The 142,854-nt window shown below is 46.0% G+C and overlaps 2 protein-coding genes and 2 long non-coding RNA genes across 12 annotated transcripts; 3 read left to right on the top strand and 1 right to left on the bottom strand.

Annotated features, from left to right (window-relative positions):
* The first annotated feature begins 33,910 nt into the window (after window positions 1-33,910).
* LOC143160150 (uncharacterized) lies at window positions 33,911-35,251 on the top strand. The gene is made up of 3 exons (XR_012995336.1): window positions 33,911-33,989; window positions 35,008-35,037; window positions 35,168-35,251. It is a non-coding gene; the product is annotated as an uncharacterized LOC143160150 (long non-coding RNA).
* Window positions 35,252-36,441: 1,190 nt separating this feature from the next.
* USO1 (USO1 vesicle transport factor) lies at window positions 36,442-74,155 on the bottom strand. Of its 7 annotated transcripts, none has more exons than XM_076337487.1 (26): window positions 74,058-74,155; window positions 73,328-73,414; window positions 73,144-73,208; window positions 66,831-66,910; window positions 64,561-64,572; window positions 61,041-61,141; window positions 58,925-59,027; window positions 58,727-58,782; window positions 57,965-58,085; window positions 56,014-56,192; window positions 55,090-55,230; window positions 54,168-54,256; window positions 53,273-53,427; window positions 52,809-53,014; window positions 51,930-51,950; window positions 47,650-47,760; window positions 46,856-46,974; window positions 46,282-46,463; window positions 45,183-45,304; window positions 44,020-44,158; window positions 42,568-42,731; window positions 41,885-41,974; window positions 41,022-41,108; window positions 39,291-39,389; window positions 38,600-38,815; window positions 36,442-37,411 (listed from the first exon to the last, which is right to left on the bottom strand). In XM_076337487.1, exons 1-26 carry the CDS (start codon window positions 74,121-74,123, stop codon window positions 37,334-37,336), a joined length of 2,889 nt encoding a protein of 962 aa, XP_076193602.1. In that variant the 5' UTR covers window positions 74,124-74,155; the 3' UTR covers window positions 36,442-37,333. The 7 variants fall into 7 exon arrangements, with proteins under 7 accessions (XP_076193602.1, XP_076193600.1, XP_076193604.1 ...); XM_076337485.1 differs by having other exon boundaries at window positions 52,809-53,020; XM_076337489.1 differs by lacking the exon at window positions 64,561-64,572.
* A 3,632-nt stretch (window positions 74,156-77,787) lies between these two features.
* G3BP2 (G3BP stress granule assembly factor 2) lies at window positions 77,788-106,340 on the top strand. 2 transcript variants are annotated; one of them, XM_076337493.1, is made up of 12 exons: window positions 77,788-77,934; window positions 87,095-87,213; window positions 92,161-92,242; window positions 93,289-93,462; window positions 94,157-94,247; window positions 95,217-95,319; window positions 96,816-96,996; window positions 97,986-98,084; window positions 102,548-102,650; window positions 104,756-104,884; window positions 105,078-105,196; window positions 105,965-106,340. In XM_076337493.1, exons 2-12 carry the CDS (start codon window positions 87,119-87,121, stop codon window positions 106,235-106,237), a joined length of 1,449 nt encoding a protein of 482 aa, XP_076193608.1. In that variant the 5' UTR covers window positions 77,788-77,934; window positions 87,095-87,118; the 3' UTR covers window positions 106,238-106,340. The 2 variants fall into 2 exon arrangements, with proteins under 2 accessions (XP_076193608.1, XP_076193609.1); XM_076337494.1 differs by lacking the exon at window positions 97,986-98,084.
* A 6,507-nt stretch (window positions 106,341-112,847) lies between these two features.
* LOC143160151 (uncharacterized) lies at window positions 112,848-116,311 on the top strand. 2 transcript variants are annotated; one of them, XR_012995337.1, is made up of 5 exons: window positions 112,848-112,969; window positions 113,825-114,012; window positions 114,124-114,305; window positions 115,421-115,733; window positions 115,951-116,311. It is a non-coding gene; the product is annotated as an uncharacterized LOC143160151 (long non-coding RNA). The 2 variants fall into 2 exon arrangements; XR_012995338.1 differs by lacking the exon at window positions 112,848-112,969 and adding an exon at window positions 113,380-113,499.
* The last annotated feature ends 26,543 nt before the right edge of the window (window positions 116,312-142,854 follow it).

Genomic DNA, 142,854 nt, shown 5'->3' on the forward strand with positions numbered 1-142,854 from the left:
TTTATCAAATCTCCCCTAAGAATCCTCACAGCACAGCTGGCTCCCTTTGGAATAACTGCACTAACGAGACCCTCCCTCTTTATATGGGAGAATGGCAGCGGGACTCAGAGCAGCAGTTCCCAGACCTGGGGGATGTCAGCTTGAAGCAGACTGTCTTTGTGGTTGTTTCAGATGGGAGACTGATAGTGAAGGAGCAGGAGAGTCTGCCAGAAAGTGCAAGGGCCAGCAAATAAAGCTGGTAGGAGCTGATTGAGAAAGCTTGGGAACTGTTATACCTCACATCCCCCCTGTCATTAGTCCTCTTCTGTGGAACTGGGCAGGCCACTTAACCTCCTTGCAGACAAAGTGGGTACAGTAAAAGTCTCAACTTCTGGTCTTTTCTGGGCAGTGCGTTTTTCCTCGCAGTCAATGCTTACTGCTTACAAAGCTAGGCACCAATGCATTTAGTGAATACCCAGTGATTTCCATACCTAACACTCACCCTGCAGAGCCTATTCTGAGCTGCAACTTTGAATTTTGCAATCTATGGTGGCAATACGGTGGTCCCAGTAAAGTCCTGCCAACTCCCTTACTTCAGGCAGCTTTTCACAAAAGTCTCCTCCCCAAAACGTTATCCGTGCCTAAATTTACAGTCTAGCAGTATCACCGCTTTGGGGCCTCAGCAAAGGCCCTTGCGTAAATATCAAATCCCCTGTGACTAAGCAATCAGCTGCAATTTTAGAGTGAAGGTGTTTTAAAGATTAGGACATGTTTGGCTACGTGGAACAAAAACAAATGTCTCCTCACTCATGGACTTAGCATTTGTAGATCTGCATGCAGCAAATTCTTTTGCTTTGTGTCTCTTGTTTTCTCTTTCATGGTAATAGCTGGGCATGAGTTTGTGGGTTTCCTTGTTTGTTTGTAGAGGCAGTGGATGGAGTTGGAAAAGGTTTTCTGTGCAGGAGGTGTGAGCCTATTGGTTTAGCTCTGAATAAGGCGATTATAGAGTCAGAAGCGTGGGGAAACCCTGTTCTGGTAGGTCCTGTACACATTCCTTCAAACTGTTTTGGCGTCTCCCCAAAAACAATGATGATTTATGTAAGGGATTGTGAGAGAATGACAGGAGCGTGAGTATAAATCTGCCTCTCGGTAAGAGGAAAAAATACGCTTGCTATTTCATTCAAGTTTGTTTAGAGGTAGAGGGAAGGGTAGGCAGGCATAATGCTGAGCAGTAAGGTAGGCGTTGCCAGTATCCACTGAGGAAACCAGGATGGTTTCTCACATTAGTAATGGTTCCTCCTCTCATTTTCAGGTGAACAGTTCAAAAAAATTCAGCTTGACAGTGCCTGAAACTTTAAGAGCTTTGGGAAAGGGATCCAGTGTCATAGTTCAAATCAAAACTACAATGCTTAGGAACACCTTGGGTTTGAAAGGAGTGAAGGCTGAGGCTGGGGTTAGCTAGGCCATTCTAGCTGCAGCTGAACCATGTAAAGAGCCTTCTGCCCCTATCGCTCAGCACTGTCCCACCCAGGTGGAGGATGTTGCCCCCCACCAAACTGATCCATCGGGGCTGGTCCCTGATCTTGGCTCCAGGAGGACACAGGCTGAAAGCCGCAGTTTCATTCACCAGCAGGAGCCTGTCTTGCCTCCTCTATGGCTAGACCCCACCCCCCCACTTTCTCGTTCCACCTTCCTTGAGGAATGAATGTTGACTTGCATAGTGAAAGCGTTCCCCTCTTCATGGGCATGTGAGTTACATCCCACTTAAAGCTCTGCTAGGTTCTGTTTACTCCCCAAACTGTCCCTTTCCAAAAACACAGCTCTCATGGGCTCCATTTTCTTCCCTGTAGCAAATTGCCCCCCAAAAAACTAGGGAAAAACTATACTGCTCTCTCTTCCTGCTTACCATATGAATGAGCAGTGATTCTGCTGATCCAGACTTCTTCCAAAGTGCCAAACTCATTCAGTTTGTCTTTTTAATTGCATTGGTTGTACATAAAGATCCTTTGGAGTGTGCTGGAGTCAGAGATGCTGGCAGTACCTCCTGGGCTGTAAATCTCAGCCAACCCACAAGGCCACTTGTTGTCCAGGAGGTCAGTTATTCTAGAACTCTGTCACGGGGCTCTTCACACCCCGGGGTGAAGTCTCACAGCTGGCTTTGTCCAGGCTCCACGCTTTGTGCCAGGAGAGGGGTGCCTCTGTCCCCAGTGCTCAGCGATCCCCTAACACCTTCCACAGGGTGACAACTCCTTGCAAAGTCAAGGTGAAGGCTGCCACCTACTGAGTCACCAGAGCTGCCTCTAGTGACACCTGAGCGTGCCTTTGAGGTTTCTAAGCAGGCAGGCAGGCACACCGTGGCACAGTGCTGTAGGGAAGGATCTCAGTCAGTGCAGGATTCAGCAGGACCCTTGGATCTGAATTTTTCATAAGCAGCATCAATCTCTTGCACTGTGTTCATATTTAGACACATTTCATTTGGATAGAAGCACTTTGGTATGAGTTTGCTCGATGCAGTCTTGCTTTTTAAGGAAGAATCGTCTTCAAAACCACCCCAGGGATGTTACTCTATGTTACCTCTTCATGACACGAGGCTCCCACAGGAGCTATTAAAAACTGCTGCTGAGAGTTACGCCCCAGACAAAATACTGGGGAAGCCAACCGCAGAGTAAATCAGGTAAACGCTCCTGAGCCTTAAATGCAGCTGTTCTGACTAAAGTGATGCTTGACAATTTGAAAGGATCAGAACAGAAGATTTTTTTTGCCTCTCTCAAAATCTTGAGTTTAAAAGCATTTAGTCCCCAGGAACTCTTGTTGATCGCTGTCAGTACACACACATACACAGACATAGAGTAATTCCTGTGTCTCCAGCTCTCCCAAATAAGTTTTTAACTCTGTGAGGAATTCATTCTGCTTGGAAAGTGCCTCCTCAGTGCTGCATGCTGCCTGATCTGGTCATGCAGATCATTAATTGCATGGCTGCTGAAATGTGCAGATTTCTGTTTCTGTCCCACGCATACTCACAGAACTTTATACCAGTCGGGCAAATGATACTGATCTCCTCACTTGGAGACTTTTTCCCCAGCGTTAGGGTGAGGCATCAGTCCTCTTGCACTTCTGACATCAAACCTTACGCTGAAGCAGCCTTCTGTTTATTCTCGTACTCGGGTCTCTGGGTACATAAGGTGGGATTTATTGTAGGCAACTTCAGTAGTCTATAAGTTAAGTAAGTATCTCATGCGTATCCTCCTTTATAGCCAGTCAAAAGAAACATCTCCAGTGGATGATTTGTCTGGATTATTTTAGGTACCTCATTTTAAATTAATATCCCTGTAAAAATGCCTTCTCCTTCACTATCTCAAAACAGCTAACTTAAGTTTGGTACCTGTCCACTCAGTGGGTAAATATGGGGTGGGTGAACACAGCATTAGTTTCTACAGATAATTCAATACTTTAGAGCCCACTGAAGGAAAAAAGACCACAAGGGATAGACTGACTGTGTATAGCAGCGGAGATTTAGCAACTGAAGTCTTTAACGTGAGTGGTACTAGAGGCCAGATTTACTAGAATCATATTCTTAAAGCAATTAAGATCCGATTGTATAATGAATGAATTGGAGATCACCACAAAGCTATGAGTTTCCCACCCTTGTTTCAAGTTGCAAAGACCTGGGATCATCTCATTTAAGCATCTGTTGCAAGTACAATTTATTGTGCTGTTGCTGGGAGGATTATGATAAGGGAACAAAGCTGCCGAGTTAATTAATTAATGGAAGTCAGCAGTGGGTGGGGAGCACTGCGAGGCTACAGGGTTCTCCGTACCTTTCGCAGGGCTCTCGTTACCCTGGAATGTGCTCATGGCTGCTGCCATGAGGTGGGATCAACTTTGATCTGCAGACAGTCACAGGCCTGCTTACAGCCAGTGGGTGTGTTAGCACTGTTCTGTCAGGCTTGATGGAAGGAGCAATTAAAACCCATTTATGCAGGAGATATAGCCTCGAAACAAGAGAAGCCAACACCCCAAAAATCCCATGACATGGCCTGCGCAAAGCTAGGCTGTATGGGTGGCTGGAAGGGTCTTGCTCTTCAGCTTACATTCACTGGGGGAAAACATACCGTTGCTGTTTGTATTAGGCGAACTTGTTCAGGAAAAGATTGTTTTCCTTGTTTTTTCCAATGCCTGTTTTTAATCAATAATCGAGTAAGCCCGGATGGGTTTTAGGTTTAGTTGAATGGGACTCTAGTCTGACTACCTGCTGACAGAGGCAAGGCTGAAGAGCTCTGAGTGACAGCACTGAAAAGGGAATGATAGCAAGGTACTGTCTTCAGAAACTTCAAGCACATCACTTTATCAAAGCATGATTCAAGACATCACTCAGCAAGTTGCTACAGATGTAAGCTATCACCTGAATACCAAGCACATTCCAAGAATTGCCTCTGAAATGAGGAGAGTACATTTCTTACTCAATATTGGTCAATATTACATCCTTCCCCTTTTGAACAGATGTGAGAAGAACTTTTTTTCTTAGCAGAGATGGTAGGCCTGGGATCCTCTGCAAGTTCTGGGAACTAGCAAAACCTTCTAGCAAGAAGAGCTCAACATCTTTAAAATGTGCCTAGTTGTTTAGAAAAAGAAACAAAGAATATTTGCAAAAGCTATGGCAGCCCAGTGGGGAGTCTGGACTTCCAAAGACAGAGAGGAACCATGGGAGCTGCTTCACTACATGCGCATATGGGCTGGGTTGCAGTCTCCTCTCCCTGCAAGAGCAGTCTCCCCAGATTCAAACCTGAACTGACCAGAGTGGGAACCGTGGGCTGGAAATGCCCTTTGTTTCTCTCCATGGATTAGTGTGCAGTGAGTCACAGTGCGAGGAGAAAGCAGCTGTCAAGGGCACAAGGACGGAGGCACAGCTCTATCCTGACCTACGCTGCCCTGCACTCTGGCTGCTGCTGGCAAGGGACGTGATCGTGAAGACCACCCTTACACACCTTCCTCCCCTCTTCGGAGAGAAAGCTGCCTAAAGCTCATGTGCCAAAGTGCTTTGCAGTACAGAAACCTCATGTTACTCAGTGGAGCCACAGAAGGCCTGCCGCAATGCTGCGTCACAGCGCGGTATTATCACAGCGGCTTATTTTCCTAAGGAAATGATTCTTAGCTCTTGTGCAACACATGTCTCTCTCAGTCCCACTCTAACAACGGGCCAAATTCAGACACACATCAGGGATCTCAAGGATATGATGTTCGTATCTGTGTCATGAATACAGCTCACTGGAGAAAGAACAAGGTCCCTGCAGTGCCTCCACTGAGTAGAAACTGGCAGTGCAAGCTCACCTCAAAGAGCCTGCAGGCTCCAGCTCTGGACGCCAATCCGGAGGAAACCTGGGATCATCAGTCCCTGGGGAGCAAGTTCTTTAAACAGGCAGCACAGGGACAGACAGAGGAGTGAAGATAAGAAAACTGTAGGAAAAAGCCTTTCTAAAGCTCAAGCCCATCTTTCCTTCATTCTTGCTCTGATGACAATGTTTATGCAAATAATTTGATAAGCCTTAAGAAGTTGAACCGGTTGGCTGTTGACTTAAGCAGTTGTCAGCTCACTGGCTGAGGGCACCCACTGGTCCAGCAGGATGAAAGGTCAGTGTGAAACTGTGGTCTGGTTTAACACTCCTGACCTGTGTCGGCAACACGAACCAGAGAGAAAGTCAGTAGAACTTTTCCCATCACCTTTCTCTCTGACATCAAGCCACTGCTTCATTTACAAGGATCAGGCAGCTCATCTCAGCCTCAAAGCACAGCTGAAAGTTATACGTTATAGACCACATCAAGCATGTAAAAAACAAATGACTGGGCCTCATAACCTTGATACTGCAGAGAAACTGTATTATTCTCACAAAAATATGTATTACAGACGCTTTCTTATTTGCCAACTGATTTCTCACCTCGTTGGATGCACTGAAATAATGTTTTCAATTTTTTTGTCCACAGCCCTGAGGGAACAAAACCTGTTTTAAGGAAAAAAACAGAGATTCCTGCCTCATTCAGAAATCCCCTTCTTCTGGGGTCTTAAGGAGCACTTAAAATATTGCCAAACTAGCAAGAACTGGCAATTCTTAGTCTAATATGTCAGAGAAGTTTGCATGGATTGTGCATACATACAGTTACGCTATGCCAAGCATTTTATCTCCTGGACTGCTTGAAATTTACTGATGCCTGGAATAAAGTTGTCTGCTCATCTCAGAGAAGCAGCTGCAAACATGGCCAGCGAGTCCTGGGCATCCAAGGCCTGTGAAGCCCTGACCAAAATCCACCAGCTCTAGAAGTAGACTGGTATGAGGCACTTCAGCCAAGCAACATTAGCTCTTCAGTGCTTGTCTGCAGTAGTCACGGGGGCCTTATTTGTTCCCTGTAACACACACGGAAAACCCGGTTCCTTGAATTTGGAAAATGGAGCTCACCACTAGAAATATCAGACAACCCACATGGAGCTCAGCTTTGAACTACTCATTCACGCAGATCAGGAGGGGATGCCTTTTGGGCTCTTATCCTTGTGATGGTCACAGAATCTATAAGAGACTACGTGTCTTAGGAGACTGACACCCTGGGATCAGTAGAGTTGTGTGAAGACTACCTTTCTCTTTGTTGTTGGATCCTGCTAGAGATTTACATACTGCACTGGATTCAAGGTAGTGCAAGCAACACACGGAGCCAGCAGTAACCTGAAGTCAGCTGAACTCTGGGTGAGTGCCCATGTGGCTGGAGATCTCATTCACTCAATTCACAAGCAAAGAGCAGGGACAATGTCTGAGCTCCAAGGGTCCTGGACGATTGTTTAACAAATACATTTTAGTCAATCCTATTAAACCTGGCAGCCTTATATATCTCACCAGCAGTCTCCTCCCTCCTCCACCCAGGGTCCAGTCGCCTTTAAACAGCAGGCAAGATTCAAAAGAAGATGCATAGGAAAAGCATACCCCTGCTTTCACTAAATGTGCTAAATGGGACTCTGTGGAGAGGTCGCAAATCTAACTGTGTGTCCTTTGAAGAGCTTCTCTAGTGGAGATACATTTTCTGGATCAAGGCTCTGTCTGTTCTCCTTCTCCTCCTAAGTTATGAATAGCAGAAAGCAACAGCATCCTAGCTATGCATTTGGTGGGCGTAAAAGAATGACTTATTAGCTTAATGGAGAGTTATCTGGGCAATAAATGCATGAATAAGAATATGTGACAATGAGTCACCGTTTGATTGTATGCCTGGGTGGAACAGATGCAGGTACCATTTTGCTAGGGTTTGGTATAGGGCAGAGTTCAAGATGGGTTCAGGGAAGGTGGGATGCTTTTTTTATAGCTTAACTAAAGACCTTTAGGTGTAAGATACAGCTGCCAAGCTTCCCTGGATTCACTTCACTAGCAGCATCACCCAAATAGGGTCAGTCTTGCTGGATGAAAAGGTCTCAGAGCTACTTAGCTAGGTTTCCCCTGCAGGAACTATCTGCAGGGTCTCACAAAGAAAGCCCAGTCTTGTCCAAAGCGTGTCCAAAACAGGAACCAACTCTGAGTATCAGCGGGCTTATTTGGTGCAAGTTGTGCATAAGTACTGAACCACCAAACAGTCCTGCACAAGCCCTGCACGTTACTGCACTCAGATGACCTTAGTCTGAGCAGCAAACCCACCCTGGGGCCGCTGAGGCTGTAGGCTAGAGATGGCAGGCTGCCGTGCAGTGTGGTTGCAGCCCCCTGTGTACAACTCAACAAGCTGGGGAGGTGACCCAGCTTGTTGTGCCCCCACACCATGGTAGACTCTCCAGTTTGCTCGTGGCCCCCATTGCGCTTGCACTCCTGATTGCCAGCTGGCAAACGTGCACCGAGCTTCTCCTTGCCAGTTTGCTGACAGTCCTTCTTAGTCCCCTCAGCCCTACTGATGGTCTCCTGAAACAAATGTAAATACAGAGGCCTCCCAGTCCTTCCCTCCTTACCCAACAGGCAGCAGCAGTTCAGCTAATGCTTGCCAGTCACCCACAGCATACAGAGCAGCCGCATGACACAAGAAGGGAGATAAGCTGATAGGAAACACCACTACTGGACTCATTCCTCAGGGGCAAGGAACCACGCTCGTCAGTGTAGACCCCTGGGACCACAAACCCGACTCGGCAGGCAGGCCAGTGCCAGCGTAGCACAGCAGGCGCCTGCTGGGCATCCCCTTTGCCATGCTGTTTTTGATGAAGCACAGCATGGGGCAGGACTGCTTTGAGGAAAGCATTTTGAGGTGACACCTGGCACCTCCCTGTGAGTTAAGTCTGGAGGAAGCTGCAAGAGGAGCATAGGCTTGTACAACTTTCATCAGACCCGCTGTATTCGACCTTGCCCTGTGTTCATGTCCCCCCTCACATGTCGGCCGGCTGTTTGCGTGAGCTTCAAAGCCTGACATGAGGCTGAGAGTAGTCATGTTTTGGTGTTGCCATAAGCCTGTCAGCACTGCCAGGGCTTGTGGCCTCTGCTGATGCTGGCAGGTGGACTTCAGTGTTCCTAAGCTGTGCCCCTCGTGCCTGTGGCACTGCTGCGCCGAAAACTTGTATGCGGTCCCATAGCTGAGGAAAGGATGCATGTGCTCCCTGGAATCCTGGGCAGGGATCTTCATCTGGGGGCTTAGAGCTGACATTTTGGTCAGAAGGAGCTTTTGTGACTCGTCTTGGGCAAGTGTTAGCTCCGCATCACAGCCTAGGGCTTTTAGAGCGACGCACAGTTTTGATGCCTGTTATGAGGAGGAGGAGGTTTGGGGAGGAGGATGGTGCATGCCTGCCGAGGTACCTCAATCTAAATGTTCAGCAGTCATGAGATCCTAAGTCACTAGTTGCTTTTTAAAGCTCTGGCCTGGAATTTCTGATGGATGATAGATGCCAGAAAGTGAAATTACTCTTGTGATCAAGTGAATCCTCCCAGTATGTGAGGGAGTTACAAAACTTCATTGGCACCATTACACAACAAACAATTGCAGCTGGTTTTGGGAGAAGAGTCTCCACCCTCAAGTATGGTCTGTACCACTGCTCCGCTCATGTTTTTCCGGGGACTGAACTGGATTTGCAGGTGCTGGTAAAGTTGCTTTATGCGAGGCCATACAGTAGGCAGGGGCTGCAGTTGACCTGGTTGAGTTTGTGGGCTTTTTGATAACCATGAAAAGAGGGCAACCAGAACTGGTGATGCAAATCTGGATGTAGGACTTCACTTCTGTATGGTTATGTGATGTTTCTTGCCTCAAGCTTAAAGCTGACTTCTACAAACTCATGTGTGGCCAGTACCAGTGGGCCTGCAGTGTCATCTACGCTGGTGGCGTTAGTCCAGAATCACTGTGCTCCCCACATCATTAATCCCATATCGTTTATGGAGATCCTTCCCATCGTTCTCATCAGTGCAGTGACATCTTTTTAGAGGATCATCTTCCCCCAGCAAGCTGAGCCCAAACCCCTGGCCTACCTGAATCCCAGCAGGGAGTAAACAGGCAGCACAATCCACATGTGACTCCGAGCGCTGGTGTTTGATGTGGCTCACTTCCCCAGGGCCAGCCAAATTCCCACCTGCCACGGTGCTCGGGGTAACAGGACAAACAAGCAGTACCGACATGGCAGTGCTGCCAGGTGTTTTGACACTAAGGAGTTGGGGGAGTTCACAGCGGAATAACAAACAAACAGCACCGATGGAAAAAATACTTTCCCCCTCTGTCTTTGTCTAACAACTCTGCAAAAGCCAACAGTCAGTCAGTCCAAAGTGCCACACGCACATTAGGACTTGGTAATTGAATGAAATCATACGGCCTCATGATGACAGGGCATAGAAGTCTATAGGGCACATTGCTCAACCCTCTTAGCATCTTTCCATATCTGGAGTGGCTACTCTTCTAGGGGAGAACTGCCAGTGGTATCTAGCAAGGAAATGGCCAAACTAATACGGCTTGTTGGAGCAAATACCTTCAATCAACCCTCAAAATTTAGGTGACCATTTACATACATCAATGCTGTGTATGTAAATTGTGGTTAGTGTAAATATATAATGAGTAAACTTTAAATACAGACAGTCTGATTTTTTTTTCCCCCTGTGCCACATCTGTGCAACATCCAGTGAGGTCAGGGAGCACTTTTATTTAGATGACTTAATATGTATTTTAGTCTTTGTGTAGGAATATAGGACTGGAAAGTAATTCCTAGTGCATCAAATCCAGCCACTGGCATGGCAAACACACACATTATATAACCCTGTTAATTCATTTATCATGCTCCATTTTAAACCCACTTAGTCTTCCTGCTCCAGCTTCCCTTACTGAAGGGCCGCGGCCAAATGTCAGCGTGCGTCCCTGCTGAGTGTCTGCAGACTTCTTTTTTACTCTCCTTTTGACTGGTTTTAGGCACAAGCTTGGTCTTTAACACACGTTCCACATCCACCTTGCTGATTTATTATGGACTCAGAAACTCACAGGATTTGATGAATGAATCTGAGCTTAAGAGTTTGGAAATCCCTTCTGAAGAAAAAACAGGCCACAACTGCCTGTAAAATTTGACACTCCTGCTTATCAGAGACTCAAACCTAGTTCTTCGTGCTGGTTTTGTATTAGCCTTATACCTAAAAGAAAAATACTCATAGCAATATTGCAAATACTTCATTTCTACAAAGCCAACAGTCAGTGGAGGTGAAACAATTACTGGCTGTTCCAGTGCTTTCCATATGGCAGTGCTATAAACAGCGTTTAGTCTCTGGATGAAAGCATCCACCAACAAGAAACTCAGAAGTAATAATATCAATTAATCTAAAATAAGCTTTTCATTGTTCCCTGGAATTGTATGTCTCAAAGCTTAGTGAATGTGGTACTGATTTAGAGTTTTATGTATAAGGTAATGATTCATCTTTAATGGTACAGTTCTCCTCTCTAGGCTTGATTTTCTAGCTATTTTTTGTCTCTCTTCCATGATGGACCCTAGTCCCCTTTGTTTGGCAGATCATGAGCAAATTGTCTGTAAGGTGCTTGGTCCATTAAAAACAAAAGGGACATGAAATGCACCTTTTTATTTTTATTTTTATTATTATTATTATTATTATTATTATTATTATTAATTATTATTAGGGAAGGTTTGGGGTTTTTTTCCACTTGTCTTTATATACCACAACAAACGTCGTGGTTTGTCATTGTAGGATCTTGTTCTTTCCAACTACTCAAAGAAACAGTGATAACATCAGTAGACTGCTAGGGAACAACATCATTTGATGTCTGCCACTGGACTGGTTTGTGTGTAAGGGTACAGTCTAGCTCTCCTGAAGTCAATACAGAAATTCCTACTCATCTCTGTGAGGATCAGACCAGTATTGCTGAAGACAGTTTTCTGTGGGTTTTTTTTTAAAAGACCAGGACCCAGGAGCATTTAATGTGAAGCACAATCAGTGCATGGGCAAGTCATTTGTTTGTGCACACAACTGCAAATCAGACATGTGATGGTTGTGGTAATTATGGATTCAAATCTAATTGAAGTGGATTCATTAAAGCGGGCATTTTCCACTCAGCTTAAGACTTCCCGTGTGATCCAATATGAGTCCAGCAGGCAGAGTCCCATCCACAAGCACATTTCATTCGCCTCTCTGCCTTTTCTCATGTGCCACGGAGAAGCCAGGAGTAAACCACTGGGGCAATGCATGTCTACCAAACAGCTGAGGTTCTCTGGCACCTATGAACAGTGGCACTTAACAGCCAAAAGCCATTAACGCTGCCCCTGTGGGAAGAAGGATGTGTGCCTAGAAGGGCGATTCATCTAGTTGCTAGTACAGCAAGGAGCAAGGCAAGAGACCCACGTGCCACCACTGTCCATTCGAAGGAGAAAAGGGAGACTGGGAGGACTGAGAAGCATACTGTCACCCCGGCTGTGAGCTGGCATATCTCTCAGGGAGCTGACCTTAGCTGCCAGGGGCTCAAGCTTGCCAGAGACCACCGTCGCCTGTGCCCGGAGAGGAGAGGAGAGGAGAGGAGAGGAGAGGAGAGGAGAGGAGAGGAGAGGAAAATAGGGGGAGGCCACTGCTTGTGCCAGGAGCACGTCCCAAAACGTGCAGCTGACCCCAGTAACTTGTGGCTTCTCTGGGCGTCGATCAGGCCCCGCTCCGATGAGGTCGGTGGGCACGCATCAGCCCTGCAGTAGCAGACGTAAAACAAAAATCAGGGCCCAAGCCTGAGGATCAGGGCCCTCTCCAGAGGAAAAAAAAGAGCGAGCTCCTCTCCCAGTGCTACGCCCTTCCTTTCCAACCTCTCCCCTAAATCCAGGTTACCTAATTCCAACATGATTTACCTCACAGCTGCCACTTTGAAATGCTTTCCTCCTGTCACCCTTGTGTGCCCTTCACTATTTCTTAACCACTCTGTCACATGCCTTGCCTTGCATGACTTAATCGTTTGAGACTTTGGACTCGATTTACATATATAAACAAATAAAAAGATACACACCTGCAGTTGCTTTGGCCAGCTGGCAACTGCCTGAGCAGCAGCTGCATTCCTGGATCATGACGTTTAGCAGGGCAACAGATGTGACTTACACGAAGTGCTCCTCATTGATAGCCATTGGCAGCAACCAGTGCCTTTGCTCCCCTTGACCCTTCTCCCATGAAGATGAGGTACAGCAAGAGGCAGGCCCAGAGCACCAAATCCAGCCATCTCTGCTCCTTTTTGTGCAAGCACCTTGCATGTGCTCCAGCACACGGCCCAGGAAATTCAACCAGTACTGTGGGAGTGGTTGGGAGTCTCCATGCAGGAATTGAGATGCAGCTGTATCCCAGTCGTACGCACAGGTAGCAAAGACAGGGCATGTTCCTGAAACCTCACTGTCTCCATCCGATAGCTTGCAATGGGAAAGGAGAATGGGAAGGGTGGGATGAGAGGACAGACACATTGATATCAAACCCCGACTTCCTTTAAATAATTAGCAAACCTCCCTTTGCCTTCTGCGTATGGGCAAAACCTCAGCTATGTTGTCTTTATAATCTGAGGCAGGTGGCAGTCATGGCCCAGGGTACCCCCTTTGTCCCTACCACATAAGCTGTTTGAGGATTTCATCTCAGCTGTAAGCTCGACAAAAGCATGGTACCACCAAGGGCCAACCGTCAAAGCGTCCTGATATTTAAATTCGGTGTGCAAATGTCAGTGTGGCTCCTGTCTTGAAAATTTTGACAAAAATGGTTCCAGATATTACAGACCCCAACTGAATGTGGCTCAGAGGCAAACAAAAATCTATGGATAGCTATTGCACTGACAAAATCCAGACATTTCTTCCTGCAAGACTTAAGGAAAAGAAAGACGTAGTTAAAGCCCTGCTTAGTTTCAAGGGCACATTAAGTGCTCAGCACTTTCTGATGAGGGATTTTGAGTATGACATTTGAGGAACTGAGGTTAATAAATGATCAAACATGTTTTTAATAGTTAACATTGCTTGGCATTGCGTGAAAAGCATTGGTAGCTCCTGTGGCAGGAATGAGAGTGCCCACATGTTTTAAGTCAGGCATGTGTTTAAACACTTGAGTCAATTAAAACTCCAGGGCAGCGCAAGTTTCATTAATAATAATCCAGTGTTTCACCACAGGATACTCTAATTGTTCCTCATCAGGAAGATGTGATCCTAGGGACAGAAAGATTAAGCTTTTAAGAAGCGCAAATGATAACATTCAAAGCACTACCCTAAATGATAATGAATTGCCTGTTCATCTTGTAGACTTTGATGATAGCAACCAAAACACATGCATGTTGGGCAGCTGGTTTTGGGGACAGACTTCCCCTGGATTACAGCAAATCGCGGGATAGCAACCTATCACGGCTTAAGGAGTCCCGGTACGTCACGATACTTCACTCTTCCAGTTCAATTTTCATAAGACCCCTGGGAGCTTTGCAACCCAATAATTAAGCCTCTCTACTCTATTGAGAAATAAGCATGTAGGAGCAATACAGCATCTCAGCATAAGCAATGAGAAATCTAGATGATTGATGTGACTTCGGAAATCCTGTGCATAGATGTCATCGGTCCCTAGTCCCAGGTGGCAACTCTAAACTTTACCCAACGTGGTCATCCTTGCCACATGGTAACTGTGCAGAAGGCACTGGCTATGGAGATGCCTTTGGAATTAAAACAGCAAGTGAAAGCAACAGAGATCAAGGGAGATCAAGACTGTCTCAGGGACCTCTGGGGAACGCTTTCTAAGTCAGGATTCGTTCTCTCCACCTAACCCCTAGCCACCCTGGCCTTCTCTCCGCACTCTGCTGCTTGTGACTCAAACACCTGTAGCCAGGAACTGTGCAGGAAAGCTGTCTGGAGCCAGCGTGCAACCGCACGAGAGACCAGTGTGTGGAGTAACTTCTCTCTCTTTGTTTCTCACATTTAGAAAACCTCTCCCTGCCTCATTTCCCCTAACCTCTGTTGGAGAACCAACCAACATGCTGCAGCGTGAGGTGAGGCGGGTGAATATCCATGACACAAGCGGCAAAGCAAATCGAACCACTCATCATCACCATCCCTTCTCACCGTGGCCCTAGAAGGCATTTACTCCTGTTCCCAGCAGGGCAGCTCAGACAAGTGACATTTGGGTCCAAGCCCCTGGTGGTCAGCCTCTGAGGGGACACAGGCAAGACAGCTAAGGTTCTTGTTAGCAGTCTCAGCCAGCAAGTTACTCCTCTGGCAGGATTTTATTCTGTGTTGTGTTTTAAGCTAACACCAAGAATTCTCCTGCTCCTCATGTGCACAGCGTTGTAGGCAAAAGCCATGTTAGAAAGATGAAGAAGAAAAAAAAAAAAAAAGGTAGTATTTTATTGCAGTAGCGCAAATGAAAGGGAACTGAAAGCAAGGCTGTGAAATTGCTGGGAACTAGACTAACGAGCAGGAGAGTTGCAGTGCATTCAAGGGCTTGGAAAGATCTCCCCAGACGTGTGTGGTGCTGTCCAGAGTAGGTTGTGCAGAGAGGAGACATCCCAATGGAGCGCTTACAGATCGATGGCACAAAGAGAACACCTGGTGTGGGTAACGACTGGAGCTTAGCATCATGGGCAAAGTAATTAACTAATTAGAAAATACAGGATAAACACATGATAGAAGCTGATAGGAGAATACGTGACAGAAAGAAGATGAAACAGATTCAACCTAGATGAAGGGCGATCATGGGATATATTCAGAGGGCTGGGCAAATGGTACCCTCTCCACGTGCTGGTCAGCCACCGGCTGTCTCCTGTGTCACCCTCAATCAAGGGGCCTTTCTGTCAGATCCTCTTTGGAGTCTAGCCTTATGGCTGGGCAAGGCCAGGAGAAGTTGGGTCAGAAACCGTCTCTGGAGCACTTGGGCTATAGCCAGCGGAGGAGCAGCTGCCTGCTGGGGTGCTGACGATGGGAGGGGCAGACCCTGGAAGTAGCAACCACCAGCAGCACCTTGGCATGTCAGCACAAAGCACCCGGGCACCTGGCTCTGTTGACTCACTGTGACAGCAAACGTGCCGTTCTGCATTGAGAAAAACTCCAGGGATCAGGCCCGAAAGACAAGCAGCCGCTGTCCCCACGGCTGCTGTGCGAGCCAGCGGCAGCCATACTGTGCACGATGGAAGGAGGTGAGCGTAAAGTAGCCAGGCGGCTCTCGGGGGTCTGTCCAGACCAGAGCTGCAGCAGTGGAAGCTGAGATTTTCCCAGGGCAGGTTAAAGCCGGACAGAAGTCAGCATTAAAGACAGATCCAGAGATACAAAAGCTCAGATTTACATAGAATTACTTCACCACATCATTCACAAATGCTCTTTGATCTTGAGTCATCTGTTGCTATAATTACTGAAAGATGGTTGATGCAAACACACTTCCCACTGTGGCTGGGTCACTGCAGCGGGACTTGCTTGCTCTAGCACTGACCCAAGCCTGCGTTCCCATTCCTTTCTCTGTTCAAAGGACTTCACGCTGAGGGTTATCCGACAAGTAACTATTCTTTGGATATCAAACCTTCTTGACCGGCAGTCAGTTAGCCCTTTACCACGTGTATGAAGCAATCGCTGTGTAAAGAGACTCTAGTATAAGGGGGAGCTATAGAGAGAGCTCATCACGGGCAGATAAACTACTAAGCCGTGCCTGAGGGTAGCTCAGGATCAGACAGTTCGGGTGCTTATCTGCGGATGATCGCTGCACCTTTTGATGTTCCCCCGCTGCTGTTTGGACAAGCCCATTCAGGAGCTGTTCCAGAAAAGCCACTCCACTTTACGGTTTTAGCAGGGTAAGACAGGATCTGATCCTCGATGTAAACACGCCTTCAATAAAACAGGTGCATTTTATCTTCTGCAGCTCCCTACCTCGCAGCCTGCCTCCGCCAGCGAGGTCAGTCCTGCGTGCCTCCCGCTGCTCCCTCTGCCTGCGGATGGCATTCCTACGGGACAGGCCACAACTTGCCTTCGTTTTCTTTGATGCTGCCTGCAGGCTGCAGAGGATATGCCGATGCGGGGAAGAAATTGCTGCTTCATGAAAAAGGGAGAAGGGAAATCATTGGGAGTAAGGATGAAAACAGAAGGCGGCTCTAACCTCTTGGGGACAAGAGAGAAAGGAGGTACTTTAGAAATGCTGTCTCCCATGCAACCATTACTCCAGGGGCTGGAGTTTAGTCTTAATTAAAAACAGTTGCAGACTCCAAAGCATGTTCATAGAGGAGCCAGCACTGTCAGTTTTTGTCTTGAGATATGGCTGGTACAAAATGGGTACCGACACAGCCCTTGGAAACAGCCAGCATTAGGAGAAAGCATCTGCACAAGCACAGCGGCATGGACCGCTGAGGGGCAGGTTCGCATCTGTGGAGAGTCTACAGGGCTGGCGCTGAGACACAGGCCCATGTGTCCCTAAAGGCTGCCTGAAATAAAGATAGAGTTGCCCGTTCCAGAGACAGGACCAGAACGAGATGCAAACGTCTCCAGGTGCAGCAGGGAAGAGACAAAGGCCTGCAGACACACCACTCACACATAGGGCCTTCCTTTAGTAACCACTTGAATGTTAAAATACTTCCAGCAAAACATTCCTGTCCGTCTCAGGCTGGATACCTCCCCATCTCGGTGCAAAGGTCTTTTACCTGCTACTAAGCGTGATGAAGCTTCGCAGAGAGACTGTGCAGAGCATGGCAGCCGCTTGTACCCAGGGTGGAAGAGAGGATTTGGCCCCAGTTGTTTTCTGTGGGGTAGGAGGAGGAGTTTTAGTGAGGAGGTGGTCAGGGAGGCCGGACGCCGCTGCCTTCCTAGAGTTTGGTGTGCGACATCCCACCCATTTTAAGTTAGAAATTGCCTTGGTCCTATCTGAACTCACTGCTCTTTCTCTCTTTTCATGCCAACAGCAGGAATGACATCAGAGGCACTGAGTCATGAGCAGATGTGCCTTAGACTCTGCCACGTTAGCCCAAACACTGTGCCCTCTGGTCTTTTAAAAAAAAAACCTTCCTAAAGCAGGTCTCTGTCACCCATGTTAAAGGCCAGTTTACCAATGATGTAGTCCATTGCCAATCAGGAAAGGAGAGGGCTTTTTATTGGTTTTATCAGTTTGCACTTTGCCATATCAGTGGTTTCCGTTTCCACTTACTTGTCCTTCTCATCCATGCAGTTTCACTTGCTCCCAGGGCAGTTACAGTCAGATTATGTACGTTAGCAGTTGCCACATGGTGATTTGACTTAAACAAATAACGTAACAAATAGCACACAGGAAATGAGAGGAGAAAATATTTATGGGAAGTGTAATTTTGGAGAAACAGGCCACTTACTTAGTGAAGTTTGTTTCAGATGCTCTGTTTGGGGGCTCTTTTGCTTATATGTCACATAATTCCTTAGGCAGGAGAAGGGGGAATTCCCCTGTATATGTAACTGTAAGGTTTTTATAATAAAACTACAGAAGAGGCTCAAATGGGAATACAGACTTTGAAAAGCCAGGATTTCACAAGCAGAAGATCCATGCTGAAAGTTCCAGGTTAATCCTCACTGTTGCAGTGGCGATACAATCTCTAAGAAGAAGAGCCTTTTCTGGCTTTCTGTTGCCTTGGATCAAAATCTGACTAGCTCGTTGCAGTAAGTCACGGTCCAGAAAGCCTGCAGCTTGTCCCAGGCCTCGATACATCTTTGATATCCTCGAACCTGAGCAACGAAGCCTGGTGTATCTGTGATCTAGAGCCGGATGCGAGTTCCTCCCCTTCCACCCATGGCTTGAGGGTAGGGGCTCTCTAAATCGTTCTGGTGTTGCAGTCCATCCGCCCCAGTGAGGAGGCCAAGGGAACTAAGGGTAGTTGTCAGCAGTCATCACAGGCAAATCCACAGGGATCTCAGTTGAGCAACGCCATTCACTTCCAGCTGCTTGAAACCCGAGTCCCGCTTCGCTCCCACACCACCCAAGGCAGCTGCCCGCTAGAAATCAAAACTATTACTGTAGAAAATCTCAGGAGTGAGGTCCTGAGGGAAGGACTCGACATAGCCCTGGCCCTTCACTGCTTCCAGCTCCTCTCTCGCTTCCTTCTGTAGATCCTCAGCTTTCTTAGGACATCCTCAGTCCCCTTCTGCCTGTTATCCTGCTCCTGTTATAACAAGATAAGAGGGATCTCTTACAGGCCCTGCCTGCTCCCTCCTGAAACAGCCCTTCCAGCAGAGCAGTTCTCCAGTCCCACCGCTCTCTTGTCTCTCACCAGATCTGTTGCCACGCACAGGAGTCAAGCCCTTGCTCCCGGGAAGCCAGCTCTAGCTTGTCTTCTGGATAGAAAAGAAAAAAATTACATTTTCTGTTCCCTTGAGATGCACAAACACATCCTCAAGGCAAAATGTTTTCTTGGGGCAGAAAGTTGAGACATAGGCTGCAGTCTGGGATCGAGACTCAATACAGGAGCATGCTCATCTTTCACGTCATGGTGCACGTGTGCACCAGTGGTGATCAGGACGGGTGCATTTGCTCATCAGCCAGCCTCTTGGCTTCCCAACCACTTTCTTGTGTGGGGTATTCTTCCTCTTTCTTCTCTTCAGGTTCCCTTTTCATAGGGACTGCTCCCCTTCCCTCATTCTACCTCCAAAGACTGTAATTTTCATTAATTTCTTTGTGTTATAATTTGCTTTTCACAGTTACGTTTAATACTGTCTCAGATCTTAAATGCAATATATCATTACTACCTTTTGACAGACAAATATTTTCACCATTGTCAAAATGAAACACACTAATGATGTTATGGCAACAAAGCAATTGCATTGTCAAAACAGAAAATTCACGTTCTTTAGGATTCCCGTTCTGTGGGAAATTGCCAGCTCTGGAGTTTTGCTCCTGTCTGACCATGGGAAATGCTAGAAAGTCACTTCCGAATGAAAAGACGCTCCACAGACTTTAACCCTCATGTTTTTCAGACATCTCCAGTGACTATTAACACAAATCATTGAATATGTATTATCTAGGTCCATTCCAGTTCAACTGCAGGTGCTTTCTGGAAGGAAGGAACATCTGACCTCTCTCATACCTGAAAATAACTCACTTTGCATTAGCATCACCAAACCACTGAGGTATTCCAAGCCAAATCTGACCTCTGGCTCTGCAAGGATCGGCCTCACTAAAGCTCATACATGTCGTAACAGCCCGGTTACCAGCTCCCTGATAGGAAAGCAAGTGGAAAAGTACTGCCAAGACGGACTTCCCTCACCCCCTCATCAAGGGCCGATGACACAACATAGCATGCCTGGTATCCTCTATTTCTCAAGCATCCTCTGTGCTAGGGAGGGACCTCTTCGAAGTCTGCAATAGATGGAGCTGATAAAGTGCAGCTACGAAGAGTTGGTAGGTCACATGAGGCATAGCTCAAGATGGCAGCATCAAGAATTATGTCGCATTTGGTTGATCCATGTATCACCACCTCGATTGCAGAAAGGATCAAAGCATCTATAAATAGTTTAAGTAACCTGTACCCTTGAGAAGGACTGTAGGGAATACTGGTTTTTAGGTCACAAAACAAGCAATTATGTGCCAAGAGGAAATTGCCCAAATATTTGCAATGCATTGTTGCTTTTCTTAATTTCACCTTCATGGTGTGGCAGTTCCAAAGGGTCAATTATGTTTCCAAAAGATACATGTTTCTGTAATTATACTGGGTCTACAGTTAAAGTAAGATGTGCCCTGCAATCTGACACTTGACTATGGGAAATACTGTGGGTATGGGTAAGGCAGGTCAGGTAACCCATGAGCATCCTCATGTAATGACTGCCTTTCATTTCATCTAATTGCTGGTCTGCCTTGAGAAGCACCACAGCTTTCTCAGGCTGCCAAAGAGCCAAGCTTTCTGCCTCTGCTCCATGCCTTGATCATTTCCCAAAGCCCATCAGGGACCTGAGTTTCTGGGTGTGGTGACAGGAGGCAGCAGAGAAACACGGTGGTGTCCTGAGCCAGGAGTGAATTTCACTAGGAGAAGAAGGGAGCATTTTAAATATCCATAGTCCCAGAAAGAAGGCAAATCAGATCTTATAATTGACACAAGGCATCTCACCTAAAGAGGTGCAATTCCTCTACGTTTGATTCTCAATTTTTAATTCACTGGATCTGAAATAGTTTGAGAAAATAAAGGCATGTGATGCAAAAGAAAGCTTGGCCCAAGATTCACACCAAAGGTTTTCCGGGTTCACCCTGCCAGCGTTCACAGAAAACAGCTGTCACATAGGAAGCCGCAGGTCACATTTTCCATCCTGTATGTGGAAAGGGATGCGTGAAGTGTGGCATCTCCCTCCAGTGTCAGCATCTGAGCAGCGAGGAGGTACTGAGCCACTGAGCTAGTGTCCAGGCAGCGGTGGGGGGCTGGCAGTACACTCCTCTCCTGGGGGCAGAAAGCCGGTGGGGTAGCAGAGCAAGAGTCCTTTCCGGCTTGTTTCTGCTCTGCCTATTTAGCCTACATCTGGCCAGACGTGCAGCTGACGCACTGGCCTCATCGGACGTGAGTAGTCCTGCTTCTGAAACGAGTAATGCTGAGTGGGAGAGAGGTGATAAACAGCAGCCCACTCCGTGAAACTGTGTTTACTCATGGCACCGCTCTTGGGAGCTGTGTAACTCTTCCAGCCTCTGCTTTGAGGCCTGCTGCTCCAGCCTCTTTTTCCAATATTTGGGTTTTTTTCTAGAGCTTTCTCGTGAATCATGAGGCTATTCTGCTAGGAAACAAAGGCAGGAGAAGCCCACCCGTGGGGAGAGCCCTGACAGCAGGAAGGAAGTGATTAGCAGGTGGCATTCAGAGCTCCCACTCGTAGCCAGCCCTTCCCTACCAACAGAAAATGCTCCTGCTTTGAAGTTTATTTGGAAAGCTTTAAAAATACTTACTAATTGCCTTGCATAGACCCACTGATATACGAGGAACACTTTGCAATGTAAATGTGCTCTCTTGGTACACTGAGAATTAGGTAACAGGGCCAAGCTCATACTTCTTGTAGGAACATAGCTCATCACCACTGCAGCTTGTCTCCAGAGGCCTTAAGTTATTCTTTTCCCTTTATTCATAGTGAGTGGTTTCTGCGCTGAAAAAATAACGTGAAAATGTGTACACTTGGTGTCTCTCTGATCAGTTTTATGTCCCATCTGTAGCACTAGCCAGAGAACTCTGAAATTCACCCAGCCCAGTCCATCTTTGTCAGCAGACAGTTAAAATGAGTTCCCATTTCCCAACAAAAGCATACCTGGAAAGCAAAAAGATTAACTGGCCATTGTAGAGACACAGTCCTTCCCCGTTCTGTTGCAGGGCCTAACCCGTGGCTGTTGGTGCTGATGCACAGAGCTGGGAGCTATAGCAGAGTCTCCAGGAGGACAGGGAGGTCACGTAATGCAACAAACTGTAATGGAGCCAGCTGCTAGATGGGAGAACGTCCATAAACCAGAAAACGTAAGTGAGTGAGTGTTTCTGCAAGATAAATACACATAGAGTTAGCTGGAGCCAGTCTGAACTGACAGGGGCATGCTGGGGCAGGGGAGGTGTGTGAATAGGGAAATGAAAAATTGACTACTACTAAGAGTGGGTGGATTTCAGAAAAGATGTGTTACTCTAGCGAAGATTCAGGCCAGGTGAAATGGGATGCCAGAGAGAAAAGTACGGGACTGTTGTCCCAGCCAGCTTCCTCCTTCTGAGTATTGGCCATGTTTACGACCGTTTTGCCTTATCCCATAAAATAAGCACCTCCATCTGTTGCCCTGTAATCTTTGTCAGCTTTTGGATCTCTGTGAAGGAATAGTAAAGATGGGAGCAAAGACATTTTATGTAAGCAGCAATCCTTGAAACATTGCAGCCTGGTTCTACCAAGACATTTAGCCTTCCTTGCAGCTCATGGACATAATTCCCTTTCCTCATCCCTCAGCCAGCCCTGATTGCCCTGAGACTGTGACCCAGCTGTATAGAGAGATACTGGCTGGCAGAAGTGCTCCTTTGACACCTGCATCGTGATGAAGTGCCATTGACTCAAGGAGATCTGGATCAGGTCTTCAGAGAGGAGAGAACCTACTAGTTAGAGGAAACTGGTCAAGGGAGATAGCAAGGGCTGATTTTTCACTCATTTGATAACGTTATTGTAGAACTAAGGGAACAAACGTCACTCACGTTCAGTCATTTGCAAATAATCAACCTAAAGTAAACCATCCCCAGTTATTTCTCCTTCGGGTGTAGGCAACTTCCAGGTCCTGGCTGGGTGGGGGATTTCCTGTCTGCGTTTAGTTTGTACCTCTTCCAAGGCTTGCGGTTTGCCAGGTGGTTTGTGCATTCCATTAACACCTGCTGGATGTTTAACTCATTTTTAATGTTACAACTTGGGGAGTGAGTCCTGACTTCTGCAACTGGCAGAATTCATCCTGGCAGATGAGTCTGTGCCTTCTTCTGTCTGCTGTGAGCCAGAGGGTTTGCTCAGCTTTGTTTCGCCGAAAATTACCTTGATAGTATAGAAACGGAAACCAAATAGCTAGAAAGAAGGGGAGCAACGCAGGAGCATAGCTTCCAAGTTGTCTTTGTTCATTTGCCAACGGGCTATACAAAGCCTTGCATTTTTTCTGCGGACTCTAAAAAGCACCCTCCACCCTCCCAAAGAGAAAGTAAAACTCATGAAATCTTCCCAGTCTACACATGAAGCTGCCTCAAATGAGGCTGGATCAGCAGCGCACTGGGAAAGCTTCTCCTGAGCACGATGAAGGAAACAAAATCTTCCATTTTCCTAAACACCAGTGAGCTACCAGTATTTCTGAGTACACGTAGTTAGTGTGTATTCTGAATTAATAGGGAGCCAGCTTAACCTTATTTTTACCCAACTCCAAATCATACAAGTTCAACAAGATCAGCTACAGCAGCCTCCTCTTCGGAGCAAGCACACCACAGAAACTCACTGACTTTCAGATGCGACTGTCTGCTTCACTGAGCAGAACAGGCGCTTTGTCTCGGTCCACTTTTGGTCAAGCAGCATTTGCACCTTGTAGTTTGGTGGAGCTGCATCAACTTGGAAGTGCTGCTTTTATTTTTCAGTTTCTGCTTCACAACCTTACAGGCTGTGAATAGATATATTTAAAATATATCTGCTGTGAGTAGATATGTTTAAAAAGCTAGGTTGAGAGGGGCATTTTTGTTAAGGAGGAACCAAAAAAAAAAAATCAAAGAAAATACTGCCTTTTGCATCGACCTGAAAGCATGTTTTCAACAGAGTGAAAGGAGGACTCATAAAAACTTTGTTTGGTGTTGACTAAAACATTTCCTTTTTTCAGCATCTAATCCTAGCTATTTTCACCACGAACATATTTATAAAGGAAAAAATCCAAAGAGGTTTCCTTAAATAGAAAGGAAATGATATGAAAACAAAATGAAACGAAAATGAAAAATGTCATCCCCTCCTAGTCCTTGACTCAGCCAAATGTATTTACCAAATCCAAGCTATAATCCTTGTTTCCTGAAAGTGTATTTCTTTGAGTGTATAAACAATCCACCAGATGATTAAAATAATATTAATGCATCCAGTGGTAGTATTTAAATATATTCTTGCCATAGTTTCTTTTCAAGTTTCACGCCACAGTAAAGATCTTTACGGTTTTGACAAATGTTAACCCACAGGCTTCTTGGGTGAATAGGAACTTTTCATCAGAAGCTGTGGGTTTTGCTGTGGCCTGGACGTACTGGTCCCCTGGGGTGTTAACCCCAGCAGCGCAGCATCTCTTTTTCCAGATAGATACTGAAGAGCAGCCCCCCATCAGTACAGAGTTTCTGAAATAAGAGGGAGGTGCCCCCCACCCCACTGATACTAGCTAAGATCTTAGCATGGAAGGATCTTTGAGGCACTTGGAGGTATTTCATTTGACCTGCAGCCATGACAATAAATTTTAATTAGAGTCCTAGGCAGTTTAAAGGTACAGTCATGGATGTGCGTATCCATACTCATGTAAAATCCATCTCTGAGGTGCAGTGTTTCCATCACATGCCATAAATCCATCTCCAGGACACATTTCAGTCCTGTATCATAAATACGCAGGTGGCATGAATTCAAACGAGGTGTTCTTTAGGCACCACCTTTTCTTGAGCCCCGTTCAAAACTTCATGTGATTATAATGATAACAAAATGCTTCTACAAGGCTCCTCTTGTAATGAATTTTCTAATAGCACAGAGAGGAACTGGAAAGCATTAGCTGACAGCGTCATAGATATGTAAGTCAAAGCTGCCACGTCTCACTTGCTTTTGCTAAATCCAGAGCAGGCTCGCTTTGGCTAACGTGCAGCTTTTCAGCAGGATAAGCAAGTGTGTGTATGTATATACACACATACATATATATATAATATAATATAATATAATATAATATAATATAATATATATGTAATTGCTTTTGTTGGTTTTTGGAGAACTGTGAAGTCAGGTTTGGGAAAATATATGCTCATTCGAGTTTGTTCACTGATACCAGGTATGACTCTAAAGTTCTGGCATTTCGGTGTTAACAGCCCTCCCCACAGCAGAGCACAGCCCAGATACAACAAAACTACTTAGCATGAAGCCAGAAATCCCCATAGACCAGAAGCACACCAGAGCTGCAGTTGCCCTGTATGCCATCATGGTCTTTAGAGCTGTCAGGTCTGCAGCTCCCAGGAGCCTTAGTGCTTTGAGGAAAACAAAAGCCATGATATAGGAAGGCAAAACTGCTTCTTCTACTCTTGCTCTATACTCTTCTGTCAGCACAGGGCACGCAGGATGTTAGTATGAAGCCATATTACCTCTAAGTCTTTATTCTGCAGTGGCTGGAAGTTTCTAAAGAAATCCTCCACCCTTTAGGGCTGGGGCAGCGGGAGCACAGTTGAGTCTAAGACGAGCTCTCGGTGCTGAGGTCTGCGTGGCGTGTGAAGGATGTCTGGGTGGCTGTACATGCTTGGCTCATGAAAAGGCGGCGGGAGGGCTGGGATCTGTCCGAGCAGCCCAGGGTTCCCGAGTGCCTTTGTTCACACAAACCGAGCAGCTCCCCCCTGCCGATGGCAATGGGACAAAACCCAGCTCCACACAAAACAAACACCACAGCAGAAGCTGTGATTTTACAGAATACCTCCCGCTGCCGAAATTGCTCACCGTTTACTCGGTAGACAGAGCTTGTCTTTGCCTGCTTGGTCTTCTGCCAAGCACGCTCAGGCACTGGCTGCTGCCCGTTGCTCCGACATGCTGACTGTCTTTCGAAGTGTTACAAGAACCCAGCTTGCGTGGGGCCAGCTCATTCCTCCCTAATTTGCCTTCTGCTTCGATCCAGAAAACACTGAGCAGGCAGGACGTCTCCTGTTCTCCTCTTGTCCGGCTGAGGTATTGGAGGGGCTGGGCAGCAAGGGGCCACGCACAGGCCACGTGAATGACATCATTGTCTTTAGGCCACAACTGCAAGGTGGTCCCCATTTCTCTCCCCATTAGGGTGGCTTTCCCATCACACCAGCAACCCTTGCTCTCTTGCTCTCTCTTGTTCTTTGGACAAAGAACGGAGAGATGAAGGGTTGAAACTGTTTTGCTCTGCGCTCAGCTGTGTCCGAGGGAACTGGACATAAGGGGCTGCTGTGGAAAGCATACGTGTGGCACATGCATGGTTTGAGACCTTTTAAGAGAGAGGCCATTTGAAATGGGGATTTCCATTCCTCTGTTTCTTTCCTGAGGAGTCTAGGACTCGGGTGTTTCTTTGGGGCCCAGACGAATGCAAGACATACATACACACACGCCTGGAAATCTGCCTGGAAAACCACAGACAGAGATGCAGGGAGAAACTGAGCGTGGGCTTCATGCTGCAAGAGCGCTCTTCCCTCTGAGCTTGCTCCTTCCTTCCAGGCAGCACCACGGCCTCTGGCAGGTATGGGTCACGGGCACCATATGCGAGCAGGCAGTTGAGGCAGGCCCCCAGAGCTTCAGTCAGCTCACGCGCGTTGCTGAATGCCGGGCGCAACAGGCACTTAGAAGCACATCTTTGCCAGCATCCTCCAAGGAAACGGGTACTGCTTTCCCCTGCTGGCAGAGAGGACTGGATGTAAGGAGTGGCTTTGGCAGAAAGCAGGGATCCTCTGTGCAGTTCTTGGTCTCACGTTGACTTATAGCTGCTGTCAGTCCTGTCATCTTCTCAGACATGGAAAGATGTGCTACATCATCAATCCTGTCGCCCTGACACTTCATTTGGGAGATTCTTCAGGGAAATATAGCAGTAAATCTGCAAGCAATAGATATTTGTAGATAGGTCATTCCTGAAACAGCAGGTACCTGAAAGCAACTGTTTTGACTAATGTCTTGTTGCATACCATGAAGCGACAGGGAAGAAAGAATAACAGTCACGTTATCTGCTCAATCAGAAGTCGGCACAAACCTCTGATGAGGAGCTGGGAGCGTCACCAGGAACATTCAAACAGGAGTTGAAGGCTGAAGAAAAATACTGTATAGCCAGCCCCATTGTAAAAGCTACATTTCAAGGGTGAAAGCAGAAATGGGGGGGAATTTTCTGCTGTCTGCTGAGGTCGAAGCAGGAGGTTTCCAGAGCAAAGGGCAGACGTGACTCAAGCGTATATGAAACTTCACCAGGAAATTGTCTCAAGTCCCACAATAATCACATCAGAGCACTTCACCCACAGGACTGGGCCCAGCTCACTCACATGCTGTCTGTGTGTATAGGAGGACCACTCGTCTTTAGATGGCCTAGTCAGTGATTTGTATGGATGATGCAACCAGCCTAAGAGTGCACATCTAGAGCATAGCTTTGGATAAAGGGCATCTTTTCAAAGTTGTCAGGTGTCTGACATAGCTGCCGTAAGTCCAGCCACTTCTGTGGACTTGCAAAACACACAATAAACAAGTGCAAGTTGTGACACTTCTTGTCATTGGGATAGCCCTTCAAAGCCACCGACTCAGCGATAGCCAGAAAAACGTAGCACTGCTGGCAGGACTCCTCGGTAGCATCCATCATTCGGGGAAGAGTAACGCAGAGTCCTCAAGGCTGCACAGAGACATGAAGCAAGGCCACATGTGCAGTGACACAGCCGCATCTTTGAGTCCACTCGGTTGGCTGGCGCGGGCAGGAAAACCTGCAGAAATGGGACCTCACCGCCACAACAGTGCAGCGGCGGCACGTGGCCGTAGCTGGCATACACTGGCTTCAGCAGCACACAGCACAGGAGGGTCAGGCTGAGGGTTGGCACGTGATAGCATCAGTGATATGTCACTCATCAGCATCCTGGCTTTATTTTAAAAGCGAGCCAAACAGATGTCTGTACTGTATCCAGCTACAGCGGTTGTGGTGGAAATGCCACCAGCACAACACACAGGTGACCAGGGCAAAGCATGATATGCCAAAAGCTGGGAACGACAGTCCTGAGGGGCCTCATTTACCCCATTCCCCTTTGGACATGCACTCACGTGTGTGGGAAATAGGCAGCCACATGGGCTGGATATCCCAGAGAAAAGATGCCTCTAGGTCTGGTCTTGCATTAAGAATAATGTGTTGAAAATATCATTGGGAATGAAGGTATAATCTCCCTGCTGAAAGCTTCTAGCCTCTAGATGAAAGGTACTTGCTATCCTCGTACAACAGAGCAGAAAATGGGGGACAGAAGCAGCCGTTGCTCTCGGTCCGTAGTGGTTGCAGGAGGAAGGCAGACCTGCTCGGGCAGCCCAGAAGGTGGCAAAACTCCCAGCAGTTCAAGCCCCTCAGACCCCAGCCCAAGCCCCATTAGTTCTGGCACGGCAGCCGGTCCTGCAGCCTGCAGCTACACGTGTGTTTAGAAATACTTTGAAAAGCAGGTAGACTGGGCCCTGCCAGGAAAAGGAGTGAGTAATTAGCTACCTGCAGCTGAGGTTGCTCAGAGTGGATTGTATCAATTGCCCAACCATCACCCCCTTCCTTCCCATTGAAGTGCATAGCGTGCAAGATAAAATCAGCTCCAGACAGCTTATGACAAAAAGTTGAGTGTAGGTGTCTGAGAGATTTAAAAAAAATAATAGAGAAAGTTTGTTCTTATCCAAGCGGATTTCCTGGAGCGATGAGTGAGCCTGGCATGTTTCTACTCTACCTTTGGCATGTGCCTGTACATCTGGGCAGGCTGACACAACCTCGTCCATTTCTACTGAGAAAGGAGCAGTTACCCTTACAAGTACTCTGTTAGAGCCTGCTCTGTCCTCGCCTCTGCTGCACCAGCCATAGCACCAGCCCTTGTGCACGTTCACTGTGCGCCCTCTGGGGCAGCGACACTGGAGGGAGCAGGGGAGAACTAACCTGCATGGAGAGCGTCTTGCTGCTGTTGCCTTGGGGTGCCATACCTACTGTCTCTGCTTGCTGCTCTGGGCCAAAACCGACTGCCTCCTACCACAAGCAGCTCCAGTAAATGAGACCCTTGGCAGCCTCCCATATTCCTGTACTCACTCGTGGCTATGACAGGCCAGAGAAGCTCTTTGCTCATTCACCAGGCATCCTAACAGATGCTCTCTTCTCTAGCCACCTGGGAAAATGTTTTTCCCGCCAACAGATGTTTGGGAAAACAGCTCCCCCGAAAAGAAACCAAAAAACAACCCTCCCAACAAATAAACGACTTTCTGCATTTAAACCTTTCAGGCAGTCCATTCCGGTTCCTGGTGTTTGTGTGAGCGGAGAGAGACACTGACACATTTTGTGCTGAAAAATGTGGAAGAGTTAGGATTGGGTTTATTTCCAGATTTTCTTTTCCCATTTTGTGCTTTAAAACAGCTTAGAAACCTTTGACAAGATGTCTCAAACACTTTCGCCTGCTACTCACACCCTGGTGATCTCAAGCATGCCGATATTTCCGGTCAGATAAAGCTTTTCATTCAACCTGGGTGATTTTTTCCTAACAACTCCTTGATTTACTGAGACATAAGTAAACAAGCAGCCCTCCAGTCACCTTGCAGTGAACTCAGGAGCAGCCGTTTAACAAAAAGGAGCCAGTGAGAGGGGAGGGGAGAGGATGGGAGGGCAGCACAACGCCCGAGCTTGTCCTCAGACTGGGAGCTAGCTGCGCCTGCCTTCTCACCTGCATTTCCCAGGAGCCCCACGGCCAGAGATGTCGGCTCCATATCCACATATAGCACAACATACATCACTGAAGTCTGCAAAAGCCCAGGAGAGAAGGTGGTGTGGAGGTTGAAGCAAATCAAGCCACCCATCTGCTGAGGTCGCCCAGGGGATCATTGGCAAAACAGGTCTTTTAACTTGGTCCAGCACTCTCCATCTTAGACTCTGTTGCTTCTCCATCGAAGAGTGGAAAGGTGGGCTTTCAGGTTTCCACGTGTATCACCACAATGCTGAATGGGAGTTTGGAAGGTTTGAACCCAACTCAATACAGCGCTGGCTTCAGCCTGACACCTGGAGCATAAACAGGTTTTCTTTCTGTTCCACCTAAGGAGTAGGGACCAGGGGACCGACCACCGTGCAACTGCCAGGCACGTCCATCTTTACTGGGGAATTCAGCAGAGGAGCCTTGTTTGCTGCTTAACAAGTACACAGCAGAAACCCCGGGATTTCAGAGGCTACCGGCAGGAGCACACTAACAGGGAACCACTGTGGGCATGCAAAGAGGATGCACTGGAGCACGGAGCCCACACTGGCCGTGCCCTCCTGCGGATGCAGGTTCACCGTGTGCATCCCTGGAGCTGGCACAGCTCTTCCCGCAGAGCCCAGCCGTGGCTGCGGGAAGCCCAGCCTGCGCCGCTGCGCGTGCGGCACAGGACGGTCCCACTGGCTGCTCTGCCTCAGGAGGGCAACACACTCTCTGCAGCTCAAGTCCAAACCCAAGTTCTGCTATGAGCTCTTGTTTCAGATAAACTTATATCCTCAAACTGTGCCAGCTGCTAAAACTATTTTGGGTTGAGAATTACTAGACTTAGGTAGCAGGAGAGTAAGATATATTATAGCTATTTGCCCTACAGCTCTGTTTAAAACCAAAAGCAAGCGTCTAGTTAGCTTGGCAACCCTTCCATTCGTGTGACCTGGTAGCTGCAACGCTTGGCTTTCCAGCCTGTAGCTCAGGGCTGCTCTGGCTGGGTTTCCGTGCCGTGCGTGTGAACACCGTGACCTCTGGTGGCCACACTGGAGCTCGGCGAGCGTCAGGACATCTGGTAGCAAAGCGTTCCCCAGGATCACTGTGGTAGGCCCAGATGGCTGCAGAGAGATGCCTAAGGATAAACAAGGTCTAACTAATTACCTTGGAAGCTTTCTCCCTCCCAGACGCACGCACACCCTCCCGAGCCACCGGGAGAAGAATGCAGCCTGCAGCAAACCCACTGTCCCTTGCATCATCATTTTGGGGGCTGAAAGCATGCAGATGAGAATCTGGGGTCCCCTGGGAGGGCAGGTGGAGACACAGCTTGCGACTTTGTGTTGCCATTACCCGACTTGCTTGTGTCGGCGGAGATGACGTGAAGACAACATTTGGCTGTACTTTGGTCTCAGTTTAGACCGAATCTCATTGTGAGTGTTCAGCAGTGAGGATCTGTCACCAAATGAGGTGCAGGAAGGCTTGTACCGATAGCTTAAACCAGTACATGTCTCAGGAATCCCCTAATTAGTGGGGAAGCCCCATTTCTCCTTTGCCTTTGGAACATATGTGTATCCGGGAGCTAAGCTCTTTACCCAGTGAAATGTCCAAATCCGTGATGGATTTACTGGTGTAAGTACACACCACAGAGGGCGCCTGTAGAGTTAGAGACGTGAGCGTGCAGCAACCAACTCGGCCCTTCCTCCACGGAGGCGGCAGAGATCCTACCATTTTGCACCTATTTTGTGTGTGAAGCTGCAAGTAGCACCTATGCAGACCCTTTGTTCCTCTGCACTTTGTTCTGAAAGAGGAGGTATGAATAGACGGGACAGGCTAAAACTTGGGGTAAGTCAGATACAGCATGAATAAGAAAGGTCTTTCAGGTAACATCCCTGGAAATATGTTAAGATACAGGCAACAAATCTGTCTGCAGGGGAGGAGCCGGTGGTTGGGAGTTCAAGAAGCAAATTTAGAGTCATGGAAGTGCCAGCACACTTCTCCTTAGACTTGTGCGCTTCTGAAAGTTGGCTCCTGCTCTGTTGGAAATCTGGGGCCAGCACGATTGAGAAGCGCCTAGGCACCAGCTCTGTCTTGGGCCCCAACGTGGCCCAAACGGAGAGCCAAGAAGGCAAAGAGCAAGCTGGTTTCCTATTGTGGATACAGAACTTGCCTTCCTCCGGGTCACCACGTGGCTCCTTGGTGTAAGACAGGGTGTTTAGAAATCCCTGCCCTGCCAACTGGCTGCACCAGACAACTCAGCAGCCATCAGGGAAGCTCTGGGAACCCCTCATTGGTGGTGAAACTTAGATGAGAGGCTTCTCGTTCTCTGGCTGTTGGGCGTAGTCCTCCCGTGCTGACTGTCCTAGATGAGGGAAGAGGCTGCAGAGCCAGGCACATCTCCCTACTGCCCACCGATGTTCTTGGTGACGCTTCCAGGCACAGCCAGGGACTTGCAGAGAAGTCAGACCGTTCTTCCCTTGCCTAGATGGAGACACAGCAACAGAAGAGTCAGAAATGGTTCATTCCTGTAGCATGGGCCTGATTTTGCGACCTGTGTGCTCGGTGTCAGCCCTGTGAGCTGGGGAGCACCTCTCTCACCCAGTCTGTCACGTAGCCTCAACACCCCGGGTCAGTAAGGAGATACTGATCTGGCTGCAATGGCTGCGTCTGCTGACATGGCTGGGGGTAGTCTTAGCTGTCTTGCGCCTCAGGTCTCACCAATGATCGGGTATAATTCATTTTTCTTGGTGCTGAGCTCGTCTGTCACTTGCTCTCACGGGGGTCGGTCTCAGGCCCCTCTGTAACACTAACCCCAGAGCACGTGCTTTCTCAAGGATCTTCCCATGTGTAAACGCACCAGCCTGCAGAGCAACGGATCTTCTTGACTGGCACTAGTATCTCCCTCCGATCAAGCAAGCTGTCTGCCCTGTGATTTATTACACTGCTTCTAGTGAAACATGTGCTGCCTGTGAGCAACCGTTAATGACCACTGACTGTCCCCTCTTTGCCCAGCAGTGACATTTTCAGCTTCAAGGCGCAACGCTATGCACCAATAGTATTTTCAGCCTTGGCCTGACCTTCACATTAGCCTCAGGATCCGAGTCCGTTGCATCACAGTTTGCTCCCAGGAGGATGTCCTTTATCAAGAACAGTGTCATAAGGCTATTGGTTTCTTATATAAGTGGTAGGAAGTGATCACAGGCTTGTCCAGACCCATTTCTTGTTTCTGAAATGTCATTTCAAATAAATGTCATTTCAAATCAATGTCATGTTCTGCACCTGCTTCATGGAGCAAAGGAGTCAGATATGTATGGAAAAATCTACAGCCTTCACAACAGGGCTATAAAATTAGCAGAGAGTAGTTTGTAAGTGCCGCAACTACCTATCCAGCGACATAGATTCACCGCTTGCCTCCACAGAGAAGGCCTGTGGTTTTTCAAAAATCAATTTAGTTGGATCGGCATGCCAGGTGAGCTACAACATCTTGCCTGGTGGGGACTCGAGCTGTAGATGTCTGCAAAGGGTCACTGACACGGCTGTTTATCATACAGACTGCACGTGCACACGCACAACAGTGCCATGCAGGTAGGTGTTATTTAGAAATGTGCCAAATGGTGTAATGGAGAGAAATAGGTAGCATAACAGAGTCCCACCTTCAATAACAATTGAGAAGGATAGTGAACAAATCAAATACGTGTTTCGCTTCTCTTTTCACAATGGAGTTGTGCTACAGAAGAAAAGCGCTCAACTCAGCCAACCACAGGGACTTTGCTCTTGTTTGATGGCAATTGTCCTTTTGCAACTGCTGTCCTTTTGCTCATGAATGCACGAGGCTGGGATAACCCAGACAGCTATTTATTTAAAGCAGAGATGCTGTTTGGTGAACACCTGGGCACTCAGGAGGAACAGGAGAAAAAGTCCTGGTTCTCCTCCGGTGTCTCTTGGAGGCTGAGGGAGGAACCACTCTGTGGGACAATGGCAAACCTTGCCCATGGGATGGATCGGTTGAGCGAGCAAGGTGGCTGGGGGAGTGCAGAATGGTTAAAAATCCTCTTGATAGAAGGGAGAACGATGCCACAGGTGATATGGGGGCACCCGACCCATCCCAAGAGGTGTCAGGTTTGCCAGCATTAAGTCCCGCTCACACCGCCAAACACTGGCAGCACTGAGAGCTGGCCAAAGGGCTTTAGTGAGCAGACGCGTTTCCTGGACACCCACACCCGCCTTAGCCGAGCACTGCACAGGCCAGGGATTTGATTGCTCAGCAACCAATTTCCCCCCCTCAATCAGTCTCCAATCTCTCCCCACTCAAACTTTCCCTTATTCCTATAGCTTAAAGAAAGGGAGACATTCTTTCTAGTAAATTATTTACAAAAAAAAATCTCTTAAGCCTGTATGCATTGCTGAAAACTTTGTTTTGATTTTATTTTCTAGGAAGAACTTCACACAAACGAGGAGGGTTTGGCCATTTTTGAGCTTGCAGAAGACTAGCAGCAGAGAGAGGCTGCGTAACACAGGTAAGGCTTTTTGCTTCCTTGAAGTCCATCCTTTGCAAACAACTGATCCAGAAAACGGTGTAGCAGCCGTCTCAAAGAAATTACAAAGACTTCCCATGTTCAGACCAGGCAGCACTGGACCTTTCCTGAAAACCCTTGCACTGAAAGGGTGTATATGAAGGGGCCCACACTGCCTGGTCTGGGCACGGCGCATAAGCACCAGCTCTGGACTCCCAAGTGGGTTATGGTGTTCTACTGTTAGCATACAATAATCAGAGTTACTTGCTTCTGCTCTTCACTCCTGGTACTCTCTGCAGCTCAGCACCTCTTGGCCTGTTTATCTGTATCAATGTCAGTACGTGCAACGAGCAAGCTAGAAATCTATGATGTATTTACGTCCTCGCTATGATCAGTTGCTTGCTTTGACAAAGAGGCTATGTGGAAAGGATCCAAACACTGTGCAGAGTGAGGAAAAACACCCTGCATTCATGATGTCCCAGTCATGATGGGACAAGAGAAGATTCCAAAGAATTAAGAATAAATATAATTTTCACGACACAGCCAAGAACGCACAGTCAAATGAATACCTTCTGGGCAAAGGCCACCCATTTGACAAAAATACAGTTACAATCCAGACACGTCTACTACCAGCAGAAGGATATACCACTAGGATGGTGCAATAAAATAATCAACAAAACAGGTTTTCTAATTGGGAAAAGTGCTTTGAACAGGCTTCTTTAAAACCTGTTTGTAACCAGTTTGTCTGTCTCCTGAACTTCCTACCCCACCTAGTTATCTCTTCCTTCATTTTTTGCAATTTCAAACATTTTGAAGTTGCATCCAAAAGGAAGAACTTCTCAAGCATAACACTGCAGAGAATGGCAACTAAAAAATGTTGTGGCATACCATCTTTTGGGAGTGGCACTGATGTCCAGGTAAATTTGCCAGATTAACAGCTCCTGATCAAGATCACGCCAGACCATCAATCACGTGCCTTGTGCTTTCACATACTGAGTCTGTGTTTATGCTTATTTTTCAGGCGATTCCATCTCATCAGCGTAAGGAAAAGGTTCGTTTAATTTCCGTATCTTCCTTTCTCTATTCCCCTTCCCTCTACTCTAGAGGCATGCTTGCCTCCTAGGGCATGACTGCATACTGAAGAACAACTTACATAAATATCTGTTTATTTCTGCCCACAGCATTTTTAGAGACCTCGCAGAAAGGCACACAGAAGACAATAAAGTAAAAACATCTGGGGCAATGTAAAAGGTGCGTAGAATAGACAAAGAGCCTGCAAGGTCACAGATCACCTAGCGGGACATGGGGAGGGAAGAGCAGATTTCCCTGCTTGTCCAGCTCTGCAGGCCACATCAGCTTTCCAGGCTCTCCATACATGACAAAGCCACAAGGCTTCCTGACACCGCTCCTTCTCCATTGCCACCTTCCCTCTCTGCTGAAGGATCCAACACTTCCAAAGAAAAGCACTACTTCACAGGACAGCTGACAGTGATGGGGGAGGAGGTTCAAGCACAAGTCAATAAGTAGGTCTGTCTCGTCTAACTAGGGTAAGACAAACTGTCACCACCTCCCTGGGGGTGGTACTGCTGACAGCAGCAAACAGCAGTGCCAAAGCTCACAGGATACCTGGGTACTGAAGCTGTCACGTCTACCAGGGTGCATAAAAAAAAAGGCATTTTTAAAACTGACTTCCCAAGACATGCAGAAAGGAGCTCCCCTGTCTTCAGGTGGTAACACTGGTGACTGAATCACTCAATGCAAATTTAAACTCCTTAAGAAGCGAGCATGCCCTTCCTTTCCATTCTTCTATTAAAGTGCCATTTGAGAGAGAGAGAGGGAGAGAGGGAGGAACAGCTTTCTGGGGCCCGCATGCTTCGGCCCTCATTCTTGGATTTTGCATAGAAAAAGAAGGTGGACAGGCAACGCCTGTGAGCTGCTTGCTCACAGCTCCTTGTTGATGTGCAGTGTTCAGCAGAAGGCAAGTCACATTGCAGATAAGAACCAGGTCATGTTGTATGGAAGTAAGTCCCCCACAGCCACCTAGTATTTCTGCTCCTATTCTACCACTGGTTCTCATCCTTGCTCTTTTCCCCCCACTTCCAAAAAAAATCTGCCCAAGGATGGAATGCAAGAGTGGAGCTTATTTAAACTACTCCTTCCAATAATTTTATGTTAAACACACACTGAGTTTCTGAGGTGACTTTGAAAAAGTCTTTCTTTCCTGGTCTTCCTCAACTTAGCATTTGATTAAGGAATGATTTTATTTTTAAAAAAAAAAAAAAAGCTCTAAGGAAGTTAAGCCGCTACTGAAGTCTGTATTGTTGAAAAACGCAAAAACTGAAGCAGCACCCCTATATACTCATGTGATGAGAGTCCGACTGGTTATAGAGAATTTTACATGTGTATTAAAATTTATTTTATTATAACAGGACAAAAGAATTAAATGAATACTAAGTGGACGTACCTATTTTTATTACCAAAAAAATGAAATTGATGCATTTACTGTATTCAGTTTTTTCTTTCAAAAATTTATCTTTTATTCACTCGTCAAGAGCCAATAAGTTATATAAATCATAGTAGTTTTCATTTCCTTACTGAAGTAGTCAACAACAAGATTTTTACTTATTTTTATGCTGACTCAGTAGCATATCAGATCTTTAGAAAGAGCGTATTGGTCTTTGTTTTTCCATAGGGATTCTTCTTAAAAACGCTACCTTTCTTCCACGTTATTAGCATAGCGTTGCGGTTCCCCCCGGGAGGTTCCGAATGCAGCCATATCAGGTGTCCAGGCACTCGACGCTGTGCAGGTCCATTCGCACCTAGAGAACCAGCCCACGAGGCCGGCAGAGCGGCCACCGCACACCGCAACCACCCCAAGCCTTCCACCTCGCCACTGCCCTTCAAAAGAAGCCATGAATTACACTTAAGCTCCATGCTGAAGGCAGGGGCAATGATTCCATTTGACAGGTGTTAAACCAAATGCTTTTGTATTTAATTATGTTAAGAGTTCCAGAAGGTTAAAACCATAGACAAATGCACAGAACTTCCGTCAATGACAATGAACTGAGGCAGCAACATTGTCATCCCCATGCTTTAAACAATGTCTAAAGCAACTTCTAAACAAGTACAATTTGGGCTACTCATGTAGAACTTAAACAGTGATTTTTGTTTGCTTTACCTAGTATGAAGGGTTTTCAAACACTTCAGTAACGTAGAACTAGTCTCACGGTTGCCATTTTCCCATCTGCTTCTCATAAGCAGATGTTTTGCTTTGTATACCAATAATAGAATTTTTTTTCCCCCAATAACAACGCAATCTAGTTTTCATGGTAACACACAAAAGCATTCTAGTCTTGCTCCTCTTCATCCCCATCCTCATCTTCATCGCCTTGATCTCCAGATTCAATATCATCTTCATCTTCAACCTGAAATTAAGAAAGATCTGTTGTGAGCAGTAACATCCCTTACTCTGATCAAACCTTTTGAAGGCAAAAAAAATGCTGAGGGAGTGGAAAGTAAGTATACAGCTAACCTAAAATTATCATGCTGTATCAATTAGCTTTTGATAAAGTCAACTATAGTTTTGTAAAGTCACACAGTTTTTAACTTCTCTGCTAAGGATGGCTGACTACTGGGAACAACAGCCTCCGTTCAGCACCATCAGTTCTGCCCTGCACGTTCGAGTAAGCAACTTCATATGCGCTGCTGTTTCCCATACAGTTGCGTCAACTAAAACCCACAATTCTTCACCAGATAGGCTGAGGAGGAAAACATGTCTGTCCAGTGCTTTGCAATTCCACGAGTTAAGCTGCTCGTGTCTTCCAGGGTACTTTCTCCCTATTTAAGTCTTTTAAAAGTCAACAGACTCAAAGATTCCTTGGCTACACTTACAGGATCTACACTTGCTACAAATACTTCTCAATACAAATAATGCCTCCGCCCACCACAGACTCTTTAAAGTCCTATTCCTGCAGCTGAAGCTAAACCAGATGACTGTTAACTACCAAAATCTAACTTCCTTAAAGAAGGATTGCATGAACGACAGAATCATTGTCTCCCAGTAGGAAACCCAGGCTCTAGCCTGGTGTTCAGCCACAATAACTGCAGCACAACAGCTAGTTAATGTCCACTTTAGTGTCACACGTCCAGCTGCGAGTCACAAGGATTCTTGAAAGCAACTGCCCAGACAGTTTGCAGCGCTGCTTAAGAAGCGGACTAAAGCTTTCTAGTTATCACTTGTATTATCTGTGGAACAATCCCTTAGGATTCTAACGCGGCCATCATCTGCTTTCTAGTTGGCAGCCAGGATAAGCTGCAGCAAGGCCAGGCACGTGGTCAGGTATCATTCCAGACACATACATGACAAGTAGTTTTCCTCACAGGAGTTTGGCAGGTACCTCTCAAATCCCTACGCTGAACACTTCTTTCAAGGGGCAGTCCTCATCTTTGATTGGTGGCTGCCAATATAAGTTCAGAAAGCAACTCTGGTAGATTCAACAGCCCTGTATTTATAGAAAGATGCCTCACCAGCCTTACTGGATCAAGTATTGCCATACCCAGACTGCTCAGACCTGCCTGGCCCGAGAGCTCACTTGACCCATTGTTTTGCTTACCGGTACACCAAGATCCTTCAATTTGATCTTCAGTGCAGATAGTTTCTGATCCTGGTCAGCCAAAAGCACCAGAAGATCATCCTGTTCTTTCTTTGATTCTGCAACTTCTTGCTGAAGTTTACTTTTCTCATCTTGCAAGATAGCAACTGTACTACTGGATGAATCCAGGTGCTGTTTTAGTGATTCTTTTTCCTCGGAAAGGGCTTTGACTTCACTCTGGCAACAGGAAAAATCCCGCACCAAGTTATACCATAAGCACAGGAACAGCTGAAGCCTTGTTTCCTACAAACACGTTCGATACGCTACCTGTAACAGCTCCAACCCCACCAAGCGCCCTGTGGTCTTGCTCCCACACACCTCCTTACCCAAACTCCCCTTATTACCAACCAGGAGTAAGGTAGGTAGAAGTCTTAATAGTGGCTACCTTCCTCCCAGCCAAACTGGATAGTCCACGTCAGAGTAAAGCTATTTCCTAGACTGTCCTTACCAACTCTTTCAAGGCAGACAAGGCCTACATTCCCCAAATGAAAAATGAAGGAGGAGACGCATCCAGCTTCCCCTACGTAGCCTGAAACACTTAAGATGCTGAGGAAACAAACCACTTCCATCCAAAGCCTTTCCTATCGTAGAAGTCCTCCTAACTGAAGGCTGAGTATTAAGTGACTTGGTGTGGTGTTCACCCACTACCAACCTTCAGTTCTTTTATTTCTTGCTCAAGTCGTCCCTCCAATTCAGAGTTGTTTGCTGCTGTTGCACCGCTGTCTCCTAACGCAGGATCTGCAGTTGTATTCTATGGACAAGAAATTTCAGTATCAGAGCACTGATTGCCTCACATACAAAGACAGCAAGTTAAGACATTATAGAGTCAGACGTACAATTTAAAAGCATATTTTCTTCTTACAGCATAGCCAAGGTGTGGTAGTTGTATACATCCTGTGCTGCAAGGCATCAGGAAACAGATCTGTGCTTCCTGGGGTCTCAATAAATACATATGCACATGCACACAAAAAGGAGAATACGAGGCGCAACCCTTATTTCGTAGAAGTTGCACTCTAAAAAGACTGTTAGGTTTTTTCTAGGCAGACCCTGTCTATTACAGGCCACCAGCCTTCACTCAGGTGCTTCTTAAGTGCCAAAGATTTTTTTTTTTTTTAATTCAGCTAAATATCCGAATCTTTCTATGTGACTTCTAAAAACAGCAATAGTTGAGTCTCAGCCAGCCCTACCCAAAGTTACTATTTCCAAAATGCGGCAGCTGTCTCTCAGCTAAAACTGCAACATGGCATGAATTCAAGATAATTGCTTCTCCAGTTATACCACGTTTAAGTCAAAGCTCTAGGAAAAGTAAAATAGGCAGTCTGTAGGATGGCAATGAGGTGGTCTGACAACTGGTCGCAGCATGGAGCACTTGAACGTGCCTCTGCCTCATGAGCACACATGGCCAACACGTGCAATGGCATCTTATATCAGAGCAGCTGAGACTTTTGACAGTGGAAGTGTTAAAAGCCTTCCTCTGTCAGACAATCTGTACATTAAACTAAACACTTGATATTTTTCCCACACAAGTCCTCTTTCTTGCAATACCGAAATTAGAATTTGATGCAGAAGTCGGAACAAACCAGCCAGAAGCAAGAGTTTAAGCGAGTCGAGCTACCACAGATCAGCTACCCTCTTTTCATTATAGCAGAGTTGTCAAGCAGGGCACACAGGAGTTACCCTCATTCTGCTTCAGCACCGAACATCACATATTGTCATCGTTTCAATTGTTTGTGAGGCCCTGCTCCTGCAGCTTTATCTGTTAGTTCTGCTGTGGAAACGTCTGTAACATTTTCATGCAACTCGTCATTTAAGTTGTCTAGCTCAACATTCACTTTCTAATGCCATTAGCTAGTTTTGAGGACACAATCGCGCTTATTTAGCTATTCTGTAAGGCTTTATTGGCTAATCTTTTCAATACACAGCTACAAAAAGCTCTGAAGCATTTGGAGGTCTGCACAGACTGATGTACCTACCATTTGCCATTCAACTGTACGTCAACTTCCAAATTGGTATCCTCAACTGTTCATAAGAATAATGATCCCTCTAACGTACATATGTCATGCATTTGTGTCTCACAAGAGACTACTTCCTTTGATTAGGGTATAAGCTTAAAACACTGAATAGGTGGTATCCCTTTGTTCAAAAAAACCAAGGACCAATGGCCTCACAGAGCACTAACTTGACTGGAAGTCCCCTCTTTGCTCATGAAGGATTTGTCTAGGTAACACGTTACTGCGTTTAAAACACTGTTGGAATCACTTGCTGATGTGTATTCTTAAAACAAGCTTGGTTTAGGACAATAGCTACAGACAGCATAAGCAGGAAAGCGAAGTCTTCAAGATTTAGTCCCCAAAGAGAAAATAAGGAACTTTTTCATTGGTACCATTACTTGTAGCTTTTGATTCTCAATCTGAAGCTTCGAGATTTCTGCAGACTGTAGTTCTATCTGACTCCTGAGCGTTTCTAATTCCTTTGGGAAACAAAGACAAAATATACTTTTAAGTTAATTTGATAAAGCAAGGTAGTTATTCACATTAAATTTCTCTTAAGTTAAATGCTACCAGACTAACTGCTTCATACTAGCATACATCAAAGAAAAGCTGCATCCCTCTCTCAATGAGAGCACAGCAACCATTTTTCTAGAAGACAAAGCTAGTCAGCAACATGCACCATTTTCCGCCCTGCTCTTACGAACTCTTTTCTGTGGAATGCCCAACCAAGGCACCTGTCCGAGCCTCAGTCATGTTTTTAAGTGTTTCACACCACTAGCGTTCCCATTAGCATCCTCTACGCATTACCATTCTTGGTGCAGAAACCCATAACCACCTACCAATCCAGGCATTATTAGTTCTCTAATCAGAGAAACTCTGCTAGGTATTTTTTGAGCAACAGCTACCTTAAATTACTGAATCTGCAGATATTTAAAACACTTACTGAATGCTGTACATCTAATACCTGGAAGCTTTCATATCAACATTTAAAGATACGTTTTGCAATGGATAAACAGATAGTTTCTGCAAGTCTGAAGAGTCAGCTGAAGTGTCTTCTGCTGGCTCAAACCTGCTTAGCAAAAACAACTGATTCTTTTCTGGATCCATAATCTTGATGCTCCAGGATTAGTACCACACCATTAAAAACATCAACATGTTCAGGAATCGATGCTCCTCCCTGAAGTTTGACAAAGCTCCCTTCCCATCCCGAGCTACCACTGTTCACTGCAGCTTCGCTGAAATACCGCAAGTTCACCTTCTGTAGTTCATTATTGTGCTCCAAGCCACCAGACTTGCTGGTCTGCAAAGACTGCTCTGTTGTTCCCACTTCCAGCTGTGAAGACTTCTGTAATAGCAACAGGAAAATCAGCCATAGAACTAGACAGACTAAGTAAGTCACGTTGTCAGAACACAAAGCAAACTGTGTGCTTGCATGATCAAAGTTCCCAGCAGAGAAGGTCCAAACAGGCTAAGTAATGCATGTTACAAAGCTCTCCAATTACATGAGAGCAGCTGGACGGTCTCTAAGGGGGGTGCAAAAGCATTCACCAATTCAAATGCAGAAGACATGCACAAAATATGAGAAGCATGCATCATCCTGCATTTTGACAAGCAGGCCACCAAACACAGGCCACCACAAATATGTCTTACCCCCACTAAGCTCCTAGGAAACGCCTACTGTTTTTTCCTACCCAAAACATGCTAAAAAACAGATTCTACAGGACAACAGGTCAGCTGCGCAAACTACTCTTGGGCACAGTGTGAAGCAGAAAAGGCTCTGCTGAAGCCATCTCCCACCTTACTTCCTATTATCAGCATGCGATCAGCTATGGTTGCTTGATTCCCATCATAATGAGGACATCACAGCTTAAGGCAAATTACATTTGAAAACAGGAATTGGAAGCTGCATCAAGTTCTGCTGAGACAGTGAGCGCTTACCAATTTTTCAATCACAGAATCCTTTTCCCTTAACTGCCCTTGCAGCAGCTCATGCTTGTTTTTCCATTCTTCCAACTCCTCTTTCAATTTGCTCGCTTCTTCCATCTGAATGCCATTCATCTGAAACGTATCACTGTGGGAATTATGATGCTGAGCGTCCTTTCCTAGAGGACAGAGTTTATAACAAAGGTCACAAACACCAACATCATTTTGAAGTTAGCTTCAAACACACCAATTACAGTATTTATCGCCCATCCTCCTCCCACCCCGCAGGGCAATACGAGCACCAAAGCAGAGCATGTAAGAATTCTCTATCAAAAGCTGAATAAAGAACTCTAATTTGCTGTTCCTTCAAGTACATATTTGTGGCTGCACCTGCACCCTGCTTCAGTCTTTCAGTTCATCGAAAATAAGTTCATAGACAAATTATGCTCTAGAGGAAGGACAATTGTTTCCTTACGTATTTTTAATCGTAAATAATCCTGAAGGCAGAATTACTTTTTGAAATCATGTCATATCCAGCTTATCAGGCATCTTGACCTTGGAATAGCTTGAATATACTGTCCTGATTTAAGCATTCAGTTAGCAATCTCTCTAGTGATAGTAATAGGCCTCATCTTGCACATCTGCCATACCACAGTTCTTCCCTAATTCATGCTTTCATTCACAGACCCAAACTTCAGCACACACCGTGGCCCATCTGTTTGTGTTCTAAGTCTGAACAGGCAACGACTATTTTGGAGTAACTTAAGAAACAAAGGTATAGAAAGCCTCTACTGGCAGTTCCCTGGTAGCCAACAGTTCCTACAAGCAAGCTTCAGCTCTTACCCCTCACCAGGCACACCTGCGGGAAAGTAGCTAGGGTGACAAGGAAGGGCTTTGGCTTTTCATCGTGGGCAACCGAAGTGATACCGGGATCAGGTCAGAAGCTATTGCTAATCACGGTATTTCCATGCGTCCATCTAAGTGAACTGTCTGGACTACAGCAGTCTTCTTCAGGTGCTTGTTTTCCCCCTAAGCCGGCCTACGTGGCAGACAGGCCCCAGCTCAAGCGCTCAAACAGATCTCGCAGAAAACGGTACTATTATTTCAGGAGACCCAAGACTTAAGCGCAAAGCAAGAACAAATTATACCTCGTTCACATTTTCAAGCTGTCCTCTTGGTTCTCACTGTGCTTTATTCTGTAAGTTTAAAGGCACTTAAAGCCAAACCTAGTATTTTTAGATAATGAAGCAAATCTGATGCTTAAACAAAATTGTTTGCAATGCTCAACATCAACTTGAAAAAAGTGTATTTTATCTCTACGGGAAGTTTTCATATGCTGCAGAACATACAACAGCATGCCTGAAGTGATAGAAGGCTGTCTGCGGGAGCTGTTCCGTAGCTTGCCATAAATCACACAAGGTCTTTGCAGTAGCAAGATTATTTTTTATTTTTCTTTCTGAAGCCTACCTAGCTGTACTTTAAGGAGATTATATTGGTCCTTATGCTGTTGGATCTGTGACACTTGCTGTGTAACTGTTGCTTGAAGCTGTTCATTTTGAGATGTTAAAGTGTTAATTCGTTGTTTTAATTCATCAAGCTCCTGGTCCTGTGAAAGGAAAGAAAAGGCACTTAAGAGTAATAGCACTTCTGAATACAACACTGTCAGGAAGGCAAATAAAGACAGAAAAACCTTAACTGCACCATTACACACTACCGGTTAGTGACACTGTCAGTGCTACCTGTGACAGATGAGCAGAAAAGCCTCATGCAAACCTACATAGCTATTCCTAGGAGAAAAGCTTGGGAAAGACAGAAGCAGCCTCTCGCACCAGACCAATGCCTTCCGAATCTTTTGGAGGAGACCTCCAGCATCCCCACACCAGGGACAACAGGAGAAAGAAAAAGGAAATACATGAAATCTGACGATTGTAGTTTTTCTCCATCACACTGAAGCCTGCACGCATTTGGTCCACTTCAAGAGTCTTTAAAGAAGTCGTGGTAATTGCAGTCATCACATGTTCAATAAAGCCTCACTGGCAGTTCAAAAGTGCCCCTTAATTCCACACGTACACTATATTCTGTGTCCATTCCAGATCCCTGAACTAAAAACACCTGCTTCAGTTCCCCATTAGCTATTTAAGTTAATTAGCTTTGCTCCTCTACTTCTCTGTCTAAGCTGTGGCAACAAAACAAGTGAACTACTGTGGGGAAAAAAAAAGTTTTTGAGAGTCCAACCACAGCAGGTATACCCAAAGTTGACTGACAAATTTCATTTCTTCATTCAGCCACATTTCATCTGTCATCTTTGCAAAGGTGAGAGCACAGAACTGAGAATTACATCTCTTTGTGAAGGGCTGCAAGTTCTACAGTTACTCATTTGAAAAGAAACAGTTAAACACAGGGGAAGAGCAGATGTACCCCAGGAAAAGAATTGAACTTATCCAGTGATCTAAACACTGACATTTCAGTCGAACCAGAAGTTGGCTTAAGTTTTTTTAAGAAGTGTTTCTGCATTGCTAGATTCCTTGTTATTTGTTTTGGAACAGTGGGTATCAAACTGCACTGTGGTACCTCTGAAAGGCAGAGTAAAGAACTTACGGAGGCACGTGTACAGTGTAACTCCCTCTTACCTGCTCTCTAATGACTTTTTTGTAGTGAGTCACGATGTTGTCATGCTGTTCCAACGTCTTCTTGACCTCCTCCTCCTTTTTATCTTCCTCACTGGACTTGTAAATAGCTTTACTTATGACACCTGTCAAAAAAGTTTCTGTCAACTAAAGCCCAGTTCACATATCTTTTTTTGTCCTCAAAACAGTCTCACAGCCTCACTCAGTTTAACTGAGTTCATGGCATTAGAAACTCAACCTGCACTTCAAAAAAGGCAATTGTCACAAACAGGTTTAAAAAAATAGGAAACGACAATTTTTTTACAGCAAGGCTTGCACACTTACTGCTTTACACAGTTTCAGAAAAGCAAATGGCTGTTTTGAGTGCTTCCTATCAGAAAAGGTGTGGTTTTACTTGCATTACGGCTCCACTACAACTGTTGCCCAAGTGGTTGTGCAAATAAGTGAAAGACTTAGGACTACAAGGGCAACATGCAGATGAAACGTGACTGGGCAAAGCCATCTTCGCTGTTGCTGCTTCAAGGTTCTCTCCTTCTCTAGACTGATTTAAGTCGGGCAATATTAATAAACAGGACATTAGTTAGATGTTAAGGATGATGACAACCTGTCTCTTTTGTGAAGGACAGAAAACACTAAAGAAAGTCCCTATCATTTTCTAACAAGCCAGGAAATTCAGCATTCATAATTTTTCTTAATGAATCAGTTAGAAACAGCAAATACCTAGATTGCACACTTCCACAAATAAAGCTTCTGTGACCATCGGTATGTGCCCAATACTTTAGTCTCTACGTGAGCACAGGTAAATACACCTCTTGACCATAGAGTGGTAACTCACAGCATGTATTAAGCATCACTTCACCTAAGAATATCAAGTTATCCAGTTAGTACAAGCCCTGATTATGGGCTTGTACTGGGAGTATTTTCACTAAATACTTGAACTGCAAGCTTGGGTATATGATTACTTACAGTTATTACTGTAACATGTTTTTCAGAATACTCCATTTTACTATCATCACACTTTTAAAAGGGTTACATTCAGCACATTCGGTAGTTCAGTCATCAGTGCATCACAAAAACTACAGAAATGAGCGTAACATCTCACCTTCCAATTCCTTTACAAGCTTGGTAAATTCATGATCAAACATCATGTGGTCTGGGCTAGAAAAACTAGGCTGTGGTTTTTGAGCAGCTCTGGAATAAAGTTCATGTTTGCTAATGAAGCCAAGCTTCTCAATGAAGTTCTCCCTGCCAATCCTCTTCTCGATCAGCTGTTTCAGCTTCTCTCTAAAAGGAAGAGACAAATCAATCACAGTGCAACACTTGAAAAGTAACCAACCCATCCTTCCCTCAAGGTGGTTTTTGCAGTTACAACTCTGATTATCTGTCTCAAGCCTTAACCGCACTAGATGCCTCGCATTCAAGATGCAATTTTTCAGTTGCCACTGACATGTGTTCTCAGCCCAGGAATACACAGGTTAGGAGGACCTATGCAAAACAACCGTCTGCTTGCCTAGCTAGAGGTGGGTCAGTTATTTTTCATCCCATAAGGAACGCGCATAGAAAACACTGAACCAAATATTCTCAACTGCACCGCCTCAGTTAAAAGCCTCTTAAACCACCATCTGCCCTTCACAGAACCTTTCCCTACAGACCTCTTATTTCTACACGATACTTACTTCCTGTAATTTTCAAGGGAATTGTCATTGTAGTAGATGGAAATGCCAAGCAAAAGTGCACACAGGCCTTGGACGAGCTGCTCCTCTTCTCCAAGGTTTTCAGCTATCTGCCCTGTGAGCTAGAGCTCTCGTTAAGGATATTTGAGATATTTCATAAGCACAATACATGTAACATACTTCTCCCTGTATAAATTCCCAGTCAAAATTATTTTCACATGTAAAACCAAGCTTGATTAGGAAGTAGGCAAAATAGCTGATGAAACCCTCGCAAAGCTAGCTCCTATTTTGACGTACTTGGATTATCAGTCGTTTCCCCAAAATTTATTTTCTCAGTTACTGTCTCCTTAACCAAAGAGATTTAATTGTTCCAAAACAGACATTCAGTTTAGATAAGGTGACAGTTTAGCCTTATGTACTTTAGTCAGATTTTTTCCTGAAAAGCTAGCATAGAAATAAGCTTCAACAGACATAGGAAATATTCTTCCTACCTCTTGGGTATAAGCGTAAGTCACACTAAAAATATCAATGAGCTTGTCGCAATAAAAAATACACTTAGCTGGCACAATGACATAGCTTTCCGCTGTACTTGAATTTACATGCGCATCCTACAGACAGGTCGGCATACACAGAGCAACTGTCAACAAAAGGCTGGTTATATCTCTTGCCCCAGTGCATTTTCTTTTGTGTCATGCAGTATCCCTGCAAACTGATCTAGATAAACATATAACTTGAACGTGAATAATACAAGTAATTTCTAGGCAAGCGGTTCTTCTTGGCAAGCAGGTCAAGGATACAAAAGGTATATTGGCTGGATTGTGAAGGAAGTGGGTGACAGCAATCGAGCAGTTGCTTAGCCAAGTGCAAAGCAACATCAGTAGTCCAACCCTGGTCTGTACTTTGCTGCCCTGAAAAGAATAAACCCCCCCATCGTTATCTTTCCACAGCGGACGACTAATACACCGAAAAAAGCTGTATTCGATTCAGAACTCACCCACTTCAACCTCATCATTTGGAAAACAACAAATCAAGTCTTAGAAAATACCCATTCGTTAGTTACTGAACACAGCTTTAGTGCTTAGATGAAACTAAGTATTAAACCATTCATATTTAACTGTTTTCAGAGCAAAACAACAAGCAACACAGATGTGAAATATGACTCATTGCAAATTAGCACCAATATAAAATCATAACAAATTAGTTCTGCATTTATAATTAATACTAGGGTGACATGAAGGAACATACACACAAACCCTGTAAAGAAGGAACAAGGTGTAAATTAAGTCAGGTAAGGATTCCCTGTAAGAGATGCATCACTAAGACTTCCCCTGCTGATTAAAAAATGCCATGTGTTCCTAATATTATTTTCTAAGTAAAGCAAGATAATACTGGAGCAGCTTTTGATTCAGACAATACGCACATTAAGCCAGCAAGAGGAATGCTAACTGCAGTATTTTTTTTTGTTAACTAGGGAAAATTATTTTTCATCTGCAAATTGGCTGTGTTCTCAATTCTGTCCCCCTTGTCTTTGCTGCAGATATTGTGGGCACGGCAGTGTTAAGACAGGCATACATCTCTTCCAATAGTCAACGTTCAGAAGGCAACCAAGAAAAACCTTCCCTGCATGTAAAACTAAACTTCACACAAGCACCTAATAAATTGGGTAAAGTAACTGCAACCCAAAGTCAAGTCTCGAAGGCAAGATGAGGCATACAGAACTGCTGGGATATTTTCAAAAGGGGGCAAGAAAATACACTGGAACGAGTGGTCACAGGGATCAAGACGGGGCAAAAGAGAGAAGTATTCATCAACAACAAAGAAAGAGTCTGTGCTTGAGAGTTACCTGCGCTTGAGACATTGAACTTCCATCCTTGCCTCTGATAACCCCTATGCTTTAGAACTGAAGGCAGTATTGTTTTTAACTCTAGCTAAGCGTTACCAAAAAAAAAAAAAAAGCCCCCCCAAGGTCTTTGAATAAGCCAGTTGGCCCATTGAAACAGCCAGTGAGCAGCAGTCTGGCAAGAAGCTCTTCTGTAGCAGGCTCGCAGCTACCCAACTGCTGCTGCGGGCCACAAGACAGACAGGAACTGAGTCTAGCAACTCTGGAAGAAAATGCCAAGCTCTGAGGAGACTGCCTTCAAGGACTTTGTTCTGAGGTGCTGTGATTTGCTGCAGTGTATCACCACCACAAAGATGAAATAATCGCCTTAAAGGAGGAGAACAGAGATTACAGATATCGAGACTCTAGCAGCCATCCCTAATGCAGCACACGTAGGAAAGAGAGCGTCTGGCCCTTTTTCATCATTATCACCATCATTACTTCTGGAGACCCAAGTGAACAATGTCAGAACAGCAGAGAACACAGCCATCACCACCAACCACGCAGCACCTGCCTGTTGTGTTTCACGGTGAGTACTACGTGCCCTACTAGCAATCATTGTTTAGCCTTTGCTATAGGTTTGTCTGCAGCTTTGTTGTGACCCTGTCGTGCTCTTGTATTAACACACAGATTATCTTCCTTGCTGCTACCCTTCTAGCTGAATGCCACAACTGGTTTCCACTGACCTAGACCTCACTGCAAACGGCCTAGTCCCCCAACTCTATTATCCTCTTGCCCTCTCCTTTCCTCTGGACTGGCTCATTTAGCTTTCCCCATCACCATTGTGCATTTCCCCTGCCCACCTTGCACTTGGTCATTAATTAATGACTTGCATGCAACACAACACTTTCAGATCTCTGCTCATGAAGTGACATTTATTTCCAAGACAGTCTAATGACAAGACACGTTGAAGAGATTCACTAGCGTGTAGCAGGTTTACCCACAAAGGCAAGACAGAATGCCGGAAGAGCTGTCTCACCACTTTCTATTACCCACTAGGTAAGGCTAAGAACTGCGTTCACACTCCAGTCTTCAGGTGAAGCATGAGTTAAGACACAAGGTGACAAATCATAGGTCTTACAAGCTCATACAGAAAATCACTTGCCACTCCACATTGGTGTAGCAAACTACAATAGTATTGTCTTGTCAAGCAGCTTAGCTGGAGAACCTGCTGACCACAGAGGCCCTTCCTGCTATACTGAAGCCTCTAGACAGGCGATTTGCTTCCTCATTGCTATCTCACAGAACTACAGGGTCACTTAGGTTGAAAGGGACCCTGGAAATCACCTAGGCGGTACCCTGCTTTAGCACGAGACCGCTGTAAAAGCACCAATTTTGCCCAAATTACTTCCATATTAGATGCAGTAACAGCCTCATGACATGGCGAACTGTGTAACTTAACCTGCCCCAGAAACACCTTTGGGGAAACATGACCCTAACGCAGCAGCGCTGAAGGATGTCATTGCATCCACTGGATGGATGGAGCGTCCACCCTCCACACTTGCAGCATGCCCCCACCTGCAAGTACCATTATGCAACGGACAGGGAAACTGCCCTTTTTTCCCCACTCATGGCTCCTCACACCTCAGACTGCTTCAAAACCGCCGGGAATACCTTTTCCCCCAGTCCTTCTGCTCTAGAGGGAGAGCTATGACCCTCCCTATGCTCACCCTTAAAATCTCTAGCAAACCTGAGAACAGGCCACTCGGCTTGACCAAGTCCACCAAGCTCCTATTTCTACAAATGCCAGACTTGGCTACACTTAACTGCTTTAATTGCTGACAGTCCGCATTTAATCCCCCAGTAACTACCCACGCTACACTGCTTTCACCTTTCTGGAATAGACAGAAGTTACTTGGAGTGACCAGAATCAGTCCAAGGAAGTTAAAAGTTCAGACTGCATAATTACTGACAAAATGGCTGCAACACCCATTATCTGCGCAAAGACACCAGTCACGCCAACTTACTATTTGTCCAAAGATCGAGTCAATTCTCCCCAACTGAACAAAAAGAAATGCTTGCTTCAAACAGAACAAACAAGCAACACTAGAAAACCTTTTCCCCTCACTTACATTTACTAATACTGGCTCTTATTGTCCCAACACTATTAGCCAGTTCATACGCACTGGGAATAACCACTGTAACTGGCAGTCTTGCCCTACAGCACATTGGCAGACCTCGTGCTTCTTGAAGAGAACGCTGGTAGAAGAATCTCTTACCTTGTCAGAAACGCAAAGTTACTTTTGCTTGTGTGACCCAGCATTTACAGCACACGTTATCTGCTGGAAGCAGTCGCAAACCACATTTATTCTCAAGCACTGCATGCTATTCTGAGGTCAAATTAACATGTTCTGCCTAAGGATTTCCACACAGTCCAAAACACCCTCTCTAAAAAATTACAACAACAAAAAAAAAAAACACCCACACAGCTATTTTCTAGACATACCATGATAACACTTACTGTGATAGATGACAGCTCTCCATGGCTGCTGTTCTACAATTCAGGGCTGGTAACAGTACAACCCCACCCCTCAGGACAACCGTGATGAATGTGGTAAATAAAGCAGACAATTCCACAGCAGTGGTATTTCAGAATTGTTTTTTCTGCTGCTGATAACCAACTTAGCAGCGCTTTAAGTAACACAGCCTCAAAGTCAAACAACTCACTTCAGGGGTCATTTGCTAGTAATGAGATCCCTGCTATTCACAACTAGTAGCTCCAAGGTTAAAACTTCTGCTGGTAAGTAGAACATACAAAGCGGCTGAAAGGCGGGTTAAACACAGTTTTTCTTTTAGCAGTCAGGAAATCAGCAGCATGTTCCCACTTCAGATTGTACCAGCTGTTTGCTACAGGCCAGTCTGAGAAAACAGCATTTCTAACAGTTTTAATTTTTCTTGCAAGAAAACACATCTGTTAGGTGAACAGATGGTGAATGAGTCCGCCCCACTGGAGAGAAAGCACCCGTGCTACCCAAGATATTTATCCCATAGTTTTGTGGAACACCCCCAGAGAATCCCCTGGAGACACAGAAAGAGCTTGTTATGCTAGTAAAAAACCCAAACCCAACTGCAACAAAGCTGTAAGTGGAAACACATCAAAAAGCAGTTAAAGAAAACCTGCCCAGCAAAACCCAAGACAAGAGGAAAAGGCCTACTTTTGGCAAGAAAATGCCAAAGCTGTGCCAAAAAAATACATACCCGTCTGTCGATCTTATCACCCTGCAAGTTACACACATATTACTTGAGAACCTTGAAGTGGAACACATTTCAGAAACATCCCCCCAAAGTTTGAATCCCTTGTATCATTTAAGGCTAAAGATCCACAGGCAGTTTTACTGACTCAAGCTTACCTTAGACAAAAATGCCAGGAAAAAAGATAAAAAGGAGTACTGTCTATTTTCAGGTAAAGCAGATAAAAAAAGTCACATGAACGAATTCAAAATTCCAGCATTCTGCCATTATTCTCAATTGCAGGAAAGTCTAATTGCTGCCAGTTAACTAGCTCCTTATTATTACAACCATTCAGGGGAAAAGTATGCGTAACAGAAGCGAACGTCACAAGGAAGCGGGGGCTAGGAGGTGAAGTTCACTCACTTGTCATTTGCAAAGCCAGGTGTTCACGTGTTGAACAAGTTCTAAAAAGCTTTTAGCTTTGAATAGCAAAACCAACAACAATCAATACATGAGAGCCTGGTATTTTCAAGATGTTTCAAGTTAGCAGTTACAGGTTAAATACTAACCAGGCACTTCTTCAGCCACAAAACGTGACTGGGGATCCTGCCAGTTTGCCTTGTCTTTTAAACCAAGTTTAAGGTCTAGATGCTTTAGGACCCTCTGCCTACTGAGAGTAGACAACATCAAGCAGCAATCGCTGATGAAAAAGATTTGCTGCTTTTCTCCTCCCCCTGAAGCATAGAGTGCTTTAAGCAAAGCTTAAAATCAGTCTGCAAAAGAGAAAGAAGCCTCCTTCTCATTAAGCTAGCACTCATGTCTTCCTGTGATGCACCTGCACAAGAGCAGCATTCTTCCTGGATACCCGGAGTTTTAACCCAAAGCGGGGAGCAGTCGTTGCCGTACCTGCGAGAGGATGTTGGTGCACTGCTGGAGCAGCGACACTGGCGGGTTGCCAATGCTCGTTGCTAGCTGAACTCTCAGGAGCTGTTCTTTCAGAGTAGCGTTTTCCTGCAACGCGTGGGCCAGGGCCACGGCAGCGCACCAGTTTGAGAGAGAGTCCGTGGAAAAGAGGCCCCCACAGAGCAGCTGACCAGCTGAGACAGAGTTACCTGTAGCTACCAGAACGGCCAAGAGGTACAAGTGAGATTAAAACAAGCCACAAAAACGGCAAAACATTTAAGACATCAACATACAGTTAAAACCCAGAAAAAAGAAACTAGTGGAATTTTACAGGAATTGTAAGCCAAATCATCTTGCCTGGATCAGACACTTAACAGCAGATAAATAATTTTGCAAAAGACATTAGTCGATGCATTAAACATTTGTGCTAGTTCACAACTCACCGCAGAGACGTTAGGTTTGCATACCGTCAATAGTAGATGGCAGAAGCGTTGAAACAATTTCTCCTTGTCCTTTTTGGTTTTTGTACAAAAAGCACTGGAAACAATAGAGAACAGCACAGCGTAGCACAAAAGGCTGCCTTTCGTTTACCATGGACATGAGAAGTACTACAATTGCAGGCCTGTTTGGAAAGGCAAGAGAAAAACCGTTAGGACAAAGTTGTGAATGAAGACAACCACAGATACACAATTTGGAGTGTATTCTCCAGGTAAGGAAAGAGACTTTTGCCTACTTCATCTATTACCATTTCAAACATTTGAGTAAAACCTTTGATTTTAGTACCAAAGTTTTTCAGTTAGTTAACACACAAAACAGTAGATTCGTTATACCTGACTGCAACGAGCTAGCGTTCCTCCGCAATGTTTTCATTCCCCATTGAGTCTCCTGCTGCTCCCTGCTAGCTTCAATAATACTGTAGAAGATGCCTCATAAGGCCATTAGCAACTTGTAATACAGAATGCTCTTCTTCTACCCTCACATTCAAATGTTGAGGTTAAGATCTCATTAAGCTAACATTTGCTGTTCCCCAGTCTGAGAAAATATCAGTTGCCTGCCTATTTTCCTAGCCTCTAAATCCTTTTGTAGACTGGCTGACAGCTCGTCCCCATCTAGGAATTTCTCAACTATGGCTCATTCACTTTTCAGGTACCACATAACAAATAAAATCAGTTCTAGGCCTTATCGCTGTGGAAACACACCTGACACCTTCATGCTGTATCTAATACACCCAATGTCAACTTGAAGCTGTTGCTCTGTATCATAATTCCAAACTCTGAATTTAAACAATCCTTTGGATTAGACTGCCATTGCCCATACCAATACATCATTACCTAACACAGTTAAACACTTTTCTTCCTCTACCTTGGTGGATTAGAAGGTGCATTTACAGAGGCAAAGTAGTCTTGATTCATCTGGCATCCTCGAATGACCTCTGATACAGTATTAATGGTCTACAGAAAGGGCAGGAAAAAAATATTACACGGATAGTTAAATGTGAGCCGTAATCTACTATCTAGATCGCTCAAAATTATCCAAGATTACACTGACAGCTCGGTATCGGAAAAACACATACCAAGTCTCAGCATAGAGATTTATTCAATAAAACTGTTTCAAATTAAATCCAAACAAGTAACAGCTGTGAAGCATGCTGAGCAAAGGTTAAGCGACAGAAAGCTCAGACGGCTTTATCGCACCCAGTTACCTCCAACTTCATTTTCTACGTCAGATCAGTTTTGCTATGACAGCCAGTTAAACTGGACATTTTAAAGAAGTCGAAAGGTGAAACCTTTTAAGAGATAAAAGAATTGGAATGGAGGTTGCGCCAAAGGAACCAGTCTACACTCAATCTACGCACATCATTTTATCAAGGGAAAAAACACCTCATCCTACACTGCTGACAAGGCTTTCTAAAAGCTAGATATCCCGCATGATTGGAAACCTGCTGAGTCAGAGTATTTCTAGACTCTCTCAAAAGAGAAAAACAGCAACAAAAAACCCCAGCCCCAGAACAGGGAAAAACATGAATCAATTCAGTCACTCTGGGATATGCTGAAATCCAACAGAAAAAATAAGCAAATCCGAATCCTTTCTGGTTGCAGAATATAATGTAAAACATAAAAATTTATGTTGCCCACACAGGAAGCTGACATCTCTGGCATCTGAAACACTTTCTTAGCAAATACTATAATTTCAGTTTGTCTCTGCAGCAACCACTTATCCCTGCAGACTCCTGCTTTCAGCCATTTAGTTGCCCCCGTCCCTACATCTATTTGCTCCCTCTTACTTCTGTCAGGATATCAGCAGGAACTCCAGTTGCCATCAGGATTGTGCAGAGCTGCTGTAACAATCCGCAGTGAAACATTGCCTTCTGACAACTGCTGGTAGCACCAGGAGGATTTGTGGGAGAGACCAGTACCCGCACAAGCTAGAAAAAGAGAAACGTTTATATGTGAAGAGGGCCCACGACCTTCTGAAATGCAAAACAAAACGGATTTACCCATTTGAAGTTTAGCCATGAAATAGAATTGCTCCTAAAAACGGAGATAGAAGACAACAATTAAACAGCACGTTCATCTTGTTACTACGTATGGCCATTTGATTTTGAGTTCAGTGAAACCCTCTAAGATCTTCAAATATCTGACTCCATTGCAAACGTTGTAACCAAGTGATGAGAAATCAAGCTGTAACTATTCTATTAGTTGGCTCACCATTTGTCAGAACTACATTTCCGAAAGCGAGACACTACTTTCATCATTAATGTTCGGCTTCCACACAAAGTGCCACAGAACAGGAAAACCTGATTTCATTTTTTTGGAGGGGTGAGCAGAAGGGAAGACGCCCAACAATAATTATGAACCCATAGCGAAGGCAGCTACTGGAACTCAGTTAATGCACCATAGCCATACATGAATTCATACAGGAGGATTCTTTACATAGAACACCCCTAATTATGTATTTAACTCAAATCACTGTTACATCTTAAGTTACATGAAACAAAGTTATGTGATATGGCAGCCATGACAAATTCACAATTAGGCAATAGTATTTGTGCTGAAAGCAGTACATCTCATGAATGTCGGTCGCTAATTCTGAGCTAAAGACAACACGTGGATTCCGCGGTTAACTGTTACGTTACACTTACTCTTCATTGCAAGAGAGCCGAACAAGCGTTGACATCGGTACTTAGGAGTTAGATGAAGTGTTTTACCTGCAGCATTAGGTGAAGATTAGTTACTTTCTGTGCAGACCACCCACAGTTGTCGTCTCCAACTTCAAACCAAGGCTTCATACGCTGAATGTATGAACCTTCTTTGAAGAAATTCTGATTGGAATTATTGTTCTTCAACAAGTTTTGTAATAGGAGGAGACAGTCTTCCACTACTATTCCTGGTGAAATAAAAAAGCGAAAGATTAATCAAAAGATGACACGTGGAAAACTAACTAGCTTCGCCATGCACTAAGTACGTTCTAGATGGAACAGAGCACACACTTCATTCTTAGCAAATGTTAGATTTGGATCAAGAACTGTGAACCTCATGCATGAAAAAATAATCAAAAGTCACTCTGAATTACATACACCGATGTTGATCCAGCATATTTCCAAGGAAACCATAATTGTGTTTCTTCCACAAGTCTGAAGCAAAAACATTATTTCCAAAGAATATACAGTTTGTACGAGTTAATTGGGTAGGAATAGGAAGAACTTCAAACAAAGCCTCACAATCACTTTGTGTCTTGAAGTATACCTACTTCAGAGTCAGGCTACACTACTGTCTCTTTGTATTCTAAGCACTAAAATGACGTTCCTCTTGAACTGCATTGCGATTCAAATGCAGCAGTTCTTACTGGATTACACATTCATTCTCTTTAATCACTGGCTACATCTTCAATTCATTTCAAAGCTACTTTTTGGGTTATTGTGGTGGAGAAGCAATTCTTGGAAATAGCCCTTAAAATGAGCCAATTCAAACTCAACTCCTTGGAATTGCAACAGCTTTTTGTTTTACCCTCAGGTTTTATCTGTACTGAAAAAGCACTGTAGATGCTAATCAACTATGTACTCTGTGAAGAGAAAATCCTCAGACAACTCTGTCCAGAAGACAACACGAATAAAGGCAGCGTGCTTCTGGTACTGCTGGGATGCCTCCAAACCTGGACTCGACAGAAAGGATAAAGACTTACTCCTCGCACTTCTGAAAACAGACAGGCAGTGCCAGACTTGGGAGTGGGAGAACAAAGAGAGACCAGCTGTCACATTCCCCCCTCCCCACTCCCGCTGCAGAGCCACAGCTTGCAATCCAGCCCTCGGCAGGGCTGCGGACAGGAGGAATGGACACACCGGAGGAGGGAAGCAGAGAACTCTTAGCACTTAGGAATTTACATACCAAGTCTCCTAAAATTATTAACTGCCTAGAAATAGCAGCTTTGAATCAAAGGTTTGCTTAATCCTTCCATGCCAACATACCTGGAATAATTCAGCTGGGAGAGAAGCATTAACTGCCTCTGCAGCCCACAGAAAGGTCATGGAACAGGAACCTGGCTTGTTACTGAAATAGATTCCTGTAGCAAACTACTATTGGTGGTAAACTCATAATGTGTTGCTAATAAAAAAAAAAAGAGCACTTAAGTGCTGCATTATTTTTGCTAATTCTTTTTTTATCCTTTTCCCTCCCCCCCGCAACAGGTAAATGATTTGGCAAGGAGCTGACCAGAAAACTGAAGTTACTAGTGAGGCTGAAGAAACTCAGCAAGCTGTTACTTCCAGCCACTCCAAGCATCCGAGGATCTCGCAGGAGGAATGCAGATGCTTAACTCTGTAAGTGACAAATGCAGCATACGCATATCTGACACTGCCATTCAAAGTATATACATTCACAGACCTAAGCCAAACAGGAACACACAATCTCATGCACACATGCTCACAAAAATTAACTGATGTTTTATCGAAATATCTCAAGACTAGTTTTCAAAAGATGCTGCAACCCTGCCTACTTGCTCGATCTGTTTTTGCTTGTTTTGTTACAACCAGGCTGTATGTTTTGATCCTTCTACCCACTAACCTAGCTCCAATTACATACTAACGTCAGCCTGTAAACATTGTCACCTAATAGTTTGTGCAGAAGCACAAGACTATGAATAAGTCTCAGACTTTTCTGTACCTCCATCGCTGTTTCCTTCTTCTGTTACGATATCCAGAAGTCTCTCAAAGGCATTTTCGAAGGCAACAATCTTCTGTATGGCTGCGTTACTTTTTGTCAATTGCTGTAACAACAAGACTCCCTTGACAGGTGGGGGAGAGAAGAAATTAAACTTAGTTTTACTAGAACTACATTGCTTTTCACAAGTCACAGCTCTTAGAAGGATGCTAAATCAGCAGCATAATCCTTGGCCAGAGTCAGAGGACAGAACTGCATGCCATGCCAGTCGGCACATCTAACAAAACCCACCGTGGACATCACACAATAGGTCCCTCATGCCTCACTGCACTTCAAAATAGAAGCACAGTACTGTTAAAAAAAGATGCTATGTGGGGGAAGAGGGCGGGAACTTGTAAAGCACCTCATCGCCTCTGTATTAAGTAATTAGAGCATTTTGGTATCTGATGAGTAAAGCAGAAGAATTGAAGTGAACCTGACGAAAGGCCAAGACAAAGGTCAGCTAACATACTCTGAGAACCCTACACAAAGGTCAACGTTTGCATTAAATACACAGTAACAGTTTCCCGTTGTTATGTGAATTGTGGCGAGACATCCAAAAGCCACCCAACTCAACTGAGGAATGAAATATTCCCAATTAGCGACCACAATGATTACTTCATGCGCTTTCGTTTAACTTAAACCAAATTCTGCACCAGTGCTAAGCAACTCGATTGACGGTTACTATTTATTTAAGAGGGTAAACTGCCTTTGTTCTGTACTTACATCATTTCGTATAACCTCCCTAGAGTCTGCTAGTAAATCCATGAGTCTGGAAACACCTGCAAGAAACACATTTAAAAAAAGAGCACAGAAAAGGTGCATGTCTTAAAGACACCTTGCTCGAGACTCCTCTAGCCCCCTGCCACGATGTTAGCCGAGCTTTCAGCTTCAAGTTCATCAGCAATAAACTCAACCGCTTACCCATAGGGCTGACAAGAATTATCTGCTGCACTTGAGGTCCTTGCTGCTTTAAGAGAGATGTAAGTAGTTTCACTCCAGGCCAGCGAACGTGGAAATCAAATTCCTGCAAAGATGAAGAGGACTACATTAAGTAATAAATTCCTCAGTATTCAACTTCCTCTTCTAGACACAGTTACGAATAGACACAAATGGATAAGAAATTTCATCTCCTGTCAATTTCTTTTTTCATCCATCCTATTACAGCACATGGCCAGCAAGTCAAAACACTATCCTATTTGTGGTTCGTTCTACCTTATTGTCAGCAACGTGAACTCCCAGCAGTTTCCTTTCCTCCCTCTTCTCTGGGATAACTTTCCTAGCTATTTCTTCTTTCTAAAAACCGGTCAGTCTGATCCTCCAGGCATCAGCCCATATTACCCAGAAATCTAAGAGGGAAAGAACAGCAAGCCCTTTTGTATCTTCTTCCTATTCCCAAACAGTAACAGCAGCTTCTCTGTTAAAATTGGGTCTTGTCAGCAAGAGAAAGCTCAAGAACTAACGAGTCCATGGACAGACTTGACCAACCACAGCAAACCTTTGGGCTCCCCAGGTCAGCTCAAACTCATTCAACAGCTGATAACTAGACCCACATCTCAACTGAGTCACCTCACAGAGCTTTCTGTACTTCTAATCCTGCTGGTTTTAAAGCATCACCTTGAAGTAAGCCAGTAGATCACTAATTCGAACAAGCAGTCTTATTTTATCCCTGTTCCTAGTTACAAGTGAAAACTGAGTGTGTGTCATCCCTTCCTCAGCACCCCTACCTACCTCAGGCACCGGCCAAGATAAACGTCTCCACTCTACTTGCTGCCCAAGAGAGGTGCTAGCTATTCAATTTTCTAACCGTCTCACCAAACAGGCTAGATGGTTTATAAAGCTTTTTCTAAAACCGACTCTTGTACCGGACAAACCCTGAATGGCATGATATTGCTAGCAAAGAGGACGCTGAACTAAGGCATCTGCAGAGAAAAAGAACAGATAACTTAGAAAACACATCACAAACTTCCAGCTCTGCACAACGCTATACACGTTTTTATCAAACGACACTTCTGTGTGCAATTGCACACCAAGCTCGTATCAACAGTCACGCAGCTCCACCTATAGGTTTCACCTATCTTTAGGACAGATGCTTGCTGTTTTGAACTTGCAGAGCTCAGATTTGGATCAACAAAAATCAATAGAACCCTGCTGCAGAGTAAGACCCTAGTCTAACTTCTAACAGATACATCAATCAAGTATACCCTGAATTTTCCTAAAATACGTATTGCATTTATGCATCTCAGGAGTATATTTATAAGCCAACCTTTCACACTCACTAGTAGTTTTATAGGACTGTCAGCCACAAACAGAAGTTTCAGAAAGATAATTTTACAAACTCACTAACCATAGTCTACAAAACTGCGCTCCTGATTCGCATTTCCATCTACTGAGGCCGAAATTCAGCACTCAGGGATTAAGCCTCAGATATACTGACAAACGTTTAATACTATTGAAAGCTTGACGTAAGTTCCATACGGGAAGAGTAGAACATCATCTTTTTACTGAAGATGGATTACGGGGAGGGGGGGAGAGATTCATGTTGCTCTTTTTGTCTCAAGCACAATCATATTCTTAGTTTGGAAACAAAATCTTTAACAATTAAGAATCAAGAGGCAGTACTTGAGGACAAAACCACTGGAAAATGAGTTAAACATACCATGCTGATGGAAAGCAGTCACCCTTTCTACTTGAACTGCATCTCAACAGACATTACTATCTCATTATCATTTAATGATCATCTGAAAAGTTATCTTGCACGTGTGTCAACAGTTGCTGTTGGTGGAGCAATAATTTTTACTGTTTCTAATCAAATATCTAAAACCCTTTCAATGTTACCCTGCTTTAAAAGCTGCACTAATGGCGTTCATCCAGGTCAGTCTTCACTCACCTCCAACCCCACATTCACTATGTCTAAGAATACCTCTCATTTGACACAGGCTTCACTTAAAAGACAAAAACATAGCTTTATCTATTACGATAACCTCCCAGTACAGCACCACCTGTCTCTCAGTATTCCAAATATGATACTGTTACTCACCTCCACAAGAGTCAACAAGAGAGTGACATTTTCTTGCTGTTTAATGAAAATCTCTGTGAACTGACTTCCCAAATCATCAACTTGTTTTGGTAAGTTTTCTTCTGTAATCGTAAAAAATAATGTATTACAACACATGATTGGAAGACCTTCAGGTAGTTGTGATTTTTATTCTCACTGAAATAGGACCACAGGTGACAACAAGATTTAGAGTCACTGCTATAATGTTAATTGAATTCTTTTCAAAAACAAACAACAAAAACACTGACACAAGCTTTGCACAAAAGATAAAAACCTACATTATTCTAAACATAACTTTTATTGAGAGGTATTTTGTTTTAAAAACAGGAGGGAACCAAGAATCTACTAAACAAACTCATTTCAGCATTGAAAGAAAAAAAATCCTACTTCCATTGATCATATCCAACCAGATTCACAGTTCTCATCCGCACAGTTGCCCGTTACAGATATAACCAAGCACACTCTTAAGTGAGCAGAGAATTCGGAAAGAGAGAACCCTCCCAGCAGAGGAGGAGCAGAAAGCCTCCAAGTGGCTACGTTCGCATGCAGATGAACTGATCCAGTAGAGAAGTTCCTCGTAAGGACCGTTCACTAATGTGCAAAAGCAAAGTACATTTCATACCAAGAGGCTTGAAGCAAGTAGTGGAGAACGTAAACCATCCTAAGCTAAATGGCTGAAACACCTCATTTATTTATTTTGGTTTAGCAACAGAAAAGACCTAAACATCAGGAAAGGAGAATAAGTTTGAAACAAATGAGCATCAAAACCTCTCAGTCTGGAATGTGAATTAATTTCACAAGGGAAATGAAGTGCCATTCTGTTATTTGCTCTTCAGTTGTGTAGAATTGGGGTAGCGCCAGAAAACACGCAAACAGCATCTCTGCACCGCTGCTGTTTTCCTAGGCTGAGTGACAATTTACAAAGCTATTTCACCAAACAATCGTATGTAGGTACGACCGGTTGGCACAGTTAAGGAATTTCAGTTGAAAAATTGAGGAAGAGCAATTCTAATTCAAAGGGGTTTTTTATTATACTTTCATTTTGGACAGGAAGAGACCACCTTTCATTCAAGTCCAGTACAGTGTCTAAGACCTCAGCTTTTCAACTGCTTCGCAGTAGTTCAAATCCAGTCCCACGCAATAGGGGTGGGAATTCAGTTGTACGTGACACCAGTGGCCACCCCATATGAAATGAGTCTCTCGTTGAGTTTAAAAAATAGGTTGGTTCTTTGCTTGGTTGCGTTTACACTTCTCACAACACCTGTGCTGCTCACAACAGCTGTGCTGCTCACAACAGCACAGAAAGCCAATGAACACAAATTAACTGCTAGGGGAGCAGTACACAGGACACATCCACTCATATCCAACTCCAGCAAGCACCCTTCTCCCTACAATGCTTCCTCTCCCCCACACATCCCCTAAACAACTTGCTGCTTTGCTGCCTTCTCTCTCCATAACCTCCAAGCCCCCCGTCCCACAGAGCATGCTGCCACTTGCCCAGGCTCTATTCTGTGTTTTAGGCAGTTCAGACAGCCCAACGCTTCACGGAAGAGCCGCAGCAAAGGCACTGCTGCTTGTCTTCTAAATCAGGTTGCCCTACAAATCATGCAGATGTACATGCAGCACTGCGACACCGTCCCATGCCAGCTGATGAAACCACCGGCACAGGAACAGCTTGAAGCATAAAGCACAGAAAAAACGTGGTAAAGGCACTGAATTTCTGACCAAATCCAAAGGTCTGATTTGGTTAAGTGAAGGCAAAAGAAGGATTTTTCCTCCTGCTTAAACCGCAGGATTTACAGCCTTATCAAGGAGTCACTAACAAACCATTAACAACTGAGCAGCTATAAAAAGGGTCAAAGACCACACAACCTTCAAACTCTCTATCTTGTTAGGGGTATGGCTAAACAGAGAAATCCAAGGACTCTACCATAAAAATTTGGTGCCAAGAAAACAATTTTAATCCAACCAACCCAATTCAAACTGTTGGCTATGGTGATTCACTGCAAGGTATCAGTTTATAAGATCTAATTTGTACGGATTTCCAATACAGGAAAGAGGTTTCCGTTTGGCCTTTCAGACATCAGAGAGTAGCTGATCGCTTCTCTAATGTAGTATAGCTGTATTTCTCCCTTGAAACAGGCTTATCAGTAGGTAGCTTACAAGAGGGAGAGAGAAGCAGCACCAGCCTGCTCTAAATTTTTAGCTGCAGAAACTATGAAATACTAACAAAAGATGACAAAAGGGAGGACAGACTGTGTGCAAAAATAACTCTAGCCCAGGCATGTAGCATCTAGCAGAATACTGTAGAATAAAAGCAACTCAGCTGAGCATCATACACGGATTGCACGTGCTGTAGCTTGCTGCAAACTAAGGAAAGTCCATAGACCTAAACTTTTTTTTCTTTTAAATAGATGCTTAAGTCAAAACATTTCACTTCGAATTTTCCATGAGCTGTGACTGAACATCTTGTCCTTTACCCAAACTCAGCTACAAATAGCAAGTGTTTGAACTATGGATTCCTCCTAATCCCACCTCCTGTCCTTGCGTAAGTTCCGGGTGCTAAGGCAAAACCTGAGCAGTATACACAAATTACACAGCCTCTTACAAGTTTGCTGTAATTTTTATTTATTCGAAAAGCTTGACTCTAGTTCAGGATGTTTAGCGTTCTTCTATAAAAGGGCCAAATTAAAGCTGTCTTTCTGGGTTTTTTTTTTCCTCTCAACTCTTGCTTTTTCCTATCAGTATTTCTTCTACTAAATTAAAAAAAAAAAAAAAAAAAGAGAGAGAGAGAAGCCAGACAGAAAGAAACAGGCAAAGTGAAACTGCATCTTCTACTTATGTGGATACACCACAGATCTTGCAACCAGACTTCCACCCATAATCGCTCTTCAAATCTACACATTCACAGGGTTCAAATAAAGAGAATGACTTCCATCTATTAAGATTAGCTCTTAGTGATTCACTAACAAGCAGCACAGCAAACTAGAACTTAAAATAAACATATCAAGTGCATTTTGATAAAACCAGTTTAAAGGAGAACATAAAAGTGTTAGTGGTAACTTACAGTAGAAGTGAACACTGTATTTTAACATGCATTGCTTAAAAGAGACACCGTGAAGGATGCTTAATGCAGCACGTGCATTTGTGTCGAACTTCAGGGCTTCTTGAAAACAGAAACCCTGTTCACAAACTTTTGCCCATTAAAATCCTATCAGTTCTGAAGCTGCACACTTGCATGACATCCTAAACAAGAATTTATCATGATTACAATCTCTGGAGATCTGCTGGTATTCAACATGCCCAAATCACATGAGAAATAAAATTGGGAAGACACTTCAGCTCCAAAGAAACTGTATAGAGCACAACGCAGAAAGCTTTCACTGAGCTCCAATGCAAGTCTTTACAGTGTCCTTTTTAAAAGGCAGCGAGTGTTATGGGTGTGAGTAGCAACTAGGCCTAAAACAAAGTGCCATATTTATATAAGTAAAGGTTCTTTTACCTTCAGAATCATCTGTCAATGCAGATAAAAGAAAAAGAAACAAGAGAAAGGTTTACAAGTTGAATAGCTTTCCAAACAGCACAACCAATAGCAGCATAAGCTCAGATTTTCAAAGCAGCATTCCTGGCTTTCTACGGCAGCAATTACTCCTTCAGGTAGTTCTTGTCAAAGCGGCCAAACTGAACAACGCTGTACTCTTAACAACACTGGTGATCGCACATACATAACTCAAGTTTGTCAATTCTTTGCTCTTCATAAGAGACTGCTAATAACATTCTTGTCAAGTCCATAATCAAGGCCACTACCATGAACATGGATTCACCAGCATTGTAAAACTCTGATCTTGTTCAAAACCTCTTTCACCAAGATCAGGCAACCGGATGAACAAGGAAAAGAAGGGCAAATAAGCAAAGCGACGAATTGAGAGATGGTTAAGAATAACATATCACAGAAGGATTTCAGCTTGCAAGTCTCTTGTAGCTACGTAAGACGAGACAGTTAATTGTAGAAGGCACCGTGAAAGGACATATGCACAAAGTAATGCCAACATACTGGCAGAAATTTATTCATATTGGAGAACCCTCACCTACTTTCCATAAGGTTATTTATCACTTAAGGAGCCTTTGAAGAAATATCTCGGGGTAAATACTGCAGACAAGAGACTTCAACTCAAACAGCAGTATCACCTCACATTTTACCCATTCACAGGAGCACTCGCACTCCACTACATGTAATGGAAACTGAAAAATGAAATGCAAGTGCTGTCAAGGACTAGAAAGACTCCTGAGATCCACGGCAAATGCAGGACGTTACGAACACACAGATATTCAGTCATCTTAAATGTAGCCTTCTGCTCACACTGTATTCATGCTTGCCCAAGAAGTCTGAATTTTTTTTTTTTTTTTTTGACAGGCTGGTACGATGGATTTTCATATTCATTCACCCAAAAGCAGAACGGATATCCTACAAGCCTTTTTATTTGTTGTTGATGTTTTCCTCTTAAAACCTTGGAAAGCAATTCTACAGCCATTTGGCTTAGATTACTAGTCTAAACAGTGATCGAGCCAAGACCTGATTTGCAAATACGAACAGAAGCGGTTTTCCAAATAACACCTGCAACAAGGCACAAGTGAAATGTCAAAAAGGTCAACTGAATCCCACAGTTGGCTCTACTACACAGCCTGCTTGAGTTTGACAGCTTTCTAGCGGAGTCACCTACTCGGCAGTTGCCTGCGTGACTGTAACTAGTACGTGGTCTCCATTCTCCCCAGCAACGGTGATGAGAGCAACCGCACACAGGCTCAGCATCTGACAGATACCGCGCTCTGATTGAGGCCTCCTCCCAAGCTAGCACTTGCACAGCCCTCAGCCGGATCCCATCCCCATTCTTTAGACATGTCCTTGATGCTAAAAACAGGGAAACTTGGACCGTCCTGCCCTCCGCACCATTCACCCTTCAAGAGCCTGAAACAGTTATAATCCACAGCTGTTTTACTTGTCAGAAGCATCTGGCTCTTCTTCAGTCTGGGCACTCGCAGCTCCTATTCATGTATTTAGTTTTAAGAACATACTTCTTGCCCGAGCCTAATTTGGGTTACTGCTGTCATTTTCTTCAGGGTACTGATGTTTCTCTGAAATACGGGGTTATTTTTAAGAGCTGCAATCATTTCATTGGCCTTTGAGACCAGTTTTGATGGCCTATCAAGAAAGGCCTTCCAAAATAAAATAAAGGCAGGAGATGCAGGGAGTTTCACAGCCTAGCTGTATAGTATATGCTTCTACATCTAACTATCTCGGGAAGGACGGGCAGAATCTCTTTCTAAAATGCCACAGTAGGGCTGGAAAAAAAGATTTTCACACTTCGATATAGCCACCTTATCATAGGTACCTGAGACTTTATCTCTCAATATCCTTGTTAAATCATCAGATAGTAGTGTCCCATTTGACAGTAACAGCCAGGACTGTCCTTTCCCAAAAGCAAAGAATGACTCGATTCTTTACTTACAAACTAGAAAAAACAATGAATTATCGCATTCCAACCTGGCTGCTGTTCACAGAACATAGTTTTTAAAATTAATGAACAAGAGATCCAGTATTACTTTAATGCAAGCTGCGTCCAACAAGATTTTTAGCACTGTCGTAACAGCTACACAATAACAAAGCAAGTCTCAGCATTAGTAAATCACAGAGTATTACGGTTTATAATTTGTACAAAACCACCAAGGAAAGCACCCCCACAGTTAATACAAGTATTACTACGAAGCGCTTACCTTGCTCCTCCTCTTCTAGGTCATTCGATATTACATTGTAGAGAGTGTCCAAGGCATAGCCAATTATTTCAGAATCTGAACTGTAAATGAAAGAACCACTTTTCTTTAATGACTTATTTCCAACTACTCTTACAACATTTTTTTTCTGCACAGGCAGTTCCCTTGGCAGGGATTCCTGCCAAGATCAAGTGAGAAAGACTGATGTTGACAGACATTTTGTAATACCATGTAACCATGAGCTGTCGAGTCCCTGAATGGAGTCAAACTCCTTTTCCCAGTTCCATTCCCTCAGGTGGCCACATCCAGAAAGTCTGGTGACACAAGATGACCACAGGAAGCTTCACTGTAAGCGTGTCTTCCATTTCCTGAGTCACTCCTTCCAACCCGCGCCTCAAGTATACCAGGACAAATCTCTGGGAGGGGTTCGGACCCCTTCCCAGAAAATCACCCAAGGAAGCTGCAGACAAGCTTCAGCACCATCCCAGGAAAGACCCTCCGTGCTACCCCGTCAGCGAGAAGTAGGGGCCTAAAGCTCACGCTCCACGTGAAAGCAATGACAACAGCCGCGGATTCTCCCAAACAGGCCAGCCTCCATGTCACCAACTCAGACTACACCCAGTTATTAAGGGTTTTTGAACTCCAAGCACCCCCAGGAAGCTGCTAGGCAGCCAGTCTAACCCCAAAGCATTAGTTCACCTGCTTACACCAAGACTCTTCTCTTAATAAGCCCTGCTTTAAGTGAGACCTGTTTCTTTTGCATTACGAAGACCAAACAATCTGTAAACCCTACGCTACAACAAAGTGCAAGAGTTTGGGGGGCAGGATGTAACTTTTTTTGCTGGTTGCTTTGTTGCTCATAAACCAGAAAAGTATGAAAGCACAGCTGGTCAAAAAACAAAGGAAAATAAAATATAACATCACAAAGGAAGGCACCTCAAAGTGCAGAAGGACACACCTCACAGCTATTTTCATGTCTTGCCCAAGCATCAGAAGAGCACGCTGTCAAAACAAGACCTCTCATTCAAACTTTTAAGTATTTGCTTTCACTGATCTCTAAGGCATACAAAGTAAAGCCTCCACAACAAAGATAAATTTGCATTTTAAGAAGCTACTAGGCCAGTTCAGAGCACAGGCCTAAAAAACAACCTAACAAGCAGTCTTAAAAGTCAAGCCTTAATTGAGACCAGCTATCTCTGCTAGACCACTAATTAAATATGACAGACCTATAGCAGTTGTTGCAACCAAGAAAACTAGAGATGCCTCGAGGTGATCCACCAGCTTTGAGAAGACAGAACGCAGCAATCCGTACCTACATTTCTTGTATCACTACAGCAAGGGCTTTAGCGAGCTACGTGACACCTCACCTCCCTTTCTACGACTCACACTAAACCAAAAGCTAGAAATAATCAGGAGTCAGTGTAGTTTGTTCTTTCGTGTTGGGTTTTGAATTGAATTCTTTTCCTGCTGATGTCCTCCCAGGACACAAGCATTTTTCCTCAGTGTGTCACTCAACTCATACCACCTGCTTTTAAGCTGGGCTGTAATGGAAACCAAAGGGGAAAAAAAAATTATCTTCTCCTCTACCAAACTGTTAGTGAAAGCAAGTAAAGGAAGCTTTTAGTCCATGTAAACGGTCTCATTCAGCAGGTATGCTCAGATTTCCAGCCTACTTATGTTTTCACTCTATTGTAATTTTAGTTCTTCAACACAATACTACAAAGCCTATGGTTTCCTTTTCATCTAACTGAAACAATTCCACATCTGAAAAACACATAGAAATTATTTCCTGGAGAATTACAAAAAAACCAAACAAGCTGCAGCCTTGCTTTTCCTTTCCCTGGTTAGGGAAATCACAGCAGCTACAAACGAGTAAGCAAATTTTATGTAGATGTGGTAGAAGCAGGCCTTGTTTCTCTTGTCGAAAGAAAATGAGGACAGCAACATCCTATCTTTGCTGTTCACTGCCTTGCTACCAGCAGCTGTTCACCACAAAGAACATTTTATTGATTATTCTGTTCAGACTGAAGCTGTGCAGCTTTTGCTCTGTAGTGAAAAATCTGTCAAGAAATAGACTTCCAGTCTCTCATGCATCCATAAAAGACGCAGCCTTTATTCAATGCAACAATCCAGCATAAGCCACCTCAGGCATCTTCCCTCTGCTAGTTGTGCTTTTATGTGGCACACGACCAAGATGTCAGTGCAGCGCTCCACGAGTTCACAAACAATAGCAGAGAAGAATCATATGGAAATGAAGGCACCCATGTATTGTCCTCCCAGGTAGGGTGCCTCAAAAATGCTTTTACCTATTATTCTAAAAATACAGCATTTCACTGTCAGAATAGAGACAAGCATCATCTATACTGTCAAGAAAAGCAGAGTGTTTCTATCATGTCATCAATCACAGCATGCCTAGAAAGGAAGGCATTTTGTTACCCCTAAAAACTCAAGTCATGGAAAAGCTATCAAAGGGGCAATGACATTTGTATTACCTCTCACAGAGGAATATTACAATTAGAAAATTTGGAACTAATAGCACATAGATAACTAAGGTTTGTGCCTTAAGAAAAAAAGAATCCTTTCTCTTAGGTTCATATTAGGTTTCAAAATATTAGAATTGTCACGCTGAAATTTACAAACATTGTTATATAAGTAGAACCAAAGCAGTTAAAGTTGAAGTTGACTTCTTGCTCTGGTGCCTTCTCCCACACCGAGAGTTAAGCGGTACTGGCCTGTTCTACAGTCAATGCCAAATTTTTTTTTCAAAATAATCCCTGGTGGGATGTGGCAACATCTAGACAGCAAGTCAGAAAAAGTCCTCTAGTAGATCACAGTTCCTACTTCATATTACAAAATAAACATACGGCATAAGAACACTGGTGTGTGTAAGAGTCTAGAACATTTTAAGGCTGACTTAGGAGCGTTACCAGGCTCCAGGATGGCTGATGCACATAGCTGAAAAACTAGTGAAAGAAGTCAGTTTTCTACAGAACAAGTTTTAATTACGGAGGCAGGAGATAGAGCTTAAGGTATAAACCGTATAACAAGTGGAATGACGTGTTCATTTAAGAGAGAGAAGTGGTGTATTTCTGTTCCAGGGTAGAGGCTGAAAATAATTCAAAGCAACTGTCTAAGATCTGAGGACAGAAATGAGAACAGGACACAAGAAGCACTCGCCATTTCAGCGCAGCCGTGCAAACCAGGCCTTTTCCCTACTCAAGTTAGGAGATGAAGCTATAAATGCTTCTCACCTCATACTAACAACTTCAGAAATAAGAAAATATCAGCATGCCTTGTAACAGAAAGAGATAAAGAGAAGTGCGATTCACTACAAGGGAAGTAAATGATTGGCACAGCGACGAGGCTGCAAATGGAAGGAAGGAAAGAACTACTACTACAGAGATGATACCGTACTTGTGCTTATCACTTCAAATTCCAAGAGAAGGAACAATTGATTCACCAAAATCAGGAGATACACCAGAGACGAAAGACAGCTACTTTTTTACTCAAGGGCTACATGAATAATATTTAACATATTTCTCAGAAAAGATAAGAGCTGCGCTATCGTACTTGGCTGAGAAGGTCTTAAAACCAAATGATTTGTCGATTAGATACTGAGTTCACAATGAGCTTATTTGCATTAGGAAATAATCACCTCTTACCAGCAAAGTTGCTTCAATTTTTCACATTGCTGTTACACATTTCAGCAAGACAAATGCTGCTGAAGATCACACAGTTCTGCATCTTGAACTAGTCCACTAATTTTTGGTAAATACATAATAGGAAAGCGTGTTTGCACTTGTCACTGTTCTCACGTTACAGTGCTCTGTACACCAGCTATCCATTCCACACACACGCTCAGGCTGTGTGAATTCAGAAACCCATGCCTGCTGCTGCTCCTCCCCCGTAATTCTTTCCACCCAAACACTCCATCCCTGCAAAAAAGGCTGGAGAGCAGATTAAGCTTCGCCTGATACAGCCCAACCAAGCCCTGCTTCTACTCAACTGGGAACTAAGAGGGGAATCCCACAGATTATGTTCATATTCTGTTGCACACAAAACCCAGCGACTACAGGCGTACATCCGAGACAAAAGACAGATAGGTGTGCAAGATCTCCAGTCAGTAAAATAACAACTATCAGCAGCTTCACGGCCAAAAAGCTTCACTTCAGGAGCACAGTCACCCATCTTCAGGGCAACCTAATAATCACTGAAAAAGCATACTTGCCTAAAGCTAAGCTACAGAGGAAAACAAAAGTCACTATTTTGACTTCAGCATACTCTTTTCCTAGTCCTTTCATACTTCTAATTAAATTAGACCATCTGTTTTCTTGGAACTTCACAGCAACACAGTCAACGTACAGGACCAGCACATGTGAGTCACTCACATAAATACGGTGACACACGAGAAGACAACTTCAGTCAATCATTGACTTCTGTTTTCCCTGAAGTTGCACTGCTGCTTCTTGAAAATAATCGTAAGTAGCTGCAATGCAAAAAAAATAGAGGAGGGCAGGAAGAGGAAATGAGCATTTTCCACTTCTGCAGAAAGCTTCAGGTGGACACTGGAAAGGTCCAAAGATCACACCTACGGGCACACACTGAAACAGCGATGACAGCACAACAGCACCGTCCTCTGTCAGACCACCATTCTCTCAGTTCAATATGCCAGTCACATCGGGCGTCAGGGACAGCTGAGCCTGCGACTCATTTAGCAACCAGTTATTCAGATGGGCTGGCTTTGATTTGTATTCCTACAACTGAAAGAGTCCCCAAAGCCTCACCTCTACAATCACTGACACCAAACAGTGCACTCACACCACCTGTAACACATACCTGAACTAATCAGACACGGGGGCTACAACTAGACCTCTCTCAAATGAACCGCAACATACAACATGCAGCCCAGCTGATGTGCTGGTCCACCGTAAAACATACAATAGGAAATCTGCCTATCAACGTTTTGTGGAAGACAGCATTTTTTTCAGCTGAAAACCCAAAAACCACAAAGATATATTTACTGTTTTTTGAACTGCAGCCTGAGTCACACAAGACATCTGCACAGAGTCCCAGCACACACAAATTCCAAAGGGACAACTGGAGCCCAAAAAACACAGAATAGCTCTCAAGTTCCTTCCCTGAAGGGTTCAGGTTAGTATCTCAAAGGAAGGGCGATGAGTAGAGCCCCGCCTCCCTTCTCAAAGTTCAAATCTGGCCTCAAGAGCAGATAAGTGGATGAAAGCAGGCTCCTTGACCTAATTTTTTAAAGGGCTTCCCCTTCGTGTCAGTAACAGTTACTCCTATAACCTTCCCTTTTACTGTTTGCATCGTACCAGTTTATACATTTTTAACTACCCAGCCAACGGAATGGAAATAATGCCTCCTTCCAGACGCTGAACTGCTGCTTTCCTAATTCTCGTTTGTCTTGACGTTAGAAGATGCTTCCCATGTACGCGCATGCAAGTAATCCACATATACCCTTATGAGTGGGGTTTTTTATAGATATATGTTTACTAGCTTTATGTTCAAATCCAGACTGAAGGACTATCACAATACACTTGCCTACCTAAGCACCAAGGCTGCACTATTTGAAGCTTAAATCAGAGCACTGCAAACAGGTTCCAAGTTATAACACGTGGGTACCATCAAGTACAGCAATGCGATCAATTGCAGAAATAGATGGATAGCAAAGATATTTTAAATGCTGGATTGCATAAATATTACATCCTAGCGCACATAAATTATTTAGACTAGTGTCATCTGTCTTAACAGCAGCCAGGGAGTCCAGCTCTCCTATTTACTTGAACCCTTCAATATAAATGCCTGCATTACTCCCCATGACAGAATTATTCTACCAATTCATTTGATGACACCCATCTGAGAAAACACACATTTGCTGACTTCATTCATTTCCTCTTAATTCTCTCTAGTTCATCTTTTGCCCAAGAACAGGTTGATTTGGGTTATTTCAAATACTGTATATAATTAACATCATAATTTCGGACGTACCTTTCCACGGTAGTGGAAACTGACCACTGAGAAGCATCAAGATGTACTTCGGTACCATCTTTACTCTAAAACTGGTCTTTCTGTCCCTCATCCAAGTTCCTGGCATTCTGTTCTTTTCGCCTCTGAATATGCTCTGATTAAGTTGGTCATCATAAAAAGCCACCGTGAGAGAAGAGTTGTTAGAAACCCAGCTCCCCTCCTAGCTTTACTGGTACACAAAACCAAGCCTGTATTTGTCTGTGTCAGTAGCAGAGAAGGGTCGGGTTATCAGCTGGAGGTGGCTGCCAGAAGCCAGCCACATGCTTACCGGTCTGTCTGAAGAACGTGGATGAGGTGTTCCATAGCCTGTATGCCTACCTCCAACCGGTATTTCTGTTTGGAAAAAAATGAATGGTTAATGGTCTAGCCCAAAGTCCAAACAGAGCTTTCTAAGCTATACATCACAAAACTACTAAAAGCCCACGCGGCTCTTCAGGAACTTCAGTACTTGCCTTGGATAACGATTTAAGAGCACGTACAGCATCCCTCCGGTCATCCAGTAAAGTGGAAGAAGCTACTCGGTCACACAGCTTCTGAATCTGGAAATGTACAAGAGACGCGTGATAAAAGACAGCGTGCCACGACTATGTAACAGATTCCAAAACGCTCCGCAAAATACAGCCCAATTTCACTAATCGCATGGGAGAGCTCCCAATTCCCCACACTCAAACGATCACTTCATTTCTCCGGGTAGAATAAGGCGCTGTGCGTTCGGACCACCTGAACAAACCCCGATCTGTTAGAGCAACCCAGGCACGCTCGGGAAAGGCGCAAGAAACTTAGCAAGGCTTCCCGGACCGGCCCCAGCCGGGAGCTGTCCCGGCCGGCCGCGGGTTCAGACCCAGAACCGAGAGGGAAGGACGCTGCCTACCCCCGCGCAAGCCCCGCAAGGCACCAGGCCAGCCCGGCGCGCCTCCAAACGGGCGGGACGAGCTGTCAGCGCCCGGCGCCGGGGGCGGCGGCAGGGACCCTCACAGCCGCCGCTCGAGAGGCGCCGGCCGGCACCTCGGGGTGCCCTGCGGGGAGCGGCCCCGGCAGCGCCCGCGCCGAAAACAAGCCGCCGGCAGCGGCCCGGCCGGCGCCCCGCCGCCGCCGGCTCCCGGCGCGCCCTCGTTCCCCCCCCACCCCGACGGCCACCCGGCAGCGCCTAGGCCCCGCCGAACCGCGGCCCGTCCCGCTCACCGTCTCGGCGCCGGAGGGCTGCGGCCCGGCGCTGGGGCCGCCCATGACGCCCCGCAAGAAGTTCATGGCGGCTCGGCTCGGCGCGGCCAGCAGAGCTCGCCCCGCGCCCCCGGACCCCGCTCCCGGACCCGCCGCCGCCCCCGCGACGGAAGCGGCCGCCGCGCCTGCGCCGCGACGTGGCGCCGACGTGGCCGCCGGCGGGCGGTCGGGGGGCGGGGCTGGGCGGGAGTCCCGCCCCCCGCCCGGGGCCGGCGGTCGGTGCGCGGGGCCCGGCCGGCCCGGCCCCGCCGATACCCGCCGGCGCGGCCGGCCCCGCCGTCGGGCCGTCCCGCGCTCCCCCCGAGCAGCACCCGCCGCGCCGACCGGGGACGAGGCGCTCCTCCTTCTGCCAACTGCTTCGTCGGTGTCGGCCCCGCGTCCCCCCGCAGCGGCGCACACCTCCGTCACCCTGCCTGCAGGTCGGCTGCTGCATTACCTCCCACCCAGAATTAACGGAGCCAAACCCACCCCCCCCATCGCTATCAGCCTCGTTAAGCTTCTTACACACGGTAGAACACCAGGAGGAAGCTCAGCCTTCGCTCCCAGGCTCACCCCGGCTGATAACGCCGCTTGCCGTGACCGTTTGCTACTCACCTTTCTGCCTGCGTTTTTCTCTAGGAAAAAAGAAACGCCGCACACCACATCGGTTAGCAGAAGGTTTTGTTACATATTTGCTCAGAACGAGCAACAGATCTGCAGGGGCTGGGGGCGTTAACCTGCCTAAAAACCGAACCCAGCGCACCCCTGTAACCCAGTTGGCCCCTGGCAGCTCAGGGGTCTGCGTGTCCAGAGCAACCCCAAGACAAGCCCTCAGGCTTGGAATGCAGAAATTGTGTTTGCTTATAACGGGGAAGGAAAACGTGGTACAAACTCCTAACTCGAAGAAGAAAATTGCTGTATTACATTTTTGGAACAGAATCGACTCGGTGAGAAACAGGAGCTTGGCCAGATCCCAACGATAGTTCAGTCTAAGAGAAGAACACAAAGTAGTTAAATTTCTTTCAGATGCTGAATTTCCCCTCACTGGGTGCTACTGCGGCGCTTTCTGTATTCCTGCTGAGGAACAACAGCCAAGAACCAGCACTCCACACGCCAAACACTTCAGGCACTGCAGCCCAACATCAGCTCCCACCCTGCCGCAGCCCTCCCGATGGTTTACCCATAGGATTTTTTGTTTGGCAGTATTTTGTTTTTTCTGCATATCAAATTACAGGAAATTTTATAGGAACAATAGCAAATTAACACAGAGAAGAAGTGACAATCTTACTTGGGACTAAAATAATTTCATTTCAGGGAGAAAACCCTTCCCACATCACAAATTAAATTAAGAGCTTTGGGGATTTTATTTTCCCCATCAATTAAAGAAAGAAATCAACATTCTGAATTAAAACATGTAATTGAAACTAACCATTTACTCTTTCCATATTCTAAAACTAATAGCTTCCTCACCCATCCAAAGGCAGACACCAAAAAGCAATGCATTTGTCTAAAAAGATGAGGTATCGCAGCAGCTGTTACAAAACAGGCTCTTCTCAAGCAGTTTTCTTCATTTCTAACTGCATTTCTTGTAACATCAAAAACTCACCTCCAGTCCTTCAGGAGATACAGCAAACCCCTCAACCTAATAAAAAGAAGATGCAGAGCCCTCACATCTCATCTCTGCAATACTTCACACACACCTGCAATTCACCTCTCACCTGCCCTGCATTCCCCCTCTTTGAGGGAAACACCTTTTCCAAGCAACTGCCTTTTCCCCACCACCATCTTCCATAACGGGCAAGAAAACCCAAACTTCCTCTGAAACCCAACACCCTGAGCGCTCTGCTGCGCCACTAGGAACCTACCGAAGCCTCATGGCTGGCCATGGTTTTCCTTTTTCCACTGACCCTGTTTTTCCCCTGCACAAACACCACCTGGTATGGGGAGCAGAGGATTTCTACCTGGCTAGGCAGCAAGAAAAAATTCAGTGAGGTTTACTCGCCAAATAACCAAGTGCTTTACAGCAAACACGGCCATCTCAGCAGTTCCCTGAGCGACGGCAGGACAACGCCAGCCTGCAGACACAGCGCACACCTAACGCTGGCTTCGCTCCGTCCTCCCCTCAAGGCAGCGCAGCAGGTTGTAGCCGGGCGCGAGAGGCTGACCTGGAGAGGCTCTGCATCCCTGACACTGTTCACCCACCTCCCCTTCCCAGCAGCAAGTCAGCTCAACAAAATGGAGCTGGAGCCAGCTCACTCACAACTGTCCCAGCCTGTAAATTCCTGGGATGCTTTCTTACACTTCATCGCCCACTAGCAGAGAAACAGGATTTTTTTTAAGAGGGGGGAAGGTACTTCTCCTAAGTAAAAGGGCTTTGGATACCATTAAAGGTTAAGAAAGGATCCCCACCTTCCCCCACGGGGATGGTTCAAGGTACTTACCTTCCTGGGCCAGTGGCAGACACGCACCAGGACTCATCAGGAACGCTCGAGTTGGGCATAAGGAGATACTGGCCCTCACCAAGGAAAAAGAACCACACCAACCAAAAACGGGTGGTGCTGCAAAACACAGAGTTCTTTATTTCAAAGCTTTCCGTCCTTACGTATACAGCGTCAGGGAAAGCAATTCGCTTCGGAGAAGGACATTTGATATGACCTGACTGCTAAAGGCATCCACACGACAACAGCCCAATTTTTTTACGAGTCAATGGGGCAGGCCAGAGCCCTCTCTAACATGGGGTTCGGAGACGTGATAGACCCCCAAGGTCCTGCTTGTGCCACATCGGGAAGGAATCACTTGATACCTGACCCGCAATCATTATTTTACATCTCAGCATCACCCAGAAAACTCCCTCTGTTTCAGCGAGGAGCTCTGAACTTCTAATGGAGTTACGTACGGGGGAAAGCTCTGCGCGGCGATACCCGTTTTAAGCCAAGGCTGATTACTCCCCTCACTTCCCGGGTCGCTGGCGAGCCCCGTCAGAAGCAAAGCGCCGCTCCCGTTCGGAAGGAGCCGAGCTAGCGAGGCGCAAGGAGCGAAGCTCCCCGGGTAAAACCGGGGTAACGCTCTTCCAGCGAGCCCGCGCGCTGCGCCAGCGCCCGCCCGCGCTACCGCGGCCGACGCCCCCGCCCGGACCGCGCCGCGGCTGGCGGCGCGGCGAGAACCGGCCACACGAACATGCCTTCGGCGGTACCGAACGCGGAACGGGACTAGTTAACCGAGGATTAACTAGCGCAAGCGGTGGGGCTGCGGAGCCGCGGGGAGCGAAGAGAGCGGCAGCGCGCACCCACCGGCACCGCCGGCCTCCCAGCCCGCGCCCGCTGGCGGGCGCCCTTGGCTCCCGCCCGCGGCCACCTCCCCCAGGGCCACGCAGGGCCGGGGCGGCCGCCCCGCCCGGCGCCCGCTAACGGCCGCCTGGCGCCGGCTGAGAGCCGTTGGCCCCGCCCCACGGCCGCGCGGCGGGAAGCGTGCGCTCCGGCAGACATCACTGCGGAAGGGCGGCGGGGATTGGCGGAGAGCGCCGGGAGGGAGCCCCGCCCCGCCCCGCGCGCGCAGCGCGCAGGCAATACGGGCGGCGCAGGCGCGCCCGCCCGCCCCCTCGCCTCCCCGCCCCTCCCTTCCCGGCCCCTCCCGCGCCCTCTTTCCGCGCAGGCGCGCACGCACGCACAGGCACGCGCGCACGGGAGCCCCGGCCGCCCCTCCCCCGCCCGGCCGTGACATCGCCGCCGCCGCCGCGCCCCGGTCGCCCCGTCCTGCCCTCGCTGCGGGACACGCCGAGGGACACGCTCGCCGCGCCCGACACCGAGCAGGTCCTGGGGGGGACGTGCCCCGGCCCCGCGCAACGAGACTTTTTCCCTAGGTGAGCGGCGGGGGATCGGGGGTAGGCCCTGCCGCGGTGAGGGCGGGGGGGGGGGGGGAGGCGGCCGTTTAACGGTCGTGGCGCGCGCGGGGCTGAGGGGAGCGGCGCGCGCCGGGCGGCAGCGCCCCGGGGCCCGGCTTTGCCCTTCGCCGCCCGCCCCGCCTCGGCGCGGCGCGGCCGGGCCCGGCTGCTGGCTCCCGGCCCGGCTCCTCGCCCGGTGCGGCGCGGGGGCGGCGGGGCCGGGCCGGGGCGCGGCGGGGGAGGGGGGGGTGGCGGGGGGCGGTGGCTTTTGTTCGCCGTCACCTTGGCGGCGTGTCGCCTGCCGGCGATCGCTCTTCCGCCTCGCCGCGGGCGGCGGGGGGAGGCCGGGGGAAAAGCGCCCCCTCGCCCGCCGCTTCCAGGCGTAACGCCCCGAGCCCTGCGTTACTTGGTGCTTGCTGCGGCGTTCGGCCCTGCGCTCGCCTTTCCCCCGGCTTGCCTCACGCGTTGCCTTCCAGGGGCCTCTAGAGGTACCGGGACTCGTGCAGGATGCCGCTTCCTCAGCCTCGTTTGTAGCGTGGAAGCAACCTTGGCTTCCCGTCCTCGGCGCAGCGAGCCCTCCTTTTCTCTTACGATTGGTACTGCGATGGCATCACTGGCTGTCAGATCTCTCCTAGCTCTGCGGACCTCGCCTTTCTCCGCTTCCTCGTTCCGCAGTCGCAACCTGAGCTTCTCTGTTTTCACACGTAATATGGCTGAAGTTGTTGCGAGCACCTTTTATTCTGCAGATCTGGATGCCTTGAGGAGATCTTCTCTGAGCTTCTCTCATTTGTCTTCTGAGCTGAGCTTGGTGGGTTCTCGGGCTCTTGCTCCCCTTAACCTCGGAGGGCTAAAGTAGAGGTCATTGCAGTTCCAGTGTGGGTGCGCAGGAGCATCCCCACGACAAAGCTGTTAAATCCCTTGGTTAGTTGGGTGACCCTGGATCTTGAGCTTCGTGCCGAGCACCACTATATGAAAGAACCAGCGCAGTAGAGAATGAGAGAATATGAGGTTATTGTTTGATTTCAACCAGAAAGACTTAGTCAGTCGTAGGTTTTGTTATTGTGGTGTTCCATGTGGGTTTGGCAATGCCCAAACCCTCTATATGTTCTAGACATTTCGAGTTCAGCGTGCAAGCGTTCTGCTTTGCTACAGAAAGAAGTACAAAGATACCCAAGGTATTTTTTTTTTTAACTGTTGAGAAATAGGGTGAGTTATTTTGTTCCTTGCTCAGTTCTTGTGCAGGTAGAGTGCTTATATGCAACCTGTGTGTTTAAAGCCAGCACAGTATTCTTTGGCCTGTAATGGGGTGGAGGAGTATGAGGGGAGAGATATCCTCTCTTAGTAAGCGTTTGTTTTCTGTATAAAGCACACTCTGCTGTCTCAGACATCTCAGTTTTTTTCTTTTAATTTCTCTTATGGACACTTTTAGTTAGGGAGTAGTAGCAGAATGAAGATCAGTGACCAACTTACAAGAAATGGTTACTCTGCGGCGCAGGCCGTGCTGTCCTACTCAGTGCCGTGTGGCAGACTTCACGTGAAGTAATATGGAGCAAGCACTGCTATGCATACCCAAGTTCCTGAAGGTAGTATAGGCGTATTACCATAGCACTGCGAGTGGGTATAGGGTTTGTCAACTTGCATTCTGAGCCGAGAAGGTGTTGTTACTGACAAACTGGTATTGCTTTAGCTTCTGGAGTTAACTTATCATTAACGACTGTCCTGGTTTCTGTGTTCATTGTGACTGTGAGTATGCCTACAGGGCCATACCTGCCCTAGGAAAGCCTTTTCATTCTTAGGGATTCCTTCTTGTTGTGGACTCTGGTAGCTTGGGTGTAAGAGACATAATCTTGGTTTACCATTTGAAATGTTCTTGTAGTGTTCTAACTGGCAGATGTGGGCTCGCCATGTGGAATTATGATCTGTATCATATGATTTTTTCATTAGCAGAATAAAATGTTTTCTGTGATACCTAGTTTAAACTGAAGAGAAACCAGAATGAGCTGACCATCCCGTCTACTTATCCGCCGGTTTCCTTACAAATGAAATGTTTTCCTTTATGGAACTGAGGTTTCAAATTATACATCTACTGTCACACTTAAAGATTATTTTACAGTGCTGAAAGTACACTGAGGAAACACGGTATCTTAACGCACAGTGTTGAATCTGAGTCTTCCTTCTTACTGTAGCAGTTGTGACACTGGATGTCATTTCTTTTGAGAATATTTGACAAATGAAGAACTGCGTTGCAACTCAAGGAACATGCGAAAAGATTAATATGTCAGACTAATAGGTATATCTGATGAGATACCAGAAGAAAGGCACTGAACCTGGTATTGGATGATGACAGAGAGATGCAGTGGCTTCCCCAGAATGGGTGGTGCCATTGGTTACGCTCGCTATTGTTATTGCTATTTGGGTGGGTGTTATCTCTTTTGGATGGTGCAGCTTAACTGCCCAGAAGATGGTCCCCTATAGTAGGCATGCCGTAAAACACAGGGTGCTATTAAGCATCTCTCAAAAAAAAAAAAACCAAAAACCCAACCCCGCAGGACAGCTTGATTTGAAAGAACTGCATGCTGTGCCTTGGGGCTCAGCCAATTCAGATTGTAGCGGATTAGGTAAAGGAGATCATAAAGCAAAGGGATTCTGGTAGATTATACAGGTTTGCTGGCCCTTACTGCAGATGGAGGATGATCCGAGTGCTTACCTCGCAGAGCATGGAAGAGAGAAGGTGGTTTCAGTACTGAACTGGGTGGTTTGGGACTTTCGATTGCTCTTTCAGTATTTTTTCATTTCAGCCGATGCTTATTTTACTTTCCCACAGAGTGCCCGCCAGCCTTTGCAGGGGTGTATTACAGGTGCCCTGGCTTGTGCCAGCTGGACTGTCAGTTGCCGTTCACTTTTTTAGCTTTATTGAAGGTGTGGCTGTTCACACCATGTGTTGCAGTAGTGGGATCTCAGAGTCACGCTTATGGATCGCGGTAGCAGGCGTGCTCTTTAAGGCCTTATTTGTTTGTCGACAGTAGGAAATGCAGTTTAAAAGTGATAACCTGGATTTAGGAGAAACCTGTCCAAGATTGTGAAAGCTGCCCTCCCCTTCCCTAGGCTCCTGTGGTGTGGGAAGCGGTACGGTGTCCCTCGTGGCTTTGCTTTGTGTGCTTGCTGTGTGTGGAGCATCTTTCTGATTTGTAAGAGCATTTTGCCCAATTTTATTTTCAGTTTAAGTGGTATATTCAAATCTGATCAGCGACTTGGACATGAGTTGCAGACTTGTGGATTTAAGAGCAAGCCACGCTGTTGCAGATTTATGCAAAACTATAGCTTGATATCCGTGTGCCTTTAGTCATGGAAGAATTGTTCTATGGAAGAATTGTTCAGAGGATGAAATTTGCTTGTCAAGAAAACAGAATATTTTATTTGCTCATGCTTTTTTAGTAACACAAATGGTGAGGCCTGCATCTCCCTCCCAAACCTTAAAAGTTTGTCTTGGAGGTTACCTTCAAGTTCAGATGACACTTTCTTGAGCTCACTTTCAACTTTTTTCTTTTTTCTTTTTTTTTTTTTAAGTAGAATTGGTGAAGCATCCAGGCAGTGTCACTGTTGTTGGTCTGTCTTGAAACAGGATGGAGGTGGCCTTGAACTACCTCTTTTGGCACAACCAAAGACAGTGTGCCAAAGTTGATTCTCTAGATACCTAAATTTGTGTAGCTGCCACCATTGTGCAGCTCAGTCATCACCTCAGGTAACATAATGCCTTGCCACAGATGGCTAGTCACACTTCTTTTTCCTACAGGATAAGGGAAATAATAATGAGAAAGCTTACAAATATTTTAGGAAAAAAAGGCTTCTCTAATGTGAGAGCTGCTTGTTGAGCTAGAGGCATGCCAGTGAACAGTTTGAGTACTCAACGTGTAGTGGCCTTCAGTACTTTTTCAGAAACAAATTGCTGCTGCCCTCCTGTGCAAACTGATGGGTGATAGTTTTGGGTTTTTTTATTTAGTTGAAGAAGTGACAAACACAGTTTAATAAATAAAGTTTTATGTATAAAGATGATTACAGGCTGAATGAATTTGCACGCTATTAATTCAGTGTGGACGTGAGAAATTATTGTAGCAGTTGGTTCCCAAGTACTTCAGCACAATTGTCCTAACGTGAGCTATATCTCATCCTTTTAGCCCTCAACACTTTCATCTCGTTGCAAAGGCTAACTTCTTGCTTTATTTGTCACGGCTGGCATTCGTTGTCCCTGGCCATTAAAAGACGTTTTTTGCAGAGCTGAGGGCAGTCGGTAATAATCTTGTAGCAGAATCTGACAGAATGTAGCTGGGATGTTGTCACAAAGTTACATTAACGTTACTATTTATTTCAGCACTACCCCGCAGTTGCACTTGGTGTTGCTCTTCTTAGGAAAATATCCTTTCTGTTTTTTTCATTTGCTTATCTTTGCATGCAAATAACAAATAATTCCTTTCTGTGCTAACTCTCGCATTGTTTTTGTTTTCTTGAAAGAAGTGACCATGGAAATAACTCAAGATAGGAACTTGGTTGTTTGAGGTAATGGTGACAAGCTTATCCAGTCCCGCCTGGAGGCTTAAGTTGTTGTTAAGTTGTTACGAACTTGAGTCAAGCCAACTGAAGTTGCAAGAAGCATTGCACTGGCGCGTGTGCATGTTCCTTCAGTTTTGGAGTCCGGTCCCTCGGGTGGGTGCCTCTGGGTCCCTTACCTCTGAGCCTTGTCTGGAGAAGAAAGAGATTCCACTTTTCGTTTAGTCCTCCAGCTTGTGAGTCTATTACGAAATACATTGCGTGGCTGCCGGTTCTCCTTGATTCAAGAATGCACTGCAAATCCAGTGTGCCTTCCTGGTAGCACAGGAATCGGAGGTACTGAGTAGGGTGGAAGTTAAATCTCATCAATTAATCGTTATGTCAGCTTGATGTAGGCAGGATTACCTGTGGACGAGCAGCAATTGCATGGGTGTTCGTGTTACCCTGTCTGTGTAGCTTATGGCTTTTATCGGTGTGCATGATGGAGGGGGGTTCTTTAACAATACAGTTGCACTGTAAAGAAAGTAGCAGAGAAATTTATTTGATTTCTGGTGTTTGCCATCTCAGTTTCAGTATTTTGTTTCTAGCTATTACGCTCACGAGTGCCTCGAGCAGTAAGTTCTCATTAAGACACTTTCCCAATGGCTGCTCATGCTGATCTAAGAATGCGGCTCATTTTATTGAAGTGAGAAGAGCGCTCAGATCCTTCTTTCTTAGCTGTTACTCCTTAACTCTTGAGTACGTACCGATGAAAACTGGAAAAATAGCTTTTATAGATTATGTGTATCTATGGGGCTTCCGTTAGTGCCTGGTAAAACACGGGGTTACCGTTCTTTGTAAGTTTGGACTATTTAAATTGTTGATGCCAATGCCTTGGGTTTTGGCTTAAATTTCACCGGTGCCTTTACCTCCAAACCCCTTGGGCCTGCTAAGGCTCAGGTCCTTGACTTTAAGGAGGTGCTATACTAATTGAGACACGTGGAGACTTTAATCTTTTTAAAACCTGGTTTCATGGCACCCATGTTGATAGCAAGGAGTACCTGCATTTTTATTTTACTGCCTTTTAATGACTTGGAGACCTGAACAGTTCATTAAGCCTCTGCTACCCCTATTGCGATCTCTAAAGAGAAAATGAAAGGAAATAGTACTGAGACAGGTGAAGAATTGTACTGAGACATCCGGTAAAATACTGTGATTCTGTGATGTAAATCAATAGTGCTGTCACTTGAAATATGGACAGAGGTGGATGGCACTCGTCCCTTTGAGCATGTAAACCAGCTTCTGTCTCAAGTTGTTAGGGAAGAATTGGCTGTGTGTGATCATTGCATACTTGCCTTTCTCAGATTTTCTGAAGGGTTTTGCCGGCCTTTCCTGAAATAGCACAGCTTCTAGTGAAGAAAAGATCTAGTGTGATACAGATCTGATGTAGTGTAATGACTTGTCACAGATTATTATGTTTTGTACCCAGAGGCATTTTCAGTGTTCCTTGTGGTATGCCAGCAATTTGTTAACATATGTACTTTGCTTATTGCTATATTCATAAGAATGTGTGCTGGCTATGATCTGCTTTTTAATAGGTTTTTGAAAAAAAAAAAAAAAGTGACGAAGCTCCGTCCTTGTGTATTCTCACAAGCGCTTGTGGTGAACATTGTATCACCAATTTTGTGTTCATCATCTGCTTGTGGAGCAGGGGAGCAAAAAAAAGAATAGTCTCACCTATAGAAACTGAGGTCCTTGTTCTGTTAAGGTTGGTTTCTAAGTAAAATTCCCACGTGCGTGCCATTGCTGTAGTATGTGTCATGTTAGGAAGATCCCCAAATTGCTCAGATTTTGTTTCTTTGGAAATTCCCACTTTGAACATGCACAGGGCTCAAGCCTTTGATGTCCCTTAGTATTCTTGACATTTGGGTTTGCATCTGATTATCAAAATGACTTCCCCGGGGCTTCCCGTGAGTCACAACTAATACTGTGTTTCAGAGTCTTGGAATATTATAATAAAAATTTTGGATAATCCTAAAATAAGTTTTCTGATTTCTTATCTCCAAGTTCAAAAATTGTATTTCGGACTTTGCCTGCTGCCTTGCCTACAAGTTTTTGAGACGGTTGCTTCAAGTGTGATTCTTGGCTAACTGTATTTGGGAGCAGTTCTTGGTCTTGTCTTGCGGCTTGGATTGCTGGGTTGAGAGTATTTTGATGGTCTGTTAAGTACGAACTATTTGAGTTAAGTACTTGGGCTTTTTTCTTCAGAATTCCATTTTGATGCAGGATCTGACATGTTTGTGGCACCGTTCCTGTGAACGTTTTACCTTTACTACAGGTCCTTCTTGAGCTGAGGTTAATCTCTCAATTTCACCTCATATGCTTTACGTCCTGTCCAGCTGTTTGCAAACAGCCCTTCGTATTGGCCCTTGGCTTGGATTGATGGGTCGAGGTTATTTTGGTAAGAAAACAAAAATCTTATTTTGGGATTATCTCCCAAGTTGGAAACTTGGGTTTTTGACTTGGTCTTCTTTGCCTGCTGCCTTGCCTACAAATTTGTTTTTTGAGAGAGAAAGTAGATTAAGTTTTCTTTAGAGAACTGGAGGGAATCTCATGATTGCAGACGCTGGTATTCATGAGTGAGTTCAGCATTCCTGACATGAGCTGGAAAAAGCAACGTGTCGGGTGCTGGCAAGCCATCAGAAAGATTTCCAGAGTGCTGAAGGTCATTTTATGACATGGATGATCTGCAAGACAGTATGGATGGGTAGGAGCATAGCAAGTAAAACTAAGAACCGTTCGAGGCAGGGGGACTTGGGGGAATTATAGGTTGGCCGACTTCTCCTTGATCCCTGGGAAGGCTTGTAAAGCAAGTCCTGCTGGGAGTTGTGTTCAGATCCATGAAGGACAAGAAGGCGTTTGGAACAGCCCGCGTGGATTTAGCAAGGGCAAGTTATAACTGACAAACTAGCTTGCCTTCTGCGATGGCACCGATGGCTCAGTGGATGAGGAAAGTGCAATAGATGTGGTTTACCTTGATTTCAGTAAGGCCTTGCTTGGTTTTCTGTACTATCCTGGGAGCCAAACTGAACAGATAGCCTATGAGGTGGGTGGGAAACTGTCTGGACAGCCAGCATCAAAAGGTTGTGGTGAGCGATACAAAGTCCAACCGGTAGCTGGCCGTTTGCGAAGTTTCTCTGGGGGCAATGCTGGGGCTGATGCTGTTTAATGCTGTTTAACGCCTTTCTCATGACCTGGATGATGGGCTGAAGCGATCTGCAGCAAGTTTCTGGAGGGATAGGCTGGAGAAATGGGCTGACAGGAACATCACAAAGTTCAACAAAGGCAAATTACCAAGTTCTGCGTGTGCATGGAAAATCTGCATGCAAAAGTAAAGGCTGGGAAACGACTGGATACGAAGCAGCTTTGCACAAATGGACCTTGGTGTCCTGGCAGAAAAGTTGAACTTGAGTCAGCAGCGTACCTTTGCAGTGATGAAGGGCGGTTGCGTTCTGGGCTGCCTAAGCAGGAGTATAGTGAGCAGAAGTGATTCTTCCTTTCTATTTGGACTCTTGTGACACCCAGAGTATTGCTCCCAGCTGTAACTCCTCAGTACAGGAAAGAAACGAACATGCTGGAATGGGTCTGGTGTAGGATCACCAGGATTGTTAGAGGATTGGCGCACCCAGAGAGAGGAGACTTGGAGAGGGCTGAGCTTGTTCAGCCTGGAGAACAGAGGACCGGAGTGGGGGGATGAGATGTTATTGCTGCCTTCAACTACCTGGTGGGAGGGTGTGGATCCATACTTCTCCAAGGTGCGCCATGTTAAAATGACAGCCGAGAGGCACAAATTGCAAATGGAATTTCTGTTTACATGTTAGCAAATAACCTTATTCAGAACTTGTTTTAATGAGCAACATGTTAGAAACTGGTCATGCTTTGCGCCCAGGGTTGAACCAGGTGACCCCCAGAAGTCCTTTCCAACCTAAATTATTCTGACAAATGTGAAATGCAGCTAGCTCGGACAAGTAGTACCTAAGGCTTTGGTGATCTCTGAGGCATAAAGGTTTCCCTTCCCAGTCTTCAGGGAATATGAATCCAGCCCACATAATTATTTCAGAATATTGGTGCTACCATCTTCGTGTTACAGATATGACAGTAGCATTTTGAAGCAGATGTGCTTTGAGATAAAGGAATGTTACCGGCTGACTTAAGAAAGTATATTCCTGTTAGTTTTGCAGTGCTGTTGAACTTGGATTTTTAATTGTTCATCAGTTTATTACCAAAGGGTTAAATAAACGGTGCTAGACATTTTTAACTGGGTTTTTGTTTGCTTGGTCGGGTGGGTTTGTTTTTTTTAAAAGCACCTGTTCTGTAAGGGACTTTGTTTCCACTGTTCCCTCTTTGTCACAGTAACACATGAATTGACTGAAATCCTTTTATTTACTCAAAGGAGGTGCAGGAGGGTGACCTGAATTGGTGGAGTAGTTCTGTGTGAATTAAGTTCCTGTTCACATAATTGTTTCAATTCTAATATCATTATGCTCATCCTTTTATGGGGAACTTGTGAGATACAGGGCTGTCTTCAAACTAACGTGAATATTTTTAATTACAGCATTTGACACTGTGTACCAAAGAAATGGTGATGGAGAAGCCAAGTCCCCTGCTCGTAGGGCGGGAGTTCGTGAGACAGTACTACACTCTGCTAAATAAAGCTCCTGACTTCTTGCACAGGTAACGCTTTCACACACAAAGTGACTAATGTTTTTGAACAAAAGTGTGTACTGTTCATTATAAATCAGATCAACATTAATTTCTGAGTATGGGAGAAAATGGGCCTGGCTGACTTTTGGGCTCTTGGAAAACTGTTTTGTCTTACTGAAAACTCCTTAGGCTCTAGAACCGAGTCTGATCGTACGGATGTATGGCATGTTAGCAAGGTATTTCCTGTATGGAAAAGTGAGCTGATAAAATGGTAATGTGGATGTATTCCAGAAATACTTTTCTAAAAAGACAGAAAAGAAAAGGAAAGGAAATGACAGAGAAAGCACTTGCATTTAGTACTGAAGACAAGCGTGCTAATTATTTCAGGATGCCATATTTTGCATTGCCTCTGAGAAATTTTTATTCAGATTATGATTGGAGATTTAAGTATAAATGTCACGGCCTGGACAAGGTAGGTGGAAAATACAGTAGTTTTTTTTTTACCCGTGTCCACTATTTAAGTGGTACTCTGAATGTGTTTCTTCCTTCTTTTTTTTTTTTTCCCCCCTCCTTCTTTTTCTGGTTTTGATTGGCTATGTACAGCTTGTCACTTAAGATTTTGCATTTCCACATTTGGACTTAGAGCAGCATGGACTTGTAATAAATGAAGGTGAAAGTCGCTTTGCCAGTGTATAAAAAGAAAAAAAGCAGCCGCTGCTTGGGTTGGGCTTGTCTCAGAACTCGACATAAGGTTGATGGTGAAAAATTGGACTGTTTGGTTCAGCACTAGTTAGAACTCTCAGATGGCTTGCTTAAGAATTCAGTCTTTTGAATAATGCCTCTTTTCATCTGTAGCTTTGAGGTAGGGAAAATGAATGGTATCATTTTTACTTAAATCATTGAACCGCTGTAGAACCATGTTGTTTTCTGCGTTTAAATCGGTTTTTAAGGTGTCTGAGTAGGGTATTCCAGGCTTTCCTAGTCTATGTTTAGTAATCTAAGAGAAGTTAAAAGCAGGATTTTTAGCAATTGCAGAATTTTTCCTCGCCCTCAAAACTTCAACAAATGAGTCAGATCAGATCAACAACTGGGCAAGTATGTCCATGTAACACATCGATACCTGATCTACAAACTGACAGCTCTCTCTGACCCAAGAACTGCGTTCCTTAGGTACGTATCATGCCTCGGTGTTTTCCCCAGGTGACCTGGGAAAGGACCCCTTGCCTTGGAGTTAGCTTGGGAGGCACCTCTTAGGCAGGTCTGTCAGCAGTTAGCATCGTGTCGATATCCGTAACTATCCATCGCCTGTAAAGGTCAGGCAGTTGAAATTCTGCTAAGAGACTTAGAAAGGGTGTGACTATACCAGTTTTTCAAGGCAACAATTACGTTCTGAGCAAATGATGCAATGGAAATCCTGATATCGGAACAGCAGGGTCATTTTTGAGTGATAGAAAAGCCCAAGTTAGTAAGACAAGTTTCTTGTGAAGCGTGCTGTCGTTTTGCTCTGAAACCTGGAAATTGTTTGCATAAACAAAGAGACAGAGAAGAGTTTATAAGGGATGATTAGGCCATGCTTCACAGCTTAATACTGAAGGTAGAGGGAGAATTACATTGGTTCTACAATGAGATTGCCTTTCCTTTTGTAACGCTTATTTTCAATGGCAGTTAAGCTGTATATTGGGGTAAATCACCCATGCCTCAAACTTGGGGTTCAAAGTAGTCTTTGATTTTGCTGGTAAGAGCGTTTACCTGTAATGATAGTGACTGTAACCTTGGTAGGATTTGGAGGCAGGGGGGAGTGTTTTGATTTAAGAAGCAAAATGCTATCGGTATGTTTTTCCTCCGTAACTGCTTCAGTCAATGAAGAGCAGCCAGCTATTCCAGGTTTGCCTTCCCTCCTGCTTTCCCTTAGTATGGCAACATTACTTCCGTTGCATCAATATTAACACATGCTATGGGAGCATTATGGTGTTCCTGGAACGTTTGGGATGTAGACTGATTTTTCCGGGTTGGGGTTATATGAAATTGACAGAAGCGTACGTGTGAGGAAAAATGGTGTCTGCGGAGACATTTAGCCTGTTGAAGACAACTTTGGTGCTTTATAGGAGGTACTAGATATTACTCCCACCCCTCTAAAACTCAAGGTTTACTCAAACAACTCCGAAATGCAGCTTTCCAAATTATGCTGTGTGTGTGGTACATTGAGTGGGAACAGGGAATTGTCCATAGAGTTTACCTTCTTGCAGGAACTGTGTTTTCATCAAGGGCTCTAGCCGAAAAACGTTACAGAATTTTTCTTCTTTTATAAAGTGGAGGGGCTGTTGATGGCTGGTCGATTAACTGTCTCCTGGAATGGCCCTGCTGAGGTCGGGGGAGCTGGATAGACACTCATGAGGCAAGCTCCCCTGGTGCAGGTGATACTCTATGCTCACGAATATTCTCCGTCCACTTGAAAGGTGGCGCCAGTGTCACTAACAATAGCATCTGTGAAATTTCTCTTAGATACCTCTGCACAGAAGCGTCCTAGAGGTTTTGATCTGGTTTGGTTGAATCGTAGCTGATTCTTGAGCTGCTTGTGTGAAATGTCTTCTAGCCAGTTTTAGTCTCTGCCACTGCTGTCCCTTTTTTTGGGCTGTGGAGGCAGCTCCCTTTTTCTAGTCAGGCTCAGATATGGAGGACATTTGCCTTTCTGTTCTTTGGCCCCACCTTGTTTATGAGTGATGCTCTTCTGAGAGGGCGTCTTATCTTCCCTCTTTCCTTTGCTGTTAGTCTGAACAACAACTTGCTCGCTGCCACAGAAAGATTTTGGTTTTCATGGCATCCTGATGCTTGATGTGCTCCTTGCAGCAGTAAGGGAGCGTAGTCAGCAAGTGTTGAAGCTATTGGTTTACCCAACTAAAAGCTTGAGAAAAGCACCGAGTATCCTGTCGCTAGTCATTATCCAAAGCTTATCCAGGGGTTATGGGTAAGCAGAGATCAGTTTGCCCGCTAAATGGGTGTTACTCTGTGTAGTTTGCATGCCTGTTGCACTTTAGGTGAATTTATATGGCTTTACCGGCCCCTTAACTGAAAATCTGTAATTCCGTATAACTGGGGACTTTAACGTTTACTCCTTTCCTGATCTGCAGTTCCCACTTGTTAGGTTTTCTGCCTACCAAAGAGTTTGAACAGTTCGTTAAAAGCAAGTTAAAACTCTGGGACCCCCTGTGAAAGCACTTAGTAAGATATGCTGACTGTCAGAGGGCTTACTCTGGAATTCAGAGAGTGAAAAGATGTTTTCCTATCTGCTTGCGCACTGCTTCAGCTGAACTTCTGTTTTTCCTTGCTGGTAGGAAGTGCTGGACCGTGCTCAAAAACGTGGTTATGCAGTTGGTACCAAAGAAAACAATGTAATATTTCCCAGAGTTTTTTCTGGACATAGTCACGGGAGTTAAAATCTTGGGTTGGTATTTTCGGGAAAGTAGAACTGGAAAGAGTTTCTAGGTTTATCAGGATAAACCAAGAAATGGCAAATGTGGAAGTTCGAGTGTTTATTTCTGTATCTTAACACCGACCCTCTGCATTGGCTTGTTTAACTAGAGAGAAATGTTCTGTGTCCTTGCTAATCTGTGTGACAGTGAGTCTATAGAAGTACTTAATGAAAACTTTATTTCATACATACAGTACAAGGGTGGATAATAATGGTATCTTGTAGAAGTAGGGCAAGTGTTAGCATTCAGACCTCATGGCAATCACTCCCAAGGCAAAGCATGCTTCTAAATAAAAAAAGGTGTGATATGATGGTTTTGTCTGATCTATTAATTTAAACGTACAGAAAATATTAAGCACTGTCACGTGCTTTATAAGCTGGCAGTAAAAATCCAAACCAAAACCTAGACTATTCTAGGCTCGAAATTTGGAAGTGGAATGCAAGTGCAAAAAGATCTCTGAAATGTAAGAAAAATATTGGAAGCAAGTGTACGTGTATTACATATAAAAAATATAAGCTTTTGAAATCCAATCCAGAAGCTGGGTCAAGAAAGGGTCTTAGGGTTTGTTTTTCTTGGAGTGGTCTGGGGGTTTGTGCTATTTACAAGACCAAAACCACAACTGCTACTTGTTGGGTGGCATAAATATGGAATATTAGTTTTGTGTCAAAAGTTATACAGTGGAGGCTGCTATAAGTGGTGATTCAGTTATTGTACACAATGATGCAATTAATGCAATTCACTGCCTAACTGTAAGAAGCACAGAGACAATGCTGCTTTTGGGCTACATCTAGTACTGAATTTATCCCTTGGTGCGGCAGCAGTAAGGTGCAGTTTTGTTTGGCCTTCTTTCGTTTGCTGTTTTTTCACACTTGATTTCAGACAGCATTTCTTCTGGGGGCTTTGTGTTCAGCTGTGGTGCCTAAGAGGAATCTGGTCTTTTCTAATGCTTTGGAGGTTTGTAATGAGCTCTTTGGCCGTCACTTCCGAGAAAGCTGAAGTGTGAAATAACAGCCACATATAGCACAGAGACAGGATAGATGGGGATAGTGGGTTGGGTGGTCAGGCAAATTGTCTGTGCAGTCTGAATCCAAGGCAGAATCCCTCACTGCTGCCCGAAGCTTTGAAGAGAAGGGGTGTTCAGAGGAGAGGCAGGCGGGTTGTTCCTCCCGAGGCTAACGCCTTGGCTGGGTAGCGCGGCTTTAACACAGGCAGGTGATTTTGACGTTGGGGAACCTTCAAGCCAAAACGGCCACCTTGCTTAAAGGAAGCAAGCGAAAGGTTGAGGTTGATTTGGGAGCTTGCTACATACCTTGGGCAAACTGGAATACTGAATATTAAGCTTGTTTGTTCCTGTATTCTTTGAGCCTCGGAAGTGGAAAATATATCTTGAATTGCTGTTTGTGCTAAAATTCCTGATGCATTGAGCTCTACAACTTTTGCCTAAAATACTTGTTGGATGTGGTTTTATTTTTTCACTGCTATGACCTTTACATCTCTTCACTTGCAGGTTTTATGGCAGGAATTCTTCTTATGTCCATGGAGGACTGGATGCCAGTGGGAAACCGCAAGAAGCAGTGTATGGTCAAGCTGTGCGTATCAAAATCAGTCCTGTAATCCTTGTTTATGTTCGGAACTTACTTGTATAAACCAGTCTTTTTCTTTACCGATTACTTTGACTTTCTTATCTGGTAAATAACGTATTGTGATACTGCCTGCTGTTCAGAGGCAGATAGGAATTTGTTGGCTTGAATTTTTTTGTTTGATTGTCGCTGCTTTTACTGTGGGTTGTGTTTGATTCATCAGCTTTGCATCTGGGCTGCAGAAAATTTATTTAGGATGGGAAACAAAATCAAGAGGACCTGTTAGACTTGTGCTATTGATGTATCTTATTTCAGTTAGAAGTGGTTCCTTGAGAAGGGGACTTTGATCTTTGTGAGTTACATGGAATTCTGTATGTTACCAAATTCTTCTGTGAGTGGAGTTTTCTTAAAGTGGAAGATAACTTTTGAAGAAGTGAAGTAAGTCCAGGAAACACAAGTTTTCGCTTTGGTTGTAGCTCTTTATCAGAATAATGTCTGTCACCTAGGGGCATCTGTTCATGTGATAGCCACATCTTTGAGCAACATGGCTTTTAGCCCAGGGCAGGTTTGGTTTCTTCTCCTTTAATCAGCAGAAACTGATTTGGCAGCACAAAAACCTTGGCGGTGCAGATGTTACCCCCTCCTGTGACATTTGGGTACTTTGTGGGTGCGTAGAGGGTTGGGTTTTTTTGTTTGGGGGATGGTGGGTTTTTTTTTCTTTAAACACAAGGTAAATCCTGTCCCTCTCACAGGCTCTTTAAAAAATGAAAGCCTTAAAATAGGTCATATGTTGTAATACAGTTGGAAAAATTGGACAGCAAGTTGTATGCTATTTGACTACTCTGAGAAGTACTTGAATCCTGGTGGAAAACTTCAGAATAAAAGTTAGATGAGCTCAGGTAGACCCTTCTCAGTGAAAGACACTTCTTGGTTTCGTATTTACTGTTTGAGCTTCAGTGGGGTGCTTTTTTGTGTTTGTTCAGACTCAGGTATTTAAAAGGTGTAAAGCTCTGTACAAAACTCAGTGTAGCTAAAATGTAATTCTTTATTTCTAGGAGATACACAAGAAAGTGATGTCATTACAGTTCAGCGAATGCCACACCAAGATTCGTCATGTGGATGCTCATGCTACTCTGAGTGATGGGGTAGTTGTGCAAGTAATGGGAGAGCTGTCGAACAATGGGCAGCCGATGAGGAAGTTCATGCAGACTTTTGTGCTTGCTCCAGAAGTAAGTATATGTAAGATTGTGTTTAACTTCAAGTAATGATGATGATGGAAACCTGACCTGTAGCTACAGTTTGTCATATTGGGGCAAAAAATATGATCTGGCTTTTAGAGCTTGGCCCAGAGGCTATCGTTAAATGTGCCACGTTATGTGAGTGCAGAGAAACAGCTGTATTGGACCCGTCCTGAGCTGTTTTATTTTCTTAGACTTGAAATATTGGAGCAGTAATACCAAGCAAATTGGAGCTTGCATTTGGGAGCTGCCATTGGCACAAATAAATAAAGAAAATAATGTTCAGCTCTGCAGATCAAGTCTCTAGTGTAGTTCTGTACTTTCTTCAAGTCTGCTGGCAAATGCGAGTATGCGTTGATGCTGCACAAGTTACTGCTCAAATTTAATAGGGAAAATTCAAGTTCCTTGATGAGACTGAGGGACTTTACATTTAGCTAGAACCTATGATTGCTGTGAGTTAGCAAAAATGGGGTTTTTTCTGCTTGAAACTTCCTTTTTCAGTTGTGTGGAAGTTACCGTTCAATTGTTTGATTAGAGTAGAGGTACCACTTGGAAAATGACTTTAGTGAAATAATCCTATTCCAAAATGTCGGTGTGTACCCCAAAGCTTGTATCTCTAGTCCATCCTTGTTGTTGACTGCTAATATACCATATATGCGAAAAAATGCATGTTGCTCTTTTGCAGGGTTCTGTTCCAAACAAGTTCTATGTTCATAATGATATCTTCAGATATGAAGATGAAGTATTTGGGGATTCAGAAGGAGAACTTGATGAAGGTGAGAAGAACTGCACATGCAGAGTTTGTCTTGTTCGTGTTCCTCTAGCATGTATGCAGAGCTTTCAGAAGCGTCTAGAGGAGATGGAAGGACGCAAACTGTATTGCATTCTCACGGAGCATAGTAATTTGGGAGGGGGCGGAGGCAGGGAGTATAGGTTATGTTGCTGGAACTATCTGCTGGTCCAAAACATTCTGTAAAATTAAGGTTATATAGTAGTACCTTATTCCTCAAAGGGCTGAACTGGCTCAGGGTGGGTGAGGCTTGGCAGAGAATGGAAATAACGAACAGTAGTACTTTTGCTGCCACTAGTTTCATCAGGTAGACTTGATTTCTCTGATCAGTCGAATTTTTAGGTAAAGTGATTTGAAGAAAAAAATCTAATTGCCTTTTCAAATATGACACGTAGTTCACTTTCATATCATTATCACATTCAGTAATTCATTTCTATTCAGGGGCTGAACTTGACCTGGGTGGTTTTTTTCCCCTCTGTTCACTGAGGCAAAGCAAATCAGAGTGCAGCCAGAATGTATGTACATGTGTTCACTGGATAATTTCTGGAATTTTTTCATCTCGGTTCCGTGGAACAAAGCATCTTAGGCAATCATCGTTCTATTTGAGATTAATCTTCTTAGTTTCAGGCACTGAGATTTATGAGCTAATAGTGCAGTCATTCTCTTTTACTTCCATGATATGAAAAGCATCTGCTGCTTTAAAAGACCCTCAGACCCTCCTCCCAGAACTTCCTAGCAGCAATATGTCTCTAGTTTTTCCTTTTTGTGGAAATAGTAAGAAACAAAGCCTCTTGAACAAGTGGAAGGGTCTTCTATTTTTTTTTTGCAGCTAATTTTGCCTTATTTAGTTGATGAAGCTTTATTTTGATTACTACTAGTTTAATATGCTTTTATTTTAAGTGCGGCTTGTGTACGCTTGCAGAGATGTTCAAGGAAGTTTTTCTTTTTGTGTCAGAGTCTGAGGAAGAGGTGGAAGAGGAGCAGGAGGAAAGACAACCATCACCTGAACCTGTGCAAGAGAATGCAAGCAGTACTTACTATGAAAACCATCCTGTAACGTAAGAAGTCCATTTTATTATATGAAGTTGCTTTTTTAATAAAAATGACAGAATTGCTTTGGCTTTGGATTCTGGATGCGATTTAACAGGTAGTTTAGGAAAGTACACTTAACTTGATACGGATCTGTGTTATGTTAACGTTATATTATTTTGAAACATTGCTTCTTGAATGGAGAGAGGAAATGGGGGATGTTCTTATGTTTGTTAGTTATTTTCACTTCTGGTTTCAAATGTGAGGTGAAAAGGTAGCAACCATGTTTATGTGCACACTTAATGGAGTCTTTGTTATTACAACAGTGAGTTGGTATGATGTAATTTATATGAACAGATGGGTTAACAAGGGGGTGGTTAATGATACGTTACTCCTCAAATCTGGGTAGCACTTGAAACTGAGAGGAAGGTCTGCTTTTTGAGAAGTTGCTGTACAGCTGTATTGGAAGAACAGGTCTCTGTCCCGAGTGTCTTAAAATCTAAACAAGATTTAAAAAAAAAAGTCTCTTTACGTTTTTGTAAGAAAAACACATTTTATTAAACAAACAAAGAAAACCCCCCAAACACAAAGAAACACACAACAAAACCCTGTGCTTTTTTTGAAACATAGGAATGCCTTTTAAAGGGCCAGAACTGACTTCCTGGTTTCCTTGTTAAAAAAACATTTACGACATCACTAGATCATGTCTGTTAAGTGCATCAGTGATAACGCTAAACGCTGGTCAAATAATACTTTTCATGAGAAATCTTATAGAAGAGGGGAGTCTGCTGGAATTCTGACAGTGACTTGCTTAATCAAGATAATGCAGGAAGTTTTTGATGCCTAAAAGCATCAAGTCAGGTCTTGGTTTTGGGTTACTGTGCCAATTGGAAAGAAGTCGTAAAGGCATCATTCATCGGATAGTCACTTAAGCATATGCTAACCTGTGGGAGGAGCTGCATAGGCAGGAGTATTTGGAATTTGGTAAGCTTTTGGGGTGGCTGAAGAGAGAAGTGAAGAACGTCAGATCGCTTTACATTTTGAACACACAGAGTAGAGAAGAAGTTGCATGTGATTTTCAGTAAACAAGACTCGCAACTCCTTGTATAAGGAACTTGTATGGCATTTTTGTAAATAATCTGCGGGTTTCGTTCCAAAATTGGCTTCATTTATGTGTATAGCTTAATCTTCCATTGGTCTCTCACTGTGCTTCTATTCTTTTAGGAGCAGCAGTTCTTGAGTTTAGCACCTATTCCTTAAACGGTTTATACGTCTGTGTGATTTTCAGATTATCTGCAGAGAATTGTAAAACGTGTTTGCTTCAGCAGGAGTAAAATTTGGCTTTGTGTGCAACTACAGGGGTACAGCTTAACTTCTTACAGTATTGTACATGTAGGTACCATATGGTAGCAACTGGAAACAGAATGATCTTTTTAATAACAGCCATTACCATAGCATAGCTTATAAAAAGTCATAAAATACAAAGCAATTTATAAGCTGCATAAAATGCATTTGATTATTGTAGCAATGGTATAGAGGAGGCGCTAGAAGAATCGTCTCATGAACCTGAGCCGGAATTGGAATCTGAAACAAAAACCGAGGCGCTGAAAGCTGAAGTAGAAGAAAAGACCCTTGAGGAGCTAGAAGAGAAGTCTCCATCTCCACCTCCTGTAGAACCTGTTTCGCTACCACAAGAACCACCAAAGGTTAGTTAAAAGTCGTATCTGTGCTTCTAGGTGCAGACGGTAAACCAGAAGATTTGGTTTTGAACTTAGCCTTTTTGAGGGGCCAAACTGGTACCTCTTTTCAGTGTCATGCTGTATGAACTCTATGAGCTAGACTTGAACCTTGAACTTGTAAAAGTGCAAAGTTTCACTAAAAAAGGGAAGGATGTTATTTTTAACTGCTGCTCGAGTCACCTATCGTAAATTTAATGCTCTGCTTGTAAAGTATGTGTGTGTGTGGTTTTATGCATGTGTAAACCTTTTTAAATGTGGAGTTAGCATATGTTAAGAAAACACCTGAAGCTACCACCAACAAAAATCTCATACGATAGGAACCACTGCTCTTCCTTGAAAAAAACCATAACACATTGACACTTGCAAAATTGCTGGCAGTATAGGTTCAAAATCAATATGGGGGCATTGACTGTTTCCCTTAGAGGCAGGATGCCTTATCTTAAAAAGCACCGTGCGTCATCTGGTACGGTCACCCTTAGGTAGTTTGAAAGAGATGGGAGGAACCGGTGAAAGCTGGAGAGAGGTCATTTTCTAGCTCCAGCGTGTCTCCCGTTTTTGGTTTGCTTTTTTTTCCCCCCCCAATCCTTTTTCTCTTTTCTGTTTTTACTTCTAACTTCTGGCATCCACTTTCTTTCTTTGTGCAGAAGACACTTAACACTACAGGGTTTTCAGTCCTAGGTTTGGTTACATCATGGAAAGCAGTGATCTGGGGACGCTGAGGGAACCGGGCTCACTCAAGTAGTGATAGTGGGCACGGTACACACTTGCTCCACGCCGTTGGAGTCCACAGATGGCTAGAACTGCAAATCCTTCTGTATCTTCGTTGTAATGCTTGCACAACAATTATTTAATAGTCAGATATGAACCGAAAGTGTATTTTCAGCAGACGAGTTTCCCTGTAGGAATGTCAGTGGTTTGCCATGATTAGTAGCCTAGGTTTGTTGCATTTCCTGCAGGCTTTCTCTTGGGCTTCAGTGACCAGTAAAAACCTGCCTCCTAGTGGTACTGTTTCTTCCTCTGGAATTCCACCCCATGTTAAAGCACCGGTCTCACAGGTAACCCATCTGTGAACACCTTGGATTGTCTCATTACTTCTGCAAACTGCTTCAGTTTTTTAAATTAACAGATCAATTTGTTTGACTTAAATTGCACAAATTAATTGTGTCTTAAATGTTAATGCACTCACCTTCTTGTCGCAAGCCAAGGCACGTACACGTAACAGGTGTAACTTTGGGTGATGGTGACGTTAAAATCTGTTCATGTGGAAACAGGAAATCGCTACAGAATTTTTTCTGACCTGTCTTAATGGGATATGGTTTGGTTTACAAGGGAAAAAAACAAAACAAAACAAAAACCAACTCCCCACAAAATGATAGTTTTCTAAAGTGTGTTTGAAAGGGGTATTTCATTGGCGGAAGTGCCCCAGCGGTAAAAAGGGATAGCACCGTTTCTGAGAAGGTGCAAGATTGCCTTGTAAGGCTAACGTCTACAGAAGCACGCTGGATTTCATTATCCACTTATATTAACTTGTCGCAGAACCCTGTACCAACTTATGACTGTGTGAGGAATGGAAAGATTCACATTTCCTTGCCAGGACAATGCTATCTTCCCATTCCTAGGTTGACTGGGTGAGGAGGGGAAAGAGGAAAGAAAGTTTGACCGGGTGGTGGCTCATGTCCTGCACATGCCAAGCTGGTGTGAGACGGTCTGAGACTCTCAATTCAGCTGCCTCCATGTGTATAAAAATCCTCAAAATAGAAAATGTGTGCTTTAACCTCTTCTGCTGATGCTGCGTACCAAAGCACTGTATGTCGTGGTAGCTCATGTCCAACCTTTTTAAAAGACTGCAATTTTCAGTGGAGCGGCTGGGTTATTGCAGCTGTTGTTTTTGCACTGGTTTCTTCTCCCTTTTTTACTGACAGAGAGGAACTTGTCTAGGATCGCTCTTCACCCAAACGCATGTTAAAAAAGAAAACAGAAAAAAAACCCAACAAAAAACCAACAGCTTGTATGGTGTTGCTTCTGGTCTGACAGGGCTGTCACAGAAATCAGATAATGGCTATATAATGAGTTGGGAAGCCTGTCTGTCTTCATCAGCTTCAACAGGGCTTTGAGCATTTAGGTGTTATCTGAGCCGTAAAGACTGTTTTTTCTAGTACAGAATAGCTTTTCCTTATGCAAAACCAAAATTGGTTTTTATTTATTTGCAGTAGAGAGGGTGGATTTTTGTAATATGACTGCAAAAAGAATTTAAAATTATCTGTACAAGAGAATAGAATGTAGCTTATACACGTCCCCTTAAACTCTTCTGCGTTGCCTCTGCAGCTTGTCATGCTTTCTGCCTTTTAGATTACTTTTGCTGTGACTTCACGTTTAAGTAATTCTGTGTGGAAGTTTCTGAACAATACCGAAGTGGCAAGAATTTCAACTCTTCTGGAGACAGAATTAGTCACTTCCTAGCTCCTTTCCTTGCACGCTTTTCAGACGCGGTATACAGAAAACTGGTAGAAAAGGCACCTGAACAATTTCTACAAGGGGTTACATATCAGTAGCAGCTTTTTCCTGTTCTCTTGGATCCGTTAATGCCAGATACTGTGCATGTAAATGAGGACAGTAGATTGCACTAGTGGGTGGGTGGCTTCTTTGGGATGCTGTTATAGCCAGCATCAGTGGTGTTACAAAGCGGCTGATAACTGTCCTTCTCATTCCTTTCTCTGCATCACTCCAGTTTTTCCCCCATCTTTTATCAAGTTAAAAATATAGCCTCTGTAGTATTAACTCATAACCCCTCAAAGGACTGCACACGTACTGTTTTGGATATAAACCAGTTCAGTTCCTGTTTATTTACAGCTGTGGAGTTAAACAGGTCAGCGTTTCTTGCTCTTTTTCTTCTTGTGGGCGATTAGAAATGAACCTACCTACACTGACAAATCGGGCCTTCTCTTTATAGCATTTTCAGATATTCTGGCCTCCCATTTGCATTAACACATCAGCTGTCGTAGGGGTGCCGGAGGGACGGAGGCATGCTCCCTGACTCTTGTCTTCTGGCTTGGAAGTGGTGAGTTCAGGGAAAGATCTGTTTACAGGCGCTGCATTCTCTCACCACCTTTAATCTGTCCGGACTCTGGATAGACTCTTCTATAATCTGTAGCGCCTTTGTGGAAGTGATTGATGAGTGCCTTTAGTTAAGTTGTGTGGTCCACATTTACCTCAGAGACAGTGTGGTAGCTATCTGAGGTATGCATCTAACCTAGCTACTGGAATTCAGGTGAGATGATGCGGGATTTTTTCTTTTGTTTCATGTGAAGTGTGGTTTCTTGTTTGTTTGCTTGGCTAGTTGGTTCTTTGCATGCATGCATTTTGATTGTGGCAGGCATCTCACTCTAGAGAAACTTTTAAGCCTCGTAAGATTTCAAAAATAGAATTGTACCAGCCTTTGGAGCCACCTCTTCCCTTGCTCTTTCTGTCCCATCCTCCTCTGTTTCAGGGGGGTATTCAGTTCCAGAGTTGGTGAGTAAAGGCTGACTTGTGGCTGGTTTTGCTGTCATTGCCAGTATCATTGCCGTAGCAGAAGGAGGTCCCTTTCCCTCCCCATGTGAGCTCCTGAAGAGAAGAGACAATGTCACCTTTTCCTTAATTGTTCTCAAAGGTCTGTTAGGCTGAGGTTTGTGGCATACGTGGCTCCTGGGTTGAGCGCTCCTTTAGTCGTTGTCTGTTGAAATCCTTATTCTGTGCCTTTCGGTCCACTTTGTGTGCTCTCTGTGAAATGAGAGTTGCAGTTAGCTGCTGCTTGGGCTGTAAATGGCAGCCCTCGATAGGCATCTTGTGTCGCTGCTAATAATTGCAGTGTTCTGGGGGGAGCACAGTTTTGCGCAAGTGCTTTCCTCTTCAGGCAGCGCCAGAGAGCACTGAGGCAGTCTTCCTCTGTAAAAAGGGATGGTACTGATTAGAAAGCAACTAATGAGATTAGCTGTTTGTTGTTTGGGTAGACAGAGGGTATTTGTGTGATAGATGAGATGTTCAGTGAAATGCAAAGCAAGCGGGTAAAAGTTAACTGTCATTTGGGATTTAATAGAAGGACATCAGGGACTTAGCAAGTCTTTGCTATGGCCGATGGAAGGACGGAGTGTTTAAGCCCGATAGCCATAAGTGTCTAAGAAATGGAGGTCTGAATGTATTGAGTTTCGCTTTGAGGTATAATTTATAATGCCGTAAAGATGTGTGAGTAAAAGATGGCAGGGGAGCTCCAGTGACCCATGAGGAGGTATAATGAAAAGAGATTTAACAGGAAGGCTGATTTTTCTAGCTTATTCTTGGAACTGAAAAAATGATCCTGGAAAGGTTGGAAGGACAAGCTAATGCCTAACTGGGTAGAGCACGAGTGATATGAGGGCTGAAACATTTATTTGGTGCGTAATACCTGCACGTTTCATGTAAAATACAGTCTTTTTACCCCTGTGGGATACTCTCTGGCTGGAACCGTCAGTTGTCTTGAGTCCTCAAAGGGAAATAAGGGAGATGTTTAAAATAAGCTACTTCTCCGCAGCAGTCTGGGCCTATAGCCGTTGACCTTGTGTTTACTCTTCCTTGGAAGCTAGTGTTCTTCTTTATGCTCCTAAGGATAATTTTGTTTTTCTAAGATAAGAACCCAGCACAGCAGCAGCTGCTGGACTGTTGTACAGAAAGTGGAGTTTTAAAGATGTTGGAAATTCCTTCAGTAACCAACAAGCTGCACAGAAATATTTTTTGGTTTTCTGTCTCTTTTTCTCAAATTATCTTTAAAAGCATTTTTTGCTTGCAAAAAATGGAATAGGTGTTCAAGTTCCTGAGAATACGAACGGTGTACTTTGAGCGTCGTGGTCTTGACATCAGGAAAGTTGAAGCATATCCTCAGCAGGTAGTCTGTAGAAATTGTCATTTCAGGTGGCTTTATTCTATCAGAAATACTTCTTACGCTTCTGAGGGCTTTTGTTTTGTTCTCCTCTTTCTTTTTGCTACTTTCCTTATAGTTTTTCTGTATTCGAGGAAAAGAATCCCTCAGGGACTCAGACAGAAAATGTGATTTGCCCATCTCTTTGTGTTCATCTCGGACTACCTGCTAATCCGTGAAGTTTGAGCTTGGCATGAGGAAGCTTTATTTGATCTATGTGGGGTTTTTAGTCAGGTTGAGGGATTCTCGAATAACGGAGCGTTGGGGTCTCAATGCCCGGTCAAACATGGAAAATTCACCTTAGCCATGTTTTGGGCAGACGCTCTGATTGAGAGATGTTTGCTTTGCACCTTTTAGCAGAGATAACTGAACACTGCAGTCCTGGATTGGTACAGAGGAATTTATAGAGGTGAAAAAAATGTATTCCCAAAAACATTGACATGGACATATATCTTCTGGAGTTCGTTTTGTGCATGCCACTTATCTATGTGTTGTGTTGTGGGTTTTTTTTGTTTTGGTGAGTTCTGGGTTTTGGGGTTTTTTTAACTGGGTCGGTGTTTAATGATGCATGTTCTTCTCCTGTTTTAGCCAAGAGTTGAAACTAAACCTGAAGCTCAGTCTCAACCTCCTCGTGTACGTGAACAACGTCCCAGGGAAAGACCGGGTTTTCCACCCCGAGGACCTCGACCAGGTAACGTGGATCGGCTTATGTGTCTGCTTGGGAGTAGTTAATGAGAGGTGTCTCCTTGACGGGTCTTGTCTGTACCTGTATTGTATTTGGCTGATAATGAACTGTCTGTTCCTACTGCCTTCAACCAGAAATGGGGAAATATGATTTGGAGTCCAAGCTGGTAATGAGTTGTTGCAAAGATCAGGCATTGTTTCCAAGCTTCTGTTCTGTTGAAATGTTTTTTAATAGCCAGGCCACTCGCTTATATGCTTGAGTACTTTTCATGTGGCTTGATGCAGTTCTGAAAAGCTGGTATGGAAAACACATGGTTTTTTTCCATGTCCTCTAATTTTGCTGAACCTTGGAAGTAAGAGCTTTTAAGTACCTGTTGTTGCTCTTTGTTTTGGAAGAAAGCGTTCCCACCGTGTCAGCCTCGGTCAGTTAATAATTTTATACATGTTTTTCCATCTTGTGTAATGGTCTAAAATACCGTTCTGAGTTTGGCTGCCTCATGTTTGTCTTAGTTTATGAGCAGCCAGCTGTCTGCATTTTCTTACTCATACAGAGTAGCCAAATCTGTAGGGTGATCTGGCTAGAAAATGCGCACGTTACTTGACGGTCGTCAGAAGTGGTGTTGAGAGGTGAAAGCCTTCTGAGTTGCATTCATCAGTCCAGCCTGGTCGCTTGGCAAACCCCTGCGCAGCGCTGGGCAAAAGCTATCTAGTCCAAGGCCCAGACTTACAGGATGTTGATCAGTTCATCGTCTTCCCTAAGTGTGAAAATAAGTCATGAGTTCTAAGGGGAGGGGTGGTATTTGCGATTATCCTGAAGTGGTAATGTAAAGCTGGCAGGACCTGGAAGAGCGCTGCCTGCAGAAGCGGTTAAGTCTCAGCGACTGTAAGCATTTCCACCAACTCTAGCTAAAATTCATTCTGAGGAAGGTTTTCAGTAAGTGCATGCCAAACTGTGGTACGGATTGGACTTGAAAGTGCTTTTTGCTTTGATCGATGCAAGTACATCTTCACGCGGGGACGACACTGAAACTGAAAGGGTTTAAGGCACCGAGAAAGAACCGTGACATCTGTTACAGGTTAACATTTCTTGGGTTTTTAACATGTCATCTGCAGCAGGGAGCAAAAGCTGCAACTTGTGGCTAAATCAAGTTGCAAATCTGCATTTCTACTACTCTTGGGTGTAATACAAGTCATACAGAAAATGTGTAACAGAGCCCGAGTCTTTTAATTCTCATCTTACTCTGTGGGGTAGCAGAGGCAGGGGAGAAAAAGCTGAAATCTCAGTTGGCCAAATGGTAGAGCTTCAGCCCTATGGTCTTATTTTCAGAGGAAGTCAGCGAGCTGTTTTATCTGCTTAAGGAAACCTTTCAAACGAGCTAGCAAGCTTGCAGTAAATGGGCTTGTAGGGGAAGCTGAGGAGAGAAAGGGGTAGATACCTATGCTGTAATACTTCAGGTACAAAAGGGGTAACGGTGTGCTGCTGTCACACGGCGAGGCAGGTAATGATTTAGTAGGGAGATACCGGGAAAGATTTTATCTTGCATGCTGCTAAGCATACTAATACTTCGGTTGAGCTGGAGAGAACACGAGGAACTCTCACCTGTATTTGGGACAAAATGGTGGAAGATGAAAGCCAGAAGAGGTGACTGGCAAACATTGTTTTTAATATGAGTGCCAAAGTAAGGATACTGTTACTGTGCTAAGGAATTGATGAAGAGGTGACTTAAATCCAAATCTTCTAAAAAGTACGTTTTAATAGGTAGTGAGCTTCTCTTCAGTATAACGATTTAAGATATAACAAGGACCTCTTAAGCAAACTTGCCCAGTATGCCAGATGTTTTAGTTAACATGGATTGATTTAACCTAACCAGGGAAACCACACGAAAAAAACCCCAGATACTTTGCGGTATTATTACAAAATTGTCAGGACTATGTAAAGAGGAAGATAGTATCCTCCCCGCTGTGTCACCCATGGTAAACATAAGCTCAAGAGCTGAAGATACAGAATTGTTTGAGTGAACGTGCTTGGTGCTGTTCATAGGTGTGTTCATCCAAATCTACACACATCTTCTAACCTCAGCGGCTCTACCTTCTTCTTTCTGTTGACGACAGGGAGAGGGGACATGGAACAGAATGAGTCGGATAATCGTCGAATAATTCGCTATCCAGACAGCCACCAGCTCTTCGTTGGGAACTTGCCGCATGATATCGATGAGAGTGAACTGAAAGAGTTCTTCATGAGTAAGTAGCAATTTCAGCTGCGGAGACTAAGAAGAAAAACTGTGTTGGAAAGTCACGTAACGTTCACTTAGGGCCACACAGGGGAACTTTTACATGATGTAACACTACAGGTGTTGTCTGGAACAAGCGGAGGGGTGGTAGAGCTGGCACTGTGGTTTTTTCATAACGTGGCTTTTCCCTTGTGTTTTCCCAGGCTTCGGAAATGTGGTAGAACTTCGCATAAATACTAAAGGAGTGGGAGGAAAACTGCCTAATTTTGGTTTCGTGGTATTTGACGATTCTGAGCCGGTCCAGCGAATTTTAGTTGCAAAAGTAAGTATTGGCATTGAGTAGCCTTCAAAGGATGGACTGAATGCCCTAAACCCCAAGTAGCGTGGGCCATCCCAGCTTGCATTGCTGTTGTTTCTGGCATTCAGACAACAGTTGGAAGAAAAATGTAGTTTTGGCATACTTGTTCTGTCAGGAGTGTTCTGTAGCTTACAAAAGCTGTGCCAGTGTTCCTCAAACCACGTCATACCAAATTCAGGTTTTTTACCTCTGCACGTAGACACCACATGGAGCTCAACGCTTACTTACAGAGATCCTTTTAAGCTGAAAGTTGAGTCCATAACCTTTTGAAGGGCATCACGTGGATCTCTGAATTCTGCGTCCTGGGGCTCAGAAAAAGGAGCAAGGTTATTTGTGGTTGTGACTTGAGGAATCGGAGAGGAGAAAGCAGCAGTTTTCATTTCTAGTCTGTGGGAGTGAGACCCAGTAGAGCAATTCTTCAGGAACTTTAGCCCCGAAGTGAAAAGGCTAAAGCTGGCAGTGAAGAGGCTAAAGACAACCCTGCCCTTACTTGAGAAAGGCGTTTTAATTCCTTGCATGCCAAATGAATTTAAAAATGCTGTTCCATTTACTGTAGACCTCTAGGGCTAAGGTTGTGTGCTGCAGGGAACCGTTAACAGTTAATTTTTGTCTTTCGCATGTAAGTGAAGGTAGGCTGAGGCATGCAGCGAATGCAGTGTTTTCATATGCCTTGTATAAATGGACTTTGTGAAACGGTGACTAACGTGTGCCTTGAACGCTTTTCCCTATAAGCCTATTATGTTCCGGGGTGAGGTGCGCTTGAACGTAGAAGAGAAAAAAACAAGAGCCGCTCGTGAAAGAGAGACCCGAGGTGGAGGCGATGATCGTAGGGATATTCGTCGCAATGATAGAGGCCCTGGGGGTCCCCGTGGAATAGTGGGTGGTGGCATGATGCGAGACCGTGACGGAAGAGGACCCCCTCCGAGAGGTGGCATGGCACAGAAACTTGGCTCTGGACGAGGAACCGGGCAAATGGAAGGCCGTTTCACTGGACAGCGTCGCTGAAATCTCCACTGTGGGCAGACAGTCTTGGCAGTGGTACATTATCCATCGTGTTTGCATTCTTGTTAATTTTTTTTGGCTTTGGAATGTGACACAGCCCTTCTGATCATTTCTTTGATGTGAAAGCATCCTTTGGTTTCCAGTTTAAATTGAGGTGGACGTTCTTTCCCCAGTTTCACAACAGGAGTCACACTGTTAATTTATAAATGTAGACTTGGAGAATTGAGGACTGGAAAAAAAAAAAAAAAAAAAAAAAGAAAGAAAGAAAGAAAAAGACCGGTTAACTATCTGCAACAAAAGTGAACTAAAGGACATGCCCAATAGAATTCAGGTCCTTTCAGTCAAAAACCCTCTGCTGCACATTTTGTGTAAGTGTTACTGTTTCTGCCTATTACTGTTGGAAACACAAATAGTGCAATTTGTGCAATTGGAGAAGCTTGCCTTTTTTTTTTTTCCTTCTTAGAACACTCGGCTCCAAACAAACTCGTGTTTACGCACTCATCAAAATGCACTAATGGGTACTCTGAACTCATTTATATTGACATCTGCAGGAGGCATCGGAGGAAAAAAACCCTTCATCCTCTTATTCAGACAGAATAGCTTGTGAAACGATGCGGGCATCTGATCTGCTTGCTGTGACCAACATATGTACACACACAAACCTTAATAAGACTACAAGTTTATTCCAGAAGGAATCCATTTAGCTGTAAACTAAACAGAACCCAGAGTTTCAAAGTCGTAGCCCTGAGTACGCAACAAGTTTGATAGCTCACGTCAGATTTTTCTATCTGCCCCTCTTCAGTACAGGGATGGCTGCTCAACACACTCCTCCTTCCCCTTTCCCCTTCGATAAGCATTGTACAGTGAAATTTGTCTTGACTGTATTTGAGTTCTCTGGTAATGTAATAAGCATGATGGTGCCTTCTATGAATACATCATTCCAGTCTTGCTGGTAATTTTGTACAGTATAGTGTATGAATTACTGTGCTGCAAAGCCGATCGGCTGCAAAGCATTTAAAGGAAATCATTGAAAAATTGTATTAAAAAAAATTGCAGTATCTTTCAATCAGTAAACGTTGCTAAAATTATCATCCACCTTGCTCTTCAATTAACAAGTTCGCCTGTTTTTTTGCAGAGGGGGGGAAGGGAGGAAGAAGGCATCCAAGTAGTGTCCAGGTTGTCTCTTCTCTTTAATCAATGTCAAAGTTAAAGAAAACGGAGTTGAAATCTCTCTTGGACGTAAATTTCAGAAGTCAGTCAAGAACGGTGAACGCTTTTGGCCAGCTCGTGATCGGTAGAACTGAGCATCCTTTGTGAGGGTGAGCTTATCAAACGAGGATACTGCAATTTTCAGAGAACAAAACAGCAGCTCTTAAGTATTTGCATTTTCCAGTTGCGCTTTTTAAAAAACTCTTACTCATTTTGCACATAACTCTCAGCTGAAGTTGACACTTAGGTGGCTCCGGACTGAAGGATAGAAAGGAGACATCCTCTTCTTCAGTTTGACTGGTGGGTTTTTCCAGTGGAGAGGTCTGTTTCTGGATGACGTTCTGGAGCACGTTCCCGTAAACTGCAGCTGCAGCAGACAGTACAGTTTGGCTTGATGCCGGGGCGTGCAGCAAGCGCCCGGCTCTGAGGCGTCAGGAGTAAAGGGGGGGGGGGGTGTTTGTGTGTGCGTCTGTGCGAAAGTGTGACCACTTAAAGCTGCTTCTAAGCATGGAAGACCTCAAATAAAATAATTGCAATTTCAAGCAAAAGCAGATAGGGCATCGTAGCAATCTGTCTCTGGATTATGCAATCATTTGCTGTTTTCGAGTAAGTTGGAAGATTTTGCACATATTTTTCTGATACGTTAGGCAAAGTCAAGTGGCATCTGTCTGTTTTCTCCCAGACTCGAGGTCTTCTGTGTTCAATGGTAAGTTTTGCACTATTTTCATACGCTTTTTTTCCAGGGCACATTTCTACCAGTTTCCATTTTCACATTTCAGTTTTTTGTTGAAGGTCTTGCATTTTCAACTGTTACCTGGAAGTCTGTAGTACTTGAACTGCTCGCCACACAACAACACTACTTGGGTTTGAAGGCTCCGGGCGAATTGCTGCCATCAGTTAGCAGTTTGCCACCAGTGTGTTTTGTGTAGCCTGTTTTTTTTTCCCCCTTTTGTAGTGCTGTGGTGTTTTGCTGCCACCTAATTCATTTGTATGGCAAATGGCACTGGGAATAATCTCAACAACAAAAAACGGAGTATTAAAAAGAGCTACTGAGCCATTCTGCTTTCTGGCTTGCTTCTTGTTTAAGTGACATGAACAACCATTGGAACGTCATCCAGAGAAGTTTACATGGTGATAGCTCACCTGCTGTACTGTGGACTCTTACGTGTTCTCGACCCTTTCGATAGTAAATGTACCTCTTAGAGCAAAGGAAGGGATTCACTGACCATTACTGTTAGTTGCTGATTTGTGGATGGTGGGAGTATTTTGTCATTACGGTTCTATTTCAACAAACTTGGCTGACCATCTTGGCTTTAGTAGGTATACAAGACAGTGGATTACCATCTTTATTGCTGTAACGTGTCAAGCATTATATGCTAGTAGATTCTAGTTTAATTGTTGCAGGTGGAAAGTATTTTTACTTTTAAGTTTCCATTCTGAATGTGTTTTGACTAAACATACCAATAAACTACTGATGTCTGCAGCATTTATCCATGTCCCTAATTCTCTCGAATGCAGGTCGCTGTAGAGCACTGTTTCATCCCTTGCTACGCAGAAAATGCTTTTTAAGAACATTGTTGCTGGCTTGTCAGATGGCGGTGGGAAGCCGTAGTAGCGCAGTGTCACGTACTTTGGTTGAAGCGTTTGACTTGAGTCGATAAGCTCTGGTTTGCTGTGGCTGTATAAACTCCTTTCCTGGGACGTTGGCTTAAGAAGACACAAGGGTCGGAAACCCTGCCAGTGCCGCTGAGAAACGGTGCCCGGTCCCCTCGTGGCTTGTGAGGGGTCCGGGCTTGGGTCGCTCCGGCTCCAGAGCTGAAAGGCAAGGAAATTGGACATGGTTCATCTGTGTCACGGGTGGCCGGCAAGGCGTTACCGTCGGGGCAGGTCGGTCCCCTCGGTCTGGCGGCTCCTCTCGCCTCGGGGTGTGCGTGGTCCAGGGAGGTCGCGAGCTCCTCTCAGGTGTGTCCCAGGTGGGATTCCTCTGCGCCCCACCTGTGGGGACTGCGGCATCCAGCTTCGGGGATACGGCTGAAGCGGACACTGTGACGGTGCAGGGAGGAACGTGAGCTGAGTTGTCTTAAAAAAACCAATCTGGAGTTGCTTGCTGTCAACTTTAGTGTCGCTTACTCTTGATACTCCGGAACTGATTGTCATACTGCAAGGTAATCCGTTTTTTCCCTTCTTGTGTTTGGTGGCGTTGCCAGCATTTACCCAAAAAAGGTTGGTAAAAGGGTTATTCTTGCACTGCTTGTAGATAAATTGTGTCTGAGTCATGGAATCCACGCGGAGCTGTTCGGCTCTGGGTGAAGTTCCTGGTAGCTGCTGCCTGCTGTGTCTTGAAGTCCTCTGCCAAGTGCATGTCTTGGCTATAATATTTTCTGCTAAATGGCAGTGTTTGAATTGGGAAGTGTCTGAGAAGTGTCACAGTCGTGCGAGTTTTAATACTGGAATGAAAAAACGAGATCCTGTAGAAGACCCCTAAGCCCAAGACACCAAAAACTCCTCTGGGGAGCAGCCTCAACAGCTACGAGATCTGCTGGCGCCAAAGATCCCCGAAGAAACACCATCCCCTCGATGCCGTCTCCTGAGGGCCGGCAGCATTCAGACCTTTGTATTGCTTTGAGGTAAATTGTGGAGGTCTGCAAACTGGTATTTATCTGGGGCTGGGGAGGAGGGGAGGAGATGGCAGAGATAATGGTATCTGAAACCAAACAAGGTTGGCCAGCACCTAGTTTTCCTTACGCCATGAAGTCTTACATATTTAAAATTGTTCAAGAGCACCTGAGCTGATGTTTAGGCTTTGTGAATGATTGTGCGTAATGATTGGCCTGTACATTTTTTTTTTCTTTTTATGCGGTTGAAATGGAGCAAGGTGAAAGTCAATCCATATGCATACCATAGTGATAGCTGGGGGACTTTTAGTGGAGATAAAGAAGTGAGGAAATGCCAGGGGGCAGCTGAAGGGTGTGAGAAAGCAACAACACGTTCAGGGCTGCAGTGGCCTCGCCTGTTCCCTTGGCGGTAACCACGTGCAGACACGGCCCGCACTAAGACACCATTATAATTTCTGTGGATGCAATTTTAGAAAGGCCTTTGCAGTCACAGCCATTGCTGGGGTTTTGCATTTCATGTGGAGAAATACAGCTTGGAAAAGTGGATTTATTGGACGTGATCAGGCAGCAGGCTGCCTGATAATCCTTGGGAAAGCTCCTCTTGGTGTCCGCGGTGAAAGTTTGCCTTCTTGCAAGGGGAAGAAAAACAGCTTGGGTCGTCAGTGTACCTTTCGCTCGTGTTCTGACTGGTGTCTCCTGGGCTTGAGCTGAAATGAGACATCTCAGTAACGGTGCTTCTGACGCTGTCTCTGCAGCACTTGCTGTTCCCTCTGACAAGTGGGAACAGTGTCAAGTACAGTGTGTGTGTGTGTGTTTGTGCGTGTGTATTTTTGCGTGTGTATGAATTAAGGTTGAGAACAGCTTTTGCAGATGCTGACACGATGCTCTTCTAGGCTGCCTTATTTCAATGCAGTTTTAATTGCAGACCTTTCCCTAACCTTGGAATCCTTGAGTCCCCTGAGAGGTAAGGTACAGGAATTAAACCCAGAGGTGGTAAAACACGGCATCAAGTACCGGTGGGTTTCGTGCCCCCGTTGAGACCTTAATAGCCCTGCAGCATTCACAGCGAGTGAGTCCTGAAGTGCAGCTACTGAAATGCTGCTCCGGGTGACATGTTGTCACCATGTTTGTCCTGATGGACCAAGGACACAAACTTCTAGGAGCTGTTGTGCCAGCAGCAGGTACTGAGCGGGTGTGCTCTGCCAGGAGCGCACATGAGGGAGGTGAGGGGTGTTTGGGCGTCCATTTGGGATATGGAGTAGGTGATTATTCGGATGATCAGGACCACATCCCCTCTGGCTCGGCTCCCCTCCTCAGCAAAGAGAAGAAACAAGAGACCGTCTGGGGAGCCACTGTGCAGTGTGCCACAGCTCTGCTGTAGCCTCTCCCGGAGCATCGCAGGGGCGGGCGCGGTACCGCTGCAGCGGGCTGAAGCATGCGGCTTTTCCCTCTCGGCAGGTGCAGCGAGAGCTGCTGACGTTTCCCCGAGAAGCAAGGAGCGATTGGTTTTTGCCTGACGTGTCAGCCTCTGCTGATCTGCTTCCTGCAGTCTGCACACAGGCAGCGCGGTGCTGGGGAGGGGTAAAGCCGTGGGTTCCCAGACGTGATGTGAAGATCTCCAGGCTCCAGAGCATGGCCCAAGAGTTGGAGTAAAAAACAGTTTTCTGTGTTGTGGGAAGAAAAATAGCTCAGTGGGAAGCGGGTCGGAGGAAGGATGTGGTGTGCACAGCAGACTCAGCCACTCGATGCTCCAGCAGTGCTCTGAATCCAGCGAGTTGCTCATGTGAAAGAAGAAATAAATAAAAATTTTGAATGTCAAACATGTCTAGGCTAAGGTTAATGTTCCTCTGTAATGAAATGTGATGTAGAAATTAGCACCGTTAGCCAAGGGGGGCTGCAGCACGGGAAAGCCGGTGCGTTGCTGCTTGGCCACAGGCTGATGGAGGGGGGTTCCGTACCGCAACTGTGGGCTCCTGTGAAATGCATCTCCAGGTCCCTCCCCTCCGGCAGGGGTGGCACTTACCGCGCCAGGGGAGAGGTGAGGTCCTTTCTTACCCGGTTGGACCAAGTACCGCACCTGGGTGCCGCTTTGGGGGACGTGTGCGCCCCGGTGGCAGCGGGCAGTGCCCTGCAGGCGCTCAGGGCTGGGGACGGGGGGGGGAAGGGCACTGGCGTCCCTCTGCCGGCGGGGTTCGGCCTTGTCCCAGCGAGGTGCACCACGCGCGGCGTGTAACGGGGGGCCGCGGGCGCGGCACCTCCGCCACCGGCGGGTACGGGGGCGGGTGCGCACGGAACTGCAGCGCCGCCCGGAGCCAGCAGGGGGCGCCAGAACGACGCGGGCGCGCCGCACCATCCAGTGCCGCGCTCTGACCGCCAGGGGGCGCCGCCACGAGGAAGAGGGCGGAGCCGCTACCTGCAGTATCGCGTGCCGTCCGCCAGGGGGCGCCGCCGCGCAAGGGGCGCGTTACGCCACGGTGCCTCCGCCAGGGGGCGCCGCCGCGGCGGGGGGCGCGCGCGCTGCTCGCGATTCCGAGATGAACCGCCAGGGGGCGCTGTGGTGCCGCGGCGCTGCAGTGACGCGCGGCAGCCGCCAAGGGGCGCTACCGCCGAAGCGGCGCCGGCGGCGAAACGGGAGCCCGGGTCCGCCCCGCCGGGCGGCGGCCGCGGGCAGGGACGTGCGCCGTGGGTGCCCGGCGGCGGTTTCTCGAGGGGTGGAACTCGGGGGGGGGGGGGCGCCTGCAGGGGCAGCACTGACCGGGAGTGAGGCCGGGGCAGGGGAACCGCCGCCGTCGGGCGGGGTCCGGAGCACAGCGAGTCCTTTTTGTCTCTGCCCGGCGATACCGTGCGTGCGGAGAGGCCTTCGGGCACCTGCGGGGGACGGACGAAGCCCTTCAGCAGCCGGGGCCCAGCGGTGAGTACGAGCTCTGCCCACACACGGGTGTACCGCAGCCTGCGGCCCCTGGCCGGGGCTCCGAGCAGGGCAAGGACCCAAGCTGCCATCCCTGGGCTGTGCCAGGAGCCCAGCTGGCCCCTCAAGGCTGGTGCCTCTCCAGCAGACAAACGTGTGTCACCCGATAGAAAGGGACCAGGCGGCGACCCGGAGCTGTGTCTGTGTGTACGTGAGTGTTTTTTCCAAACCTGTTTCTGTTTGCTCACAACCAGCTTGTGAGAAACTGTGTGTAGTCGGCTGCCAGCTAGAGCTCCGGTGAGGATGAGGCTCTCCCAATCACAGCCACCCAGCTGCAGCTGCAAAATTGGGAAAACCCGGGGAAAGGCTTCCTGCTTGTCAGTGTCTCCAAACGAGCACCAGCCATGGCTGAACCTCGTTATTGGGAGGCCCTGCCCGGGCAGCCCTGCCTAACACAGCTCAGGCCCTGCCCTGGGCTCACTAGATGGAGGCAGAGCCGCTGTGGGAGGACCAGGAGAGCAACTAAACTGCAGGTGAGGATGGGAAGGGGCTGGTGGGGACTGAGGGGAGCAGGCGGGGGTCTGCAGCCAGGGAAAGGTGAAGAAAAGGAGGCAAAGCCTCTACTCTAGTCCTGGGCCCAGCCTGCCCAGGAGGAGCCTCCCAAGGAGGCACTGGGGTCTCTTGTTTGCCCAGAAAGCTGCAGCCACCAGGCGCTTAGGAGGGCAGACCTGGCCCCTGCTGCATATGCAGAAAAAGGAGGGGAGCATGTGGGAGGTAGTGATGGACAGGGTTCAGCTTCAGTCCTTAAACCTCTTAAAAGCAGGGTTTGCATTCACTAATGGATTTTGTTGCCTGCAGGGAGCTAATGTGGGAGGAGCATGCAAGTCCCAGCTGCCAGCAGCAGCCTCTGTGTAGCTGAGGTTGGGGATAGCCATGGGAGCAGAGTGGGGACATCCCAGCTGGGCTCCTTGCTCCTACGACACCTGCAGTGATTCGGGGAGGCGCATTCGCACCAGGTTTCCCTGGGCATCAGCGCAAACAGAGAGGTATGTCGTCTCTTGGTTGGCTGTGGTGTGGGCTGGAAGCTTCTGCTCGACCGAGAGCTTCGTCCTCCTGGCTGTGACACTGTGGCCGCTTCCTCACAAGGGGTTTTTCAGCGCAGGCAACGTCACGGGGGAGTAGCCGAGCAGCAGAAAGGCTCAGCCTGGGCCAGGGCGAGGAACACGGCCCTGACACGGGCAGCACCAGGGGACACCAACACAGGAGGGTGAGCCTGGGTGAGGAGCACGGCCCTGACATGGGCAGCACCAGGGGACGCTGACACAGGAGGAAATGTCCGGTGAGTGCTCTGAAGCGGACGGGCAGCCGTGATGTGCTCCGGGGGTGCCTGGCAGGGTCAGGCACGCTGGAATGCCCCAAACGCATGTGAGCCTAGGAAGCCGTCCCTGTCTGTGGTTGAGGAGGAAATCATGCCGTGCTTGTGGGTGCTGGTGCTGGTCCTGTTGCGGGGCAGTTTGGGGCTGGCACCTTTCCCAGGTGCAGTGGGGTCAGGGTCATGGCTGTGCCTCGCTTCTCCGTTGTGCCTGGCTGTAGCTTGGGAGGAAAATGTTTTTGCTTGTGGCTTCTGGTTGTGTTGCATGTCCTGCTGCAGGGCGGTTTGGGGCTGCACCCGCAGTGCTCCCAGGCAGGGGCCCCGGCTGTGGCGGGGCCAGGCCAGGGATTGGGGCTGTGCTCCACAGTTCTGGGACTGGTCACTGCGGGGGGAGCCGAGGGAAGCTCCAGTGCCGGAGCTGCCCCACGATGGCTTCTCCCCATGCCATCAGCGACGGCCCAGCCTGCACCCAGCAAATGCTGGTGTGGCTCTCGGCCATGGCTGGGCTGGGGACAGCCCTGTCCTGTTCCCCCGTGGGGCTCCTGGTTGTTCTGGGCCCCTCCTGAAACCCACTTGGCTTGGTTCAGCTTCACTGAATCTTTAGCACTGGGCTTGGCAATGATGTTTAGCAGGATGCAAAGCGCAGCCTGCGGCTCCCCCAGTCCCACTCCTGGGCAGGGTCAGGGTGGCAGCCGGGGTGGGGGGCGAGTGCTGTGCCAGACCAGGCGCTGGATGGGAACAGCCTGTCCTCGGCCCCAGTATTGCTCGGTGTCACTTTGTGCCTGAAGTGCTCCTCACTGAGCAGAGAGGGTTTTGGCAAGGTGTGCATTCTCACCTGCTCTTCTGGGGAGGAATGTGTTTTTTTCAGGCTGAGCCCCGAGCTCTCCCGTAGTTGTTTCTCCCTCCCCTCCCTGTCACCCATGTGCAGCGCTGGGCAGCCTCTCCTGAAAATGAGGGGCAGGCAGGCAGGAAGGAAGGGTTGCCCTTGGCCAGGAGGGGGACAGGCATCTCCCGCAGGTTGTGTGGGGCTGTGCTGCGCACCCTGGGAGCTCTGACCGACTGGCTTTGCTCCCCTTTCACAGGTACAGAGGAGACACCAACACCGCCTTGCCTGTGCCCACCTGCCCACCCCAGGAGATCTGGGGGGACCCCACCTCACTTCGGGCTTCAGGAACAGGACTGGGACAGACCCTCCATGTGGAGAGTGGCACTTGGCTTGTATTTAATGCCTGATGGAAAAGGCCAGGCTCCCTGCTGCTCAGAGCCCCTTGTTGCGGACAGCCCTGCCTGTGCCTGCCTCGTAGTACAGATCCAGCTGATGGCCACCCTGGCTTGTTACAGCTCCAGCCACGAGATGTTCCTGCTAGTAGTCACTCCTGCCTGTTACAGCTGCAGGTAAGCCCAGCTCTCCCTAATAGAGGCTACGGAGAGCAGACCCTCTCCTGTTCAACCGTGCTGGGAGTGCAGCCCCGCCTGGTTACAACTCCAGCTAATGGACACTGGATAAGAGATGTTCTTGCTGCCTATAGCTCCTGCTGACGGATTCCCCAGCATGTTACTGCTCTGGGTATTTGAAGCCCCAGGTAACTTCAATTCCTGCTGCTTGTTTCAGTTTCAGGTAATTTCAGTTCTAGCTACTGGACACTCCAGCTTGTGGAAGCTCCGGCTGGTGGAAGCTCCAGCTTGTGGAAGCTCCGGCTATGAGATGATCGCTCCAACTGAGGAAGTGATGCTGCTTCTTGTTACCAGCTCTGGCTTAATAAATGCTCCCTCTTGTAAAAAGCCAATAGAAGCTCCAACTAATTGCAGCAATCTGGGCTTCTGCCAAGGTCGTAAATCAATCACTGTCATAACTTGTATATGAATATGAACTGTCATAGTTGTACATTGTCCAAATATTGAATAACTATTCCAGCGGTTGTACACACCTTGAATAAAGAGTTGGACCTGTGAAAAGTGCCGTTTCCCCCAGAGACTATCTCAGACGTTTAATTCGGCCTGGTGCATGCCAGCCTCCCTAACTGCGGGGACCAACGCGACCGGACCCCCACCTCTGGTGGGGGTCCACGCATCCTGCCCACCCCCCCTCCCTTCCCACCCAGACTCCAACACCCTCCCCCCACCCCCCTCTGTCTCCTGCCCACCAGCCCCAAGTTCCCCCCTGAGCTTCTGTTTTGGGGGCTGAAAACAGCCAACTGAGCCTCTGTTTCCAAGTCCCAAAAACGCAGCACTTAGTTTTTTTTTTTCTGAGTGCCAGAAACACAGGACTTTTAGCCTGTATTTTCAAGGGCTGAAAATGCATGACTTAGTCTTTTTCTGAGCTGCAGAAAGGCAGCGCTCACCCTTTGCTTTTGACACCCAAAAAACACAGCACTTAGTCTCTATTTTCCAGCCTGAAAAACGAAGGACTTAGTTTTTTTTTTTTTTTCCTAAGCTGTGAAAACGCAGAACTTAACTAGCCTGCGTTTTCACGTGCCAAAAATGCACAACTTAGTCTTTTTCTGAGTTTCAGAAACCTGGGGCTATGCCTCTCCTTTTGAGACCCAAAACCAGCCCACAGGGCTTGTTTTCAAGACCCCAAAATGCAGCATTTTGTCTCTGTTTTCAAAAGATGAAAATGCAAAAACTTTTAGTCTCCTATTTTAGTCCCAAAAATCACAGGACTTGGTCCCGTTTTTCAACTGCTGAAAAATGCATGACTTAGTGCATTTCTGAGCTCCAAACCCAACCCACTCAGCATGTTTCCAAGCCCCCAGAACACAGCACTCGCTCCCCCATTTCGGGGTTGAAACCCAGCACTGAAATTCTGTTTTTCTGACCCCATGTGTGATGTGATTGGGGGGGGGGGGGGGGAGGGAAGTGTAACCCACCCACAGCTGGGGGGCCCCGCATACAATTTCGGGAAGTGCTTGGGAACTGGGGTGCAGGCACCCTCCCTGCAGGGAGGGGCCAGCGCCCTGTCTCTGTGGGGCAGCACCAGCAGATGTAGGGAATCGCTTTATTCATCTTTATTTCACCACCACCACCTCGTACCCCAACCCTCCCCGGGCAGCTGCAGCCGCCCGCGGGGAGCCTTGTCCGGGCACGGCCGGAGCACAGCCCCACCACCTTTCCCGGGAAACATCCCCCCGCCACAACCCCCCCACCCCTTCTCCAAGGGCAACCCCCGGCGGCAGCAGACGGGCACCGGGACCCGCCCGGCGCAGCAGGAACCCCCCGGGCCGCCATGCCGGACCCGCGCCGGGAGCAGCAGAGGCTGCCCGGCCCCAGGGGCGAGCAGCCGGGGGTGGGATGGGGCTACCCCTGCTTCCCCCGGCCCCGAACTCCTCTGCCGCCCCGTGGCAGCGCTCGGCCCGGGGCCGCTTCTGTCCCCACCGGCCCGGGGAGGCTCCGGCCGTGGGACGAGGAATCCCAAGGCCCCGGCCCGGTAACGCGTCCGGCCCCGCGGCCCCTCACCTGCTCCGGCGCGGCTCCCGCCGCCGCTGGGTCCCGGCCCGGCCCGCCGCGGAGCGGAGCAGAGCGGAGCACAGCAAGACAACCGACCACTGCCGCCGCCGCTGCTCTTGTGGCCTCGCGCATGCGCCCCCGCCCCGGCCCCGCCCCGGCCCGCCCCGCCCCGGCAACGGCCCAGCCCTGGCCCCGCCCCGGTACCGGTCCCGCCCCGGTATCGGCCCAGCCCTGGCCCCGCCCCGGTACCGGCCCCGCCCCGGTATCGGCCCAGCCCTGGTCCCGCCCCGGCCCGGCCCCGCCCCCGGGGAGCCCCACTCGCCGCCGGGGCCGTCCCCCGCCCCGCTGCGGCAGCCGCAGCCCCCCGAGGCGCGGGGCAGGGCTGCGGGCGCCGCGGCTTCACCGCCTGGGGCTTTGTAAGGGAACCCGAACCCGAGCCCGACCCCGCAGGTTGCTGCCCGCGGCCGGGTCCTGCCCCCGGGAAAGGTGGGGGGGCTGCGCTCCCGCCGCTCACCTCCCCGGGGACCCCAAAAGCGGCTGGGCCGTCCCCGCTGCCTGTTGCCCGGACCCTCTGCAGGGAAGCAGACAGCCCAGGGCCCCAACAATCCGCCTACGGCAATGCAGACCCCATTCGGCAGCTCGGGAGACCGCCCACCGCCCAAAAGGAAGGGTCCCGCCAGCCCTTCCCGGGGGCGCAGCCATCAGCGGGGCAGGCCGACGCCTCCTCGGACTCTTACGTGCTCAGGGGACACACAGCCCTGCCGGGAGCCTGGGAGTCTCCCGGGGCAGCCCCGGGTCCTGTGTCCTCAACAGCCGCAGCCGCTGCCCACCAATGTATGTGCACAGCACCACCGCCAACGTCTCAGTGGAAACCCTGGGGGAAACAAAAACCAAAGCACAAGTCGTTGTTCATTAAGTATTTAGAGGAAGATGCATCCGGGCTAGAGCTGAGAAAGCTCAGCCGCTTGGGGGATGTTCACTCATTCGTGCCTAATCTCACCCAGGGAGAAGCCAGGTCCCTCTGAAATGACACATCCCAGCCCTGATGTCTGCAGACCTACAAGGAAAACTGCCCTTCCCACCCGTTTTCAACCCCATACTCGCTGGCCACACCACTAAACCCAGCCTCAGTGCCAGAAGCTCAAGGACTGCAGACCTACAGGCTCTTCCTGGTAGCATTGTGGTAAAAGCGGAGAGAGGCATCATCAGTCTTCTCTCCTCCCGGGGAACGGAGCATCAACAGGGCATAAGCCTTGGAGAAAGCCACACGAGGAGGTGTCCCCCTGAGCTGGACATAGGCTGCCAGGGCAGGAACCACCACACGGTGGTCAGGACACCCCTGCAGGGGGCCCGCACCTGGCCCAAGCATGAGCAAGACTGGCACTCACACCTTGCAAGGCCAAGAATTGCCCGGGCAAAGTCTTCCCATCGCAGCCCGGGGCAGGGTGAGAGAGCTTGACCACAGCACGTCCGGGGACACAGGGATAGTCCTCAGCCTCTAAAGTCCTGAAACGGGGATCCCCTAGGGACCTGCACTGCAGAAACTGCAACAGAAACCAAAGCGATCATCAAGCTAATACTAACAAAACAAGAAATACAACCAAACAGACAAACCCAAACCAAAATAAACAAAGGTTAGAGGAAAAAACAAATCTCCCCGGGGCAGGCACAGACCAAACAAACAAGCCAATTTTTGGCCCCATGGAAATGCCCCCTTCCCAGCACCCCAGGCTGTGCCAGTTAGCCCAGCTGCACAGGCAACCCGTGGCTGCCTCCGTGTTGAGGGCAGCGTGGCCTGGCTACCTGCAAGGGGCCTTCTGCAGCAGGCACCAGGAGGGAGAGGAAGGCAGGGCACCCAGCAGTGGGGAGACATGAGAGGCAAGGCCCCAGCAGGCAATGGTTATGAGCTGGGCAACACCTTCCTCCCAGAGGATCAAAGTTTCTCCATGAAAAAAAATGGAAGTAAAACCAACTGGAGCAATCTGTCCCTCCAGGAGATGAGGAGGCTGAAGTGCCGCCTCAGTGCCACGAGCAGACATGACCTGGGCAGTGAAGCCCAGCCCAGGTGCCCGTCCCGTTTGCTCCACCTGCATGGATGCCCATCAGTCATGTGTCCCTCGAGGAACAGCCTTTCCTGGGGCTGAGTGGGGAAAAAGGAATCTGCCTTCCCAGGGTGGCACTGATAGGCTGGAAGAGGACGGGGAGCCACTTGAAGAGTGACAGCCTCCAGGCTCCACCGCATAGACACCACCTCCAAGGTGGCATGGGTGATCCGCAGAGACATTCAATAGAAAATGCAAGTACAACCAAGACCTTTTCCCACCAGCCCACACCTGCCTGTGGGGCTTTCGCTGTCTGCCGTTCGGCCTTCTGCAGCAGCCCTGCAGGCTGGGAGCTGCAAACTGCCTCAGCTTTCCCACCACCAGCACTGTGCAGGGCTGACACAGCACCCCACGGGCTTAATGGGCATTCGCAACATGCTCGAGACTCCCTCGGGATGCAGAGTTAGTCAGAAAGACAGACAAGGAGCTGCAGAAATGTATATGCCAGAAACGCACCGTGCAGCTGCAGTGACCTCAGATCAGCAGAGTTGGTCCCAGGTCTGTCCTGGCCTGAGTTCTTTAAGTTTTCCATTAAAACCTTTAGGGTGAAGCGTTTCCTCCCCAGGATCCTCCACGGCTCCATCATGTTACTGCAAGGGAGCAGAAGTTCACTCGTCAGCCCATGGGCTCTGGTACCTGCAATGCTCTTGACACAGCCAAGCGCTCTCCCTGTCCCAAAGGGGCTGTCGGGGGTGGGCTCTGGTGCTGGATCTGGCCATGCTCAGACTTTCTCTCCCCAGAGGAGGGCCAGCATCTTTGCCAACTCCTTCTCAGCCATCAGGTGGCCGGTCCTTGCCTACCCACAGGGTCTGCAGGAGGCTATTGATGATGGCCACAGGGTGAGAGAGGACGAGCACAGACACTGTCTTGATGAAGAAGTGTCAGAGGGCATCGTGCTGCATGAACAGCATCTGGATGTAAATAATGCTGAGGATTTCTGGCACCTGACTGAACAACACAAAAAGAGCTGTTCTGTTCGTCCTTTCCCCGTCCTCCTACAGAGCCCAGACATGACCACGCGGACGATGAGCAACATTGGTTCTCCTGACAATTTCTCAAGATGCAGCCCTAAACATCACCCCAGCAGTTTGCAGTGAATCCCTTATGCACACAGAGAGCACACCCGCCTTTCCCACCGACTCAGCTGCATCAGTCTGATCCCCTGCACGAGGGACTCGCCCTCCCTTCCAGATGAACCCAGCTCTCTGGGGACACTTTTCTTTCCTCCATCCTCCTCCTTCCCCCAACACCCACCCCTTTCCCCACAGGAGAGGACCTGAGCCTTCAAAGCTTGAAACTGTCTGGGAGCACGACAGCCAAACGAGGGGGTCACTGTCCCATGGGAGCGCTCAGCTTCTCCTGATGGGGTTGGCCCCCAGACAGTGACACAGGCACCAGTCGGACTCTCTCTTCACTGTGGGTGATGACCATGCAGCCCAGGGGACACAGAATCACTGGGAACAGCCAGGCTCAGGGAAGACAGGGAGAACCAAGAGCAGGTATACAATGTTGTAGCATGCACCAAATAACAGAGTAAAACTCGGGAAGTTCGTGGAACTGGGACCAACAAAGAAATAGGAAATAAGGAGACTGTGTTAGAAAATGTGTAAAAAAATTCAGCAACGCCAGGAGTGAGGAGGACGAATCCCCCAGTGTCAACATCGTATTCCTCCTTGGGAAGGACTTGGGGTGCGAACAACTCACTGAAGCCCCCCCCCACCTTCTTGTTGCAGAAAACAGTGCTGTCGCCCTTAGGGCCCAGGGGCAAGGAGAGCTGAGTACCCATCCAGGAAATGGGGAGCAACTGGGAGGTTTGGGTGTCTCAGCTGTAACTGCCTCGGTCATGGGAACGAGCTGGGTTTAGCCTGGGAGTGTTAGTGTCACCAGACTAAGTCCAGAATGTAGCTGCCTGCACTTGGATTGGACAAAGCCCTTGGCTGTGCACACCATGTGTGCTTCTTTAGCCCACACCAACTGCCCACGGTGCACTGCAACACCCAAGATGGGAAGCTCAGAGCCAAAGGGAAAAATTGTCTATTCTATCCCTGTGCATAATTGTCCCCCTTGCATTTCTCCAGGAAGCCACTCGCCAGCTGACTGAGCACACATGGGTCTCATGGACAGTATCCCAGCCAGCACAGCAGAAATGAAGTCAGCGTGGCCTGTGCTGGGGGAATGTATTTGCATCTCCACAGTCTGGAGAGAAATCAGAAACAGGAGAGACCGTATCACAATTCTAGCTCTTCAAAAAAGAGAGGAAACTCAGGCATGTGATTAGTGGGGCAGCCAGTTAGTCCTGGAGGGTGCAACTGCTTTAATGTCCAGCTGTGCATATAGGGCTTTTGGTATTCTGTGTAGCTGAGAGATCTGGATGTATCTCCCCGGCTCAGCCCCAGATCCCAACTGGAAGCAGGGCCATGGTAGCAAGGACCTGCCACATCCCTGCCACGGGCCCAGTTAGGGTAACGAGGGCTGTGCCTTGGCATGGGCTGACACATCAGGCACTGAGCAATACGAAGCTGAAATCTGCCCCTTTGCTGACAGCTGCAGCTGTGGAGAAGCTTGGGCTGATGGATGTGGTGCTCAGGGATATTATGAGCTTGTTGACATGAAGCTGCTGTTGACGTGAAGAAACATGGATATGAAATTGGACACGGTGACCTGAAACCAGGGTGATTTTTATTGTCTTGTCAAGGTGGTGTATTGCAACCCAGTCACAGGAAACCTCTGTTTCTCTGACCATCCTCTGAGACAGGAGGCCCTAAAATCTCTGACCCTGCTACTGCCAAGCTTGAAGCTTTCCCTGTCACCCATTTACCACAGGCCACCATCTAACTCATCTGCAACATTGTGTGACGGCCCAAAACAGAGGAAGAACTCTAAATTGTTCACTCAATTTCCCTCCTCTCTCATGGATCTCAGTGGATGAGCTTCCACTGTGGAAAGTTCACAAAACAAGGGTCTGTAGGAAACCACCAGGGAAAGAAAAAAAATGCTAGCAGAAAGCTATTACAGTCTGAGAGGCTGAGGAAAGCTCTCTGAGCATCAGAAACCACGGGCTGGGAGGGAGCTGCCAAGGCCCAGCGTCTGTGCACGGTGTCTGACGCCCATCTCTCGCAGCACCGTGGAGCTGCACAGCAGGGACAGGCCCTGGCAGTGTTTCAGTGCCAAGGCAAATGCTGGGGATCAGGGACATCTGGGGCACATGGCAGCTTTGGGGATCTCTGATGCCGATGCATGGTCATTCAGGGACTGCCTGCTGTCCAAAGGAGATTTTCTGCAGACCATGTAACAAACAGGTCTTGGGTACCGTAAGAAGCCCGAACTGCCACAGGATCGTAGGATAATTCAGGTCGGAAGAGACAGTGGGAGTTCTCTAGTCCAACCTCCTGCTCAGACCAGGGTCAGCTATGGGATCAGACTAGGCTGCTCAGGAATGTATCCGGTTAGATTTTCAAAACCTCCAAGGATGGGGACGCCACAACCTCCCCAGGCAACCCACCCCAGTGACTGACTGTTCTCCTGATAAAACACTTTCCCCTTATATGCAGTTGGATGCAAGAACTTGGCTGGCAGGAGCAGAAACTCGTTGTTGTGCAATTCATGAGCAGCCCAAAGACACCCTGCAGGAGGGGTTGGTACGGATGCCTGGGGAGCTCACTTATCAGGCTCCTGGATTTTATGAGCTGCCCCTTTACCCCCTCACTGCCACGTACTTCTGTAAATGGTGCAGCTGATCAGCTGTGAGTATCTCTGAGGTACCCACGGCCACGTTTTCAAGCTGGAAAGCAGCTGAAGAAAGGGAGGGTCAAGCACCACAAGCTGGGCTCTGGGCTGCCTTTCTCTCACTGCCTTTTCCCCACAGCCTCACTGAGTGTCTCTATCTCCACCGTGAGGCTGGGAACACACTGGTATGAGCGTGTGAGCAAGGGAACTTCAGCTGCTGTGCAGCAAAGGCCGTAAGCCAGCACTCGCCGAGACAGCCAAGCCTGCTTTCTCTTTTTCCTTGCCTCCTCGCTCGTTCCTAGCCAGCACGAGCAACAAAAGCATTTGTGTGTCCTCGCACACAACTGGACCAGGGAGCTGATTTGTCTTACAAAGGACCCAGCTCGTACTATTTCCCCAGGGGCATCACCACACGGCTGCACCAATGCTGGTGCTGGGGCAAGACGAGGAACAGAGGGCTGGGGAAGGGATATCTGGCTGGCTCAAGGAACTCAAAACACTGCACATTTAGCACTAGTGGACCCAGGCTAATTGGGTTTGTGGTAGATGTGCTTTGATCTCCTTGGGACTTCTCTTTGCCATTTGACTATTTCTGAAAACTTGCTATCTCAAACTTCACAGCCCTGGGAAGCATTTGGAGCCGAAGGAGGAAAGATCTCAAGTACTTCTGCATCACATTTCATTGCCCTGCAGAGCAGGAGGGGACAAGAAAAAGAAGCAATGCCAATCTCCTCATCTGGCATGCAGACCAAGATCTCGTTGGGGCCAAAGCTATGCTTGACTGAAGGCCAAGTTCAAGTTCTCACCTTTTGCGCTGCTTTCTACCTGCCCCCGCTGCACTTCTGTGGGACCAGCAAAGGGTTGTTTGAATGAAATGACTGTGCGCCAAAGCTAGAATTGGGCTGTACAGTGCCCCAGCAGAGCCGCGGCAGTGGGAAAAACTGCTGGGAATATGCTTTCCAGGAGTGTCTTTCATTGCTGCTGCTTCCAGTCCCCCCAGATCAAACCCACGCAGAGGAGCAGAGTGGACATGAGCACAGAAATGGGAAAACGCATATTTGCTGGGTTGTTAAAATGAGCAACTAAGTCAACGTTCCTGACAGACTGAGCTCATGCCCTGCCTGGGATTTGCTTCCCCACCCCTGGGCATCTCTCTGGTTTTCTGTTTCAACTGCAGGAGAAAAAGAGATAAGATAATACATATGGATTTCGCTCTCTTTTTTTCCCCACCAGTATAGCTGTCAGTAAGTGTCTGGTTTTCCTCCTGATTGTTCACTAACATTGCTTTACAGCAAAGCCCCGGTGAGAACTGCAGTCCTTTCCCAGCATATAGGACAGAGAGATGGGTGAGAAGAGGAGGAAGGAAACCTTCTGTGTTGCAGGCCAATGATTAAGTGCAAGTAAATAAGAAGTAACTCTGGTACCAAATCCACCTCCTACTTCTCGCCACAGGTTCATCTTAGAGACTTATCGGGTAAATGTATGCTACTTTTATGAGCATCAAAATTGTGTTCGGTATCCTCATTCTAGCCCATTAATCCCTATGTGTGTCTTCCCCGCTCCCTGTGTGCTGAAGAGCTGAAAAGCGTCGACTGGCAGGGCATGATGTAACTTGTCAGCTAGATCTGCGTCAGCTCTTCCAAGCTTTGAAAATACAATGCCTGTAACTGAGAGCCACTTGACTGACATGTTCCAGGTCTTTATTTTACTATGTGTAGTACAGCAGTACCTAGCTGCTGGCTGGCAGCATGACTCAGTCATGTGAAGCGCTGCACACACTGCAGCTAGGGAGTCCCTCTCCCAAGCACCCCCATCTCCCCAGCCAAACTGGTGAGTGCGTGGACAAGAGCATCGTGCCGTTTCCACAGGCCTTGCTTTGATACTGAAGGACACGGGTCCGTCACCTTGCCAGCACTCGTTTCTTGCTCCCTTCCTTCTGCCTAGACACACTGGGCTACTTCTCAGGTCCGTTGTGCGAACACCTGAGCTGTGCAGGGAAAGAGGTGTTGCAGGAACAGAAGAAACGGGCGGCCCAGGGCGGGAGGGACAGAGGGACCGCTTGTTTGCTCAGGCTGCAGCTCCCAGACAGACAGACGGACTCTGTACCCCCTCTAGCGTCCACTTGCCCAAACTGCCTTCCACTCCCGAACCACACCGGAGACCACGCCTTCCTGAAATCCTAAGGGAATCTCACAAGCAAGCAGCGCGCCTGAAGAGCCGCCCTGCTTCTGTTAAAGGCTCGGCCTCGCGTGAAATAACAGACCGGGAAAACCGGCCCTCTGTGCCACAAGTAGTAGTTTCTGCGCGGTCTTATCTCCTTTCCCCCCCGATCTCTGCAAATTCGCCCTTTCTTGGTTGGGTTTTCCTGTTACTAAAACAAGTTTTGTTGCCACTTAATCCTTTGGATGTTAAGTTTTGTTGATTAAGGTCGGGTTGTCACTTACTAGATAGCAAAAACCTCCCCCCTTCCAAACTGTGTGCAACCTTTGCAATGTCCGTCAGGAATGTTGATTTAGTCGCTCAATTTAACAACCCAGTAAATATGCGTTCTCCCATTTCTGTGCTCCTGTCCACTCCACTCCTCTGCAGTGTCTGCAGAGAAAGACCTCAATTAATACAGGCACGAAGATTAAATATCTGTGCCTTTATGCAAAGAAATGGTCCCCGCATCAGGACTACGGTTTAGACAAAGGAGGGAAAAGTGTGCTGCTGTCTGCACCTCCTCTGTGACTAAGCAGAGCATTTAGATATCCAAAGCTGTCAAACAGTAATAAAAGTCTCACTGCATGTGCCAGAAATCTTTCAGTGCTAAACGCATATTAAATCAGCCTACTTGTCATGTTTCTTCTAATGAAGAATTAGCATTAGTGTCAAATCTTGTTAAGGCGATATAAAAATTATTCTGTGAATATATATGTTGCAAGCTCAATTTCGGTATGTTGCTATACTGAAGAGCGTAGGAGGGAACAGTGACTTTCAGTTATCTTTATGCTACTATTAAACACAATCATTGCAGTGTCTTGATTGGCCTATGTACCTAGGAGAACTCTGGAGGGAAAGACAGAGAATATTTAAAATAATGAAATCTTGGCATCGCAATTATTATTTCTAAGTATGTATTTCTAACTGATACCTTTTGTTGAGGCAATCACTGGATAGTATTTTTGACCTCAGGCAGTAACTTACATGTATCAGCTTCCTCACGAGCACGTATCAGCATGTTCCTACAAGGAGCATGTTAGCTTCTGTTAAACATGCTGTGGAGGGCGACCAGAAGCGGTGCTTATGCAGTAATATTATAGCATGACTCTCTGCCAAGCCATGCTTGTGACGTGCCCAATACCGTCACAGAAACTTGAGGCTTTAGCTTTCAAGCACCTCCGGATCTGACTCAAATTGATGCTGACTTTTCTTGTCTTGAAATCTGTACCTATACCCAGGAGTAACAGCAGCATTCGATCATCCAGAAAAACAGCCAGAAGGACAGACCTTCCAGAAAGACCTAACGGCTCGGTGCCCCGCACTCCAACGGACACGTGGCACCAGCGTCCTCACAGCCCTACTGGGGACCGGGGTGCTGCAGGGGGCACTCGCAGCGTGGGCAGGGCATGCAGATGCACCTTTCTGCTCACGCCACCCCTCCGCCAGCCCTTGTCCCTGGGATCCCAGTCGGGCACAAATGGATAGTGGCAGGATTGGGTGCTCGGAAATCAAAGAGCATCTGTGGTTCCCACTGAGGCTGTCTGGACCTATAGCTGCTCCCTATTACTTTAGAACATCCAGCCTGTGACAACCTATGCAGGCTGCCCTAAGCTCGGATACAGCCAGAAGTAGATGTCACGCTTGTGTTTGCAGTTGATCGTGGTGCTACCCGTATCAGCTCACATCCTTTTTGCCACAAATCTTTCCATTGATAATCACCCATATGATTTTTGTCTAGCAAGGCGACTCACGCTACTTCCCTCTCCATATAAGAAGTGTTTGAACTTGACTCAACAGTGTAGAAAATTCTTTCTTATGACCTTGATGTTCAGTGTTAGATTCACATGGCCCCAAACTGTGTTCACTAACCACTGCTGTATCAAATTGCTTTTCCTTTTTACCCCCTGCAACCAATTGTGCTTGCTTTCAGATAACCATTCACCCTCCCCTGAAGATCAGCGACCTATGGGGAGATCAGTTAAGTTACAGCAAGGATGCAACTGTTCTCCATTACCATCAATTGACCTCTTTTAGTTCTTCGAAATTTTGTACGTCAGCTAGACGCAGAGTCTTCATTTAGGCTAAATAAGACTCAAGAATCATAGAATCATTTAGGTTGGAAAGGACCTTTGAGGTCATCGAGTCCAACCGTTAACCTAATGCTGCTAAGTCCACCACTAAACCACGTCCCTAAGCACCACATCTACACGTCTTTTAAATACCTCCAGGCATGGTGACTCCACCACTTCCCTGGGAAGCCTGTTCCAGGGAAAAACATGAAGGTGTATTTCAGTTTTCACAGCACCAACCTTCTACAGTGATCTTTTCCCTCTATGTCAGGACCAAACCAAAATAGTTATTCCTTCAGTCCAAAACAGAAAACAGCAGTCTGAGACAAAGCTTCAAAAAGAGACATGAATGACCTTTTCCTGAATTTAGAACACTATGAGGATTTAAAAAAAAATCTCAAGCCTGTAAAAACCAAATACCTCCTGGCCCCCAGGGGGATAGTTTGGTACCACCCCTGCTGATGCATGTGATAATACAAATATTTTCTTACAAAAGCACATTATAAGAATCACTATGTCATCCTACTTCAATCAGAAAGGCCCAGGGGTGGGTAAAGGGGTTTGGGAAATGATTAACTTTGATATGTTGACTGAGGTTGTTTTGGTAATTCATTTTTGCCTCAGTTTCCACAAAAATAAAAAAGTCCTATAGCCAGGCAGAAATTTTTAGTCAGGGGAACTGGGGACATCCAGCCTTATATGCTTGTACCCAGCCTTCCATGCTCTTTAATCTTCTTTGTGTCTGTGTGTGTATGTGTGTGTGTGAAGTGCTGGCTAAAGGTACTGCTTGTACCTGTAAAAAAAACACCTGTTTTTTTAGTGGCTATTTTACTCATTTTAAGCACTTCTGTTATCCACATTGCATGGCAGAAAAGGTGAAAGTCTAAAAGTGTATGAACATCTCACAAAGGAAGATGCACAACTATAGTTAAACGAAACAGTGCCTGAGCAGGAAGAATTTTTGCCGTGAGATACAAAGACTTATCTTTGGAAACAGGCCTTATGTGATAACATTCTACATTTGAGCAGCTTCAAAATATAGCAAGAGTATAGAACCAGAGGATTTTTTTTTTTCTTATTGCTGGAAGATAGTCAAATAAATTCTAGAAAAAATAAACTATAAGCTCACATCATTGCTTTCTCAAAATAAATGTGGCAGTACGTTTACTCCACAGGTTCCACTACCTATTCAGACTCATGTACTTTTGCAATTCTAAAAACTGAGTAGCGCAAATTAACATTTTTAAATGCCCGAGAGGAAAGCTGTCTTTATACTGCACCTTCCCTTAGCAAAACAATGCAGTGATGCTATTCACATAGGAAAATTGAAGTTTGGATTTGGGGACTTGGAGCTAATGCGGATCATCAGTTCCCACAAGATGCTGCAATCGTCTTCCCTTAGCTTTGTCAGCAGGAGGACTTTTCTGAAGTGCCTATCTGGAGAGGTAAGAGGGACCCCGAAGGCTTTCCCACAGAAATGAGTGGGGTGGAGCACCGGTAGCCATTCCCTTTCCTAAGCAAGTGATGTATTAGTACCAAAGCCACAGTTTCTACTTGTTCTACTGGAATTCCAATATTTGCCTCACATGTAAAATTGCATCTTTCATGATACCAATATTTACACTATGTTCATAGTCATGGAATGGGAAAATTCTCGTGATACAAAAAAAAAAAATCCGTTAATCCTGTTCTTCACAACAGTTTAGTTCTCACTGAACCCCAAAATGAAGATGAATTCTGCATTTTGTAATGACTCATACCAGGATGAAAAAAATGCGAGGCTTGAAATTCAACTACTAAAGAAGCAGCAACAATGCACAGCTATAGAAATGCCCGTATAGGGGATTCTTCTGCTAGCCTTCAGAAGAGAGAGAATTTGGAGGCTGGTTTGCGGTAGACCAGAGCTATGGAACAGGGGAACAGAGGGTACAATGCAGCGACCGTGTTCTTGTTCCTTCTTTTCCCTTTGAAAGATTCTCTACAATGCTGACTAGAAGTGGGTTACAGACGAGAGTACACTCACCACAGTTGTGTGCTTTAGGAGCACACGTCAACTGAAATGAAGTGCGCAATTTGATTGAGACTGGTTTGTGAGATTCTTATTGAGATTATTATTTCTGCAGACCATCTTGCAACATGTTGAATTTAGAGATGAGCTGATAAAGGCAGTAACACACTTGTGTCATCACTGTCTTAGCTATTGAAGATTTCAAAACTCTTAGTATTAAGCCCTTAAAACGTCTAACTTTACTTACAAAGATGGACCACATCACATCAATTTGTTTAAGGAAGCCTTTAATCAGACTGCAAACTGAAACAATTGCTCTAGAGCACGGTTTGCCCTAGCTAAGTACTCCCGAATTCACAATCAATATGCCCCCACAGAACTGCGTAAGTTTCTTCACCCTTGCTGAGAAAAGACAGGATGCCAGGTCTTAAATCCTGCAGCAAAGGTTGTTTCCCCGTTCTCTCAAAGACAGCCTGGATCATGGCACATTTCTAACACAATAGCGTCAACATCAATACAGCATACAGACCAGATACTGACCAAACCTCTGGCTAGACCACTGCATTTGTGCTGGGTACCACCATGGCTCCTGGACATAGTGCTCAAAACATGCACTCTGTCCAAAAGATGCCTGTAATTACAAAACCTTCACTGGATGAAACTCTTCCCTTCAGAAGGACTCGAGTGCTATCGCTGGCTCTCATGGGTACAGCTAACTCACTACCTGCGTTCTCTAAAGTGGTGCTAACCTGAAGCATTCAAGAAACAGCAATATTGGGGAGCTCGCCAAAACAACTTTTGACAGGTGTCCCATGGCAATTCTTTGTTGTGTCCTACACCTCACTCCTTTTCATGTTCACATTCAATGTTAACTGTGCAAGATGGTGCAGGTTTCTAGTCTTGGCTCACTGGCTGGTGTAATTAGTGATGGAGTGACTCAGTTCTTGAAGAACATCAAGCACACACAGATGCTGTAGACCCACTTCAGAGACCGATGAAGTACACTTTGGGATCTTCTAAGTCCCCTTCCCCCTTCAAGAGTTTGGCATCGTTGCATTTAATCCACCTGCTGTACTGTCACACCAGGATTTATTTGGAAGTTCTACATATATATGTATCTACACCTATACACAGCTTTTATGTTACCTACATATATTCTCCAATGGAACTCTCCATCATAACCTCAGATTTTCTTTAGGAAGTTGGCTCTGCTATAACAATGAAGGTAAAGTCAGGTGACCTAGGGCAAACCCTTCTGCACATACTTGTTTTCATTTCTGTACTTTAAATTAGCATCTTTTCAAGGTAATCTAAAGTATCCCTGGACCTGAATTCCTCAGAAAAGAAACTGCAGTTGGATATCTTAATGAACTTAGGAAAGAAAGCCTTCACTGAAACTTCATTGAGCTACAGTTAAAGCACCACTTCGTTTTGATAGATTGTTTAAACCACTGCCAGTCAAATCATAACAGGGGCCACCAACCTTCCATTTCTAACAAGCAATTAACTCTAGCAAGCTTTCTAAAACATGTAGTCCTTTAGTAAATTAGGGAAAAAAAAACAACCTTCCAATAGGTGAGTCTGACCAGTTTTATTTCTTTAGAGCACAATTTGTCATTGTTGAGTTGCGAATTCCATTGAAATAATTAATACCATCTTCTATCCAACCCCCACCCCCAAACCAAGAACTTAACAGTTCATTTTTAAAGGACAATCAAATATCTTTAACTCCACACATCAGCATTTAGGTCAAAAATCCAAGAAGCGGGTGAACACAGGCTAACAATAGCAGAGACTGATTTTTAGAAAAACAGCTGTCTTGACACTACCAGACAGAAATTCCCCACAAGCGTTACTATCTTGTGGTTCAGCTTGTTTTTGCTCTCGGGGCAGTCTCACAGTTCTGAGGTCCACACGGCCCCACTGCTGACAATCTGTAGGGGAGGTAACTGAAGGTGAACTCTAAAGGAACACAATACTAGTACATTTCTCCCGTTTACTATCATTTACTTTGCAAAGCTCTCAAATGTTTAAGTGTAAAACTGCAACACACTAACTGCTTTCTCATTAAGCATTAGAACCAACAGATGCTTATTTTAACAGGTTTCTTCAGGCAGTTGCTGATAGCTCTCTTGCCACATGCTGTGGTCTGGGTAAACTGTGCTTAAAAATGATCAGAGGCTTATCCTGCCAACTAAAAAGGCTGTGGCTGCCTGCAAGGTAAGCTTGTTTGAAAGTACTAACAGCCCTTCAGCCGCTGTACAGCATTAAGAAAATGTGATGTAACTTTGGAGCAGTGGAAATAGCAAAACTTCCTCCAATCCCAATTTTCTAGCTGTGTTTTGTCAGCTAACCGCCTAAACCCTGGATTCTTTTCCAATAAATCCACTAAAATTTCAGTATGACGTTCTGCGTTTGATACCACCTTCATGCTGGTTAAGTGCCAGTCACAGATTTCACCAGTCCTGGAGGAAGCAGAAGATTTAAAGACAAGTTTCAGGATTATTCCGATATCTATTACCACAGCAAAAAGAGATGGCGATCCTTACAAAGAGATTTTGGCTTCAATTTTGAAACTGAAGGTAGAAGGGACAACAAACTGGCAAACACACGGCAATGTATTACTCCGGCCAGCATAAATCAAAAATACGGAAATTAAGTAAAAACAGACTGCAATTCTGCCCCTGCAACACAGAGCAGCTTCTCAGCAATTAGCTGATGATGCAGGTGGATTTTTGTTTCTCACATATGGGCCAAGTTGCAAGACCAGTCTTCTCACAGCTGCCATTTCTGCATGGTCACTTCCACTTCAGCTTGGATATTTCTGTTCACAGAAATCCTCCAGAAATAATAATCCTTTCCGGGAGCTTCTTTGTTGTCTGTTTTTATTGCATGAGTGTCTGTTTCTAATCTTATGCCTCTCTTTTTTCAGTTGCTGCTAATCTGATCATTATCTTGGGCAGTTAAGGATGAAGGCTGTAAAGGAGCTGGTTTTGACAGTCTGTTCTAGAAACCCCCTAAGTCTAACAGGCTATCACAGAAGGGAAATACCCGTTACTGTGGTGGGAAAAGTCATGCTGGTTTTTTGGGTTTGTTTAGTGGGGTTTTTTTACTATCACGGCTATAATAAAAAGTCACGAAGGCTTCCACGCCTTTGCACTTTCTCCCTGGGTTGGCATTATTTTATATCTCTGCAGGAGCGTTTGGAGACAGAGTAATCTCCTATTTGCTGGTGATCTTATGACCTTCTACAAAATACTAGAGCAGAAGCAGACAAGATGAATACTTGCTTTTTCATCTCCCAGTTGTCAAATCCGGTCAGGATTTCCCGAAGGGATTCAGCACATCTATTTAAATCTATACCCTACGTGCAACCTTGCCACCAAAATGTGGGAATACATTTAAGAGAAAACTAAGTCCACAATGCCTTGTCTGAATTTCTTTGCCTGAGCTTTAGTGCGCTATCAGCACGGACTCTTGGCAGGTGGCTGTAGCGGCCAGAGAGAGAAAAAGGCAGCTTTGCAGGCTGGCAGCAGGTGGTGTCACCTCACTAGAAGAAACATGCTGGAAATGGAACATAAGGCAATGCATCAAACTGGGAGAAACAGCCATCTCACAAGCTCCACAATACTCCTAGATCCAGGCTCCAGTTTGTCTCCTAAGAGAGCTGCTACCAAGAACATGTGCCCATCCTTGATCATAGCAAGCCAGTTACAGAGCTCATGCATGTCACGCTTCAGATAAGTAAAGGTATCAGCAGCGTTGTGACTTCTAAACTGTCATAAAAAGAAAGCAATTACTTAGAAACCAGGGCAGGAGAAGCTTATCTTGCCATTATCTCAACGAAAGACTGCCTAAGGAACTTCTGCATCTCAAGTAAAACTTGATTTTAAAATGAGAACTAGTTCTACTATTAAACTTATTTCGATAACTGGAGGAACAAAACCCACAGCAGTGCAGCTCACCTCTACCTCTGCTACTTCCTTAACCCTTATTTGGAAGGACAGCTTGTTGCCCCAAGAAACTTTGTCAAGAAACCAGGGAGTGATTTTCTATCTCTCCAGCTAGTCCACAGTGACCTGCAGAAAGCATCCCATTGCTCTGCGCATGTTTGTACCCAGTAATACGCTCTGCTAGCACTGACTATGCTGCTGAGTTGCCAGTGCGCGCTAAGTCACTCTAGGCTTTTCTATACCCTCACTCAGTAGCTGTACCAGTGGCAGAGCCCTCACGAAGCTTGCCTGGCCCCCTGAGAGCAGCCAGGCATCTCCCCAGCTCCACTTCAGCAGTACAGTTTTTGCTGGTTCCCATGGTGTGGCAGCAGAGCCGGGTTACTCAGGCCAGCGTTGCACACAGCCTGCTGCAAAGCACACCCCTGATACTATCAACGGGGTACTGCTGTCAGCTCCTGTAAGCACCTCTTGAACGTAGTAGGCAAGTACAGCAAGGCACTACCCAGCCGTATGTCTCATCTAGTTTCGGACACATCAGAGTACCACGCAGTGCTTACATGGGCAGGGCTGCCTGCAGGCACACAGCCTGGTAGCCCCTCACAGCATTCAAGAAAACATTCTCAGCGGGAGCACAGAAAGATTTGCTGGTGCAGGTACCCATTTTGAAATACTTAACTGCTTTGGTGCCAGAAAATTGCATTTGAAGGAAAACGTGTTCGTGGTCATACTTGAAGGTGCAGGGCTTAATACACACCCTCCTGTTTTAGCATGTACCTTGGTCAGCGTGGTGGCCTTTGACTTCTATCATGGAATCACTGCAGGTGCTTTTTAAGAAAAGCCATCTCTGCTAAGTTCCCTATAGACCAGCTTTGCAAAACAATTACCTTCCCTTGTACCAAGGGCTGCTGTATTTAACTCAGCACAAGATTTAATTAAAAAAATAAACCACTTGAAAAAAATCAGTGTCAGATTTCTTTTCATGGGTCTGGCTTCCACCTTGACAAAAATCCTTCCATGCAGGGAATAGACTAGAAGAAACAACTAGAAATTGGCTGAAATCTCTAGACAGCAGGTGGGGAAGATAAGTTCACACTCTCCACCTGCATTTTCCTGCTGCAACTTAAGGGTTGTACTTAAACAGAAATATCCTCCCTATGACTTGAGCTGAGTGTGATTTGTATTTCTCCCTACATGCACTCCCTGTTGGGGCAACGGCTTAGGCTATCAGCATTGTCAATTAACTTCAACTTGCAGAACTGAAGGCAAGATAATTATGCTCAGACAAGAGCCAGGAAGGGGAGCTTTGCACTAAGCTGCACAGAAAACAAGAGGTCACTTAAAAAATACTCTACAGCAAGTTTCAGACTAATTTAAAAATCTTCCACTCCTACTTCTTTACCTCCTATCCCCCCCCATGTTCATTAACAGGTTGAGCAGTGTTTTCCCAGTAACAGCAACGTGGGTAGCTATACTTCCATATTTTCTTACAGCAAACTCCACTTTGGGTCATTTGCAAAGCAGTGTCAAGGAAGCAGTTCCCTGAATTATCAGGGCAACAGGATACAGCTCCCAGTTTCATTCCTGATTTGTAAGCATTACAGCATTTAACAACTGTGTTAACATCACCAGAGTGCACCCAGGGAATGACCTAGAGCAAAAGCAAATTTCTGTAGGGAGCTTACAGGTGCAAAAGCATGCTAGCTAGCAAACTTCTGGGAGAAAGGAGTTATCCTTAATTAGATTTGATACTCACCAAGTAAATAAATCTCAAGGCTTCCCCCCGCCCCTTAAGTACTTGACTGCTTGACTGCTGACAGACCGCATGACCTTTCATAATAAATCACCTCAACTTGCATCCTGCTTAATAAATACACCAGATTGCAGGAAACTTTAGTCTGTAAGGTAAAATGAGTCCCAATTCCCCCTTTCCCACACCATGAATACTTGGCAAAAACAACGCTTGATGTCATTATTGTGTGGGTGTCAGCAACTTGTTTAAGCAAGCCATTTGATAAGATGTAGAGCTTCCTGCGAAGTTGCTACTGTTTGGAGCAGCGCGTTCCTTTCTCACAAGATGGGGATCTGGTGAACTTATCGCCGAGAGAACCACAGAATTATTCTGCCTAGTAAAAACTTTTGCTCCTTGTAGGCCAGCATCTGGATTGAGTTATCACTTAAGCCAAGCCACTTCACATGTTCTGCCTAAAAAAACATCAAGGAGTTACCAGACTGATATGTTTTGCAATCCTCAACTATTGTGTGAGCTTCAGAATTTGTGCAAATCTTTTTCTATAAGCATAATAGACAACCTTTGCATAGCTTATATTAGTCATTGTTCACAAGTTTTCTTTCAGTATGTCACCTGTTGTTCATACCTCCTGCTAAGGAAAACACAGCCTATCAATAAACAGAACAACCCAGCAGCACGTCTCATTTCTCTGGTTCTCACCATGTTTCTCAACCAGATGTCTCAGCAAGCCGATGTATACAGCTCTACAATGTAATAAACCAAAGGACTAACTGAAAAAAAATTTTATTGCGCTAGACAGAACTGTAAATTAAAAAGCTTTCAACATATGAACAGTAATGGGATAGCAAAGCTCCCTAAAGTGATTATAGACTGCTGTTGGATATACCAGCCAACAAAATGTGATGACAATTTACAGAGCAATCAAATCCTCACTTACAGCTGCACTTAAGCATAAAGTATTTTTATAAGTACAGTGGTACCTTACACTTCATACCAAGCAGGAATCTGGTTCTCAAGCATTTTATTGAAGCCCTTTTGTTGTTACCCACTGCCAGCAATGGGCGATAGGTTGAAGCTTAGCACGCCTATACGAAGGAGCAGCAAAAGCAGGCTACTTCAAAGAAGGCAAGCCAGGATTTCTGGCTAACCGTCAGCAGGCAGGGCTGTGCTCTCAGCAACGCGGGGCACAGTCCCACACTACTTAAATAAAGCAGGCACAACAGGTCTAATGAAGGCAATCACACAGCAAGCCACAACCTAAACTTTAAGAGACCACCCCACAGCGATAAGATAACCCCAAAATACACTCAAAGCAGCAGGATAGCAAGACACAAGTTTAAAAAAAACCAAACAAAAAAACCCACAGCACCAATAAAAGAAACAGCTCTATGAGCCCGAGCTTAAGTAAGGCTGCTGGGCCAATGGGCAGAGGGTATGTGGTGTAGGCAGCAGGTGTAGTTGGTCAGGGTAACTAGGGCCAGCTGGTGCCCTCAGCGCTCTGACAGCTTTCACGTCAGTTGTCTAGTGCAAATTCTTCTTATACTTATGTATAGGAATAGAAATACGGAGGTGTGAGCTTGAACCAAGCCACCTGTCCTATATGAATACCTCTGGTATCTGCAGTCGTCGTGATCCAAACAGTATGTTGTAGACGACTGATGTGCTCTTCTCTACGTTGCCTGTGGAAAGGAAGCCCCAAAATGCAGCAGATACGCTGTCCTAACTGTATAATGTAGCCGTATTTCAGGAAAGAAACAACAGGGCTACTAACTGGATTGTAGTCCAGAAGAACGGAGTAAGATTTGCCTCTGTGGGAATTAGTGATATTCTTTAATGCCTGTCAAGTTTCCACTGTGTGGAAGTAACTCTTGATTTTTCAGAAAAAAAGATGAAAATGTCTTTATGTATCTTTAGATCTTCATTAAGCTGCTACATTTAGCGAGAGATTTTTCCAAAGCACCTCAGAGGATTGGGACATTCAATTTCTCTTGGTTTAATTGAGTAGTCAAATCCCCAGCCACCTTTGAAAATTGTGTCTTTAAAGCTTTGTTCATGCATAGGTGACTCCCAGCTACAAAAATGATAAGACTTCCTCAATTTATGAAAAGAAGTGACTCTACTCAAAACTCACAGGCAATCCCCTGGGGTGGGAGAGGAAGTGCAACCTTCTGTAAGTAGGAAAAGAGAAAAGGTCTATGTAAAGACTAGCAAAAGCTACAAGTGTCAGAGCACAGCAATTACGGATTTCTGTTTGAAGTCCACAAGTGTAACACGTTTCCATAAAGGTCAGATCTCATTCATGAACGTCCTCTTCTGGTGCACAGATTCTGTCACAAAAACAGAGCAAACCCATTTATGGAGCTTCTCTTTTATCTTCTCGCTTTAGATATGCAGAGGGTGTTTTTGCTCTTTCATCAGAGAAAGGAAGGTTTGCCTAATATCCCAAAGCAAGAATGGGATAACATCAACAATTAAATAAAATAGACACACGATGTTCTGTTCCAAGATTTACAGGTGCTTTGAAAGGAACATGTGTCCTTTCCTCTGCTGTCTTAAAAGCAGAGCGAAACTGATGGGGGGCAGGATTCCTCTGTAGATGGACCATTTGACTTTTGACATTTGAACATTTGAACATTGACCTCAAGCTTAATACATTCTGACTTATTAGTAAGGAACATTAATGTCTCCTTGAGCATAGGAAAACCTTCCAGGGAGCTCAAGAAACTGGCCGCAGGGCCCCCCCAAGGCAGAGTGGGATGTTGTGTGCTGGGACACTGAGCCGGGTGGGGGCACCTCTCTTTTTGGTTCAGCAGTTTATAGTGCATTGACAAGCAGCAGCCGTAACCAAGGTCACCCTTGCTGTGGAAAGTCGTCTCTTTTAAACACAAGCTGGGCACACTCAGGTAATTCTGTTCCTTGGTGAAAATTAGTACTTACAGACTTCCTCAAGGCCTTGTTGAGATGCAGTCCCTCTACAGAAGCTAACAGCTACCCAAAGGTTAAGTGCCCTGTACCGGCAGCAATGGATGCATCAACATGCCGGTTCTGTACTTTCTGGTCTCACTGGTTCCCTGAAATCCCCCTTCAGCTCTCTTTTTACAGAGCAGAAGTTTTCTATAACTCATATAATGTTCTTTCGTTTCCTTTTTTTAAAAGGAAAATTCTTACTGTCAGTATTTAAGCAGTTTGATAGTGCCCAGCTTCACTCAGGCGGACTGACAACTTCGCAACAAAGCATTTTATTCATTGGAAAACGCAGCTAAATGGAATGAAAACTTTCTGCGGGAAGGTTTCTGTGATGGGAGGAGGAAGAATTTGGTCTTCACTGAAAGAAAATGTTTTGATCTCGCATTTGGGAATGCTTCTGCACTTTGTTTCATCACAAATGAGAGGGTATTAACAAAGTAGAACCTGTACAAGATATTTCAGTGTTAGCAAGTGAACCACGGTGTTTTAGCGGTCCCCAAAGTGCTTTTCACCTCCTGCCCTAAGCCAGCCTCTAAAGAAGCCAGTTGTGTACTAACTGGACTGCTAACTTGACTGCTTATCCTTGCACAGTGTGAATACCCTTTCCTCATTATCTCTGTGCTCTCTTCCAAGTTATAGACAAAAGCTAAGACGTGCATGCAGTCACTTGGCTGCACGCTTAATTGCTCTAAACGAGGAGACAAGTCCCTGGATATGTATGTATCACTTCCTCTTCTCCAAAACCAATTTTTACATGGAAACAGGCAAACAAAAAACCGCAGGGATCACAAATGCAATACAGCCTCATGCACCAATTTACCGTGTCTTGCTTGGCTCTGTCGAGTCTGCCTAGGTCTCTTCCGGTTGCATTTTGTGCCGTTTTGTAGCTAATTTCTCCTGGACGGTGTTTCTTTCTTCCAATGCCAAATCACTGCCCCCGAGCTTTGTAAAATAGCTCTGTTTTCTAGGGGATGGGAATTTTCCAGTGTTGGCAGATATTTTAGCCTTCCTAAAGGCTCAGAAGATGCTAGCAATGTAGCACATGGGAAGAATTTTTTTGCAGTGGATCCTGTGCTGCCGGTGCAGAGTCACTTGTCAAGGACAATAGCTGTTGGCAGAGCATTAATATGACAGAATTGGGCATGCTGCCAAGGAAAGCAAACTCTTTTGTGGTTTATGCAATGTTTCGCTGGCCCGTCAGTTTGAGATCACCATTGCTGGTGAACTGAAAACTGCCTTTCACCATTAGTAGCAAAAAAAAAAAGACTACTCAGCAAAATGGCTAACGGACTTTGCTGAACCCCCACAGCGACAAAAGCAGGATGGGTAGATCATGCATGCGTGCGTGCGTGCGTGTGTGCGTGTGTGTTTGGGTCTGTGTGTGTCTTACAACTACCCTCTGTGTTGGAGGAGCCCTGCATGTTAGGCAAAAATGGTTTACCCTCTACAAAATGGAGGTTGGAGTGAGGTCCTCTTTACATTGGCTTCTGAGAAAACTTGGAGATGATGCTGATTGCATCATGCAACAAAGAGTCTTTCAACTTCAGAGATGTTGACTACAGGGCCATCTTTGTACTTGGAAATTCTGCCTGTTTGTTGTTCCAGGGATCACGGGATTATCTAAATTGGCTTTAAGAAGCTGACTTGCTTTTGCACAAGAGATCTCCTGGCATTTAACAAGCTAAATGGACAGTTGCAGCTGAGGTCCACGAAGTTTCAATTATTTCTTGAGATGTCTGAGTTAGGAAGAACACTGCTTATTGATCCTCATCCTGTCATTCATTCACGGGAAGTACCCATGAATGCTTGAAGAAAGGCTGTGTCTGAAAGGCTAAATGTCTGTAATGATTTTAATTCACAGAAGGATGGAGCTGCGTGGCTGTGACCATGCCAAGGCATTAGTGATATCTGTGACTTATCTCATCTGACATCACAACCTGATATACAAGGATCGCTCTCTTATCTCTAGACACTTGCCACTTCTAACCTTTCGTTATTGCTCACACTTTTGGTCTCCTAACCCTTAAAAAGGAGTCTGCTTCCTCTCTACTTACACATGCACTAAAATAAGGTAAGACAAATGAATGGTACTTTTTTTCTAAATGGGAATGTCCACACTGGCTCACTGTGGTCCAATTAATCCATTTTATCTTAGCACCTTTACATCAGAAGACTCTTTCTGAGTGTCCTGGGGAAACCAATCTGCTGGTGAAGTGAAGTGTCATCTGAGGCTTTCGAGGCTGCTGCTGTACAGCATCTCCCTGTATAGTATCCTGACAGCCAAACAGAGACTGGAAATGATGCTGCGTAATGTAGCCAATCTCATCATTGGACAAGCTGCTTCCAAATACGTGGAAGAGCATATGCCACTGAAGGATTATGACCGTGTCCCATCTACTTCTAGAAACCACCTGAAATGACACATGCAGACTGCGCACGTGAAATGAAAGTGTGTGTGCTCGGGGCTTGTTGTCAGAAGGCTGGTTCCTTGCTCCAGCTGCTTGTACAGCAGTAGTGCAAGCTGCTGAAAGCTGTGTCCCTCTCTTCGGGGAAGGGCACAATAGTCCGTATCCTGCAGAACATGAGCTTTAGGTCGCTGGATCAGCAGAAAGCTGGTTTTCTTTCACCTCTTCTCTAGCTGCCTGGAGTTTCATAGAAAAATGTTTTTAAGACAGCACTGAAGCATTTCCTCTTCAGCCAGAGCTTCCTGTTTTGCCTACGTGGTCCGCCTCCACGCTTCGCACTGCCCCCTCCTTTCCCTTCCCTGTCTGGAATGGCTCTTGCTTTTTGCACCTCTACTGTCAATGTGCTCAGCGCGTGAAGAGAATTGCAACTCTCCCTTTGTCACCCAAAAAATAGCCCTCTCAAACACTGAATTCTCTGCACGGTTGAATATCAAGGTGGTTTCAAAGTATGAAAAAAAAATTTTCTGTAGCTTCGAGTAGATTTTATAATTTCTTTGCCAAACCATTTTTTCCAGATACTTGATTCAATAAGGGAAATGTGTCATTATAAAGAGGACTCGCTGGGACTAGCAGATGTTTGTGTCTCTTGCGTGCAGGTGTACAGAGAGACTTTGAGTTCAGAAAGCATGAAACATCCTTCACCCTTGCTTAAGGCATTGTTCTTAATTGGGTGACTTGGCTTTTAGGATAATAAGGTTTACAGACCACTGGATGACACATAACATGCTACCCTGCGCAACCAGGAGACTGCCACCAGCTCTGCCGTCTGAGCTTGTGCAGATCACTTTGTTTAGCCGTGTCCTATCCAGAAAGCATATCAAGACCTTAGAAGGGAAGATTATGTTATAGTTACAAAGTGACTCCTCTGCTCTGACTGACTCTATGACTCAAGAGCGGAGGGGAGGAATCGCTTAACTTTGGCTACAGCTGCCGCTGCTTTAGCCCAAGCACCCTGCCAAAGACTTTGTAACCTGTGTAAAATAGCACATGGGACATCCGACAAGCTGGTATGAAGGGATGAAAGAAAGTGATTTTGAGCTAAGAGCCAAGAGCTTCAGGAACGAGAGAAGCCGGGACTACCAGTTATAGGTGTGCTGCACTAGGGGGGCTCAGCAATGTGATTCAGTTCAGATCTGGTTTACATTATTAAAAAAATGTTTTTCACCAGAGATGGAGTTTTTGAGGAACAGATTATGGAAATGGCACTGTTCAGTTTTAGCGTAAAAATGCAATGCGTGAGGGTTTCTGCTCCTTTTCACCTGGCATGCCAAACAAGCAGCCAATATTACCATAACTCCCAGTATAATTGTGTGAGTGCCTCTTTAAATGCTTGTCTTCCTCCAGAGCAAGGATCAGTCAGGACCCTGGATCTAACCCGTGAACAATATAAAGGGGCAAAGGAAAGCGAGCAGCTTTCTTCCTCTTTACTTTGTTTGTGGTGAGTCTGCTCATGGCAGATAATGTCTATTTGTGACTTTACTCTCTTCTCCTCTAAAGTATTTGTGTAACTTCTTGTTGTATATAGATGTAAGCAATGCCTTCAGACTGTGCATCGTAGCACTGATGCCTACTGCAGTTGGCTCTGAACCAGTGTGTTTGCTGGCCTGTGTTTTGTTTATATTTGTAACTGAAAATTGCTCCCTTGAAACCTTAAATTGGGTAAGCAAGAGTACCTCAGTACCATAGTCCTAAGGATCCTGTATTCATTTTAAGGGCAAATCCAATTACGGCTACTGGTTTCATTACTGCTGGTAGCTGGTGCCTGCTATCCCTTCAGCAGAGCCTGCAGGAGGCATCTGTGTTTATTCCTGAACTGACCTGTACTAA

The sequence above is a fragment of the Aptenodytes patagonicus genome, chromosome 4 (assembly GCF_965638725.1).
Source record: "Aptenodytes patagonicus chromosome 4, bAptPat1.pri.cur, whole genome shotgun sequence".
In the NCBI taxonomy this organism is placed as follows: domain Eukaryota; kingdom Metazoa; phylum Chordata; class Aves; order Sphenisciformes; family Spheniscidae; genus Aptenodytes; species Aptenodytes patagonicus.

What these genes read in the sequence shown, in the direction of transcription:
- USO1 (XM_076337485.1), bottom strand. Translation starts at nt 74,123, where the DNA reads ATGAACTTCTTGCGGGGCGTCATGGGCGGCCCCAGCGCCGGGCCGCAG. An exon ending in TCTTGTTGACTCTTGTGGAG is followed by an intron (nt 59,028 to 61,040) that starts GTGAGTAACAGT and finishes TCATCTTTGCAG; the next exon opens with GAATTTGATTTCCACGTTCG. An exon ending in ATTCTGTGATTGAAAAATTG is followed by an intron (nt 41,975 to 42,567) that starts GTAAGCGCTCAC and finishes TTGCTATTACAG; the next exon opens with AAGTCTTCACAGCTGGAAGT.
- G3BP2 (XM_076337493.1), top strand. Translation starts at nt 87,119, where the DNA reads ATGGTGATGGAGAAGCCAAGTCCCCTGCTCGTAGGGCGGGAGTTCGTG. An exon ending in CTTTTGTGCTTGCTCCAGAA is followed by an intron (nt 93,463 to 94,156) that starts GTAAGTATATGT and finishes GCTCTTTTGCAG; the next exon opens with GGTTCTGTTCCAAACAAGTT. An exon ending in ACCCCGAGGACCTCGACCAG is followed by an intron (nt 102,651 to 104,755) that starts GTAACGTGGATC and finishes TGTTGACGACAG; the next exon opens with GGAGAGGGGACATGGAACAG.